This window comes from Drosophila elegans, unplaced genomic scaffold, assembly GCF_018152505.1.
Source record: "Drosophila elegans isolate 14027-0461.03 unplaced genomic scaffold, ASM1815250v1 contig_476, whole genome shotgun sequence".
NCBI lineage: Eukaryota > Metazoa > Arthropoda > Insecta > Diptera > Drosophilidae > Drosophila > Drosophila elegans.
The window spans coordinates 26,103,161-26,247,339 of NW_024545863.1; the positions used below are offsets into that span (position 1 = coordinate 26,103,161).

Sequence of the window (144,179 nt, forward strand, 5' to 3'; positions counted from 1 at the left end):
AAACACTTGATAAGTCTCGATATGTTTCACCATTTCCCAAGCAAACAAATTCAATTGAGGAGGCGCCGTCCAAGGATGCAATAGGATTGTATGAGACTTCTTCAGTTCTTAGAATAGAACTTTGCGTAGGGTGTAGTGTAAACAAATCTAGTTCGCTTTTCATACATTCAATATGGTTACTCATTTTACTTTAGAAAAAATATCACTAATATTCAATTTCCTTGATTTTTTTTCCTTTTTGATGGTGGTGGGTATGTTTACCTTGTCGTTTAGAAGTTAAATGATAACGATTTTTTCTCGACCCACGCTTTTTATTCCTTTTTCCGCTACCATTTTGAGAGCGTGTCATTTTATTTATTGCATATATCTAAAGGATAATATTCAATATTTTTAAATTGAATATTTCTTTCTTTTCCATTATATACTTTACACGAAGACATCGAGGTCTTTTACAACCTACAGACCTTGGTTTGATTATGTCAGTATAAATAAAAATCAATCAATTTTCAGGTACTTTAGATTCAGCAGGAACATTTGAATACCTAATGTTTCAGCATTTACTAAGCTAACAAATTCAGTTTCTTCAGCTATATTTCATTCTTTAGTAGTTGTTTTGTAAATGTAATTATTCAGATATATGTCCGTAATGCCTACCTCCCAGTATTCATTCATGTTTTGTGGTATATTTACAATATTTGTAAATGCACATTTTACATTATCAGGAAATACATTTATTGAATCATTACTAAGCAATGTGACAAACAACTCATTTGAATAACACATCTTTATATTGAAATTTCTATTATTGATAAGATATCCAATTAATTTTGTTTATCCCTATTTGCACCGGCTCAGTTCGAACCGATCTAGACAACTTTTCTCGTCCTGTTATATATTTTTAATCTTGAAATGGTAATGAAACCGCTTTAATTTTTTTTAGCTTAACTCTCAATTTTCGTTGTTGATCACTAAGCTATATTTTTGGTACTGCCAGTTTTTTGATATCCTCTTTTTCGTCTAAAAACGAAGTATCTCTTATTTTTCGTTTAACGTTCAATAAATTTCGAGTTTTAGTTGATTTAAAATCTTCTCCATCACTCTCGGTAGGTAAGTCCAGGAACTCTATCTTTTTTGGAAGTGATACATCAGACTTAAACTTTTGTTGAACGTTAACAAAATTAGGAATTTTGTTTGATTTAAAATCTTCATCATCACTTTCAGGGGACACATCAGGAAACTTAGACTGTTTTGAAAGTCTCGCATCAGACTTTGGTTTTAATTCAGGAGTCATAGGTTTTATATCAATCCAATCTGCAGCTTGCGATTCAGTTGTTTTGGTTGAAATAAATGGCGATTTTTATTCATTTTGAATATTCCATGATTTATTACGGTTTTTTATTTTGATAGAAACTAAGTTCTTGTCTAATTTTAAGCCATTTATCAAAATCACTTAAAATTTAAAATTGGAAAAAATTTTGTACTAATCAATTCATTTCCTCGAGAGTTGTTTATTAATTTTTGAAGGGTGGGGGGTTCATTCAAATTACTTTTTTTAAACTATATTTTTTTTAATAATTTTTTTAAATTTTTCCAAAAACTCCTGAGAGCAACAAACTTAATAGAATAGGTAAAAATCCAAATTGGATCTTAATCTTATGATTTTCTATTTCCACTATTGTTTTTAACAGTTCACTATCGCTTTGCTTATTACAGAATTTCGTAGTTTAATGCTAATCTATTTGAGCACATACAATAAATGTTTCTTCGCTTTCAAGCGATTTAGATTCTTTTTGTAAATCATTTTCTTCGGAATAGCACTCCTTATACTCAGAGTTAAAAATTTCTGATCTAAGCCGAGAGAGATCGTTAATTCGCTGAGTGAGATCAATAAGCAAATCTCCGTGGGCTTGCTATGTTACTTCTTTATATATATTCTAAATAACTCTTGGGTTCTCTGGCTAAATTTCTCTTGCCAAACATTGAAATTGAAGCTTATCTTGGGGGATTTTTAATAGTTATTATAAATTTGGTCTTTAGTGAAATCGGTGTGCGATGATTTATGAAATATATTTTGAAGAACCGCAACAACTGATAAATTCCGGTGAAGTGATCCTTTCGTTAATAGTTCACATAACTATGGTGCCTCTATATAGTTTTTACTCTTTGATAATGCTTGAATTTCGATCTGCAGTGTTCATTATTAAATGAGTTTTTTTTAATCAACTGAGAGTGAGTTTGCAAGGGCTTCCGCCTTTATATAGCCGCATATAGAACCAATTTTTAGTTTAAATAAAGTACTCTAACCCAACTAAACGAAATAAAACTTCCCGAAAAACGCAGGACCATGGCGTCATTTTCGGATTCGAATATTATGTCGTTCATTACTTAAAGTTGAAATGTGGCTTGTCAACTTCCCATGGTTTGGATACAGCAAAGTAAAAATATTTTCGTGGGATTTTATAAAGACGAATGGATGCAACTGATTACACGTAAGGAATATATATTTTTTTTTTGACTTTTTGATTATTCTATTATTGATGACCCACGCATATCTTTAGTAAACCTTACTGATTATTTACAAAAACCTACTGCTTAAAATTAAGTTCGATTCGGAATCAAGGAGAGCATTGTTACAATTGGGTATATTTTTTGCAACATTTTTATGTTGGAACTCCATATTACGAAAGCAAGTTATATATCTTTTAATAATCATCTAATTCATAAGTGTGCATCTTTGGAAAGAACAGATATTCAACTATCTGATTTAGATGGTCCTATGATCCCGATGCACAAATAGATTTAACTCGGTTATGTTTTGAAACTTTAAAAAAATTGTGACTTTATAAAAAAATACAAGCAAACTACCGCCTTAAGATGAGTAAACTACAAGTCGTTAATGAAATTACACGCCAAAAATTGGTTCAGAAAGGGATAAATAATACGGGGCAATTGATTTAGTCGAAATGATACCGTTTAGTAAAGATTATATATTTACTGACCATTATTGATACATTTTCAAAGTATGCGTTCGCCGAACCAGTTAAGACAAAGTCTGCACCGGATGTAGCAGACGCTATGAGAACTATTTTTATAAATAGTAAATGTACACCAAAAAACATTCATTCAGACCAAGGAAAATAATTTTATAATTCCACTTTTGGGGAGTTAATGAAAAAATGTCAAATAAATCACTATCATACATATAAACATCTCAAGGCGTATATATGAGCGGCTTAATGTGGAAAATGTTTAGTATGCAGGGTAAATAAAAAAAAAATAAAATCAAATTTCTTGTAGATCAATGCAATAATTCCTACCATCGAACTATTAAAATGAAACCTGTATATGTATGCCCTAAAATCAAATTGTAGATCAATACAATAATACTTACCATCGAACTATTAAAATGAAACCTATAGATGTATGCCCTAAAAATGTGGAGTTCATTTTAAAATCAGTTTATAAAATTCCCAAAATATTTCCAAAACATAAATTTTCTGTGGGGGATTTTGTGAGAACATGTAAATACAAAGGGATGAAGGGATATGTACCCAATTTGTACGCCGAAGTTTTTAAAGATATAAAAGTTAAGTCAACAGTAACTTACATTGTTACAATTGGGTATATTTTTTGCAACATTTTTATGTTGGAACTCCATATTACGAAAGCAAGTTATATATCTTTTAATAATCATCTAATTCATAAGTGTGCATCTTTGGAAAGAACAGATATTCAACTATCTGATTTAGATGGTCCTATGATCCCGATGCACAAATAGATTTAACTCGGTTATGTTTTGAAACTTTAAAAAAATTGTGACTTTATAAAAAAATACAAGCAAACTACCGCCTTAAGATGAGTAAACTACAAGTCGTTAATGAAATTACACGCCAAAAATTGGTTCAGAAAGGGATAAATAATACGGGGCAATTGATTTAGTCGAAATGATACCGTTTAGTAAAGATTATATATTTACTGACCATTATTGATACATTTTCAAAGTAAGCGTTCGCCGAACTAGTTAAGACAAAGTCTGCACCGGATGTAGCAGACGCTATGAGAACTATTTTTATAAATAGTAAATGTACACCAAAAAACATTCATTCAGACCAAGGAAAATAATTTTATAATTCCACTTTTGGGGGGTTAATGAAAAAATGTCAAATAAATCACTATCATACATATAAACATCTCAAGGCGTATATATGAGCGGCTTAATGTGGAAAATGTTTAGTATGCAGGGTAAATACAAAAAAAATAAAATCAAATTTCTTGTAGATCAATGCAATAATTCCTACCATCGAACTATTAAAATGAAACCTGTATATGTATGCCCTAAAATCAAATTGTAGATCAATACAATAATACTTACCATCGAACTATTAAAATGAAACCTATAGATGTATGCCCTAAAAATGTGGAGTTCATTTTAAAATCAGTTTATAAAATTCCCAAAATATTTCCAAAACATAAATTTTCTGTGGGGAATTTTGTGAGAACATGTAAAGGGATGAAGGGATATGAACCCAATTTGTACGCCGAAGTTTTTAAAGATATAAAAGTTAAGTCAACAGTAACTAACGATATAGAAGATTATATGGAATATTGTAGGGTCGTTTTATAAAGTGGAACTTCAAAAAGTAAACGACAAAATTGCTTACCTGGTGGAGAAAATACCTATAAGAAAAAAGAACAAAGTGCTCGTAAAGTGGAACGGTTTTGATTCCAGCCACAACTCATGGATTTCTGTAAATGATCTGCTTAAGTAATAAAACACAGAAAATTAATTTGATTTTAATTTGTTTACATTTTTATTTGCATATTATTTTTTTTTTTTTTCATTTTATTCTTGTATTATACAAGTATGCGAACACATTTTGGTATTATTAATCATTAGTTTGATCACTGCTTAATATATGAGATTTTTTATAATGACCGTGGGCTAGTGTATTTACATTATCATTTAAAATATATCACGTATCATCCTTATAGTTAATACCAATTTTATTTACAATTTCAGTATAAAGAATGTGAGACCTACTACGAAAAACTCGCTGTGCTAAATAAAATGTTTTTACTGTCTAACACATTCGATATAATCTTCATGATTTAGTTTTATAACGAAAAACTCACTGTGCTCCATAAAATGTTTTTAATGTCTAACACATTCGATATAATCTTCATGATTTAGTTTTATAACAATTGGGTTTTTTAATTTTTCATTTGCAAGCAAGGGAAAATGGATTGTGTTTAAGGGAAATCCGCCAATGTTAACGAATTCACTTCCGAGTGAAAATTGGAACAGGTCTGGAAAATTTGATTCCGTCTGAATCTCTCGGAAGTGAATTTTATTTAAATCAGGAGTGCTCAGAACTGACTTGTGGCAGTGCATTTACCAACATATTTAAAAACAAGAAAGGAAGCAAACTTCGGCAAGCCGAAGTTCATATACCCTTGCAGCTATTTCAAAAACTAAATACTCTTGAAAACGTTAAAATTATGATTACTTGCGTGTATGCAAAACATTAACGCTATGATGATTTTCAGCTTAATTATTTGATAGTTCCTATGGCATCTATACGATTGTTCCTATGGGAGCTATATGCTGTAGTCGTCCGATCCGGCTCGATCCGACTTATATACCTGTAACAGAAAGACAACTTTTGAGAAAGTTTCATGCAGATAGCTTTGAAACTAAGAGACTAGTTTGCATAGAAACGGACGGACGGACATATGCTGATCAAGAATATATATACATTATAGTCGTCCGATTTTGATGAAATTTAAACCGTAATTCTGAAATAATTAACCATTATTATATGTCGAAGAACTAAAAAAAAATCTTAAAAAACAGAAATGTTCTAATTTTTTTTATTTTTTTTTCGATTGTTCCTATGGGAGCTATATGCTATAGTCGTCCGATCTGGCTGGTTCCGACTTAAAACTGAGACACCATTCGTAGAAACGGACGGACGGACAGACGGACAGACCGACATGGCTAGATCGACTCGCCTAGGGATGCTGATCAAGAATATATATACTTTATAGGGTCGGAAATGTCTCCTTCACTGCGTTGCAAACTTCTGACTGAAATTCTAATACCCTCTGCTGAATATAACGAGAAAGGAAGCTAAAATTGCAAGGAATATCAAAGTGCAACAATTATTTCTTTGGAAGCTATAAGATATAGGTCTGATCGTCAAGCGCTTTTACCGGAAGGTATGCTAATTAAATAAGACTTGGAAAAATACGTGTCAATAGCTTATGCACTGCGCGAAATATCCTGAAAAACATAAAATTTTGACCGATTTCACCCTAACATTGCAATGATAGCTTTAGGATATAGATGTCCGATTTGCACGCGCTGTTACCCTGATCAAGGTATGCATAAAAAATACGATTTGGAAAGATTTATGTCAACATGTTGAAAACATCAAATTTAAACCGATTTTACCCTAGTGTTACTATACTATACAATTACTATAGGATCAAGGTATACATAAAAAAATACGATAGGGAAAGATGCGTGTCAACAGCTTTTACACTGCGCGAAATATTTTCAATACTTGTAAGTTATATACGATTTTTCGTATGGGAGCTATAGGATATAGACGTCCTATCGGCATACAAAAATACGATTAGGAAAGATTCATGCCAATAGCTTATATACTGCGCGAAATATGCTGAATAACCGATTTCAACTTATTGTTCCTATGGGAGCTATAGGATTAAGGTATGTATAAAAAATACGACTTGGAAAGATGCATGTGAAGAGCTTTTACACTGCGCGAAATATTTTAAATTTTTGTAAGTTATATACGATTGTTCCTATGGGAGCTTTAGGATATAGACGTGCGATCGGCAGAAAAAATGACCATTTGGAAGGTGGTGTACAAAAATTTTCAGTGAAAAGATTTTTTTGCTTTTGTGAATAACAGAAGAAAGGAAGTAAACATTGGCAAGTCGAAGTTTATATGCAAGTTAAAACGGTTACCCAGCAAAACGGAAGTTCCCAAGCTGATCATGCATAACCGAGTAAAATAATGCAAAATCCCAAGCTTCGGTCAGCGCAATCAGCGGGCAATGCACTCCGATGCAACGGTGGCATACCGCAGTTAGGAATTAATGTACTTAGCAGTTAGTGAAATTTTGAAAATAAACCGTGACGGTCAAACCTCGCAATTACAAAGTCTTCTCATTCGTAAATAAAAAAAATCCTTAAACAGGACATATAATTAATTTATATATACCTTATAGGGTCGAAAACGTCTTCTTCACTGCGTGGCAAAATTCTGACTATTAAAATACCCTCTGCTGGGTTTTAAAAATAAAATAAAACACCCTGTTAAATAATTCTGAAAAGACGTCATTGAAGACAATAAACTAAAATACATGATTAACTGGCCGTAAAATTAATTCTCTAAGTTTTTTTTTTAATATTTTTACCTAATTCTTTAATGTCTTAAGAATATTAAGATATGTTAAGCTAAAGCAGTTCCTATTTACAAGTTGAAATAAATACTCGCACGTCGCGTAATACCCCTTAAATCTCGACTTTCTTTTATATTCGCATTCCTACATGGGAATCAGTGTGGTCCTACTGATCCAACCTAAACAAGCCAGTAACACTTCAACATTTGGTCCAATCGAACCAGATTTTCGATTCCATTTGCGGAGATTGGCACTCTTTGTTGTTGTCTGAACTTTCGCAAAGTGGGTGATAAAATCATACATACATACACAAAGTACACTCAAATAATTTTTCCAAAATAAATTCCTGCCGGCAAAGCAATTGTTATTTAATTGTGCATTTCAATTACAAACGCCCAGCTATAAGAATTTTTTTTGTTATTCTCAGTATAGACGGTCTGCATACTGTGCTGTGTACTGTCCTCCTCCGGCGTTTCTGGTATTCGTGATCCCACTTACGTGGGTCAAAGGCTCACAATTCATTTTTTTTCAAATTTTTTCCTCAATTTTTACCTATTAACTCAAACATAATAGTATAGTTCGAAAACAGCCGTCTTTCATGTAATGTTCAATTCGTTCTACAATATTTATGTAAGAAATTATTCCGAAATATTTAATTACGCCCCCGTAAAAATTCATCCACACCTTTGAGTTTGGCCTTATGTCCTTACGAAATAAATTTGGTTCCTAAATTCTAAATTTATCCAAAAATTCAAGTGTATCCGTATGTCCATACGAATTCCAGTTGGTTCTTAAACTTCTAACATAAAAATATTCTGCGATTAAAACAATTATAAAAAAACAAAACCGCATTTTCTTAATTTTCGGGTCCAACAAATTTTAATAAATTTATATCCGCCATGGCAACCGCCGCTTTAAATAAGTTTAAGTTGCTGTTACTCCAAACTTATCACCTGCAAGGTAAGCCGCGAACACCTCAAATCAATATGGGCTAAGGCGGAGGAAGCATATTATAAATGCTCCAAATGTAATGTGGCTGCGGACAAGAATGCGGCATCCATCCATCTAAATTTGAAATACGAAAAAAAAACTATGTACGGAAAGCTTGAAGCTCTGCTCAGAGAACAAATCGAACACGGCTCCTTCCAATTATCTAACGCAGTACCTTTGTAAATTTCTATTTCGTCTGGCTGTCGGCTCCGTCCTATCGATACGGCCGACTTTCCGAGAAATTATTACGTCAATATACATATACAATCCGAGTCTTACGCCCGTTGAAAAGCTGTTTCATTTAAACGCCAAAACTAGAGGCGAAGCTCACGCCATAGTTTGAAATTCGAAAACGCCATAGTTTCAAATATGAACGACGGCTTCGAAAACAAACGGATAAAAGTCAATGGCATTTTAATTTTAGTTTCAAAACGGGTTTGAGATTAATGAAAGGGGTGTCATCGTACGAAAAAAAAGTACTCGCTTTTAAATTATTTCAGGCAACTCCTTATTTTAAATAATTTAAATAATTTAAATTGTAAAAGAGTCTGATTTCTTAATTAATTAATTAAATAATTTATTAAGTATGTACTTAATTCCAGCACCTGTTCTGTAAACTGTAAATATTTTTACACTTTTTTTGTTGCCTTTTATGCTAGTTTCTTTGACTTATGCATAAAATTAGTATACCATTAATGGCATTAGCTGAAGGACACCAGCGGTCACCATTTAATCAGCCCTAAGGCAGTAAATCAGACTAATACAACACCTTGTCAACAAAAGAGACCAAAAGAAAGGAAATTCGATTATGGTAAAAGGAAATTCGAAAATGTTATTAAATTCACTTCCGAGTAAAAACTGGAAAAGACCGTTATCAGCCCTGTTCCAGTTTTCACTTCCGAGAGATTTGCACGAAATCTAAGTTCCCTCTGCTAACTTCCGCAAAAAACTCCCGGAAAGTTTTCGCCAAACATTCAGATCAGCAAGAACAAAAATAAATTCTTTCAAAATACTTTGCAATAACTTAAAATGAAAATCAAATTTTTCCTTTTTTCTTTGATGTTTTAAGAACATTGTTGCATAATAGATTTAGTTAATAGTAACATATTCGACTTTTTAAAAATTATATTGTGATGCCACCTCAGAATCGCTTCGATTCTTACCTACTAAAGTTTTGCAAGTCCGCTGCCCCTGTTCTAATTTCCGAACGAATTTGTTAGAAACAAAGCAAGGGTTGTCACGGTATAAAATAATAATTTTCTTGGGACTTATTTTCGGTTTGTTTTTATATAATTAGAAGTGTTAATTATTTAAGTTTATTTTAAAAGTGTTTTTATGTTCTAATTACCCCTTAATTTAATATACTTATTGTGCAAAGCGTCTTGTCAATATGAAAAAGAAATTGATCTTTGTCAATCCGGTAACATTGCAAAAATCTGCAAAACTTTCAGTTATTTAAGTAATTTCGAAAGAATAGTTACTTACTAGCGATCTGGAATTGCAACTTAAATTTCGGTTATTGCGTTAATGTCCAACAGTTGCTGCCTCCTCAACTCGTTAACATTGTAAAAAACCAAACCAACAATCTTTGAATTATTTCGGGCAACACAACTTATTTCCACACGAATTGTTCAACACTTTTGTTTGTCAGTCTCCATCACTGCCTTTAAAATAAGTAGAATTGGGTTTTTTTGGCAACCAATTATTTGACTGATTTTAGACATTAAATGTGAGCACCAATCGGGCCAAATGCTGATCAGAGATTTGCTTATAGAACTTAGGCACATCATTTTTAGGTGCGGTAACGGCAGTCAGCTGTTTTATTTCCCCCAAAATAGTAATTCCCATAGGAAATTTGCCAGCAAGGAAGGGAACTTTGATTATGTTAAAGAGAAATCCGCCAACGTTAACGCATTACCTTGCGAGTGAAAACTGGAACAGGCCTGTATAACTACTTCGGTTCCGGCTTTAAACACAGATTAAAAACATTTTGTTTTTCGAAGAATGTCCAGTGAATCACCGGTCGCAAAGCGCAAGCAGCGAGCAGAAAACAATATCGAACGCCCCCACCCATTTGTCCGTTGCCAAATATTCTCCCTTTTGCAGATTTCACTTCAGTAAGATTAACACGGACTCGAATTTCCCAGATCTTTTCCAGTTTTCACTGCCGACAAATTCACAAGGAATCCCAATTCCCCCTGTTAATTCTTTTTTTTGTTAACTTCCAAAAAAAATTAAAATTTCCCTTGCTTGTTGTAAAATAACATAACGGAGAGGAACTTGGTGAGAAATAAAAAAGCTGACTGGCGCTACTGCTCTAAACGAATGCCCTCAGGCCTGTTTAAATTTTCAGTCGGCAGTGAATTTAATACAATTTTTGTATTTCCCTTCAGCTTGATGTCAATTGCCAATTTCTTGGCGGAAAGTTTACTAAACCATAAATAAACACACAACAATTCAGTATCTAAACGTCACAAGGAATCCCAATTCCCCCTGTTAATTCTTTGTTAATTGTTAACTTCCAAAAAAACTTAAAATTTACCTTGCTTGTTGTAAAATTTCATAACGGAGAGGAACTTGGTGAGAAATAAAAAAGCTGACTGGCGCTACTGCTATAACGAATGCCCTCAGACCTGTTCAAGTTTTCACTCGGTAGTGAAATTAATACAATTTCCCTTCAGCTTGTTGTCAATTGCCAATTCTAGGCGGACAGTTTTCTCCACTATAAATAAAAACACAATAATTTGGGCTCTAAACGTTCATACAAAAAACAGAAAGCCCAGAGATCTTTCAGACTTCAACATGATTATGCACAGAAAAAAAACAAACAAATTTCGTACGTCCAACATAGACAACAACCATCAACTGCATGGACTTTTAGCTGTGATGCAGCACGGACAACCACCCAATAGGTTTAGGACAGTTCATGGTCAAACGAAACAAACAAGCCGGATGCGACTTTTTGGAAATCAGTTCGTACCATTTAACTGTGTAAAGCACAAACAACCACCAACAACTGTGATGATATTATCAAAAGCACGGAAAACAATTTTGTTTTAGTAGTATACTTATACAGATAAATTCTTGCTTTCTTTAAGACTCAATAGCATGGGGTATATAGCATGTATCACGGAAAAATTCAATAGCTTCATAAAAAAACTGTCTAAAGCACGGACAACAAAAAATCGACTATAAATAGATAAAGCTTGTGCTGCAGCTTGGACAATAGCCCAACATTTAAATGACCTTTAATTAGATCATTCAAAATTCGAAATGCTACCTATTTCGCAATAAATATTTAACCGTTTACGCAAGTGTAGTAACTGTGTTGAAGCAACAGTGATATAAAAATTAAAATGTTAAATTAAGGGAACATTATCTAAAGAATGAAAAATTAATAGTCATATTTTCTTAAGTTATTTTTCTTAAAAATATTATTGTAATAAAAAGAAGTTTTAATCTCGAAGCCCAAAATAGTTCATAAAATATTGCTTATTAATAGGCATATTTATTTAGTAAAAATCAAGCGCCACCAAATCGAACCTTTTGAAATTTGCACGGCATTTTTTTCATGACATTGTGGTGCTCCTGAGTAAAAGTCCCATACAAACTTATGCGCCATGTGGAACATACCAATGCGCATCAAAAGAGAGTGCATAGGCGAATCCTATATTTTGCTGCAGAATTAAAATTAATCTTACCGAAGGGGATTACTAAATTAAAACAGTGTGCATACCTAGACTTCTCGAAGATGAGTCGGAAAAAAGGGCAGAAAAAGTGAAAAACAAAAGAAAATTGGAGCTGTTGGGGCCAATACTCAGATTTGTTCTTGTTTAAACGCTCCAATGCTCCGTCTCAAAAGTTTTCAAAAAAAAACTTTTTTGTGTAATTCAAAATTAAAGTTTTTAAGACTTTGTGGGTTTCAAAAAAATGCAAGTGCTTGTTTGAGGATCCTCAATTAATTTTTGATGTGTTCGTAGGATCAGTATTCTTTTATTAACTTACAAACACATAATTATTTTATTTTCTTTGCCAAATTGGTGATGCATATACTTTGGAGAAATATAATGCCAAGGCAGTGTAAGCTGCTCTCAACTGCCGTTTCTGTTGCAAAATAACTTTCGAAAACAAAGAATGTAAGAAAAAATGTTCAAAGAAAAATAATGTATAATAAGCAGGTGACCTTGAATCTTCGAAGGCGCCTTGAAAAATAGTTGGTTTGCGGTGAACATGATAACGCGTGACCGGATTAACAGAAAAAATACGAAGTTTATATACCCTTGCAGCTATCGCAAGAATTAAATATTTTTGAAAACATTAAAATTATGATTTACTTGCGTATATTTTTAAAAACATTGAAGCTATGACGATTTGCAGCTTAATTATTTGATTGTTCTTTTATATATTTTTATTATTTGTATGGGAGCTATATGATATAGTCGTCCGATTTTGATGAAATTTAAACCATAATTCTGAAATATTTAACCATTGCTATATGTCGAAGAACTAAAAAAAAATTAAAAAACAGCAAAGTTATAATTTTTTTCAATTATTTTTCCGATTGTTCCTATGGGAGCTATATGCTATAGTCGTCCGATTTTGATGAAATTTTAACCATAATTCTGAGATATTTAACCATTGCTATATGTCGAAGAACTAAACAAAAAATTAAAAAACAGCAAAGTTATAATTTTTTTTCAATTATTTTTCCGATTGTTCCTATGGGAGCTATATGCTATAGTCGTCCGATTTTGATGAAATTTTAACCATAATTCTGAAATATTTAACCATTGCTTTATGTCGAAGAACAAAACAAAAAATTAAAAAACAGCAAAGTTATAATTTTTGTTCAATTATTTTTCCGATTGTTCCTATGGGAGCTATATGCTATAGTCGTCCGATTTTGATGAAATTGAAACCATAATTCTGAATTATTTAACCATTGCTATATGTCGAAGAACTAATAGAAAAATTAAAAAACAGCATAGTTATAATATTTTTTTGTATTTTTTTTCGATTGTTCCTATGGGAGCTATATGCTATAGTCGTCCGATCCGGCTCGATCCGACTTATATACCTGCAATAGAAAGACAACTTTTGAGAAAGTTTCATGCAGATAGCTTTAAAACTGAGAGACTAGTTTGCGTAGAAACGGACGGACAGACGGACGGACAGACGGACGGACAGCGGACATGGCTAGATCGACTCTCCTAGTGATGCTGATCAAGAATATATATACTTTATAGGGTCGGAGATGTCTCCTTCACTGCGTTGCAAACTTCTGACTGAAATTATAATAGCCTCTGCAAGGGTATAAAAATCAGTAACACAAGTAAAGTGTAGATTCAGTGTAGAGCCAAGAAAAAGACAAAAACAAATTTCATTTGACTTAGCTATCCAATGAAATTGTTGTTGCCTTGCCTCGGTCTTAGCAGTAACGAATTGGACCGCAAGGAAGAAACGAGAAATTTTTCGTTGGTCAACAAATTGACATTGATTCGTTATTAACATAAAGCAAAAAAAATAAAGTGAAGCACTAGAAGAGTTTAAAACGTTGAGTTATAACTACTTTTTTTTTTAATTTGTGAGGCAAATCGCTTGGCGTGTAAGTTAAATGTAGGAAACTCTTATGTTTGACGACTCTTTTAGATATGTGCTCCACATAAGGGTCATTCTTTTACAAACCGAACGGGTTTTGCAACGCAGTGAAGGATGAAATGTCTATAAAGTATAAATATTCTTGATCAGCATCACTAGGAGAGTCGATCTAGCCATGTCCGCCTGTCCGTCAAACTACGCAAACTAGTCTCTCAGTGCATGAAACTTCCCTAAAAGTCGAGCCGTATGGGACGACTATAGGATATAGCTCCCAAAAAAACAATCGGAAAAATAAATGAAAAAATTGTATACCTGTTTTTTAATTTTTTTTTATTTTTTCGACATTTACTTTATTTCACTTTATTATTTCATCAAAATCTGAGGACTATAACAAAAAGCTGCCATAAAAACAATAATAATATTAAAAAAACAAATTTTAATTTAATTTTTTATTTTTTTTTAAATTCTTTTTCACTAATTAATAATTTGACAAATCAGAAGTACGCTTTTAATTTTATTAAAATCGGAAAACGATATCATATAGCTGCCATAGGAACTATCAAATAATTGATAGTCATAGCAAGTTAATCATAATACTAATGTCTTAAAGAATATTTAATTTTTGCAATAGCTGCAAGGGTATATGAACTTTGCTTCCCTTCTTGATTTTGATTAATTGTAATATATATTTTATATATATATATATATATTGAATATATATAATTAATGTATATACAAACTCCAGGAACACACCAGCCCGATTTGCCAAATAGTAAAACACTTTAATTGTCTTTTTAGTTAATTTTTATTTCACAACCGCACGCTCTCGTTGTCTTCAAGTAAGTGGCAAGGGTACGCATGTGCATACAAAAGGAAACAAAAACGTTCTTTGAAAGAGAGGGAGAGAACAAAGAGAGGAGAGGGCTTTGCCTCTCTCTGAGATCTTCATTGTTCATCCCCTTCCCACACACACACCATGTGTATATGAGTTAAAAGATTGGTTATGATTTTTATATAAAAAAAATCAAACTTTCCTTTATTGAGTTGGATTAAGAACTAACTTACTTAGATTAAACAATTGTTTTTATAGCTACGCGTCGCTCCATCGCTGCCGCCGTCTCTGCCGCTGTTGATGTTTCTGCTGACGTTCTTTCATATTATTGGTTGCTGCTCTTGGTCGCCGTCGCCGTTGGCCAAACTTAATTGTAATTGGCTAGTGCATTTTAATTATAGTTTTTGTTGTATGCACTAGGTTGAGTTCGATCAACTTTGGAAATTGTCTATTCTGCATTCCCACGATCGCTAATCAAAAGGTGCAAGCTAAGTTCGTTAGAACTTTATTGAGGGCATTGCTTTGCTGTTTGTTGTGCAATCAATGCTTACTCATTTCCTCTGTCTGAGAAATTGTATTATTTTGGGTGTTAACTCTTCCCTCCTTAAACGCGACTGTCCTCGGTCGCAACGTAGTAGAGTACAGGTCCGGAGTGCGTGGGCTTTTCTTGCGTTTCTGGCACGGAAACTGGTGTCCTTTCCGTTGACCTACGTCTTCGTAGGAGTTCCGTGATTGATCCTATTAAAGGTAGTAGTAGGATGATGACGGATCCGTAGCTAACGGAAGATTCTATGGTTGCCTTGCTTCTTAATTTTTCCAGCGCTTTTGTGTTGTTAATGTTGAGTTCCTTGACCATTTGTAGTGAGAGAACTTCCTCTAACTTAGTCTCTTCGCCCAATAGTTGGAATAACGGAGGTTCTGGTTCGACTACGTTGATTTCCTTTGACTTGAAGATGGTTTCACCAATTGTTACCGTCGAATTACGATATTGTATTATGAAAGAGCCTTGCAGTTGTAGAAGTTTTTCATCTAGTGAGACTGGTCCATTGAAGTTGTTTAGTAGGATGGTGCCTGGTAGTATTTCTTCGAAATCCGGTATATGTTGATTGTTGATCATCTTACATTCTGGTTCTCGAAGGTTTAATAGAGCGTTTACGCAAGTATCATTGCTTAAATCTAACAAATTTTCTGAATTACAAATTGTCTTATCATTATAGGATTCACAAGGTTTAATTATTGCCAATAATTGTCTCTTACATTCTAAAAAATTTTCATATTTTATATCATTGATTATTTGGGCTTTTTTTATTGCTTTAATTTTTAAAGTTCTACAATTATCTGATTCAATGGTTGGTAAGCTAATAATGTAAATAAGGTCGTTGCCATTTGTGGCTAACTTGATTCGAGCAAATTCCAATAATTCTTCTATGTTAAAAAATAAGTTATTTTCTTTTTTAAAAATTTCTTCCACTATTTTGGTTTCTGTGTTTGTAAGTACAAATGAATTTATTGTATTAGATTTGGCCCATGTAATTGCGTATATTATGTTAATTATTTCTTCTTTTATTAATTGAATTTTATACCTTAAAATATTTGCTTTCTGATTTATGATTTCTTCCGAGCTCTGGGTAATTTTCAACATTGCATTAGTAGCGTTAGTAAGTTGGTTTATTTTTTGATTAATTAATCTGTTAATTACTACTTGTCTATTGTTGTTTTCTAGCTGCTCATTTATCTTGTCTTCTAAGATCTGATAGTCGTGGTGATCTGGCGATCCCGCCAGCCATTTCCATGCAGTACCTATTGCTTCTATTGCCCTTTTTTGTCTTTTTTGAGTTTGGAGTATGCGTAAATCCGTTTGGATTTGTTTTAGTTCATAGGAAAGATATGGGTGTAATGGATGAGATGGGGTGAGTGAATGAAATGATTCTTCTAACTTCGCCAGAGTTTCTTCATAGCTTTGTAGGTTAAAGATGTGGATGATTTTAAATGTTCCGTCTTGTTTAGCCGCTAATCCGGTTTCGAGTGAGATGATTTGTGAATTGGAATAGTCGAGGACTGTAGTTATTCCCAAGCATGTTGGTAAAAATAATCTGAAAAATTATGTTCTTATATTATTTTTATGTATGATTTTTCCGGTTTGTGTTTTAATGGTGGTCGTTCTATTTTCCGCTACTTTCTCGGTTTTGTATCTAGGTGTAAGTTTAGTTCCTAATCTTTTATCTATTTTTACATGTACAGTTTCGCCTGGCTTAAAAAGTTTTGGTAATATTTTTCCTTGATTATGGTATTCGAGGTCGGCTGTTTGTTTATTTTTAATTTTCTTTTTATTTCTTCTCGTTTCTTTTCTATGTCTTCTGTTGAACTAGAGATTGTGCTTCTGAAAAATATGTCTATGGGTCTTTCTTTTGTTACAGAATGTATCGATTTATTATATTCTTGAACTGCTTTAAAGATTAAATCTTCAAATGATATGCTCCCGTTGTCTTTTTTGAGACACCGCATGATTTCAGATAGGGTTGAATGAAACCTTTCTATTTGTCCGTTACTTGTCGATGCGTACGGTGCGGTGGTGTGTAATGATATTTTGAGTTCATCTTCTAACATAAACTTTATTGCTGCTGAGCCAAATGATCGTTCGTTGTCCATTATTATCCATTTCGGCATACCGAAAGCAATTAACATTTCCCTCAACGGATTTTTAATATCTTCAGATGCTCTTGACTCTAAAATTTTTACTTGAACATATTTTGAAAACTTGTCAATTCCCGTTAAGACTCTATGTTTTTCGGTAATATAAATATCTATGTGAACTATTTCTCCTGGGTAATTAGGAATAGGGGTCGGTTGGATTTCTCCTTTTGGGGGGTGTCTATCGTATTTTGATTCTTTACAAGTTTGACAGGCTTGAACTATTGCTTGAATTTTCTTGGTAAGTTGTGGAAAGAAATAATTCTTCAAAATTTGTAATTTGTTCTCTTTTGCATCTCTATGGGCTCGTTTATGTTCGAGGGTAATTATTTCGTTTTGTTGGGACTCCGAAGTTACGTCGTCTATTTCGTTTTGAGTAAACCTTACCTTGTATGATTTAAAATAGGTAGGGTAAATGTTTTGAATTTTTCCCATTACCTCTTCGGATGTAATGATTCCGTTTATAAGCTTAGGATCAAGTTTACTAGTTAAAATTGCAATAAGTTTTTCTTCCGTGTAAGATTTTTGTTTAATTATGTGTCTGTGGTATGTTGGGAATGGCATTTCGAAGCTATATGAATCTGTATCGGCAGTCAGTAATAATAATTGGTTTTTAAATACGTTAATTGGAGCTTCTACTGAAAATATGAGGTTGTGTGACGAGCTTTCGTCGCTATTGGCTGATGCTGAGGAGCTGATTGAATTAATTTCTGCGGGGGCCCGGGACAACGCATCCGCTACCACATTAGCTACTCCGGGCTTGTACCTGATCTCGTGGTTATACTCGCCAATGAGGTCTCTCCAGCGTTTAAGCTTAGCGTTATGGTTATTTACGCTATTCGAAAAACTCAAGGGTTGGTGATCCGTGTATATTACCACTTTTGAATACCCGTAAAGATAATGTCTTAAACTTTGGAGCGCCCAAACGATCGCGAGCATCTCTCTTTCGTTAGTTGCGTAGTTCTCTTCAGTCTTTGACAGGGTGCGTGAAATGAACGTTATTGGCCTATGATTTTGTTCCAATACTGCGCCTATTGCGTAACTTGAAGCGTCAGTAGTCAATTGAAATTCTTTTCCGAAATCTGGATAGGCAAGGGTAACCTCCCTTGAGACGAGAGTATTTTTAAGTTTCTCGAATGCTGTAATCGCATCTTTGCTTAAGTTGATAGCAGTTCTGCTTGACTTGGTCTTAGATATCCGGCCTTCTTCGCCTCTTAGAAGAATGGTTAGGGGTTTTGCTATTTTAGCGTAATCTTTTATGAACCGCCTATAATAACCTGTCATGCCCAAAAAGGAACGGAGATCTTTTAATGTTTTTGGGACTGGAAATTTTGTAATCGCTTTTATTTTATCTATGTTGGTTTTTACTCCATTTTCTGATATTGTGTACCCCAAGAAGTCTACTTCGTTTTAAAAAAATGGCATTTCTCTATTTGAACCCTCATATTTGCGTTTTGTAGCGTTGAAAATACTCTTTCCAAGTTTTTGCCGTGCTCCACTTCGTTTTTGCTAAAGACTATAATATCATCAACGTATACATAGCAAATTTTCCCTATGTATTCTCTCAATATGTCGTCTAACGCTCTTTGAAAAATGGAAGGGGAATTTTTCAATCCGAATGGGAGTCTCGTAAATTCATATTTTCCGCCATTTACCGCGAATGCTGTTTTTTCTATGTCTGTATCTTTCAGTGGTATTTGATGAAAACCGCTCTTGAGATCTAATACCGAAAAATATTTGTTGTCCCCGAGCTGCGCAATAATTTCTCCAATTTCGGGTATGGGATACCGATCTGAGATAGTAACTTCATTAAGTTTCCTATAATCAATTACTAATCTGTACTTTTTTTCTTCGGACTGGCCGGACTTTTTCGGAACTACCCAGACTGGTGCATTATATGGTGATCTTGAAGGTCTTATAATACCATCTCTTAGCATCTCAGTTATTTGTTTTTCTACCTCTTGTTTGAGTGATATTGGATATGGGTAATGTTTTCCGTAAACTGGAGAATCTGATGAAGTTCTGATCTCACCTACTACTTTAGTTGTGTATGCTAACTTTGAATCGGGATCTGCGAAGAGGATTTTGTGGCTTTGTACGAGGAGTTTTATTATTGATTTTTGTGACTCGGTCATATGGCTGACTTGCGGTCCAATTGTATTTACTGCTTGTGTCGCTAGTTGATGGATTTTAATTTTGCGTTTATTTCCGAGAATTAATATATCATTTTTTACATCTATTATTGCTCCTAGTCTTTTCATTGTGTCATTGCCCAAGATACCATGAAAGGTTTTCAGGGTGTCTAGTAAAAAGAATTTCATGGGTGTATCCGAAATATTAGCGAGCTTAAGTATTGCGTGTTGTGTTATTTTATTGTTACCACCGACTGAACCAACTGAAAAAGTGTTCTCATTTGGCTTTGGATTTGGTACTAATTGATTTTGAATATAATTTTGATTAGAGCCCGTGTCGATTAAGAATTTTAGAATTTTTCCGTTCCCCGTGGTTACTTTAAAGTAAGGTAGTGAGGAACGATTTATTCTAAAAAATAAAGTTCTGACATATCTATGTATTCTTGTTGTTCGTTATCGCTTTGCCATACATATTCCTCCTGAAGTTCGTTAACGTTATTTTCTTCTGCCAACTGATAATACTCTTGTTCTGAACTTGATGAAGCTTCATCTGAATTTTGCTGTTCGTTACTTCCTGTCTCTGGTTGAATATGGAACTGTCTTGGCATCTTATTATTATTTGGGGCATTAGCGGTGCTGAGAGGTCTTTTCCCTGCATAATCATTATTTGCTGGTTTGTTCATATAATTTATATGACGTGATCGAACTGACTGATCTACGTCCATAGGTACCGGTTTCGGTTGTGGTCGTGGCGGAGGTTTTGGTATGCTATAGGTCGCTACTACACCGGATTGGTTTGTATAAGGTTGACTATAAGATTTGAATTGGTTAGTTTGAGTAATTAGGGGTTTTCCGGATTGGTTTGGGTTATGGTAGAGATGCGGATGGAAATTTTGTTTGACGGCTACCATCCGATATGGTTGTTGGGGTTTAGGTGGTAGCATGGGTGCCCTCCCTAAATACGGAGTTTTTGGTGTCTGGTTATTCCTAGCATTTTGATTCTCTAGCAGACTGCATAAATGTAGAGCGTGTCCTAAGTCATGTGGTTCTTTAATGGCCAGCAATTGTGCCAGGTTTCCATTAAGTCCTCTGACAAAAGTGTCTAAGGCTTTTTCCCTATACATGGCTGTCAGAGATTGTATAGTTTCTTGTGAGGCATCTAAGCTGCCAATTTGGTTCAGAATTAGTGATAATTGTTGATAAACTGCCTGATAATATTCATCTATAGTATTGTTACCTTGGTTAAGAGCATATAGTTGATATTCTAAGGTCTTTAAGTCGCGCTTATCGGCGAAATGCGCTGTTAGGCATTTTGAAATAGCTGTCCAATCTAAGGGGGTATTATATGATTCTAATACTGCGTCCGCTTGACCAGTAATTTTGTTACGGATTGCTAAAAGAATTCCATAATATTTTGGTGAACCTATTCTGTTTTCATAGATTTTTAACACCCTCTCGACACTTTTCCTCCATGATGAATATTCACTTTTGTTTCCTGAAAAGTCTCTAAGTGTCCGAACAATGTCTGGTAATTTATCTAACTCACTAAGATTGTGCGTTAATTCTCTTTTAATTGTTTGGTCTGTATATTTGGAAAAATCTTTATTTGGATTAAGTATTTCCTTTACTAGTCTACTGAGATTTGTCTCTAAGATTGTTTTTATTTTTTCCTCAATGTCCCTCTCGGTCATGATTCGTGTGTTTATTTGTGTGGAACTGGCTGATGAGGGTCCGGTAAGATTCGCGAGTCTGTCTGCCAAATCTTGTTCGGTCATTTTGGGTATGGATATATGAGCAGCGAAAAGTTTAATTTAATTTTTTAATTTTAGTTATTCAGAATTCGGAAGTTGTCTTCTAAGAATTAGAGTGTGCGATTTTTTATTACCTTTGTAATTATTATGTGGGAATTTTTATTTTCCCTATATTTTGGATTTTTTTCTTATTAACTTACTAAAATATGTCTTCTACACTTTATATTTGGGTAAAACTTTTTCTTCTTTGAATATTTTTCGATTAAATATTTTTTATGTTTTTGTTAATAAATTGCTTAAAACTATTCTTACAGTAGTAACATATCTCGGCGTGCTCTCGTGATGACAGGCTCGGCAGATTCCGTTTTATCCCACTCTGCAACGATCTCTCCTGAGTGTGAGTTTACTAAGGGGCCTTCTCTGTACCTTAATTCACGTTCCCTTCGAACGGATACTAAAGGGATCACGGCGATAAAATTTGGCCTGATTATTCCACCGGGTACAAGTCCTGTTTTTTTTTTCAGGAGTGACAATTTGCGGCGTTTTTTAAACGGCACTTTTGCACTTCCGAATCTCGGTATTTTTGGTTTTTTACTTCTCACTGATTAGGCGGAGGTTTGAAACGAAACGTCAGAATTTTTTACTTTCTGAACTTCGCGAGACGCGGAACTTGTTATCCTTTCGCGGTTTTAATCAGGTCCCTGTTCGGGCGCCAGTTAAAAGATTGGTTATGATTTTTATATAAAAAAATCAAACTTTCCTTTATTGAGTTGGATTAAGAACTAACTTACTTAGATTAAACAATTGTTTTTATAGCTACGCGTCGCTCCATCGCTGCCGCCGTCTCTGCCGCTGTTGATGTTTCTGCTGACGTTCTTTCATATTATTGGTTGCTGCTCTTGGTCGCCGTCGCCGTTGGCCAAACTTAATTGTAATTGGCTAGTGCATTTTAATTATAGTTTTTGTTGTATGCACTAGGTTGAGTTCGATCAACTTTGGAAATTGTCTATTCTGCATTCCCACGATCGCTAACCAAAAGGTGCAAGCTAAGTTCGTTAGAACTTTATTGAGGGCATTGCTTTGCTGTTTGTTGTGCAATCAATGCTTACTCATTTCCTCTGTCTGAGAAATTGTATTATTTTGGGTGTTAACTTATGTATAAGTGTGACTTTTGGTATTCTCAACACGCCACCTCAAAAGTTACACTGATACAATTTAAGGAATAACAAAAGATAATTTTCTGACGAGTTTGTGCATTTTCAAATGGTTGTAATATTTTTTTTTTTTCTCTGGGGACTCTTTTTTTTTTTTTCTGATCCAGCATTTGCTGCAAAGAATTGGGGAAACCCAGTAAAACCCAATCAGATCATTCAAAAACATAAATTAACAAGATTCGCTTATATAAACAGTAATGGTTAGACTAGAAATTATTTTGGTTTGATTATTGTTAAATATATATATATATTCCAAGAGATCCAGTTTGGCTTGGTTTAAAGGTGAATTATAAATTAGCAAAAACTCCATATAAAGGTTCAGGGTGAAGGTCCAGTTAGCCCCATTTGGTCTCGCAGTGCAGTGAACCTAGCTGTTGGTAGTGGCTTCGTTAAAATATCAGCCAATTGGAAATCTGTGGAAATATACTTGACACAGATTAGTTTGTTTTCAATTTGTTCCCTGGTAAAATGATATTTGATATCTATGTGCTTAGATCTCTTGTGGCAAGTAGGATTATTGGCTATACTAATACAACCTTGGTTGTCTTCAAAAATATCTATTGGGCCAGTTAATTTTAATTTAATTTCATTTATTAATGACTTTAGCCATAATGCTTCTCTAACACCTTCAAATAAGGCCATATATTCGGCTTCGGTAGATGAAGCAGCAACTGATTTTTGTTTCATAGTACTCCAGGATATTGAACAATTTCCAAACATTTTAAATATATATCCTGTAGTACTTCTCCTATCAGTCTCATTTCCAGCCCAATCAGAATCGACATACCCTATAAGAATATTATCCACTTTAAGATTCCTTTTGAACGATAACTTTAAGTCAACAGTTCCTTTTAGGTATCTTAAAACTCGTTTAAGACATTGCCATAATTCTTTGTTATTATTATTAGTATACCGGCTTAAGATACTAATTGATGTACTCAAATCCGGACGTGTACACAACATTATGTACATTAAACAGCCAATTAAATTCCTACATGGTGCTTCACATGATTCATCAGCTTGCAAGTCCTCATAATTTAGTTTGCTTGGAAGAGGGGTACTAACTGGATTGCAATCTTCCATATTGAATTTCTTTAAGACATTTTTAATATATGCAGATTGACTGAGACAAATTTGATCATCTTTTCGATCAATTTTTATACCAAGGAAATGTCGTATTTCACATAAGTCAGTCATTTGAAACGTACTTGAAAGATAAGTTTTAAATTTAGACATACTTTCGGAATTACTGGTGGCAATTACCACATCGTCAACGTATAATAATATATATATATTTTTACTTATATCTCCCTTATTTAAAATATATATACATCGGTCTACTTCTAGATTCTGAAATCCAAATTGTTTAAGTGCACTTTCAAAAACCTCAAACCAGCATCGCGCAGCTTGCTTAAGGCCATAAATAGCTTTATTTAGTTTACATACTTTATTTCCATCATACTGGTTTAAACCTTTTGGAACCTTCATATAAATTTCATCCTTTAAAGTTCCATTTAAAAATGCTGTTTTTACATCCATATGATGAATCAGTAAATTATATTGATTAGAAAATGCTAAAAGAAATCTGAAACTAGAAATTCGTGCAACAGGTGCGAAGGTCTCGTCATAATCTATCATATATTCTTGGGTAAAGCCCCTTGCTACCAGTCTTGCCTTATATTTTAGAAAATTACCATTTTCGTCTTGCTTTAAACTAAAAACCCACTTGCAATCTACTATGTTTTTATCCATAGGCCTTTGCACTAAGCACCATGTATTATTTACAAAATGAGAATTTAGTTCATCTTGAATGGCTTCCTCCCACAAGGTTCTGTCATCGCGAAATTTAATTTCCTCATATGTATTGGGAATATCACTTAAACACAATTGGGTATTCATAAGACATTTTTCTAAAAATCTATATGATAATTTTGGTTTATCTTTATTTCTCTCACTGCGTCTGACTTGTTGATTTTCATTTTCTTGTATATTATCACCAGTTCCAACTACTGGATCGGTATTCTCGAGACAAGTGGAATTTTCATTTGAGTTTTCACCAGACTTTGAATCCATTGATTCATTCATTTCCTGTGATGGAAAAACTAACTCTTCATTCTCTCCAATTTGAGAATCATGACTTCTGCTAACATCATTATGTTTTACCACAGAGTCATTTTCATTTAAAGTCATAGATTTTATGCTTTTTTCGTCCACCACTACATCTCTAGCTATCACAAATTTTCTCGATTCCTCATTCCACAATTTATAGCCATTTGGCTCAAACCCGACGAGTATAGTCTTGATCGATTTGTCATCAAATTTTCGCTTATGCACTTTATTTAGTGCGTATACAGTCGATCCAAATATTTTTAAATATTTTAATATTGGCTTCTTTTTATGCCACATCTCATATGGTGTTTTTCTTATATTTCCCAAAGCTCTACTTGGGGACCTATTAACTAAATAAGTTGCTGTTAAAACAGCTTCACCCCAAAAACTTTTATTAAGTTTAGTACAGTTAATCATAGAGCGAGCTTTTTCGGTGATTGTCCTAATCATCCGCTCTGCAACACCATTCAATTGTGGGGTATGAGGAACCGTTAAGTGATAGCTGATACCTTTTTCGACACAAAATTCACGCATTTCATTAGAGAGGTATTCCCTGCCATTATCAATATATAGATTTACCATTTTTAAGTTGAAATGAGCCTCACTTTTTGCCACAAAGTCTTTGAATACAAAAAACATGTCTGATTTTTAAGTTATTAGATATGTCACACAGTAATGTGTAAACTGATCAATAAATACTACATAGTAGTTTTTATTATCAATAGTTGAGGGCGTAATCGGACCACATACATCAGAATGAACTACGAACAATGGGCGGTCAATATTTTCTTTGTTTTTAGATTTTTCAAATTTTAGCCTAGATTGTTTTCCGTTAATACATGCCTCACATAATTCATTTCTATTTAGCTGTACGTTTTTTATAAGTTCAATATCTTCAAACAAGCTGTTTCGTTTAATTTCTAAGAATTTTCCTACACTAATATGACCTAACCTTTCATGCCACAAGCGATATTCTGCATCATTTAAAATTTTGGATGTATATACTTTACTATTTAAATAAAATTTCACAATCGGTACATTATATTTACATATCCCTTCAAATGCCAAGTTACCATTTTTGATTACTTTTATTCCATCCGGATTGAATTCGACGGACATTGCAGCATCTAGCATCTTCTTCACGGATATTAAATTGTGCGGGATTTCCTTGCAGTACAGCACGTTTTGTAATGTAATGTTTTTTCCAGAACTGTTAAGGCTAACTAGTCCTTTCGCAGTAGCATACACAAATTCTCCACGCTTTGCAATCTCAATCGCCACACTTGGATTTATATTCTCATACTCGGAAAACAGAGTTATGTCGTTTACTATGTGATCTGACGCCCCTGAATCTAATATAAAATCTACGCCATCTATCTTTTCACTGGAATTAGCTAATTTCATCATAAATGCAAACGAGCGTTCTGGCTGCGTTGCTGTTGCCATCTGAGCCTGTCTCTCTCTAGCATTACTCTGGACATGAACATTCTGGTTGCCACCTGCCTGCCTTTTTAAGGAGAAACAGTCTTTCTTTATATGGCCTAATTTGCCGCAATGAAAACACTTCAACTTAGGCTTAGACTTATTCTGAAATTGTTTCTTCACAAATTTTGTTATTTTGTTTTTGTATGTGTTATCCCTAGGCTGTCGATTGCCTATAGCCTGCAACACTTTTGCACTTGTGTCCTTGCCAGCACCTTTTAGTTTAATTTCGTGATCTAGAAGCCGAGTCTTTACAAAGGCTAATGTTAAATTGCTCTCAGATAGAGTTTCTATCGCTGTTATTACCCCATCATAGCTAGTTGGAAGTGTTAGAAGCAAATGGGACACTTTGTCCATTTCATCTATCTTGGCTCCCGCCGCAACTAACTCAGTTACCAAATCATCAAATAAACGAAAGTGGTTTACTAGCGGAGTATCACCCTTCAATTTTAAAGACAATAGTTGTTTGCGTAATGAAAGTTGAGATGCCAGACTTTTACGCTCGTAAATAGTATCCAAATTTTTAAAAATTTCCTTAGCCGAGTTCCCATTGTTGGCAAACACTAAAAAAAAGTCACTCAAGTATTCAATTATAAGACTCTTTGCATTTCTCTCTGCTCGCTTCACTTCCTCACTTTCCTTATCACTTGGTTCCTCATCAATTACTTTTATCAAATCGTTTTCCTCTAACAAAGCCCTGACTCTAAATTTCCATATGGAATACTTTTCCCCGTTAAAAGGTGTTATATTTCTCTTTCCCTTTTCCATCTTCCGAGAATAACTGTTCTTCTTTTCGGTTGCTATGCGCTTCTCAGAATTTTTTGTTGCTGGTCTGCTCTAACACTCGCACTGAAAAATGAAAAATGTGCGCCAATTTGGTGCGTCGTTATACATATATGTATATGTACGTTGTTCACTTATAAGCACAAATTTCAATAGTAATTATTTTGTTTAGAATTGATTTAAGTTTTAATTTGTTTCACTTTTTTTTTATTTCACTTTTATTATTCGGTAACAATTAAAGCATTTTTCTATAGCACTTAGCTGCAAATTGTGACTGGGCCCATAACCTATTGAATATATATAATTAATGTATATACAAACTCCAGGAACACACCAGCCCGATTTGCCAAATAGTAAAACACTTTAATTGTCTTTTTAGTTAATTTTTATTTCACAACCGCACGCTCTCGTTGTCTTCAAGTAAGTGGCAAGGGTACGCATGTGCATACAAAAGGAAACAAAAACGTTCTTTGAAAGAGAGGGAGAGAACAAAGAGAGGAGAGGGCTTTGCCTCTCTCTGAGATCTTCATTGTTCATCCCCTTCCCACACACACACCATGTGTATATGTATAAGTGTGACTTTTGGTATTCTCAACAATATATATATATATTTTTTTTATTCAGTATTAGCTGCTATACATAAATTTCATTTAAAATATAATAACTAATTTAGGAAAAGGAGTAACTAGCTACTGTGGCCATCGACTCGAAAATTGAAAAAACTTTTTATTTGTATTTGAGACTTAACATTTAACTCTGATGTATAATTTTACATATGCGTAAGAAAGATAATGTTAGATTGGAGTTAGAAGCTTTAAGGTCAGATAATAGTTTTGAGGGTGGGGTAAGACCGAATAGGTTTATTCTGATGTTTTGGTAGTGACCACAAGTATCTAGTAGATGTTTAACGGATAGTTCAGCTCCGCAGTTAGGACAGTTCAGCCGCCTTTCACTAAGTGAGAATAGCGCAATCCCTTCTGTTTATCGAAGTAGGAAACTTGATGTTCTTTTTGCCAGGGTTAAACTGCTTATACCAGTGGTTAAACTACGACCAGTCTTCCAATTCGATGTCCAGCAATATGTTTTTGATATTTTTCCAGATCTCCTGTTGTACTCCAGGGATGATTGTATGGCACGAAGCTCGTCCAGCTAGCTTTTCAGCTTTGTCAGCTAACACGTTCCCATCTATTCCTATATGAGCCGGGACCCATAATAGCTTAATTTTGCTGTTGTTTTTGATGCAGAGGAGACGAATTTCTAATAGCAGGTTGTTGTTATTGCAAAAGTTTTGGACTCCTTGCAGGGTGGACAGACTATCACTGCAGATAATATATCTTCCCTTTAGTTCGAGAGCAACTTTAAGTGCCTGAACAATAGCTACTGCTTCTGCAGTAAAAACGGAGAAGTGGTGAGGTAGCTGAACTCATAAAACAATTAAGCCGTGTTGGTTGTGGCGTTGGACTTTGAGCCATCGGTGTAAAGCCATTTCCTATCGGAGTATTTGTGGGTAATTTCTTCAAATAGCTGCTTAAACGTTGCGTAGTATCTGTGGCGGTGGCGCGTAATTTCCACGGAGGGGACGGAATGACTTTATTCCAACGATAAGGCGTTTCTTTGTTGTGTCTCTTGATAAAAGCTATAAAATATCCTTTGATGCTTCGAGGGTTTTTCAAAGTCCTTCAGCAGAATTGAGTTGGTTGAGCACATGAGTTTTGGTATTAATTTGAAGGTAGTTTGCGCGACTCTGGTTTTAATGTCCGGTAATCCTGCTTCGGCTAGGACGCATTTGGTTGGGGTCGTTGGAATTGCGCCAATGCTACGTCTGACGGCACCATGATAAGGAGGTAAGAACATTTTTAAGCTCGATGGCGCGCACCACCCATAAATGGCGAGGCCATAATCAATTTTGGACAACAACAAAGCTGTAGTCGCTTGTATAAGTGTTGTCCGATGGATGAAAGAACGCTTAGATGTTAGGAATTTAATAATGTTTAGTCTATTGATAAGATTGATCCTAAGTTCGTTACGGTGGTGTCTTGTCAGGCCAAGAATTTTAAGAAAAGGAGCTCGTTCTATATCTATGTTATTATACGATAATGGTGGGTATGTACAGCGTTGTTTTTACAAATATGAAAAAGCTTACATTTATTTACAGCAAGGGTCGCACCGGAGGTGTTTCCCCAGATTTGGATTTCTTCAAGGATTTCTTTGAACTTATTATTTAGTGTAGTGGTATTCTTACATTTGCTAAAAATTATGGCATCGTCTGCATAAATTGACAGTTTGATTTGCTTATGTCTTAATATTATGTTATTTAAGGATTGGAATGCGATCATGAACAATGCCACAGAGAGCGGCGAACCTTGTAGGATGCCATTGTGGAGAGTATAGAATTTGGATAGAGTGTTGTTAACTCTTACTCGAATAGTACGGTTGATCATGAAAGCCTTTGCTAAGTTGAAGGTCTTTTGACCTACCCCCCACCGGGAAAGTTCATCCAATACTGTATGCTCCCCCACGCGATCGAAGGCCCTTTCAAAATCAGTTGCCAAAATGGTAATGGTAAAATGGTAAATTTTTGGTAGAAGAGAATCAAGAGTGCTATGCTGTTGTTTAAAAGCTTTTTGGTGGGGACTGATAAGTTGCTGTTTCGTAATGAACCACATTAACCTTTTGGAAAACATTTTTTCCAGCGTTTTGCTTAAGCAAGGGAGTAAAGAAATGGGTCTAAAGGATGTTAATTCGTGTGTTGGTTTGTAAGGTTTTAAGATAGGGATAATGATGGCAGATTTCCACACATGAGGGTAGTTAGTTCAAGCTAGCATTGCGTTATACATTTCTAATAGACGGTATTTAGCTTCGGAGGGTAACTGTTTAAGCATTGGATATGAAATTCGGTCTATTCCGGGTGTTTTTCCTTTCGCATACTGAAGGGCATATTCGAGCTCACCAAGAGTGAAATTGGGGTCAAGGTCTGTAGAGGCGGTGGACAGTTTGGTGGGTGTGTATTCCTGAGAAAGAATTTCTTCTTTACGAGACTAGTATTGGTGTGAGAAGCTATCGTCCTTGGAGTAGTCCGACCGAAAGTTCGCAAAGGCATCGCTAATATCTGCAGTTCTGAGGTTTTTTGGGAAATTTCCAATTAAGCGATTTAGGTCAAACCAAGTTTTCTTGGTAGATGATTGAGGACTTATAATAGATGTAAATCTTTCAAAGGATTCCCGTTTCGCTTTTTTGGAATTGAATTTAAAAAGAGCATTAGATTTTCTGTAGGAAATCATGGGAGTGTTGCTCTGAGCTTGATTGTAGGCATGCCAGAGGGATTGCTTGTGTTGCCTTAGATCTTGCAGAGTTTTGCTCCACCAAGAAACATTTCGCGATGTTGAGAGGGATTGGTTTGAGGTATTGCTACATTAGCTGAGGCTTTGATTCCTTTTATTATTTTGCCGGCAAACAGGTTTAAGTGGTTTGTTGCAGGCAATTAAAAGCGAACTTTGTATTTTCTGCGATACAGATCCCAATTGGCTTTATCTATCTTATATTTTGGAGATGGTGATAAGTTTTAGTTTGAAACTGAGTATCTGTCTTTACAGGATAACGATCGCTACCGTATAGAGAGTCTTTTATAGACCACATACAAAAAGGGAACAGCGATGCGGAGGCTAACGTTAGATCAATAGCCGAGAAAGAATTGTGGGTGGAATGATGGGTAGCGGAGCCGTCATTGAGGATAGTTAAAGTTGATTTGTATATGACTTCTTCTATTTGGAGACCTCTAGAGTTTTGCGAGGATGACCCCAACAATGGACTCCAAGCATTAAAATCTGCCCACATATAGGATTGGTTTGGTAGTAAGATCTACTATATTAAGAATTTCGTTGGCTACTAATAATTGAGAAAATACAGATATTGGGATGGGCTAGGATTTCAATACCTAAAGAGCATATATTATATTATATATATTATATTATTAGATATCAGAGGTCAAATCAATACAAGGATGGATATCAATTTAGCGCGTGGTGAACGTGGTGTAGGAGGGTTCAGGTTGTAGGTAAATATTGATGGTGTATCAACCGTGACCTTAGGTTGGGGTCAACATTTGCTTAAGATGTTGCCATGCAACCGTGGGCATTTCCTCAAGCCTTAAGCTGAGAGTAGCTGGAATATACGTGAGCGGGGGTTGTTGACGGTTTTATAATCAGTTGAATTTTTTACAAATGCAATCTCATACGCCAATGCCCTTCGATCAGGAACAGGACACCCACTCTAGCCTAATCTAGGAGACCTTCAGCAGGACCCAGGACAGCCGCAAAGCACACTGGAATCAATGATAGTTACCATGCAATAAAGTATGATGAAAACGACCATGCAATCGACCATGCACGACTTGTGACTCCCAAAGGAAGGCAATTGTATAATGCAAACTGAGCAACAAATTGGACTATGTTTCCCCTGGCCGGCAGACCTCAGAAAAATCACTGACTTAATAGATTTTGCGGTGACAAAAAACATGCCCAACCAAGCGATTTTGGACCTTTCATCTGACCATTCGCCAGTGCTAATAACTCTTCTTCAAAGCCCAGAAACCACAGACCACCCGCACAGGCTGACATCGCACAGAACCAACTGGTTAAAATATAAAAAGTATGTAAGTTCCCACATTGAACTAACCCCGCAGCTCAACATCGAAGAGGACATCGACTGTTCTACCAATGCTCTTTAAGATATACTCTTGGCAGCATCCACTATTTCATTACCAAAAGCTGGAGTCCCGCAAGGAAGCGCGTACTATCATTGAATAGTACGCAGATTCGCCAAGTCAGAAGTAACGTATCTCGGCGTTTACCTAGACAGACGACTAACCTGGAGAAGACGCATCGAATACATTTAAAACTAAAAGCCAGCAGCTTCCACTGGATCTTAAGCGATCGATCGCCCTTGCTGGTTTACAGGGTCCTGCATATGGATCCCAGCTATTGGGGAGCGCGAACAGCAGCAATATAGACACACTGCGCGCACAATCACAATCGCACAAATCCTGAACAAAAAAAAATCAAAAACATCACAGGGACCTCGGCATTCTTGCAGTTAAATATGAAATAGACAAACAAAAAGCGACGTACAATAAAAAACTCTCTGCCCACCCAAATCATCTCGCAAGAGGCTTGACTCGGGCTTCCCGCAACGACCTCCCAACCCAGCAATAAAGCTCAGGGCGCCATAACTATGTCATACGACTGTTAGTTAGGTTACTACCATAAGCTACACCTATTTTTGGTATCCTAAAGGAAAAGATTCAATAAATAAAAGGCAAATCAAATAAAAAATAAAAATAAAATTATATATAATACCTTTCTTTCCACATTTAAACGAAAACATAAGGGCTTGCCCGAAATAATTCCCAAGAGAGTACTTTTTTTCGTACCATGACAGCCCATTCATTGTCCATTACAAACTCGTTTCGAAACTAGAACTGAGGCGACGGACTTGGCAAAAATTTGGAAGGCTGGTCGATCGATCCGATTCTGAGGAGAATTATGCAAAAATGTTTTTAGAACAAATTCTCATTTCCACAATAAATTTTACCTAAGTACGCAAAACAATAAATTTCTTTGCTTGCGGAATTGATTCCGCCAGCCAATTGCTTGGCGGAAAGTTTATTACATCATAAATAAGAACACAACAATTAGGACTCTAAAAGGAGAACTAGAGATTATTCCGATTTCAACTTGACTTTAGCATAGTAAAAAACGAACAAATTTATTTACATCCAACATAGACAACAACCAAAAACTGCAAAGAATTTAAGCTGTGCTGAAGCGCGGATAGTCACCCGATAGGCTTAGGATAGTACATGGTTAAACGAAACGGACAAGTAGCCTGCAACATTCTTGAACACATTTCGTACCATTTAACTGTCTAAGGAACGACAACCCACGCAAATACTGTGATTTGCGCGACAGTCGGTCCTTCAGTCAGATTTAAGAACTAGGGTTGATTGACGTTTGCGTACACGTGTGATCCCAACACCAGGAAGATCGTTGCAGGGCGATGAAACTGTTCATCACCGAGACGGATATCGGATATCGCAAACATCCTCATCTGCATCACGGATTGAGTGCGAGTAGAAAAGTTAGGGCTGACCTTGAGAACCACGTCGATTTTGAAGGTGTCCGTGACCGTATTGTCGGCGAACTGAAACCGAAGTGGGAAGACGAAATGCAGCGGCCAGCGATCTGTCAATGGTGCTTACCGGGTCGATCAAGGCACCCGTTTCCACTATTCCTTTCAAATGTCATTTTATTCATAAACTGATTCCAAAATTTCACTCAGATCAATTTCACGGACTGAACTGCTTTTGCACTCAACTTAAGTGCAAAGGCAAGCATTCCTTTATCATACAATATCCTATGGTGTCGGTTATCAAAGTGCAAAGCAATGAACTCGGTTGGTTTGGCTATAAAACTATAAAGTTTGGATGGATCTACATGTCGAGTGTAGATATTTTATTGTATGACTTCACTTTAAGGTGAACATAGGCTTGAACTCTTTGTTTTGATGTTTGTATGGCCTTGCGAAATTTTTTTACTAGACTTAAAATCATAATTTTATAGTAGGTGTACACAACCAGTTCGAAGCGGAGAAGTTGTTTTGCGACATGAACCCAAAAAAAACTTTTTACATAGTCCTCCGGCAGTATTTATTTAATATTACGGCACGTAGATGCTTCTCGGCTCTTGGAATCGGTGCAACGGCGGTAAGACCGAGTACATCGTGAAAGTCTGTCGTCTAGGGTTTGGGCCCTGCGAGGACGTGGAGCCATGCTTATAGTGCTTGAAGATAAAATGGATAACCGAATAATGTCAATCCGTTCACTTCGCTTGTGCATTGTGCTTAATTCGTGTTAAATATATTCAATCTCTTTGAACACCTTATTTGGTTATTGGTTCTATAATAGCACCACAGCTCGATGACTCAAGTTATCTGCAATACCTCCCCACTCCATAGCACTTCATTGCACCATCTGCCTAGGTTCAACCACTTTTCCATAATCGAATTTTAATCATTCCCTTGTCAACCAAGTTCATTGCTCTGCAATGTGATATCCGACACCATAGGTTATAGCGCAACAACGGAAATGCACCAGGTTGAGGGCAAAAGTAGTACAGGCCGTGAAACTGAGCTGGGTGCAACTATGGGAACAGTTTATAGAATAAAGGAATTCACCTTCACCATTTCTTACTAGGAAATTAAAACCAAAAGAAGGAGATCGGCAAAGTGCCATATAATCGTGGGAGTGCCAGACTAACAATATCGTTGCTTCAAAACAGAATTTTACACCCTTCAATCAAGTCAAAACATAACAAAACCAAGCGCAATAATCGGTTTGAACGTATACATTGGTGATGCGGGAATTATGCGTACTCAAGGCCGGGCGGATTCTATAAATCAAAACAGAGACCAGATCGTACTGCAAAAGAATAATCAAACCACACATCTTATAGTAAAAGACATTCACGATATAAATCACCATATGCTTCACGAGGCATTACCATTAATCGGATACGAAGGGATAAAGTATATATCCCTTAGTTGCGAAACGTATAGAAATCGGTTCGAAAATCGTGAATCCCGGAACCACCACAGATGTTTCGAGTGCTGTGGATTGGTTTTTTTTGGGCCTATACTGGTAACCGTAGACTTATATAAGAAGAAACACAGGGGCGTTATTTTTAGATGCCTCACTCTACGTGCCGTTCATATAAAATGAAAGGAAAGTGCAGAACACGTAATTAACTCCTTTGATCCTTGGTATCCTAAAAGGCAGATTACGATTTACTGTTGGGATCGGCAGATGGCTACAAACCAACAGTCACAACTGAGTTAAGCCCAAGACAACACTAATGCCAGGCACAAGAATTACCGCACCAGTACGGCAATTTGAAAATTTAATTTAATTATAATTTAATACTTATTAATTTTTTCCCATAAATTATCAATGGGCTGAACGATACATTTTGACATCAATCGATGTGCATCCACGAAAAAAGGCAACTATCGACAAGCAGTTGCAGCACGAGCCTTGAGAAGAGAATATATTTTGAATATATTTTGAATATTTAATAAACCATCGTATCAACTCAAATGCTGTTAGAAGCTTCGTTTTAACGGCCGGCTGTAACAGTTCCTGTAATTTATTACAAAGCATTAATTATTATTTCCGAATTCTTTTCCTTAATTTATATGTATGTATTTTCTGTTTTCTCTTCGTCCTACAAGTAACTCTCATGACTTGTTCAATTTCATGTGTTGTGAACCTAGGTGTTAACTTCTTTTCTTTCCTATAAACGATATCTCCTTCCTGTAAATCTATTGGTTCTTCTCTTTCTTTGTTTAAATTATCTGCTCTCCTTTGCTTTGCCTCATCTAGCTGTTCCCGAACTCTCTTGTAAATTCCCTCTCGATATTTGTTAAGCTTGAATAACTTAAATATTTAAATCATTCAGTGGCCTCTCTGCCACTTGAATACTTTCTGCGAAACCTACTCCCGTATGGTCAGCATCAGCATACGTAGCCTAATTAGTAACCAACTCGCTATTGTTAATCTGAAGCTCTATTTAATTGAGAGCGTCTGCTACCACATTTTGCGAACCCTTCTTGTAAGCCACTTCATAATCATATTCCAATAGTTGAAGCTTCCATCTCACTAACTTGGAATTGGGCTCCTAAAAGCCCTTTAACCAGGTTAGTTAAGGTGATCTGTGACTATTGTGAATTTGTGACCAAACAAGTACGGTCGAAAGTGTTTTATACAAAGTTATCCTTGTTATCCTTGTTATATTATTACTGCCAATGGTGCCTTTAGGGCCGTAGGGTCAGTTCCGTCCTATCGATGATATTACATAAGGCTTTTTGGTTTGCAATTGATTCAACTCCCTCAGTAAGTCTGGTTCCGTTCTTTTGTCCGCAAAATGAGTGATTAATAAGTGATCTGATCCCAGTTTAGACGCGAGTTAGATTTCACTAGAACGTCAACTGCCTTTCATTGAATCTTGTTTCTTATTTGCGTCAAAAATCAACATGCATCGACCTTATGACGTCCCAAAGCTTTATTCCTCCTAACATATCGATCGCCGACTGCTGGCCTTCTAAGTATTCTTGCTACTTTATTTTTATTTCCTGCCGTACCTGATGTTGTAGCCTTTGCCTGTATCTGCTCCGCAATTGTCGGCAAGCTCGTGGCCCTTTTTAGGACTCTACCTTTAGTCACTGGCCTCAGTGACTCCTTAACTTTGTTTATTTCTCTGTTTCCTTTATTACAAATTCTATATTGGCCCTATCTTACTTAAATATAATGGGTATCACTTAATAAACGTGTCACCTTCTTAAAATACTCTTATCTCTTATTTCTCCGTATATATGTGTGGTGTAATCTTGTAGAATAGTCTTCTTGGAGGCGAGGTGTGCATTAATGAACTCTGAAAAATTTTTTGTTGGTTTTTTTGTTTATAAAATATAACAATTTCTTTTTTTTTCATTTTCTTTGTTTATTTTTATTTTCTTGTTCTGGCCGCCCTTGCGCGATGTAGTGACGGCAAAATCTATACAAAACCATTCTCTTCTGTTTTCCTTTTCTTTTCTATTCTGATTTTTCCGCGATGCAATAGCATCAAAGTTCATAATTTATTTTCTTTCTCCTTTGCTTTTTCCGGTTTTTTTTTGCAATTATACCTTCTTTCATGCCTTTCAGCAATCACTGTGCTAACTTGCGCGATGCAGTTATTTCTGCTACGAGCGAGAAAGCTCTATATGCATCTTCTTAACCCATATCCGAGGTCCAAGAAAGAAAACATTGGTCTACTAATAGTCCTTGACCACAATACAAAGTTTCTTGAAATGTACTTTCGAGAGGATTTGGGGATATCTGGAAAGGCATATATTTTATACTTTCGGGGCACAAGAATACATACTGGCTGACAGTTTTAATCAGAATATTCGCCACAGGCTAACGCCAGTAAATAGGTCCATTTTAGCAGCAATCAGAGCCTATATATGCGCCCATACGAGTTGGGATACATACATCGACGCGATAAGCGCATCTTTGTGAATGAGCGTTCACAGGAGTACAGGATTTTCCCCGTGTTTTCTTTGTTTTGGACAGAATAAGATAGTCAACGGACGGGACTATGAGTTGCTTAGAAATTTAAATTCATTGACCGATGATGTGGGATTAAAACATGCCGACATGTCGCAAATAGCGCACCAACAGGGTACAAAGAAATTCTCGGAATCTTATACAGGGTGCTAGGGTATATAAGGAAGGTCCTTTGGTCCTTATATTTGTTTTCTACTTGTTTAAGAAAGGACCTTTGAGGTCCTTATTAAATAAATCACTACACTTTTCACGACGCGTTGTCACTCCGGTACTACTACGGCTTACACTTTTTCTACTTCCTATTTTTTGACCTCCAGTTCCCATATATAGGGTTCTGAGTGCCAAGAATGGTAAGAGGTGAATTGTTTTTTCCTATGAAATGACCCTTATGCCCCAAATTTGATCTTATCATTTCCCGATTTCCGAATTCTGCGTTATCAGCGATCTTGGATGGGTAACTCCAAGTTCTAGAAGTTGTGAAATTCGGGCATTGACATTTTTGAAAAATTGTAAAATAAGAGGGTCTGGTCTGACCACCTGTTGTCCGTACAATTGTTAAGTCAGCATTCTTGCTGTCACACTGGGACAAATGCAACAGTCTTCATAAACTTAAACTTCGTAGGCTTCGTTATATTGTTTGTTTTAATTGGCTCAAGCTAAAATGCAAAATTTGTTTTCCTTCAAAAACTACATAATCGTCTCGACCAAAATTGCTAAAAAGACCCGTTATCGTGCTCATCGTGAGCTTAAAATGGAATGATATATTGACTTTTAAAATTAATCAAAAAAAAAAGAATATAGTTATGAATACATTTAATAAGAATTATATTCAAATTTTCATTCTTAGTATGGTGTGTAGTGCTATCTTGTGTTAAGTTTTTAAGTAGCTTTATTTTTTAATTTTCACTGTAACACTTCGAAGATTTATTAAAAATTAATTTATTATTACAAAAACCCAAATCGTTAAAATAGTTTAATTATTATTTAAGTTTATGGCTATATATAGTTATAAATTATGTCATTCCAGATACTAACTTATTTGTGAATTCGCGCAATTGTAAGGGGTCCTCATTATTGAAATCATCCATCACAGATTGCATTTGTTCCTTTAGACCATCGGCTATGGATGTTGTTATGCGGTCTTTAAACAGACTTGTGATTGGGCTTAAAATAAAGCCAGTCAGCTGTTTAATTAGTCGAGCTTGGTCCAGTTGAACTTGAATGTCACTGTCAAAAAATATATATAATTTAAAATTAATAATTATTTAAAAAAAAACAAAAATTTGTTTGTTATACGCATGAAACCACTAGAAGGAAAGTTTGTTTTGGTCAGGCAAAATTAACGGTCATAGAGAAAAACGTTCATAGAAAAGAGCTGGAGATTCGGACATTGGCTTTTCATTTATTTTTATACCCGTTACTCGTAGAGTAAGTAACACTTTAAAATAAAGCCTATAAACTGTATGTATTTATGATCAGGTACAATAGCCGACTCGATCAAGTCATGTCCGTCTGTCTGTCAGTCTGCCCGTCCGTATGAACGTAGAGATCTCGGAAGCCATAAAAGCTAAAGATTTGTGATTTAAAAAGGAAGATTTTAACCGGAAGTTTAATTCAAAACGGAGCCACGCTCACTCTTGTGCCCACTAATCGCGAAAGTCTGTCACGTCACTCCACCACATGTTAGAAATTAGCTATTGAACTCTGTGTGCGTGTTTCGGTCAAAACCAACTGCGAGGTACTGCGAGCATTTTAAGATTTTTTGGTATAACTGTTTCGTGTAATGTGGTCTCTCTAGTTTAGTGTGTTACAATGGGTGAGAAATTGGTCATATAAGTCAAGTACGAAAACAAAATTACTCCAGCTCAGTCATGTAGCGGATTAAATTCAATGTTTTAATAATCAAAAAAATATTTTTTTAGAATTGTTTTCGAAGAACCGGCTTAGCAGATTTTTGCAGGTTTTTGTGAGATGAGTTGGTTTCGTGGTGTTGGCAGAGACTTGACCAAGTGCATTCAAATTCTTTTCCTAAAAACATACACCCAGAAAAAAGTAGAACGAATAATTTTAGCACGGACGTTTTTGAAAATCGGCCGAATAATTCTTAAAATTTTTAGGACGAACGAGTACAGAATAAGTACGGGTCATACTTGATAATAATATTTTAACATTTTTTTTTTTAATACACAGAGAAAATATATTTTATAGCCTTAATTCTGATTATAATGTCTATAATTAATAACAGAATTATAAAAAAAAAAACATTTAAATCTATAAATTAAGCATTGTTTCACTAGCAGTCGTACGATTATACGATAATTTTGTAAAATCGAACACATTTGTGTATATACATATACACATCAGTGTTATCGGTCGATATCTTCTTTCGGCTAATCGATCGCAAAGCTGCCTTACTTTAAAAACGTGAAGTGCAAGTAAGAGATCCGCGTCGCACCGTAAAAACAATGGAAAGAGAATCGCCCAAAAAGCTGGAGGACGCATTGGAAGAAATGGGAATGCAGGGTGTGCTGCCGTACCTGCAGGGTAAGTAATTGTGCATTAATGTGAAACAATAAACTATTAGCAAATGTGGTAACATAAAAGAGAAGCGATGTCGTCAATAAAATTAAAATTCGCTTGAATTAAGTTAACTTACGAATTAAAGTAAAAACAAACAAATACTATAATTTACAATAAAATGGATTCCGAAAAAGACAAAGTAAAATGGAAAGAAAAAAGCAACGGTAAAACGTTCGCACGCACACATAACAATGCAAAACATTCTTGTGCAAGTTATCGCGTCTTGTTCCAATAAAAACTAGTAAAAATTAGAATTGGTGTTTAATCAGAGTTTATAAATAAATAGGCTGACGGAAATTTTACAAGGGCACATACATACATACATACATATGTATATATGTGAACGAGCGCTTTACCGTTCCCTTTTGTTTTCTATTCCTCTTCTTCGGAACTCAGTGCGGTACAGGTGCTTTTTTTTCTTAGTAAAAAAAGAAGGAGTCAAAAAGAACTGTAAATTCACGTGCACACATGTACATGCATACTTTTGCTGTTTGTTACTGTTTTTTTAGTTCGTGTATTGGTATTTGCTTCTTAGAAAAATCATATTTATTGTTTTTATATTAATTGCATACAGAAGCTGGAGTGACTTTGTCACTATTAGAAAGTGTGACAGAGGAGGAGCTAAAGGAAGCAGTTCCCCAATTGGGACTGCGTATGCTGTTCAATCGGAAGCTTACAATTTGGAGAGAAAAAATGTAAGTTTTTAGAGTAGTTTTTAACACAATATTTTATTTAGAAAATTACCAAGGTCAGCGCACGCCAAAACGAAAACGAGACCAATTTTGTGCTCCACAAGGTAATTATTTTTTATAAATTATAATTTCTTTTTTTAATTTTGTATATGAATATAAAATGAACAATTTATTTTTGTTGCAGAGCATTCGTTCGATTATAGAGGCGAAGGAGCATGGAAAAACGTTAATTAATAAAGGGAATCTTGTTGAGGTGGATAGAATCTGGCTGATCAACGCAATAGTTGAGGAAGCCATCAAGAATAATTTAATAATTTTAATAATTTGTTAAAGGAAAAGTTTTCGGACTGCAACAAATTCCATTTATATGATATCTTAATTTTTAAAGGAATTACTACTTAGGTGTAATATTCAGTGACTTTAAGTTATTTAAAATTAAATTCTTTACTGTCTACAACAACTAAGCTTACGGTGTTTGCCAACAAATTGAAATTACAAACTTTGATAAACATTTTCGCGCATACGTAATTGGCTCTGCTAAAGAATATTGTATTAGAAAGTTAAGTGAATTCGACACTGCTCCTTTGCATTTATATCCTGTAAATAATGAAAAATATTAAATATGTATATATTAAATATGTATAAGTTTCTTAAGACAAATTGTGTTTATGTATGTCACAATATACAATATAAAAGTTGTACTTTTAAATATTAAGAAGTGAATCAGATACAATACTGAAATACCATTCATTATGAATTTATATTCTTAAGTTAAAAACGTTTTGTACTTAAGAAAAGAATTGTTTATTCTTCAAATAAATATTGATTTCTTGAATAAAACATGATTTGTTCTTAAATTAAAAATATTCATTCTTAATTAAAGAGGGTTTGGTTCTTAAAAAAAGAATGGTTTACTCTCCAAATAAGAATATTTGTTTCTTACATGAAAAATAATTCGTTCTTGAAAATAAGAGTGTTCATTCATTAACTACGAATTTTTCTGACTTAAATTAAAACTTTTCGTACTTAAATTAAGAACTGTTCATGCTTAAACGAACGTTTTTTATACTTAATTTGTTCACTTGCAAAATTTAAACTAAGACACTTTAATACTTGAATAAAGAATTTTTCGTACTCAAACCAATATCTTTCCCACTTTCTTCAAGCACTTTTGAGTACTTGGACTGATGACGTTCGTTCTTAAATGTAGAACTTCGGGATTGAATAATTCGTACTTGAATATAGTCTTTCGTTCTTTCGAATTTACCCTACTTTTGACATCGTTCGTTCTTGATTTGACATCGAAATTCTTGATTTTTTCTAAGAGTGTAGCTGATAAAAACACTGTCAATACTCCATTCAGTATATAGCTTAAAGCGATACTTTAATCCGATTAAATTTTTTGACGAGGTTTTGTTGCTCTGTTGTTTTTAGTTAAATTCGACTAAAAGCCCTTCTTTGACGTATTGTGCAACCTTCTCAGCAGGTCCCCTATTTTCTGAACGAAATACACTGCATCTACGACAATAAATTGATGACTTAATATTATTAGACACAAGCATTTCAAACACAAAAAACTGATTTTCTTAAATATAGAAAACTTTTTTTTCTTAAATTTAAGAAAAATTTATAAAATATATTATATATTTTCTGAATTTTATACAAGTATTCTTAGAAAAATTATATTTGTTTTTCATAAATAACATAATGTTTTTTTTACCTGTTCTATTCTTATTATACCCTTGCAGAGGGTATTATAATTTCAGTCAGAAGTTTGCAACGCAGTGAAGGAGACATCTCCGACCCTATAAAGTATATATATTCTTGATCAGCATCACTAGGCGAGTCGATCTAGCCATGTCCGTCTGTCCGTCCGTCTGTCCGTCTGTCCGTCTGTCCGTCCGTTTATATGCAAACTAGTCTCTCAGTTTTAAAGCTATCTGCATGAAACTTTCCCAAAAGCTGTCTTTCTATTGCAGTTAGTATATAAGTCGGAACGAGCCGGATCGGACGACTATAGCATATAGCTCCCATAGGAACAATCGGAAAAATAAATGAAAAAAAATTATAACTTTGCTGTTTTTTAATTTTTTGTTTAGTTCTTCGACATTTAGTAATGGTTAAATATTTCCGATTTACGGTTTAAATTTCATCAAAATCGGACGACTATAGCATATAGCTCCCATAGGAACAATCGGAAAAATAAATGAAAAAAAATTATAACTTTGCTGTTTTTTAATTTTTCGTTTAGTTCTTCGACATTTAGTAATGGTTAAATATTTCCGATTTACGGTTTAAATTTCATCAAAATCGGACGACTATAGCATATAGCTCCCATAGGAACAATCGGAAAAATAAATGAAAAAAAATTATTACTTTTCTGTTTTTTAATTTTTTGTTTAGTTCTTCGACATTTAGTAATGGTTAAATATTTTCGATTTACGGTTTAAATTTCATCAAAGTCGGGCGACTATATCATATAGGTCCCATAGGAACAATCGGAGAAATAAATGAAAAAAATTATAACTTTTCTGTTTTTTAATTTTTTGTTTAGTTCTTCGACATATGGCAATGTTTAATTATTTCAGAATTATGGTTTAAATTTTATCAAAATCGGACGTCTATATCATATAGCTCCCATAGAACTAATAAAAATATATAAAATAACTATCTAATAATTGAGCTGCAAATCATCATAGCTTCACTGTTTTTCAGTATATACTCAAGTAAATCATAATTTAAATGTTTTCAAAAGTATTTAATTCATGCAATAGCTGCAAGGGTATATGAACTTCGGCTTGCCGAAGTTTGCTTTCTTTCTTGTTTATTTTATGTTTACAGGTGCCTTTAAATTATGGAAAAAATCACTTTAAATCAGAAGCATTTTATGTAAACAAAGGTCAATGATATAACAGAGAAATCTTTTTTTGTTGAGTTAAATATATTAAAATTAATAAACAAGATATTAAAAGAAGAAAGAACGTAAACTTCGGCAAGCCGAAGCTCATATACCCTTGCAGCTATATCAAAAATGAAATATTCTTGAAAATATTAAAATTATGATTTACTTGCGTGTATGCTTCGATAGTTCCTATGACAGCTATACGATATCGTTTTCCGATTTTCAATAGAAATAATAGCGCAATTCTAAAATTTCAAATTATCAATAAGTCAAAAAAAAAAATTTTAAAAATAAACAAATTAGAAAAGTTACATTTTAAGAAAAATTTGTTTTTAATATTTTTTTGTTTCTTTGTTTTTAATAAAATTTAAAACGTAATTTTGAAAAATTTAGCCTTTAATGTAAAGGTAAATGTCTTGAAACATCAAACATTTCGTAATTATTTAGGTCCCGGTAATTTTTCTAACTGATGATTAGCTAAATAAAAGTCCTTCCCTTTGAAATCTTATACAGCCTTAGTACATTGTCAAATGCGTGACGCAACCAGCTATTGCGTCTATCCAAAGGTCCTCGGCTTGAATCAAGGTTTGTTCTTAGACCGAAAAAAAGTAACTTTGTTTTTCTCTTCCTTTTCATTACATAATAGAATATCGTATTTACTTTTCTTTCATCAAAATTACTCTTGTAAAAATGTATGTACTATACCCCGAAAGCTCTAAATAAAATAATAGAACCTCCCCATCAACCTTTAAGGAGTCTTAAATTTGAGCCTTCCATATATAACGTATACGAATACATATTGCTGAACTTTACATAGTATAAATACGTCAAAATTTTATTAATTAGAACACGTATATATTTTAAGGTACAAAATTGATTTATAGATTATTATAATGTTTACAAATAAACAAGAAAGGGTTCAAATAGGCTAAAATTTCATGTACAACTTCGCAAGTCTAGGGAAAGGAAATTCGGGATTGGTCTAAGAGCCACATTTAAAGTAAAGCGACTTACCAATTCTACAAAGTATGATTCTTTGATTTTATTTTTATTATCGCAATGTCGCTTCCCTACTGTGCTGAGTGCAAAACAGAAGTTACAGCTGCCCAACTTTGCTTTGACCGCTGTTCCTTGTTTTTCCATCGCGCTATTATATCGCTTGTGTTACCCTACAGGCAGAGGCGGTTAAACTTCTAGCGAACTCGCCGTTTATTTGCTGTCAATGCGACAGTTGTATATTAGCGAATGATTCGCATTCCAAAATTTACGAACTGGGTGCCAAAATTTCTGTAGGCATTCCCCCAACAAAGGGATGTTGGTTGCTCAGCCGAATCCAAATATTAACTCTAAACTTCGCCATCCAAGGACTGCCGTTTTAGCAGCCTTAACCTTCTATGTTACTTCAAACTCGTAAAAATAAGAAGAGGCACAATAACAAAAACAAAAGACAAGTTGTTGTAGCTGGGTCTTCTACAGGAAAATTCTCAGCAATTCCGGACCCAAATGCTAATTGAAAATGTGTAGTTGCTAAGCTAAATGCAGACTCTGAAAATTTTACTTGCTTTAAGCTTGTAAATAAGGATGTTAATGTTGAATCCTTAAAGTTCGTGAACTTCAAACTTAGGGTTCCTGAGCAGTTAAAAGTGTGTTCAAAAATTATATTTGAACGCTTTCAGTGAAGGTAAAAAGTTTTGTGCATAGAGAAAAGGCCAATGCAGGTCTAATTCTGGCGGATCTAGCTGGGCCTTCACTCACTTGAAGTCCAACCAATCTTCCAAACAACTCCTCTCCATCATCATCACTCTTTAAGCCTTGAGTCCTAGCACTTGCGAACGGCTCATCTTCAAATTACAGCACAGTCTACTTTGCCAGCAGCGCATGGTGCAACTATACAAGGTGGTCTGACCGCACGAGCTGCTTTATTTTATTTTATTTTGAGGACTTTTTTCCAGTCGTTTGTTAAACGTGCGAAAGTAAAACGATTGCTATCTCTTTCTAACGCTTGTCTCTGCTGCCTGGCGATGGTGGCGCCCACTTATGCTCCAGTTACATCGTTCTTGTTTCTGGTTTATTGTATGGATCATTAAAAATACGACGCTGCTGAAGGCGATTTCTGGGATCCGTGTTTTAAGATCGTTGCCTACAATGCATTCATCTGCGTGGATTATGGAAGTCTGCGCCCGATTCAGTTGGTGACAGACTCGTTAGAGTTGCTCCTGCTATTGTGAGTATATCTTCGCTCGATAATTGGGTTCAAAACATATCGTGCATGCAAACAAAGCAGAACAAGTTTATTTGGCCACATCTCAATGTGAGTTTGATGTCCTAGTTCTAGTTGAACTACTTCAGTTGAGCTTTTACTGGAATGAGTTTTTCAACTTCAACTTATATCAAGTGTTCCGGAAGGACAGGGATTGCACAAAAACACACTGCACTAGAGGAGACGGCGTAATTGTTGCTGTGCTTCGTAGCTTGCGCTGCTTATCAATTGACCTCTTGATTCAAAATACTCTTCTGGACCAAGTTGCACTTTATATAAGCAGATTATCGGATGCTGTTCTAACTGTGGCATCGTATATACCCCCGAATAGTAGATATTTGATCTACAAGGACCATATGCAGAATATACCAAATTTTAACAACAACCGACTACAACATGAGCATTTCTGTGCTTTCGGAGATTTCAACTTGCCCACCCTAGTGTGGTGACAGGATCCGGATGCATTTGGCTTGATGCTTAGCACTCTGCAACACCCACACAATGTTGCCAACCCTTTGGGTCAAAAAAAGCTAATCTAGCCATTGAAAAAAGCTAGAAAAAGTAAAACAAGAAAGAAAGCAAACATCGGCAAGCCGAAGTTCATATACCCTTGCAGCTATTGCAATACTTTTGAAAACATGAAAATTATGATTTAATTGCGTATATGTTGAAAAACATTGAAGCTTTGATGATTTGCAGCTTAATTATTAAATAGTTATTTTATATATTTTTATTATTTCTATGGGAACTATATTATATAGTCGTCCGATTTTGATGAAATTTAAACCGTAATTCTAAAATATTTAACCATTACTATATGTCGAAGAACTAAAAAAAAATTAAAAAGCAGCAAAGTTAAAATTTTTTTTTTTTTCCGATTGTTTCTATGTGAGCTATATGCTATAGTCGTCCGATTTTGATGAAATTTAAACCTTAAAATTCTGAAATTGTAACTATTTTTGGCTCAACTACTAAGCGCGTGGGAGAACTCCAAGCATTTTGCGACGATCAGTCCTAGCCTAAGCATTCGGTCAACTTCCGAGTACATTAGCTTTTCTTCAGCTGCTTACTATCACCAATGTCAATACAATGCTTAATTAATACCGTACGACCTAAACCTTGGTTTTCAAAATTCCTTAACAGCCTCAAGTTGCTGTCTTTCCTGAAAAGATAATGGGAATGGATCTTCCTCTGGGTTATTAAAGGGATAATGAATTTATGAATTTCTGAGCTATTAAAGGGATAATGTAAAGTTCGGCAAAGTCATCCGACTGACATCGTTGACTTCGTATTTTACCGTTCTTTTTCTTTCGAATTGCTTTTGTAAGTCAAAGGCTGGTTTTCTATTTTTGAGGGATATTGTTCTATGGAATTCAAAGGCAAATTCACCTTTAAAAACTAAACAATTTTTGTTGCTGTTGTCGTCCGAAAAAAAATCAATATTAAGTCTTTTTTCTATTTTTAAGAACGTTTTTTTCTTAAAAGCTTACAATCAGAAAGGATTTTCATTTTTATTTACAATTTTTTCTTGAATCAAGAAATTTTTGTCATTGATTCAAAGACTAGCCGATTTAAAGGCGAGATTTCTAAATTTTGGGAATTTTTTTCTATGAGTGTATACGCTTCTACTCTACGAGTAAAGGATATATCTACTAATATGTCTAACAATATCAACATACGCTTACACCATGTGAATTTTTGAGAATTTTTAGTGGTTGACGATGATGCGCAAAGATTTTTCTTTGTATAGAACCATTTAGAGAGGTTTCATTTGAGATAGGAACTGTGTTTGGGCTTGAAATAGCAGAGCGGTCTCAAAAGGTTATTCAATCGTATTATTTTAGTAACCAATTTGATTATATTACTATACTTATACGTCCATCTGATTAACCAATTTTACTGTTCTCCAAGGCGTTTGTCTGAGTTTGAGAGAGTGAAAGTTGCAGAAACCACTCAGGTGTTACTTAAAAGAATGTTATTCGTTCTAGTGTCTCACCTTACGCGCCTCCTTTGGCTTTTGTAAAGAACAGGTCTGGTGACATTAAGTTAATAATCGGTGTTATTAATTACGTGTGTGAAAAACCCCTGAGCAAGCTTCTCCACATCTTTGACGACAGCGTTCGGATCTGTCACAAAACGGCTACTGGTCTTGATCAAGAATATATATACTTTATAGGATCTGATACGCTTCCTTCTACCTATTGCGTTCTTTTCAACAAATAAAATATACCCTTTCACTCGAGTTACGAGTAACTAGTATATTTTTAAAAATACTAGTGCTGTTTTCGCGGTTAACAACAAACGTTTCCAAATAATTTCCGAGCAACTTAACTTACCTGAATCGCATTATACGAAAATCGTGAAGGTTGAGCTTGAAGTTGACAATATTTACAGCTAGCTCAGCGTAAACGATTGTATTATCCAATGACCCAATAATCTTTCCAAATCCTTCGATAGCCATTACTTTCAACAAAAAATCGTATTCAAACTGATAAATAAAAAAGTTATAAATTTGTGTAAGTAACATACTACATTTAAAAAGTAAGCTAGCTTCGGTCACCCGAAGTTTTCATGGTCTACATGACACACTATGTATCGAAGCATATATATAAATCGATGGAAAAACAGCGAAGTTATAATATTTCTCATATATTTTTCATATGATTTTTTTGTATGTATATGCTACCAGTTAAAGTTTGTTTTAAATTTATTTTTGTAATATTCCGATTGTTCTAAAAATAAAAAACAGCAAAGGCGTAATTTTTCTACAGTCGTCCGATCTGGCTCATTCTGATATATACGTTAAAACAATGATAATAATTAAAAAAAAAAAAAAATTTAACGTTACTTTATTGAGATGTATTAAGAACTGTTTTAACTTATGTTATGTTATGTACAATATGTTAACCAATTACTGCCACCGTTTCTGCCGCTGTTGTCGTTTCTGCTGACTTTCTTCGTTATCATTGGATGCTTAACTTAATTATAATTGGCCGGTTTAGTTTTTGTTAACTTTATTGAGGGCATTACACTGCTGTTCGTTCGCCATTTTTTAACAAAAAACGTTTGCCGACAGCATAAATATAGATTTTTCTTACAAAAGTCGTTTGCTTACACATTAAAAAAAGTTGTTTTCCAAAAAACAATAAATGCCCATAGAATATGTAAGAATTTAAACAAATTCGATTGAACACTTCTTAAAAATATGACTTAAAAAAAAAAAATTTTGCCGACGGCTTTACTATAACTTTTTCCGACAAAAGTTGTTTGCCCACCAATTAAAAATAGTATTTTCAAAAAAATTTCCACCCATTAAAAATAGTTTTTTTCGAAAAAATAAAGAATGCCCATGTTTGCCCGCCTCTTAAAATTTAAGAACTAAAAAAAAACGTTTGCCTACCTCTTAAAAATATGGTTTTTTAACAATAAACGTTTGCCCACTTTCGCCGAATTGGCCACCATTTGGTGTAAAAATATACTTGTTCACCATTTGGTGTAAAAAGTCCTTAATTCCGTTTAAGCTTAAGAGAACGTCGGCGTTCGACAGTTCACAGTCTACATCTCCCCTTATGCCACAAGTGACATAATTTCCATGTATGTCGACGATGTTGTGGCTGGCAACCAAACGCAGCAGTCCGCTGTTCTAGCCATCAAAGAGCTCCGTCTGGCCCTCGAGAGTGCAGACTTTGCACTGCGCCTATGGACCTCAAACGTGAAGAAACTGACTTCCTTGAGTTGGAGGACGCAAGCATGACAAATGCTCTAGGAATCCGCTGGTCGCTTGCCAGCTGATAGTTTCCTGTTTCTGCCGGTGGACATCTCTCTCCAAACAGATTACACCAAACGAGAGGTTTTATCCCAGATAGCCAAACTGGTTCATATGGCAGGATGGCTATTAACTTTCGTCGTTCAGGCAAAAATTTTGATGCAAGAAATTTGTCTGCGGGAGTTAAGCTGGGCCCAGCTGGGCATGACTGTCTTACAGGGTATTCATATAGTAATGGTTAAATATTTTAGAATTTCGGTTTAAATTTCATTAAAACCGGACGACTTTAACATAAAGCTCCCATGGGAACAAGAAAAAAAATTTTAAAAAAATTTTAATTTTCTATTTTGTAAATTTTTTTTGACTTGTTAATAATTTGTCAGTTCAGAATTACTCTTTTAATTTTATTAAAATCGGAAAACGATATCATATAGCTGCCATAGGAACTATCGAATAATTGAGCTGCAAATCATCATAGCTTCAAAGTTTTTAAACATGTACGCAAGGAAATGGTAATTTTAGAATTTTTCAAGAATATTAAATTTTTGCAATAGCTGCAAGGGTATATGAACTTCGGCTTGCCGAAGTTTGCTTCTTTTCTTGTTTGTTAATGACAACTTCAAGATCCTTTTAGATGACAATATATACATATTCTCAAAACATTATCTCATATTTCTAACCTACAATATTGACGTTCAGTATAATGACCTTTCCATTGTTTATAGGGACTTTAAAAACATAGATATGACTAATTTGTCAACTGAGTTTTATTCGTATGATTGTCCAGCTTTACTAATTCTAATCAAAATTAGTTCATATTTTTAATAGTTTAGTTCCCGTATATTAAAAGTCCTTCCTATCAAACCAGCAATCCTTGTTTGACGATAGAATTAATAATATTAAAAAGATGAGAAATGTGGCATACAAGACGTGGATGCGATATAAGACAAATGCTTTGTATGAAAAATTCAGGAAGTTACGTACGAAAGTTCATACTTCAATAACTCACGCTAAAAAAATATAGTTCAGGTCAAAATTCGATGAAGCTGTTAATACCAAGCAAACTTGGTCAGTCTTGAAAACCCTAGGAATAGGGAGGAAACCCAGTACCCATCAACCACACATTGATGTTAACAGCCTCAATAATATCTTCGTTAAAGCCCCAGTACCTGAATCAGTCTCTAACTAGTACCTGAACATGACTACTATGGCCAACTGTGATTTACTTAGCTTTATGTGTGTTACTCAATGTTATGTCCTTGACGCAATATTAAAAGTGAAATCTAACGCTACTTGGAAGATATCAATCTTAAATTTGTAAAAATTCTATTACCTCAGATATTACAACTAATAACACATATATTTAACTCTGCAACAACATTTTCAACCTTCCCTAAACTTATATCGTCCTACCTAAGTAATAGTCATCAATGTGTAGTGTCAGCGTCTATTTCGTCTTCCTTTTGTACCGCCTTCGACTACTTCCGACTACCGCAGGGATCTGTTCTGGGGCCAATGTTGTTTTCAATGTATAAAAATGATCTTCCGACTGTAGTGTCCCATTCTAAACATGTATGATGACGATGTGCAATTATACGTTAGTGGTTCCGTTTGTCGTACTAATGACTGTGTTGTTGCTTGAAACTCTGACCTTCAAATCATTAGTCAGTGGGCAAGAGCTAATGGTCTAGCATTAAACCCCAAAATAATAAAGCGCTGAACTCTGACAATGCTCCACAAAATTATCCACACTAGGGAACCGTTGTACCTGTTTTCTGAGTTAAGCTTTTGTGCACCTAAAGAACAAATAATCTAACTGTAAACCGGACCATGTTGTCCAGTTCAGCAAATCATTTTGTAAATTCGGCTCGTCTCTGGAATCAATTCCCGCACCCCATTAAATCAATAAAATCAATCAATCGGGGAAAATTGCAGCACACACAACAACACACTAATATAGTGCCAGACACATCCACTCGTCGTCGCTGGTGGCAAGAGTAACCTGGATTATCTGTAATTCCAGTGGTGCTTCCTTTCAGTATGTAACCATGCTTTTCTAGCCGCACGGGCTACGGTCGTGGCGTGCGAGTCCATCGACGCGCACCGGGTTGCAGGTTTCCCATAGAACTTGGCTGCGGTGAAGTGGTTGATCAGCTAGTAAATGGCGGCGGCAGTGGACAAATCCTCGGCTGTAGTAAAACAAGCTCGGCAAGGTATCGTTGGTTTCCTCACAAAATTTCGACGTGCAGGGATCCGCACATGGATTTGTGGCTGCTGATATTGGTGCAACACGTTGGCTCCCTGCGCAGGGATCCGGAAGTGAAACACGATGGTGGCAATTTGACCGTAATTTTATAACCAAAAAATCTCACGCAGTATCCATATATTTCTCTCTGTCTCTGAGCTTCAATGAATTCGGCAATATAATGTCATACCGGTATTACCTCGTTAAGTTGCCATTCCTATGTGTCAAGCTGATGCGACCATGCGTTAGATGAACTCCTCACCAAATTCTTGGAGGTGGAGAATCAATCGTCGAAGTTGCAAACCAAGCCGATTCCGTCTGCGAGAAGAACCAACCACCAAAAATGAAATTGGTAAATACGTTAACCCAGCCTTTCTGCGAATTAGGACACCCATGTCCTGTATGTTGCCTTAATTTTTAGTAATTTAAAAGGAGATATGTCATTAAAATTAAGATACAACTCAGTGGTTTAAGCATATCTTGATTTAAACCACATGAGAGAAGTCTTCCCTACGATTCCACGAGCAATTATGCAGTGCTCAGACCTGAGAGCACTACGACAAAGCTTCGCGTAGTTTTACGATTTTAAATGATTTCCTTCATGCTGGCCCAATCGTACAGTCCTTAAAATTTCAGCGGATATTATTCCGTAATCGCGAGGGCGAAATTTTTTGGTGTGAGACATACAACCCAGCCATTCAAAAGCGATTAATGTGATTTGTCAATTTATTTATGCGGATGATGTACTATTAGCTGGGGCTCATTCCAGAAAAGACGCCCAGCTCTCGGTCCAAGAGTTAAAAAGTGCCCTAAACTCCTCCGTGTTAGCGAACCACAAGGATATTATGGGTCATATTCCGAATGACCATCATTTGCGTACCGATTTTCTAGAGATCGACGCAGAGAGCACTGCGAAGACTTTGTTCCACCAGAGTTAGCGGAGGAATCCCTTACAAAGCGCCAGCTTGTTTCCCAAATTGCCAAATTGTTCGATACTGCAGAATGGCTCGTGCCTTTTGAAGTGCGCGCCAAGATCTTCATACTAGAGATTTGTCTTCAGAACCTAGGGTGGGACGAAGATCTGCTAAGTGAACTGTGTTTGAGATGGCAGAGTTTTATACAGAGCTAGTCCGCGTTGGGTTCTTTCAATTACACCAATGCTCACCTCTGAACTCTACTGCTGGACAGACTCCATCATGTTGTGGCCGTGGTTAAACAAGCCAGCATGCCGTTGGACAACTTTTGTCGTTAATAGGGTAACAAAGAGTACATAGTCTAAAAAGTGGTCGCTTGTTCAATCCTAATGTTATTCAGCGGACATGGGCAGTAGAGGCCCCTCCGTTCAGGAATTGGTCGACCACCCTCTTTGGTGGCATGGGCCCTCAGCCACGCAGTTAGTGGCTAAGCCAGAATAAGCCGCGCAAGCAGTACGTCTTAGGAGTTCCTAGGTTGTTTTCTAAGCACGATAAGGAGCTGCTTGTCCTTGCTTATGTCCATAGTTTGAATCAGCTTTGCAAAAAACAAGCAGCACCACTTCCGTCAAACTGGTTCCTTTTCGGAACACTCAAAAATCGCGTTGTGCCGTCAAAAAGTTATATTCTGAGTGTTTTGTTTATATAAATTTAATTAATAACCTTGACAGGACTGGACATCCGGCGTTCAGATCGACATCAGGAAGCGTAAATTGGTTGCGCTATATAAACATACATACGTCGAATCTGTTCATTGGAGCAGATATACCCACCAACTGGGACTCGGAAAGCAACGGAAAGGCCTTGAGGCTAAGTCATATGAACTCGAGCCAACCTGGGACAACAATTACATCTACTAAAAAATCGTATGTATCAGTAGGTGTATTAAATTATGCATAGTTACGTAATTAGAAGAAGAATAAAAGCAAAGGAGATGTGCACTTGCAGTAATCACACTGTTCTTTATGATAAACTCACTCAACCGTGTTTTTCTTTTGGTTCTTTTACAAGTTATTCTTGAGTTATTTTCTTTGCTAATATTCGTCCACCTAGGAACAATTGGTTTCGCTCAGGCAGCAGCGGAATACAATTATTAGGCACATAGACAACATAAAAACTAAAGTCGAGGAAGTTGAGTCGAATTTCGATTCTATGGTATTTGAGTGTCGATTGCAAATATTCCAATTTTAAGCAAGTTAGTCTATTTCAAACACAAATTGAAAACCTCAACCCAATTGAGCTGATTAAGCAATTTTTTTTAATAAAAGCAAAAATACTCAAGTGTAACAACGACATGAAAATTCAACGGCCGGATGAGTCAAGTTTGTTGAACGTTACTGCTTACCATAGTATGTCTCATCAAAAGAGGTTGACGTCAGTACGGCGATTATAAAAGGTTCACAATATAGTGCATGATGATCAATCGACTACTTTTTTGATAAATTTAATCATCTACTAAGCTGTTAGTGAAGGTTAGTGACAGAGGAAAATAATCCGAAGGCGCTGCGACAGCTAAAGGACGACAAACAAATCTTTATATTTCTGGATCATATTAACAACTTTTTTGTGTGCAATATATGATCAAATCGGACCCAACTTCGCTACGGGCAATCATAGACACAGTGCCTGCACTTCGTGAGTCGTTATTTTCGCTAGGCTCAACAGCTGAAATTTTGGATGCTTCAATTATACATTTGTTGTCTAAGGTCGATGATGACACCAAAATTGTATATAACTCTAAGCAAGATTTTGAAATTTGCCAAGCTAGGATCGGTATTGCTGCATCTTAAGTAGGCATTGTCAGCTTTCAGAAAGTAGCGGAAGACAAACAGTAGAAAACGAAAAGAATATAAAGTTGCGAAAAACCTCTGATGCCTTTATTAACTCTTGTGCATGTCATATATATCGATACTGGTCGGAGAGCGTTATAAGCTAGATAAGGAAAAAGCGCTTTGCTTGAACTGTCTACGAAAAGGTCAAGTAAGGGCAAGATGTTCGAGTAAATCTCGATGCAGAGTGTGCCAGGGCACACACCATACAACATAAATTCGCGCCCAGTGCAGAGCGTGCTATATTTCATCAGCAGCCACATGCGCTGCACCAACAGGAAGCTAGCCAAGGAAGTCTAGGATCACCAAATGCCATATCGTTGGTATGTCGGATTACTCGTAGAACACTCCTCCCAACAGAAGAGGTGCTTATAAAGGACAAGTACGGTCTTTATCAACCAGATCGCGCGAGTTACCCTCTCTACCCTATTCGTAGAGATGGAGAGTCTGCGACGAACTCGAAGAGGCACGATCCAACTGGACACAATCGGGAACTACCGTTATAAACAGACAAGAGAAGACAGAATCGCGAAGTGGCGATTCTGCTCGGCCGAGTCAGTCGAGTGTGAACATCGTTACTGAACAGACGATACAAAAATAAATGAAAACAAGAATAAATTATAAAAGTGTATTTATTGAATAACTAACCCTAGGAGATATCTACACCAATATTGTTATCAACGTATTGGTAACTGGCGCAGCCGTACTCTTACCTATTATTCCATATTAAGCCGGACACAACATTATAAAATGTATGTATGCATGTATGTATTTGATTTATTAATTCCGAGTGAAAACACACAGTATAATGGTGAAATTTAATAAAATAAATGGAAGGAAGAACATACATGTATGTATGTGTGTATATATCTGTGAAGCGGAGTAAATGATTTGCTTATTGTAATTCCGTTATTCTGTGTTTTTGTACGAATATGTTGGAACAATGCGTGAAGCACACACAGATAACGGGATCGTTCGATTCAGTACGGGCAGTCGTCGAAACATTTATTTTTTTTTGCCTGAGTACAGTTGTGTGTATACGTATGTATACAACAAAAATCAATGCATAGAGACGCGCAAAACAACAATATGTGCTCAAACCGATCGAACGTGTCGTCAAAGATGTTTGAGACAGTTGCAATTAGTTCTGTGTTTCAGTGCGACTCACAGACTAAGAGCAACAATATGTGCTCAAGCCAATCAAACGTGTCGTGAGGATGTTTGAGATAGTTGCAGTTAGTTCTGTGTTTCAGTGCGACTCACAGACTAGGGGCAAATATACGTTTTCAAACCTTTTAACGTGCAGTTGATACATGTTCGAATGATATTAGTATATATTTAGGTGCAACCTAAGTACCAAATGCAACAATATATTAATATACGTATTTGGTTTGTTACACGTAAAACTGAAAAATAAAATACATATTTTATATTAACAGATAGGAGCTACCATGAGAGGAGCAAAAAACCATACTCCAAATACCAGGAGTCAAACTGGAATCAACACCATCGTATCCGAGAGTACAGAGGCCATTGTAACAAGACAAAACGATCAATCATCCACTACTTCTTCATCAGAATACGTCCCTTCGAATCAAGGAGAGCAAAATGCTAATCCACTTGATATCCTATCAACACTGAAAATACCAGACGCAATTCGTTTTTTACCTGTATACGACGGTAATCCAAAAACTTTACATGAATTTATAACCAATGTGGAGGAAATTCTAGCACTGATTAGCGGCACTAGTAAAACGCCATATGGTCAGCTGCTTCTAAGATCGATTCGAAATAAAATCGAAGGAAAGGCCAGCGAAGGCATCATCGAAGCAGGAGCCAGTCTTGATTGGGAAGAAATTAAAGACGCCCTCATCTTGCATTGCGCGGACAAGAGAGATGAACCCACTCTTATGTTCGAGCTCCACAATACTGTGCAGGAGGGTCTTTCCTTACGTCAACTATATAACAAAGTCTGTGAGATTAAATTAGCATTATTTAGAATAGCGGAAACCACAAAATCGGAGCAGATTGTGGTTAAGACAAAAAAAACATTGTTTGCTGACATATGTCTCAACTCATTTTTAGCAGGCATTAGAGGCCCATTAGGAGCTACAATAAGATCCATGAAACCGACCAATCTCCGAGAGGCCTTCGAATGGGCGTTGAAAGAAAGAGAAACTTTTTTCGCTCAAAAGAATATAAAAAAACCGGATCAAAAACAGGAATATGGATCTCAACAATATTATAATAGAAGTATAGAATATAATAGAGGAAATGATGACAGACGTAGCCATAAACGTAGTAGAGACGGTTCCAACGATAGAAACGGTAATAGAGGAAATGACGACAGACGTAACTATAAGCGTTATCGAAACGATTATGACAATATTGATAATAATTACAAAAGAAATAATATGTTAGCAATTATGCCAAAAGATAATAACTATAACAATAACAATCAACAGAAACAATCCAATAGACAAACCACCAACTATCAGTCCAGAAATTCGAATAGTAATGCTAATCAACACGCACAAATGCACAATTTTAATGAGGCGGCAAATTTTCCACAAGAAGCCTCAGACAACAGACCGGATACCTGATAAATAAAGACAAATCAAAACTACCATATATTATGGTAAACAAGATTTTCTATAAAACTCTCAAGTTCCTTATAGATACTGGTGCTACCTTTTCTTTTATTAACCCTAATTATATTGAAAAAGAAAATCAAATTAAATTACATACACCAATAGTCATTAAGACAGTACTAAATCAATTCCAATTATATAACAAGACTATGATTCCATTGTTTAGTGAATTCTCCGATGTGTCAGAATACTCATTTCTTTTATTTGATTTTCATCCATATTTTGATGGACTTATCGGGATAGATATATTGCAAGAAATAAAAGCTATTGTAAACATTCCGTTAAAAATACTTGAAACAAAAACTTCAAAAATAAATATTGAGCTAGAAGAGAAATCAAATTCTGATATATATACAATAGAAGAAGAATCAAAAAAGATTATTCATCTACCAGTAAACGTAACAAATGGAATGTTCTTGTTTGAAACCACAACTATTTCCGAAGACATTGTCATATCAGGTGGACTTTATACTGCCGAAAATAATCTTAGTTATATGGAAGTTAATAATTTTTCAAGCCAGGACAAAAAATTCTGCTTAGATACATACTTAGAAGTACAAAACTGTAGAGAACAAGATTATTTTGAAGTGAACTTAATTCAAAAAGAAAATAACGAAACGACATTCGATAATCAAGATTTCAATACTTATATACGAACTCAGCATCTTAATAATGAGGAAATTACCCAACTTAAAAAACTCTGCTTAGAATTTCCGATGCTGTTTTTCAAAGACGGAAATACCTTACCTTTCACTAACTTAATAAAGCACAGAATTAGAACCACAGACGAAATTCCCATTCACACTAGACCCTTTCGTTATAGTCAAAAAGAAAGACAAGAAATGAGGAAACAAATCGATAACCTGCTGGAACAAAAAATAATTAGGCATAGTTATTCTCCATGGAGTGCTCCAACGTTTCTGGTATCAAAGAAAATGGACGCCTCAAATACAAAAAAATGGCGATTAGTAGTGGATTATCGCAAATTAAATGAAAAAACTATCAAAGACAAATATCCTATGCCCAACATCAATGATGTGTTAGATGGAATTGGCAGGGCTAAATACTTCACAGCATTAGATTTAGCTAGCGGGTATCACCAAATCGAGATGCATCCGAAAGATATAAACAAGACGGCATTTTCCACAGAAGCAGGACACTTTGAATTTGTAAGAATGCCATTTGGACTTACAAATGCCCCAGCCACCTTCCAAAGGGTTATGGATAACGTTTTAGCCGACCTAAATGGCAAATGTTGTCTTATATATCTAGACGATATAATAATATTCTCTGCATCTCTACAGGAACATATTAACGATTTAAAAGCAGTCTTTAAAAAATTAAATAATGCTAACCTTAAATTGCAACCTGCAAAGTCTGAATTTATGAGAAAGGAAATTGAGTATTTAGGTCACGTGGTTACGGACAGAGGAATTAAACCAAATCCAAAAAAGATTAGTGCTATAAAATCATTTCCACTTCCAAAGACCAGAAAACAAATAAAATCATTTTTAGGTCTGCTCGGTTACTATAGAAAATTCATTAAAGATTTTGCTACGATCACCAAACCCTTAACACAACAATTAAAAGGTAAAGATTCAGTCAAAATTGGCAAAGAGTTCTTAAACGCATTTGAAAATTGTAAAGACCTATTATGTAATGATCCATTGTTAAAATATCCGGACTTTTCAAAACCTTTTACTCTTACGACAGACGCAAGTAATGTGGCAATAGGAGCAGTCCTTTCTCAAGGCACATCGAACAATGAAAAACCAGTATCATTTGCTAGTCGCACACTTACAGACACAGAATTAAAGTATTCAACCATCGAAAAAGAAATGTTAGCCATTATATGGGCTACTAAATATTTCCGTCCTTATCTATATGGCCAAAAGTTTAAAATTAACACCGATCACAGACCACTAACGTGGCTAATGAATTTTAAAGAGCCTAATTCTAAATTGGTTCGGTGGAAACTGCAACTTCTAGAATATGATTATGAAATCTCATATAAAAAAGGTTCTGAAAATGTAGTAGCAGATTCACTTAGTCGCATTTCAGCGGAAGTACACACCAACAGTTCTATAAAAAATACCCTTAATAAAAAGACAAACACAATTTTAAACGTAAATAAACCAATTAACGAATACAACATGCAGATTATATTTAGAATTCATACAGACTCTCAAATAATAACCTCAACTCTTTTCAAAAAAAAAATAAGGAGAGTAGTCACGGATAGTTCATTTGATAATAAAAAAATAAGAGAAACATTTAAAACAATATTAAAACCAAATAAAGTATACGCTATTTTTGCTGCAGATGACATTTTCACCATCATTCAAGATGTATTAAAAGAATATTTCTTACCCACAAATCTTTATAAAATTGTAAGAACTACTACAATACTGAAAGATGTTGAAAGTATTGCAGAATTAATCACAGAAATACAAAATTATCATATAAACAACAATCATAGAGGCGTAGACGAAACGGTAGCTCATTTAAAGAGACAAATATATTCTCCACAACTTAAAAATCAAACGTCCCGATTAATTAATAGTTGTGATATTTGTCAAACTTTAAAATATGATAGACAACCACAAAAACTATCCTATCAAGAAACAGAAATTCCAGATTTTCCTATGCAAATATTACACATCGACTTGTACAGCATCAATTACAAAATAATTTTAACAATTATAGATAAATTTTCAAAATTTGCAGCTGGATATACTATTCCAGCAAGGGATAGTCTGAATATAGTTAAAGCCATTAGAAATTTCTTTGTACTCTTCGGTATTCCAAAAAAACTTGTCTGCGATCAAGGCGCTGAATTTGCAGGAAAAATATTTAAAGACTTCTGCCAACAATATAATATTCAAGTACATTTCACGTCTTTCCAACAATCATCTAGCAATTCACCAGTTGAGAGGTTACATTCCTCCTTAACAGAAATATATCGCATCATATTAAATAAAAAAAAGGAGAAAAAAATTGGAATGTGATCATGATGATATTCTTACTGAAACGTTTACTACATATAATAACGCTATCCATTCTACCACTAAATACACTCCATATGAGATTTTTTACGGTAGACCACATTTATTTAACAAAGAGACGACCTTCAGCAACGAACATGATTATATACAAAAACTTAATGATTTTCAGAGAGTAATATATCCCGAGATTAAAGATAAAGTTGAAAGAAAAATGAAAATTAGAATCAATAAGTTGAATAACGATAGGCAAGACCCGGAACGACTAGAAAATAATGATATAATATTTAGAAAAGAAAATAGACGAAATAAGCTTACCCCTAGATTCACTAAGCATCAAGTATTAGAAGATAAAGGTCCAACCCTTATCACATCCAAAAATCAGAAGATTCATAAATCAAAAATTAAAAAAAGAATAAAGAAACAGGAAACTCAGTCCATTTAAATTCTAATCCTTAAAAAAAAAAAAAAAAAAAAAAAAAATGAAGTTTGTTACAAAAGTAAGATATATAAATATATATAATATAAATAATGAAAGTTAACGAACAAAATAATGAAGCCTTAATATTTTTATAAGTTGATCATTTTTGAGAAAAACATATAAAATAGTTATATTATATAAGCTCAAAATTCAGAATAATAAGCATAATAATATAAGAGTTACAAACACTGTATGTATAGAATAGGCGATGAACGCAATAAAAAATGTACTTATGTCACAATATATCTAATAAGGCAAAGTAACAATATTTCAATAACCACATACTTATTCATGTTATATTAATCTAAGACTAGAGCAGGGTCTCGTTTTAAGGAAGACACCTTCGTTCGTGCCGTCAGATGTGTCTCCATTCCGGACCTCACTCAGCACTTGGGGGGGGAGTTACCCTCTCTACCCTATTCGTAGAGATGGAGAGTCTGCGACGAACTCGAAGAGGCACGATCCAACTGGACACAATCGGGAACTACCGTTATAAACAGACAAGAGAAGACAGAATCGCGAAGTGGCGATTCTGCTCGGCCGAGTCAGTCGAGTGTGAACATCGTTACTGAACAGACGATACAAAAATAAATGAAAACAAGAATAAATTATAAAAGTGTATTTATTGAATAACTAACCCTAGGAGATATCTACACCAATATTGTTATCAACGTATTGGTAACTCGCGCAATTAAATTTATGTTCAGAATTTAATTTTATCACAGTTATCGCAGTCACGACAACAATTAAATCTCGCGCTTTGACGATGCTTGAAACTCGTAGCTGGCTGTCACAAAGACAATATCTGTAAAGAAGCCCAAATATTTCGTAGAATCAGCTGATTGGGGCATTTCATCTGACTTCAAATTAGCAAACCCTTTATTCAACAAACCACAGCATATTGATTTGTTAATTAGCTTCTCTGATATCATAATTCTCCCTTGGATACGGCTTGTCATAATTAATAAATACCAAACTCGGCTGGGATGTAGGCGATGAAATTGAAGGGCCGTGTCACCCTAATATCCGATTTAGATGGAGCATTAAGAAAAGATAAACAGAGTGACGAGCATTTTATTCAGAATTCGTTGATGCTTGAGACAGGCAGAGTTCAGGTATGTCGCTTTTTACAGCTTGAATCAAGATTGAATCATAATATTAAAATTTGATAATTATTTCAAGCTGCTCTATATTGCATTTATGAATGAATAGAGGGAACTTAATCATATGAGTCCAGTTAGCCAGTTAGACATTTCCAAGGCTTATTTTGTAATGAGCCGTTGCGTCCTACGTCCCCAAAGTAGAACAACGAATGTTAATATGTTAATATCACATCTTCTGATTACAAAATGTCTCGCAGGCGCTCGAACGCTCTGCGTTGGGACTCATCGAATTCGATAGCCACCTTTTTTGACATTTGTTTATTAGCCGTGCCATTCTCTCCCTTAAGTATGGAGGTAAGTGGTCTGGCTATGGTAGCAAAGTCCTTGACAAAACTTCTGTAGTAGCTGGCCAACCCTAGAAAAGACCTGAGGTTGAAAAAATTTTTTGGTTCGATGTACTCCTGAATGGTTTTTACCTTTTCCGGGTCCGTTTTGGCTCAGTTTGGTTCTTTTACAAGTTATTCTTGAGTTATTTTCTTTGCTAATATGAGTCCACCTAGGAACAATTGGTTTCGCTCAGGCAGCAGCGGAATACAATTATTAGGCACATAGACAACATAAAAACTAAAGTCGAGGAAGTTGAGTCGAATTTCGATTCTATGGTATTTGAGTGTCGATTGCAAATATTCCAATTTTAAGCAAGTTAGTCTATTTCAAACACAAATTGAAAACCTCAACCCAATTGAGCTGAATAAGCAATTTTTTTTAATAAAAGCAAAAATACTTAAGTGTAACAACGACATGAAAATTCAACGGCCGGATGAGTCAAGTTTGTTGAACGTTACTGCTTACCATAGTATGTCTCATCAAAAGAGGTTGACGTCAGTACGGCGATTATAAAAGGTTCACAATATAGTGCATGATGATCAATCAACTACTTTTTTGATAAATTTAATCATCTACTAAGCTGTTTGTCAGGTGCGTCGCTGAAGGTTAGTGACAGAGGAAAATAATCCGAAGGCGCTGCGACAGCTAAAGGACGACAAACAAATCTTTATATTTCTGGATCATATTAACAACTTTTTTGTGTGCAATATATGATCAAATCGGACCCAACTTCGCTACGGGCAATCATAGACACAGTGCCTGCACTTCGTGAGTCGTTATTTTCGCTAGGCTCAACAGCTGAAATTTTGGATGCTTCAATTATACATTTGTTGTCTTAGGTCGATGATGACACCAAAATTGTATATAACTCTAAGCAAGATTTTGAAATTTGCCAAGCTAGGATCGGTATTGCTGCATCTTAAGTAGGCATTGTCAGCTTTCAGAAAGTAGCGGAAGACAAACAGTAGAAAACGAAAAGAATATAAAGTTGCGAAAAACCTCTGATGCCTTTATTAACTCTTGTGCATGTCATATATATCGATACTGGTCGGAGAGCGTTATAAGCTAGATAAGGAAAAAGCGCTTTGCTTGAACTGTCTACGAAAAGGTCAAGTAAGGGCAAGATGTTCGAGTAAATCTCGATGCAGAGTGTGCCAGGGCACACACCATACAACATAAATTCGCGCCCAGTGCAGAGCGTGCTATATTTCATCAGCAGCCACATGCGCTGCAACAACAGGAAGCTAGCCAAGGAAGTCTAGGATCACCAAATGCCATATCGTTGGTATGTCGGATTACTCGTAGAACACTCCTCCCAACAGAAGAGGTGCTTATAAAGGACAAGTACGGTCTTTATCAACCAGATCGCGCGAGTTACCCTCTCTACCCTATTCGTAGAGATGGAGAGTCTGCGACGAACTCGAAGAGGCACGATCCAACTGGACACAATCGGGAACTACCGTTATAAACAGACAAGAGAAGACAGAATCGCGAAGTGGCGATTCTGCTCGGCCGAGTCAGTCGAGTGTGAACATCGTTACTGAACAGACGATACAAAAATAAATGAAAACAAGAATAAATTATAAAAGTGTATTTATTGAATAACTAACCCTAGGAGATATCTACACCAATATTGTTATCAACGTATTGGTAACTGGCGCAGCCGTACTCTTACCTATTATTCCATATTAAGCCGGACACAACATTATAAAATGTATGTATGCATGTATGTATTTGATTTATTAATTCCGAGTGAAAACACACAGCATAATGGTGAAATTTAATAAAATAAATGGAAGGAAGAACATACATGTATGTATGTGTGTATATATCTGTGAAGCGGAGTAAATGATTTGCTTATTGTAATTCCGTTATTCTGTGTTTTTGTACGAATATGTTGGAACAATGCGTGAAGCACACACAGATAACGGGATCGTTCGATTCAGTACGGGCAGTCGTCGAAACATTTATTTTTTTTTGCCTGAGTACAGTTGTGTGTATACGTATGTATACAACAAAAATCAATGCATAGAGACGCGCAAAACAACAATATGTGCTCAAACCGATCGAACGTGTCGTCAAAGATGTTTGAGACAGTTGCAATTAGTTCTGTGTTTCAGTGCGACTCACAGACTAAGAGCAACAATATGTGCTCAAGCCAATCAAACGTGTCGTGAGGATGTTTGAGATAGTTGCAGTTAGTTCTGTGTTTCAGTGCGACTCACAGACTAGGGGCAAATATACGTTTTCAAACCTTTTAACGTGCAGTTGATACATGTTCGAATGATATTAGTATATATTTAGGTGCAACCTAAGTACCAAATGCAACAATATATTAATATACGTATTTGGTTTGTTACACGTAAAACTGAAAAATAAAATACATATTTTATATTAACAGATAGGAGCTACCATGAGAGGAGCAAAAAACCATACTCCAAATACCAGGAGTCAAACTGGATTATTTGATTCCTGTAGCAGTTCAGGGGTTTATCGGTGGTTTCGACCGTGTAGGTTAAGGAAAGTTCGTTTTGTATAGCGTTTATGTTTTGTCGTGACAAAGCGTCGGCCACAAAATTTTCTTTTCCGGGTTTGTAGAATACCTTGGCGTTATGTTCTTCGATGAATGCCTTCCATCGTTAAATTTTGGCATTTGTATTTCGCTCGGATACAGCAAAAGTAAGAGGTTGATGATCCGTAAAAATCCTGATCTCTTTTGTGCCGTATAGATAGTTTTGTAGTTTTCCTATAGCCCAAACAATTGCCAATAATTCTCTTTCATTGGTTGCGTAATTGAGTTCACAGTCTTTCAACGTACGAGATATCATTGTGATTGGCCTGCCTTTTTGGGTCAGTACCGCGCCGATACCGCTTGCTGAGGCATCGGTGGTCAAATCGAAAGGAAGTTTGAAATCTGGATATGTTAATATCACATCTTCTGACGACAAAATGTCTCGCAGGCGCTCGAACGCTCTGCGCTGGGACTCATCGAATTCGATAGCCACCTTTTTTGACATGTGTTTATTAACCGTGCCATTCTCTCCCTTAAGTATGGAGGTAAGTGGTCTGGCTATGGTAGCAAAGTCCTTGACAAAACTTCTGTAGTAGCTGGCCAACCCTAGAAAAGGCCTGAGGTTGAAAAAATTTTTTGGTTCGATGTACTCCTGAATGGTTTTTACCTTTTCCGGGTCCGTTTTGGCTCAGTTTGATGTAACAATGAAACCTAAAAATTTCACACTTTCTTTGAAGAATTTGGTTTTTTCCGGTGCCAGTCTCATGTTGGCTTCGCATAGGCATTTAAGGACTGTGTCAATGTGTATAACGTGGTCGGCAGCGTTTTCGGAGAAAATTATGACATCGTCTACATAGACGTAACAAATTTTCCCGATCTGTTCACGTAGTACGTCATCGATCGCCCTTTGAAAGATGCTTCCCGCATTTTTCAGTCCAAAGGGTAGACGGCAAAATTCCTACTTTCCTCCGTTTATGAAGAAAGCAGTTATTTCACGGTCTTTTTCAGTCAGATAAATCTGGTGGTTTCCCGATTTTAAGTCTAGGGTAGTAAAAAATTTTACCTTTCCTAGGTTCGCTAGAATCATAGGAATACTTGGCATAGGGTAACGGTCGGCGATGGTTCGTTCATTCAGTTTCCTGAAATCGATCACCAGCCGTTTTTTCTTGTTGCCATCTGCATCAAGTCCCTTTTTGTCTACAACCCATGTTGGGCTGTTAAATGGCGACCTAGAAAGCCGGACAATGCCATCCTTTAACAGCTGTTTGATTTCTGTGTTAACGAAATCTGCTGCTCCCATGGGGTAAGGATATAGTTTGGAATATACTGGTTCGCTAGTTTCTGTACGAACTGTGGCGATGATCGAGGTGTTAAAAGGTAGCGCCTCGTTAGAGTGCGAAAACACTTGTTTCCTTTTAAGGATCATTATTTTAAATGCAGCTTTCACTGAATTTGGGACTACTAAGTCATCGATATTTGTGAAGTTCACGTTATCGCATTCGTGGTATTTGAGTTTCTCAGATATGTTTCCATACCTGATTACACTGTTATGTAAATCTAATGCCGCTCCCGCCTGCGTTAGCAAGTCGAAACCTTTTATGGCATCAAAAGTGTTGATAGTATCGAGTAAAAAAAATTTAGCCTTTAGGCCGAATATGCGCATAAAGCATTTTTCTTTAATATTACTGGAGCCATGAATGGAACTCACAGTGAATGGGGAGTCGACAGGCATTATGTTCTTCAGCTCCTTTAAAGGCTTTACATAACTCTTTGCCGCTCCAGTGACTGTTAGGATTCTTATAGTTTTCCCCGCCAGCCCTCGTCAAATGAGTCACTGTCATCGTCAATTGCATTTAGTGCGGCTGTGGCCGCGCTTTCATAATCTTGAGTTTCTCCCGCGCTTGCAGTTTGCTCAACGTTGTTAACCCGCTGGCGCGAGTTTGGTCTTTTTAGGTTCTGCAAATTTTGGTATTGAGTGTTGTTTCCCTGTTTGAAACCCGTAGGATGTCGGACTTTAGAAGATGATGGATCAATGTCCATAGGTTCCAGGGATTGATTTTGCTTACCCTGATCTACCCAGTTGTCCCGTTTATGCCATGTATCGTTGTACTGATACTTGTTCGGCTTTTTAAAGAAATGTGGATTTTTTTCTGGTCCGCGGTCGGCACTAGGATTTTTCACTTGTTTCTCGGGCGCTCGGTGCTGGCCCTTGTGAAAATCAGTATTCTGATTTCTTTGCTCAGCTACTTTGGCATATGTGGCCGCGAACATACTTCGTTCGATACTGGCCTCTGCCTCTCTAGCTAATGCCAGTGCTGCTGGCAGGTCTTTTGGCTATGCTGGAAATACAACAGCCCTTAGTGATTTTTTTAGACCGGAAATGAATTCGTGTAGGGCGTCAGCCCTAACTTCTGTATTGAGTAATGAAGCCCTTTCGTCGTCATGTGTCATGACAATTTTGTTTGTAACGAGGGTCAATTTTTGTTCGACTTCATCGTAGTACTGCATAAGTGTTTGGTCACCCTGACGGACCTGCCGTAATAGGCGCAAAGATGTTTTATCTGCGTAGGAGCAGTCTAATCTAGCTAGTATGGCTTTAAAATTAAGCACTTTATTATAAGAAACTAGCAGTGCGCGCTGGTTCCTTAATTTTATTTCTAATAATAGTAACGGTTTGGTAATGCGCGGAACTGCCCTCATAAGACTCGAATAATTCGTAGGCATCAGTGGCGGATTGCCTCCATGCCACGTACTCATCTTGTATGCCAGTAAAATCTGGAATCGACTTCGACTTCACTATATGTAATAGTATATCGCACTGTGGTGCTCCCGGTACTACCTTTACCCTCTAGTGAGATTCTACCTCTGGCGCTTCTATACGCAAGCTCTGAAGTTGTTGGTTAACGGCGTTGATCTGACCCGCGAATTCGGCTCTGAGCCTCTGTTCTTGGCTAGTTAGTGCGGCCTGAATTAACGCCTCTATTTGTGTCGCGTTCATGGTTTCCGCGTTACTTTCTTGTTGTGCCCGTGCTGGTTGATATCTCCGGGTATCTCGGATTAATTCTTCTTCACTGTCACTGTCAAGTTCGTGTTTAGTTTCCCTATATGGGCCTGGAAAACTCATAAGGCGACTAATTTGTTGACACTAAACACACGTTATTAGGAGGCCGAATGTTTTAATTCGACAAATTAATTTTGTATATTATAATTTTATATTAATAACTGGGTGCTTGGCGTCCGAAGGAAAATTTTATTTAGGGACGGCCGATATTAATTCACTTTATTTGTAAGTCACATTTACAATTGCTTTATTCAAACTGTATATTTTTTAATTTTGGGTAAATAGTTTGTAGGGATTTTTATTTATTTTTCCCTGTATGTGTATTTGAAGTTTTACTGTATTAATTTTGATCAGCCCACTTACATATTATTGTGTCGCGGATTCGGTATTAAAGTTGGGTGCCAATTATGTTTTAGTTGTGCAGCCTCGCACTGTCCCTCGCCGCTGTCCGTGAGGGTGAAGAGGTGCGATCCAATTGCCACCGTGGCTGGTCCGGGGGAAGGGGTGAAGACGTAATTGCCACCGTGGCTGGCTGCTCATATGGAGCAATGGCACTCTTCTCTCTTCTTACGAAGACTACGTTGGGAGTAACTGACTCCGTTGCTAACGGCCCTTAAGGCTCGATAACCAATTTCAATTAATAGAGTAAGTGTTGACGGCCACTGCCGGAGTTTTACATTCAAGCCAATGCTCTTTATTAAATGTCCAAATTAAAACTGAAAACATATATGACTTTACGTAAGCTATGCGCGGCCGGCAAGCCGACCGCTCGTGCAGCAAAGTGCTGACACTAGCAAAATCAACATAACTCACCATACCGTGCACCGCCAAGAACCAGGCACGGCCCCTAAAGATGTTTATGCTGATTTTGCAACTAAACACTAGGGTGATCCAATAATCACCGAAGATCTGTATCGACTTATGATTACTCCTTAACAGTGTTAACAGATACAGCACCGAAAATACGGCATGGAAATTGCCCTATTAATCAAAATTTTGAGACTTGAATTACAAAAATTGACTCCGCTCTTACATACAGCAGATATTCAATCTGAAGGATGCATTCTCATACGTGTAGGAGGAAGATTATCAAACGCTTCAATCAGCTTTAATTCAAAGTTCCCAGTATTACTATCGAAGAATCATTGAATAACATGCCTCTTATGGAACACTTACTTGTTGGGCCAAAGGCGCTTGTTGGAATATTGGTTCGTCCCAACTTGCATTGCCAGATCAGTGTCTTAGCAATGCGAAAATGTCAACCTTAACGCAGAATCAACGCGTTACAGCAGCAACACAACAACATTTATGGTATTTGTAACGCGTGGACGACTTAAAAACAGCTGAATTCGTCGGCCGATACACAAAATAGCACCCTTACCAATCCACAACTAAATGTGTCAATATGTGTCAATGAGCTGAGAGTAATATAAGGGTATACATACGTAAGTTAGCTGCTGTCAGTAGCACAAGGGTCAGGAATTCCAAAAGCTGAGCACTGCGAATCGGCTTAGTGCATTTCTGGTGAACTAGTACTGTCCTAACTGCCTAGCCCACGAACATTCGAAAGGCAACTGTCGAAGTGGAGATAGCTGCAAGAAATGAGACCAGGACCACCTCTCCACCTGCATAAGCCATCCGCTTGTCAGCAAATCGTCCATCGCTTGGTTCCTCGACAACCGATCCAACACTTTTCTCGGCTTTCTTGGTGTCCGTAGACACCGGAAGCAAGATGAAAAGGTGTGCACAGCAACGGCGTTCTCAAAATCGAGCGCAATATTCGGATCCGCATACTGATTTAGCCACTCAGCGAAGCTGAACAAACCTTTCCACTCCCCATACCCCATTTCGTTGATCGTTGGAGCTGACGTGTGCTCCAAAGTGATCAAGCTGGGATTTCTTTCCATCGAAAAGCGATTACCGGTCGCCCAGAAAACTATCGAATTTTTTTTTTTTTTTTTTTTTTTTTTTTTGTCTTGCAACGCTAGCGTTTGCAAGGGGGTCGGAATGTTCAGTCCATGAGGAACCACGTCTATTCGCGCTCACCTTCCCTCTCTGATAAAAGAAGAGCTACACGCTCCGAAGTTAAGGTCTCCACAGTTATTTGAAGAGCATTAAAGTAAGCTAGGCTAAATAGTTCTACTACTGTGGGCAAAAATAAGATGAATTTGTTTGTAAAATGAAAATCTTTTAAATAAATTTCATCCCGGTATCGCCATCAGTGCCTTCTTCCATTCAGCTTCTATCTCCGCAATCAACTCAAAACTTGTTCTCCGGAGTGGTATATTGAGTCTAGGAAAAAACCACACGTCACACGGAGCCAAATCAGGCGAATCGGTGGTTGCGGAACGATATGCGTCAAATTTTCAGCGAAATGGTCACGAATAAATTGAGCATGGACTTTCAAAATTGTTTTCACAGATCCTTCTGATATTCCGAGCGTAACAATCAACTGATGGTTTTTGTGCACTAATTCCTTCACTTCATTGACGTTTTGGTCATCTGTTAAAGTCGATGGTCGTCCGGAGCGCTCCAAGTTATGAACACGTTCTCGACCACTTATAATCAGTTTTCTGCGACATGGTAGAAAGACAAAAGTCTTTCTGCAACATTCTCAACGTTTCCACAGCCGATATTTCATTCCGCAAACAAAATTTGATGGCACTTCTCTGCTCAATTAAATCAGACATTGTAAGAATCGAAAAACCCAATCCTGGTCGTTTAGTAAACACAAGCGTAAATATAGTACTGATAATAACAAGGAAATTAAATTAAACCAAGATGTTATTAACAGTCCTGCCAACTCAAGAAAAAAGAACTAGCCCAAATGTTAGGCCCGCGAAGCTTAAATTGAAAATGCACCTTACTTTTTGCCTTACTTTTGCATCAACCCCGAAAGTAAATATACGTGCTGTACGTGATCGTCCGCGTAACTGTTTTTAATATTGAAAATTGCAAGACGTTGTTTTTTTTCCCCTGGGCGTAATTCATTTCGACTTTTCCAGGAAACCGATAGTAAGCCAGGTTTCCTAGTTTCCTAGACAAGTAAAAAGTAATCCATTATTTGTACATGGACTTCAAAGCTTTTTCTTATGGTTAGACATAATCGATTTTTTTCGACTAGGCACAATTTTTCCTCCAACCGATTGTTATTTTGTTGGTAATTTCATGTGGCATACATCGAGCTTTTTTGTTTTTTTAGCAATGTTTAGCTCCTGGGCAATTGATTTACTGCTTGAATGACGGTCAGACTCAACGATTTTCATTTTACAGTTACAGTAATAAGGCTTACATATTCAGCTGCCTGGCTTGCGGTTTCGGCTAGTCGAAGAAAAATTGTAACAAAGTGTTGTGATATCGAACACAAGAAGTTTTTATAGTACTAAAGCTCAACTTTCTAGCGCCACCTACTAAAATTAAATCGGACTAATACATCGCGAGATACAGATCTCTAAAGTCATCTGTTGTTCTAATAATGGATTACATTTTACTTGACCTTATATATAAACCCTTGCAGAGGTTATTATAATTTCGGCTAAAAGTTTGCAATGCAGTGAGGTACACATTTTCGACCCTATAAAGTACATATATTCTTGACCCTTCTATCTGTTCGCCCGTCCGTCTGTCCGTCCGTTTCTACGCAAACTAGTCCCTCAGTTTAAAGCCGTCTGCATGAAACTTTTCCAAAGTTGAAGGAAGTATATAGCTCCCATAGGATAATTCGTGAAAAAAAAGAAAGAAAATGATAATTTTGCTGTTTTTAATTTTAGTTTTTACTTCTTCGATATATAGTAATCGTTTATTATTTCAGAATAAGGGTTTTAATTTATTTAAAGCTCCAATGGGAACAATCGGAACTGTCATTTTAATTTTAGTTTATTGAAAAGTTTTTTTAACGGTACAAGTACAAAACTTAGCTTTTTAGAAACGATAGGTTAAGATTACTTAATAAACATTTTAATTCTCATTTTAGTATAGTTAAAGCTAGGGTCGCAAAGTTTTATTTTATGTCAAATTTAATTCTTGTAATTAGCTTTGTCTTAAGCTGCGTCAAGTTTAAACTTTTTTCCTTTTTTTATATTCTGATTGTTTCCATGGATACTAAATGTAATTTAGGTTGTGATATGGTCTTCAGATTTTAATCAAATTTAAATCATAATTTGAAATAAAACAAACCTTTACTATATATCGAAGAAATAAAAAAAATTGAAAAACAACTAAGTAATAATATTTCATATCTTTTCCCATTTGTTCCTATGGGATATTATATATTCGTCCGATCCGGCTCTTTCTAACTTGCAATATGAAGACAACTTTTGGCAGTAACAGGCAAATAACCTTAACTTAGAGATTAGTCTGCGGACGGACAGATGACCAGACTGAACGCTGTTGAGTTTTTAGCAGCATCAAATGGTAGGTGCAAGAAGCGATTTTTTAGTTTCCCTAGTAAGTGCGAATTGGCATCAAATTATTTAGAAAAAAATATGAATGTGACGACCGAAAAAATGAGCTTATCCAAGTTTATTTAAAATAAAGTTATTTAAATATTTAAAAGCTATATTAACAATGATCTAAAAAAAACACCTTCATAAAATATAAACATCATACATATAAACAAATAAAAAAAATATTAATCACTATGTTTCCCCTAACTCAATATACGTCATCCTGTTTTATAAAACACATTATAACTGTAATTTACATCTATGGAATTTTAGGAATGAGCTTTTTACAGCCAACCTTCCATCACATTCTATTTACAGTAGAAATTCAAGTTTGAAGTAACAGGCCGCTACAATTATATTAAGCACAGACTTGGATGACTTATTGCTGGCTATTATATACTGTCCTCCGTCGTATTCATGGTCTGCTGAGGACTTTTGGCTAGGCTGCAAGTTAAACTTCTGGAGACTGTACACACTTTCTTTTGATGCCGGGGTAACCCAACTGCAATTGATTTTGATATATACAAGGATATTTTGTCAAATTTTTTGATTGACAAGAGCCTAGCTCTGATCACACTTTGCTAAGATCCTTACATGATACTTTTTTGTTGGCCAAGGTTTCTCCCGTTCTGTTCCTTTATAAGTTTTAGAATAACGACTCTGGTTAGGTAAAATCTTGTACTACCGCGATGCTAGATGCATTGGCGTCATCCCTTAAAAAGTGTAATTCTCTACTGAGAAAAGTTTGTCAAGATGCTAAGTCAGTCTTCTTCATTCCCAATATTTTTGAGCTTGATTCAGGGGCAGATCGTGGCTTTGCACTGTGAAAGTGTGTGTGCTCATTGAACGCTCAGAACCTTTTTACCGTAACTTCGGGATGCAGGGAGTACTCCAAAACTTGCAGTAAGGGACAGCTGGCTGCAAAGCTTTGGATCCAGTGGCTGTTCTTCAACTTCTGCAGCGCCAGTGGATGATGATTGCGGAATCATGATGATGATTGCGGAATCGCAACAGATTCCTTCTCTGAAACAGAATTAAAAGGAACTGGGGCACCCAGTTTTAGTACGTTAAGGTGACTAACTCAGCAGTTTTTTGCTACTAAATTGATGACTAAACGCGTTGTACCCTTCAGTGAGTTGTTTTAGTACACCTGCCCTATAAAGTCACTAATCTTCCCTGCAGGACTCACAGGACCGCTTGAGCCCAACCAACAGATCAATGTGAGCTCTAGCTCTGCCAACTAAGCTCGTGCATTGAGAATTCAAGATTATATCGCAGAGCCAGCAGAAAATAAAAATATATATTTTGATGCAGATGGATGCTGACAACAGCCCTTTTATGACCCTTTCCGTGTTCTTTGTGGTAAATATAACAGTCACAGGCTTGTCTTGTTGCTCGGAGTCTCTTCAGCTTATACGTATAATAAATTGTTTACTTTTTCGACATAATAATTTATTTTTTTCTTTTTAATAAGGACAATTTTTCTATAACGTGCAGTTATCCTGTGACGCCTGTATTGAGGTTGTGAACGATATGAAAACTTTCTTGCTATAAACTACAGGGCTCATCAGCTGTTTCGACGTTGCTTGAGAGAGTTTGCGGAGTCCCTAAACTCAAAAAGGCCGCTGGTAGTGGTAGGCAACCAAAGGCCTGCAGCCCATATCAGGCGCACAGCAGAACGCGGCAACCCCGCCAAGGCAGCTATGATTGACAGCTAAAAAGTCTTTCCAGGTAAGTACACAACTTATAGACGACCGTCCTTCTAGACGGGGCGGTGTAGTACTTAGTGCCGTGGACTCCAATCCAACGTCAGAAGAAATATATTTCGAAAAATATAATAATATTGAATTTATTTGCATAACGTTATCGCTCCCTTTATTTTCTATAAAATGCTCTAATATTCTGCCATCGTCTGAAATTTCGGATTATTTTTATCTGCTTTCTAGGAGCTGGTAGTTCTAGGAGATTTTAGCGTACCTGGAGTTACGTGATACACAGAAGAAAAATTGATTGTCCTAGTACCTATAGCACAACATGGCTTTATAAATGAGTTGCTTGACTTATCTTTATCCGAAGTTTAACATGTTTAAAATTCACATAATCGCCTACTAGATCTGTGCTTTGTAACAAATCCTGAAGGCGTATTTCTATCCAGTAGCACCACTTACGCAAGATCCATTTCATCTATTTCATCATCATTGTTTCCCAAGGCAGACTAAGGTTTATTGATTTTGTATCTGGCTTTAATTGGTCCGATCTCTACTCATGCAATTCAATTCCTAATTTCCTTAATATATTTTTATTCTGCAATAAATTTTTAAACCCTTGCAGAGGGTATTATAATTTCAGTCAGAAGTTTGCAACGCAGTGAAGGAGACATCTCCGACCCTATAAAGTATATATATTCTTGATCAGCATCACTAGGCGAGTCGATCTAGCCATGTTTCTACGCAAACTAGTCTCTCAGTTTTAAAGCTATCTGCATGAAACTTTCCCAAAAGTTGTCTTTCTATTGCAGGTAGTATATAAGTCGGAACGAGCCGAATCGGACGACTATAGCATATAGCTCCCATAGGAACAATCGGAAAAATAAATGAAAATAAATTATAGCTTTGCTGTTTTTTAATTTTTTGTTTGGTTCTTCGGCATTTAGTAATGGTAAAATATTTCCGATTTACGGTTTAAATTTCATCAAAATCGGACGACTATAGCATAAAGCTCCCATAGGAACAATCGGAAAAATAAATGAAAAAAAAGTATAACTTTGCTATTTTTTAATTTTTTGTTTAGTTCTTCGACATTTATTAATGGTTACAGACCTATTATAAATATTTACTTTAGGAATCGCAACAGATTCCTTCTCTGAAACAGAATTAAAAGGAACTGGGGCACCCAGTTTTAGTACGTTAAGGTGACTAACTCAGCAGTTTTTTGCTACTAAATTGATGACTAAACGCGTTGTACCCTTCAGTGAGTTGTTTTAGTACACCTGCCCTATAAAGTCACTAATCTTCCCTGCAGGACTCACAGCCCAACCAACAGATCAATGTGAGCTCTAGCTCTGCCAACTAAGCTCGTGCATTGAGAATTCAAGATTATATCGCAGAGCCAGCAGAAAATAAAAATATATATTTTGATGCAGATGGATGCTGACAACAGCCCTTTTATGACCCTTTCCGTGTTCTTTGTGGTAAATATAACAGTCACAGGCTTGTCTTGTTGCTCGGAGTCTCTTCAGCTTATACGTATAATAAATTGTTTACTTTTTTCGACATAATTATTTTTTTTTTCTTTTTAATAAGGACAATTTTGCTATCGATTAAGAGTGGCTTGTGAAACACATACACATACTATGTACTAAGTTAGATAAGGCGCAAGTAAAAGAGCAGGAGAGAGAAAATAAAATATTTCATAGAGTTATTCGTGCAATCTTTGAAGAACAACACCACAAGCATTGGCTAAGCATGCTCATTGCGAGTCTCTACGATCTAGTCCTAATATGTTTATAGATAAACAGATAAGTGGTACGTGAAATTTACCTGTAAATGTTTTATTTTTATATAAAACCGGCTTAAAAATGATTTGCCTTGATACGTCATATATGCATTCCCATGTCGAGCAATGCCAGAGAGATTATATACTATCCCATTGGAGAGGTATAGTCCAGCATCATACGTAATAAAAAATGGCTTCTAAAAAAATCATTAGTTGTTTAAATGTGCAAGAAACTTCAAACTTACTATCGAAATGCTCTCTTTCATATCAGGCAGTTGAAAATGTTCGATTCCAAGTTTTTGCAGGTGTACAATGACCAATGGTGTTACAACATCCACCTCCTCGTTAATGTTAGTCCATCCAACATCATCCTCTCCCAAGTCAGCTGCCTTAACACCATTGTTTGACCTAAACCATTCCCCAAACATAGTAATTATTTTTATCATCAATTAAGTATTACAGTGTTTCGGTTGCTTAGAAACGCAAATCAAATTAAGAAACCATTTGAATGAAAAAACGATATAGTCAAGATTTCCGACAACGAGATACCCGTAACTCCACTTACATAGCGCTACCCTCAACAGAATGGCGAAGTATAGTTACTAGTGTAACTTTTCAGTTTAATACAACAACTTTGGGGGCGGCACAAAGAAAGTTTGTTTGAAATTTGTATTTGCATAATTAATTATAATAATTAATTTATACCATAGCATTTATATTAAGAAAATATTTCCCTTTCGGACACGGTTATCTTGTTCTTAATATTTGTTAAATGTTGATGCACTACAAACAGTAGTGCAAGCACGAGCTTGTTATGAGCGGGACCTTTTAGCACAAATAACATAATATAGTGACATTTATAAAAATAACTAAAACTAAGTACGGTGCAAATGTGTGTTAAAATTGTAGTTTTTAAGACAGGGGTAGAGGTTGAAATGCAAATTTGAGTATATAGATTAAAATAATTATTACAAAGAACACGAAAGGGTTCATGCAGACCAAAATTTGAGGTACATCTTGGCAAGTTAAGAGGATGATAGTTGCATTTTCATTAAATAATTGTAAATTATTAATTGTTTTAAATTTAAAAGCAAAACTTATCTTATTTTAAGCTAACTTATTTCAAATCAGATACTTGATACTTGAGCAACATGTAAGCAAATATCTTAAAAACAACAAAGTTATTCAAATTTTAATGTTTTATAGGGCCAGATAAACTTTCTCGTTAATTTTTATATCCGTACAAATGGTATTTTAATTTGAGTCAGAAGGACACATTCCCTACCCTAACAACATCAATAGGAAAGTCTAGCCATGTCCGATTGTTAGTCCACTCGTTTCAACGTAAAGTAGCCCATCAGTCTTAAAACTATTAGTAGAAGTTAAAGCGAGCCGGATCGAACGACTATATCACACAGCTGCCATTTGAGCAATCGGGAAAACATGAAAAATAAAAATTTGGCTGTTTTAAATTGATATTAATATACTTGGACACAAAGTAATGGTTCATTGTTTCAGAATTACGGTTCTTATTTTATTTTTTATTTATTTAAAAAAAAAAAGAATAAAAATCAACATATTGTTGTTTTAAAAATGTTTAATTTTTGGAATAGTTGCCAGGGTATATAGGCTGGGACTCGCCGATGTTTGCTTCCTTTCTTTTTAGAAAAGCTTTAAAGTCTTGTCGAACGTAGTTTGTTAAAACAAAATTAGTACTGAAGTACAGGTAAAAGTTTTTTTTTGTAAAAACCATGGTCACAATATTGGGGTACTTGGACTATTTCAAACCAAAACTTCTGATATCAAACAAAAACACCTCTTAACGAGGTAAAAAAAAAGTCGTGACGATCGCACTTTCAACATATAAAATATCTGATGTCAAGTTTTGTGACGAAAAATGAAATAGAATTCGACTTAATAAAAAAACTTTTTAAATGCCCCCATTCGTGACGCTGAGATAAAAAATGACTGTGTAGGCGAAAACCTGGACGTTTCCGAATGGAAACATTTAAAAAGTGTAATTATTTAGTCGACAGTTTATTCATTTACGTCACTAAATCTTATATCAGTTAATTTATATGTTGAAAGTGCGATATAAAATAGCTGATTGTAAAACATAAAAGCATAAATATCAAAATATTGTTGTATTACAAAATTTTAATTTTTTGAATATTTGCAAGGATATATAGGCTGGGACTTGCCGAAGTTTGCTTACTTTCTTGTTAGTTAAGCTTTAAAGTCTTGTAGAACGAAGTTTGTTAAAACCAAATTATTACTAAAGTTAAGGTTTTATTGGGGTCACAATATTGGGGTACTTTGACTATATTGCAAACAAAAACTTCTGATATCAAAAAAAAAACCTCTTAACGAGTTCCAAAAATGTCGTGACATATAACATATAAAATGAATAAGCATTCGACTAAATAAATCCTTTTTAAATGTTAGAGTATTATAAAAACTTGATGTTGTTGTTTGCTAAAATAAAATACATCAATTTATAACAAGAAAGGAAGCAATTTTTGGCGTGCCGACGTTTATTTACCATTGCAGCTATTGCAAAAATTTTGCTCTGATTTTACAGGCCGAACAAGTTATGACCTTTCAATGGACCCAACGTGCAGTTATCCTGTGACGCCTGTATTGAGATTGTGAACGATATGAAAACTTTCTTGCTTTAAACTACAGGTCTCATCAGCTGTTTCGACGTTGCTTGAGAGAGTTTGCGGAGTCCCTAAACTCAAAAAGGCCGCTGGTAGTGGTAGGCAACCAAAGGCCTGCAGCCCATATCAGGCGCACAGCAGAACGCGGCAACCCCGCCAAGGCAGCTATGATTGACAGCTAAAAAGTCTTTCCAGGTAAGTACACAACTTATAGACGACCGTCCTTCTAGACGGGGCGGTGTAGTACTTAGTGCCGTGGACTCCAATCCAACGTCAGAAGAAATATATTTCGAAAAATATAATAATATTGAATTTATTTGCATAACGTTATCGCTCCCTTTATTTTCTATAAAATGCTCTTATATTCTGCCATCGTCTGAAATTTCGGATTATTTTTATCTGCTTTCTAGGAGCTGGTAGTTCTAGGAGATTTTAGCGTACCTGGAGTTACGTGATACACAGAAGAAAAATTGATTGTCCTAGTACCTATAGCACAACATGGCTTTATAAATGAGTTGCTTGACTTATCTTTATCCGAAGTTTAACATGTTTAAAATTCACATAATCGCCTACTAGATCTGTGCTTTGTAACAAATCCTGAAGGCGTATTTCTATCCAGTAGCACCACTTACGCAAGATCCATTTCATCCTACTTTCGAAGTGACAATCGACACGGGTACCATAATAGAAGAAAAATCTGAAAAGTCTACTAAGCGATTACATTGTTTCCCAAGGCATACTAAGGTTTATTAATTTTGTATCTGGCTTTAGTTGGTCCGATCTCTACTCATGCAATTTAATTCCTAATTCCCTTAATATATTTTTACTCTGAAATAAATTTTTATACTCTTGCAGAGGGTATTATAATTTCAGTCACAAGTTTGCAACGCAGTGAAGGAGACATCTCCGACCCTATAAAGTATATATATTCTTGATCAGCATCACTAGGCGAGTCGATCTAGCCATGTCCGTCTGTCCGTCCGTCTGTCCGTCCGTTTCTACGCAAACTAGTCTCTCAGTTTTAAAGCTATCTGCATGAAACTTTCCCAAAAGTTGTCCTTCTATTGCAGGTAGTATAAGTCGGAACGAGCCGAATCGGACGACTATAGCATATAGCTCCCATAGGAACAATCGGAAAAATAAATGAAAATAAATTATAACTTTGCTGTTTTTTGATTTTTTGTTTAGTTCTTCGGCATTTAGTAATGGTAAAATATTTCTGATTTACGGTTTAAATTTCATCAAAATCGGACGACTATAGCATATAGCTCCCATAGGAACAAACGGAAAAATAATTGAAAAAAAGTATAACTTTGTTGTTTTTTTAATTTTTTGTTTAGTTCTTCGACATATAGCCATGGTTTAATTTTTCAGAATTATGGTTTAAATTTTATCAAAATCGGACGACTATATCATATAGCTCCCATAGAAATAATAAAAATATATAAAATAACTATCAAATAATTAAGCTGCAAATCATTATAGCTTCAATGTTTTAAACATATACGCAAGTAAATCATAATTTTAATGTTTTCAAAAATGTTTAATTCTTGCAATAGCTGCAAGGGTATATGAACTTCGGCTGGCCGAAGTTTGCTTTCTTTCTTGTTTTTTTTTAATTCTTGTGTTTCGTGGTATTATCCGTCTGTCACCACCAAACCACCTTGGTTTAGTAAAAAGCTGACTTACCTAAGAAAAGTAAAGTCCAGACTTTATAATAAATATAAACAAACCGGATCTTAATCTATTTTTTCCAGCTTTACCGTGCTTAATTCTCAGTGACATACATATTTTCAAACCGTTGTAGGCAGTTTTATAATTTTGTTGACAGTAAGCGTAAATCTAATACTTTTCCTTCCTTGATATCCTTTGAAAACACGACAGCAACTACAGATCAGGCAATAAACGATTAGTTGCCTAGTTTTTTCAAAGGTCTTTTTCTACCTCAGCTCATTCTTACGCCGTTTCCAAGTCGAACCTTAATTTCTGAGCCATCTTAATCGAAAGTTCTCTGCTATTAGATCTTCAACGTGTAAAGCCTGTTTGTTCGCCGGGCGCGAAGGAAATCCTGCTGCGTGCTTAGGTATTGCGCTATGTGCAAACCCTTTCTTAAGTTTTTAAACATATCTCTTGAAAACTTTCTATTCGGGAAAAGTCATTTGTGCCTACTTCTTCTTCACAAGAAAGGCAGTAAACTGCATGCCAAGAATTATTGAACTGTAAGGTAAAGTAAAAAGTAATCCATTATGTACATGAAATTCAAATCTTTTTGATAGTTAGAACTAACCGATTTATTTCAAAAAGGCACCATTTTTTTTCTACAATCGATTGTTATTTTGATGATACGTTTCGTTTCATGTTTTTCATGATACACCGCTAATTTTACACTATCCAAATTGACAGGAAAAAGTGGTAGTCACTTGGGTGGGCTCATCTTTTTTCGACCACTAAACGGTAACGTCTCACGTTGTCTTGACGCACTTTTCATTACCAGCCCCCATCCGCTTAAAAAACAGGTCGGTTTTTGTATAGCTTATGCGGCACCCATACATCGAGCTTTTTTGTGTATTCAGCCTTTGTTAAATGGTTCCAAACTGTTTTTGAGCAAATTTTAGTTCCTGGGCAATTGATTTACTGCTTGAAGGACGGTCAGTCCCAACGATTTCCATTATTTTTTCCGGCATTTTTAACGAATGGGCTTCCGCAGCCTGCTTCACCATTAACATCAAAATTACCAGAACGAAACCAGAGTTGTGCATGGTTGTCAGTTACAGTACTAGGAGCCATATACTCCATTTACATTTTCAGTTGCCTGGCTTGCGTTTTCGTCTTCGTCAAAGAAATATTTTAAGATATAGAAAATTGATTCTTTGCCGGTCTCCATATTTATCGAGGTCTCAAAGCGTTTGTGTTTTCGATCACAAAACTTTTCTAAGAAGCGTTTATAGTACGAAAGCTCATCTTTCTAACACCACCTACTAAAATGAAATCGGACTTACACAACGCGAGATACAGATAACTTAAGTCATCTATTGTTCAAATAATGGATTACTTTTGAGCTTATATATCTAAGTTGTCGGCTATTCCAAAGCTTTTTGAAAATATTGTTACACCACATTTGCAGCACCTTTGCAAATCAGTTATTTCTCCGTATCAACACGGATGCGTGCAGAGCCAAAAATTTTTTAGAAAAAAATTTTTAGATATGGGTAATAGCAGTAGATTAAATCAAAACGACAATAATAATGCGTTACTGCGCAGAGATCTAATTTTAGACATTTCCACATAAGTGTTTAAAGCCCCTCAAGAAAAATTGATGATGAAGTTGCATGTATATCAGAAACCTGGTTCGTCCCAAATGTATGTGATGTCATTGTTAAATGTGATTGTCATAACTGTCGGATTATTTATAAAAACGTACTGACTCTTCTATCTGAAATATCGATAGCAAATACAGATAAAATTGTCGCAGGCGACATTAATAAATTTTATTTTTTTTAATTTTGTTTTAAATTATCTAATCCCGGTGCATTGTTATTGTAATTTCATTCTACTGTGCATGTTTTGCCAGTGCTTGTGTTTCTTTTTATAACATCCCAGTCGGAAATTACACGCTTCCAGGATGGCTTCTTTCACGCTTCCTTTGCATGCGAAAAACGCATTCCAGATTCCTATAAGCTCTCTTTCCTTTTTGTTCGAGACGGGACAAGAAGCAAGCCTTCTTTTAGAACCGATCTACGAACGTATCTAAATACGTTCCATTGGAAGGTAGTTTCAACTTCGGAAACGCACGGCTTTCCCATCCATTTGTACTTTACGAAGGAAGCATTCTACAGCGCACTGTTAGAATGAACTCAGAAACGTGCCTCGGGAACCTTTCTGGACTGCTTCCAAAGCAAGCATTGCGTAACACATCTTAAGAATGAATACTGATCCCTTCTACAAGGACACATTTAGAATGATTCCAAAACATTCGTTCCAATAGTTTTACCCAAGAATGCAAATATTATCGTTCCCAACAAAGCTATTGGGAACCGTTCTTTTTTGAATTTCAATTTTTATTCATTTAATTTTTTTTATAAACCTTTGCTTTTAAATTTATTGTTTTACTCCGGGTCGTTTACTTCCTCTCTCATCTTTTTGGCCAAACTTTGAGCCTTATAAGTTTTATTCTTAGCCCTAGTGAAGGCCAGTCGAAGCTGTTTGATGTGGTTAGTGAACCGGTAGCCGTCCGACCTTTGTGACTCTGAATATAATAATTACAAAATTATAATGCTTATAATTTAACACACTATGTATAAATAAATGACATTTTAGTTTTTACTTAAAAAGTGTAAAGCACTAAAACCTTAACAAATTGATTGAGCAAAAGTTAAACGATATCACAAAGAAGGAAATATGTAATTTTATTAAAATATGTTTCTAAGTTTGTAAAACCCTTACCGAATAATGTTAAACTTATATGATTTGTCCCTAGTACCACCGTAGCTTAGCTCCATTATTAAACTGGGACTTAATACCTTACTAATATTTCTTCGCAAGTTGTCCTCCAGAAGAGTTTTGAATATCGAATATCGAAAATAAAGATGTAGATGTAAGTCCACCCTAGGCAGAAGGAAAAGGAAAAGAGAAAAAAAGAGCACTCAAATAAACGCAACGAGTTCACAAAACACAAAATTTAAATATATGAAATATATATAAATTACCATCTGTTTTGAAATAGTTTTTCTGGAATTAAACGAAAATAATATTTAAGACGCATTAATTATATTAACACAATTTATGAATATGTATTTATTATAAAATAAAACTCAAATCTTATTGCAGTGTACGATCAAAAAAAAAATTCTAATTCTCAGCCACACACTATTTAAGGAACAATTTGTTTACATTTGTTTTGACCGTAAATTGTTTTTAAGACTGTTAATAAGGGTTTATAAAATGGAATTTTTGGCAAAAGTAGACTTAACATGTTTTTAAATTAGTCCAGTTTTTGTTCATGTTTATTCGTTCACATTATAAGTATTTGTTATACCGGTACACTGCATATAAGATTGGTAATAAGTGTTTTTAAATTGAATAATTTTTTGGAACAGGTACACATCACATATTGTTTTAATTAATCCAGTGTTTGGTTCATTTTATTTTTTTAACAGTGTTGGAACTCCTTTTTCTTTTTAGTTTGTTTATATTAACACTATACTTACTTGAAAATTTCAACGGCAGCGATTTATCTAAAACACAGCACACGAGATTGTCTCCAAGAAAATCAAAACGAAAGCGGCGAGAAAAGCAAAAGAACCGAAAAAGACCGGGCGCTTTCTTTCATTTTACCTTTTGTTCTTGTCGTTTGCTTTTAAGAGTACAAATTTAATTTACACGTCTGCGTCCGGTGACGTGGAGTTGTTAACTGACAACTTAACTACAACTTAACAACTTAACAACTCCACGTCACCGGACGCAGACGTGTAAATTAAATTTGTCCTGAAGACGGTTGCCGAAGAGCAACCGAAATATATTGACAAATAACCAAAAATTAAAATAATTTTGTGTTTTTTTTCAACATCCTGACCTCGAGCCGGCTAACAATGAATATAAAATTATAATGTATAAAAACCGCTTCAAATGAATAATTTTGTAATATAATATAAAATATAAATTAAATATTTGAATTTTTTTTTATTATTATACAATTTCATCCTAACGCTACAAGTTTGGAACTTATAAGTTAATGCGCTAGTCACTAAGAATTGCAAATATTTAATTGTTACATTATACTTAAAACTAATTTTTATAAAAACTGACCAAAGTCGCCTTCTATTTTTACTTTAATTTACGTAATAGTATTTTTAAGGTGTGTGAATAATTGCGTGGCACTGCTAATATTTGTAAGACGGTTGGGTAGCTGATTACATGATCGAATAGCATTATCTAAAAATTGTCTTTCGGATGTCAGTGATCTAGGTCTTAAGCAAGTTAGATTGTTTGCAGAAAAATTAAGATCGCATCAATATCCATTAATTTAAAGAAAAATGACTTGAACACCACGTAAGCTTGAGGTGTCCTGTACCTTCTCCACTCATTGTACGCTCCGTCACGCTGTAATATTGCTATTTTAATGTTTCTTAGAACCATGGTTTTTCAGAAAAACGAATAACTCTGCTACGGACAAGCACGAGGCAGTTATATAAATAACAAATATTGTTTTATAAAAGGTTAACTTGTTTGTCTACTTCGGAAAGGGAATATATGTTATTCCAATTGCACGTGTTAAAGGTGGAGTCCAAAAGGTCATAGTTGATATCTTTAAAGTTCCTTAAAACTATTGGATGGTATGCATGTTTTGAAAAGGATGGGACAATAAGTTAGTCATATGGAGCTACTCTGTCTGTATCAGACACAAAAAATAAATCTAAAAGCGAGTTGCGGGTGTTGGTAAAATGAGTAGGGGACTCGAAGTTAACCAACTTCATCTCTAGCGATTTCATGTCCTCTGCAAGGTGGGATTCCCTTAAAATATCGATATTAAAATCGCCTGTTATAATGACGTCTGAATAATTTAATGACACGTCAGGAAGGATATTTAAAAATTGTTCATAGTCAACCCGGCAGTAAAGTCGGTATATACACCCAATTGGTAGCCTATCAGCATATCTTTGGCATCTAATTTCTACAAATAAGTATTCAATTGCACTACTGGTTGATTGTTTACATACAAACGTGGAACTTGACTTTTTACTTAAATATAATGCAACCCCATCCCCCAAGACTATCACGATCAGAGCGATGCAAATTATAGCAATCACATTCAACTAAAACATCACATAAATTAGGAGCAAACCAAGTTTTAGAAACACATATAACATCTATGCTCGAATTAATAAAGAGGTATCTGAATTCTTAAATTTTTCGTGTGAGGCTTTGGGCATTTATATGACACACATTAAGACTAGCTCTCTTCTTTCCGAGAACTCTTAACATCGCATGTCTATTTCATCGATTGGATTTATGTATATTTTATTGCTGTCAACCAGTTTAAATTATTTAATTGTAATATTAGCTGCGATCGCAGATGTAGCGCTTGCTCTAAAATGAGAGGAAAAGATAAGTTTTTTAGGCTCCATCTAGGGATCGAATTTGAGGTACTATTAGCGCCATCTAGAGCTCGGCAGTAGAAGTTTCTGACCGGGGTTAAAAGTCGATCTGAGAGCAACAGTGGCATGTGTCAACTTTCCCTATAATTCACTTTAGACCGCTCTATAGGTTACCGCTAACTTTCCGGCGTGGGTAGCAGTTTTTTCAATTTTGGCAGCCGAAGAGTTTAGTAATCTAAGTTGCAACTTGTTTGAAGTGAAAAGTAACCGAGAGTGCAGGGCTTCAATTTGAATTCCCAATTTTTGTGCAGAGGTTTGGGGGTGAGTCTTACACCCAGAAAAAAGTAGAACGAATAATTTTAGCACGAACGTTCTTGAAAATCGGACGAATAATTCTTAAAATTTTTAGGACGAACGTGTACAGAATAAGTACGGGTCATACTTGATAATAGTAATTACAATTTTTTTTTTTTAACACACAGAGAAAATATATTTTATAGCTTTAATTCTGATTATAATGTCTATAAATAATAACAGAATTATAAAAAAAGCATTTAAATCTATAAATTAAGCATTTTTCCACTAGCAGTCATACGATTATACGTTAATTTTGTACATTCGAGCACATTTGTGTATATCGATACACATCAGTGTTATCGGTCGATATCTTCTTTTCGGCTAGTCGATCGCAAAGCTGCCTTACTTTAAAACGAGAAGTGCGCAAGTAAGAGATCCGAGTCGCAGCGTAAAAAAATGGAAAGAGAATCGCCCAAAAAGCTGGAGGACGCATTGGAAGAAATGGGAATGCAGGGTGTGCTGCCGTACCTGCAGGGTAAGTAATTGTGCATTAATGTGAAACAATAAACTATTAGCAAATGTGGTAACATAAAAGAGAAGCGATGTCGTCAATAAAATTAAAATTCGCTTGAATTAAGTTAACTTACGAATTAAAGTAAAAACAAACAAATACTATAATTTACAATAAAACGGATTCCGAAAAAGACAAAGTAAAATGGAAAGAAAAAAGCAACGGTAAAACGTTCGCACGCACACATAACAATGCAAAACATTCTTGTGCAAGTTATCGCGTCTTGTTCCAATAAAAACTAGTAAAAATTAGAATTGGTGTTTAATCAGAGTTTATAAATAAATAGGCTGACGGAAATTTTACAAGGGCACATACATACATATGTATATATGTGAACGAGCGCTTTACCGTTCCTTTTTGTTTTCTATTCCTCTTTTTCGGAACTCAGTGCGGTACAGTTGCTTTTTTTTTCTTAGTAAAAAAAGAAGGAGTAAATTCGCGTGCACACATGTACATGCATACGTTTGCTGTTTGTTGCTGTTTTTTTTTAGTTCGTGTATTGGTATTTGCTTCTTAGAAAAATCATTTTAATTGTTTTTATATTAATTTCATACAGAAGCTGGAGTGACTTTGTCACTATTAGAAAGTGTGACAGAGGAGGAGCTAAAGGAAGCAGTTCTCCAATTGGGACTGCGTATACTATTCAAGCGGAAGCTTACAATTTGGAGAGAAAAAAATGTATGTTTAATAATAGACATTTTTTAGAGTAGTTTTTAACGCAATATTTTATTTAGAAAATTACCAAGGTCAGCGCACGCCAAAACGAAAACGAGACCAATTTTGTGCTCCACAAGGTAATTATTTTTTATAAATTATAATTTTTTTTTAATTTTGTATATATAAAATGAACAATTTATTTTTGTTGCAGAGCATTCGTTCGATTATAGAGGCGAAGGAGCATGGAAAAACGTTAATTAATAAAGGGAATCTTGTTGAGGTGGATAGAATCTGGCTGATCAACGCAATAGTTGAGGTAGCCATCAACAATAATTTAATAATTTTAATAATTTGTTAAAGTAAAAGTTTTCGGACTGCAACAAATTCCATTTGTATGATATCTTAATTTTTAAAGGAACTCAAAACCAATTACTACTTAGGTGTAATATTAAGTGACTTTGAGTTATTTAAAATTAATTTCTTTACTGTCTACAACAACGAAGCTTACGTTATATGACAACAAATTGAAATTACAAACTTTGATAAACATTTTCGTGCATACGTAATTGGCTCTGCTAAAGAATATTGTATTAGAAAGTTAAGTGAATTCGACACTGCTCCTTTGCATTTATATCCTGTAAATAATGATCAAACTCTTGTTCGTATTAAATATGTATAAGTTTCTTAAGAAAAATTGTTCTTATGTTTGTCAAAATATACAATACAAAAGTTGTACTTTTAAATATTAAGAAGTGAATCAGATATAATACTGAAATACCTTTCATTATGAAATTATATTTTTAAGTTAAAAACGTTTTGTACTTAAGAAAAGAATTGTTTATTCTTCAAATAATTATTGATTTCTTGAATAAAACATGATTTGTTCTTAAATTAAAAATATTCATTCTTAATTAAAGAGGGTTTGGTTCTTAAAAGAAGAATGGTTTACTCTCCAAATAAGAATATTTGTTTCTTACATAAAAAATAATTCGTTCTTGAAAATAACAGTATTCATTCTTTAACTACGAATTTTTCTGACTTAAATTAAAACTAGTCGTACTTAAATTAAGAACTGTTCATGCTTAAACGAACGTTTTTTATACTTAATTTGTTCACTTGCACAGTTTAAACTAAGACACTTTAATACTTGAATAAAGAATTTTTCGTTCTCAAACCAATATCTTTCGCACTTTCTTCAAGCACTTTTGAGTACTTGGACTGATGACGTTCGTTCTTAAATGTAGAACTTCGGGATTGAATAATTCGTACTTGAATATAGTCTTTCGTTCTTGAATCAAAAAAATTCGAATTTACCCTACTTTTGACATCGTTCGTTCTTGAATTGACATCGAAATTCTTGATTTTTTCTAAAAGATAAAAAATGGGAAAAATCCCAGCAGTCCCTTAGTGGTTTTTTTATTTATTAGGCGAACGAATTAGCAAGAATCTTAAGGCCAAAGTGGCGGATTCAAGGCAAAAGAAATCGTCAGTCGGCGCAAGCGCAACCAGTGCATCCAGCTCACATCGAACCTGCTCGCAACCGTCGAACTCAGCGCAACCAATTTAAATCGGAGATTAGCAGCGTTGTGCCTAGTAAAATTTGTCTTAAGCGGACACACGCAAATAGTTCATAATGCATAAAACAAATTAAGTTAAAACCACCAACGACTTAAGTTCGACACTAAGGGGAAATGTTCGATCGAGCAGCAGCTTCAGTTTCGTTTCCCCTCTAATTTGCTAATGACGTCGGCGCGCGAACTGCTCTGAACAGAGCTCGATGACCCGGATTTTGGCATTACTTTTTGGCCAAAGTGATGACCTAACAAGGCGAAGTGAAATATAGAAAATATACGTTGATTAAGTTTTTTTGTTAATTGTTTCAAATGGGAAAGGCGTGGCGTAAATTGGTCTAGAAAACCCCAAAATAATAACAAAAAGTGTAGTGTGGTGTGACGATGTGTAGCAGCAAAGTTAAAATTTTTTCCTTTTTTATCTTGTGCATAATTCTTAACCCCACTCTAAATATTAAAATTAAATATTAATATTTTTTACAGAATTAATTTTAGGAAAATTTTAAAAAGGATTTACTACCAACAAAACAGAGCGTTCAAAAAATTTAAAGATAAAAAGTGAATATATTTACGCCGCTGCTGTCCATAAAACACTTGTGTTGCGAGGCACTGTCCGAAAACCTCTTTTCCATAGCACAGTGTAGGAAGGAGGTATGACTTCGCTATCATAAGTCTTACCGTCGTTGGTAAGAACTTTTGCAACATAAAAAGTTGCTTAATTTGGCCATGACAAGTTGGAGCTCTTTGTGATGCCAAGATTAACCACTTGATCTACATACTCGGTTGAAGAATTTTCAATTCGTAAATTTGGGAGATTACAGATGCTGGATGATTTTTTACTTATAAATATACATTTACACTTATACGGATTAGGCGAAGGACTATTGTTTGTTGCCGACTTACTAACATTTGACAGTTCATCGTTACATATATCTACAAAGTCTCATCTTCCACCTATAGGACAAGTAACATACATTTGAACATCGTCAGCATACAAATGAACACTACAATTAGACAATATTGTCGGCAAATCATTCACATACGATGAGAACAAAAGTGAACAGAGTTTTGGAGCACATCAAGTTTAAGTGTCAGTGGTTCTGAACATCCAATGTCAGTAAAGTAAAAACAGCCTGCATTCTTACACTCAAGTATGAAGATATGAGTTTAACCTAAAGAAAAGTAATGTTAAAGATTTTTTGACGTGGTTAAATAAATGTAAACTTTAATTCAGTTTTCATTCTATCGCACAAGTTTTTGGTCTGATGGTGAACTAATAATTAAAGAAATTGTTCCTAACAGACAATGAGAATAATCGGCCTCTGATTATGGAGTCTTTTCCAAAAAACTGAACACTTCTATATTTTTAGCCTAACAAAATATAAGGGGGCTTAATATGAAGTTCCCTTAGCTGAACGCTGACTCCTCTGACTTACATAAACTTGGCTGAAACCGGAGATTTCCAACTGCGAGGTTTTTTTCAAAGAATTTTAGCTTTAAAAAACGGTAAACTTTTTATTAAAAGTTTGAAAAGCTGTAATTCCGGTAGTTTTACTCGGATTGAAGTTTGTACTGATTCAGAAAAAAAATTTTTTTATAAAAACCTACTCCCTATAAATAGATCAGCTCAGGTTTCCGAATAATCTGTTAACTTGGATTTCAAGTTATTTGAACGGTAGGCGGTTATTTTTAAATCGCTGCTTCCAACAAGTTTAAGGTAACATCTATAGTGCCTCAGGGTAATCATTTGGGCTCTTTGCTATTTACCAAAAATTAAAATTCGACTATCACACAAAGTCTACTGTTAACAAGGCTTTGAGTGTTCTTAACGATCCTTATAGAAATTAAGTATTATTTACTCCTATTTTCCCTCCTAATATAGAATATTACGCACCCGTTTGCAGTCCACAATATCAAGTGCAAATCGAGACTATTGAGTCGGTACAAAAAATGTCTGCTTTTCGCCCTTCGCTGTTTGAACTAGGATCAAAACGTAAGGTTGCCTTCTTACTCTAGTAGATTACTATTGCTTACTTTACCAATTCTTCTAAATCGTGGAATCATGCTTGGAACTATTTTTATGCACCTTCTTGTCAGAAGTGATATTGACTCCATAGAATTGGTGAGCCGATTAAGTTTTAATGTGCCATTTAAGCCAAGCCGCAAATACCATCCTCTTAACATTCCAAGATGTACATCAAATTTGGCCTGCATGAACCTTTTCGGGTTCTTTTTAATAATCACAATAATCTATATAATTAAATTTGTATTTCAACATCTATACCGGTTTTGAAAACTAAAATTTTAACATATTTGGGGCCGCGCGTAACAAGCTCGTGCCTGGGTTTCTTAGGCCACTTGTTTATACTGTTTTTAATTCAACAATATACGCCCTTTTCCTTCAATAAAAACCAGACTATGAGCATTTAAACGTTGCGGGCACCACTTCTGAATGGGATTTAATAAATGCACTTTCAGAAGTTGAGCCCAAGCTAAACAGCTTCAACAAAATATTTGTATCTTGTATATTTACTTGCAGCAAAAACATGGTTTTATCATAATATTTATTTGGCAATTATACAGCGGGATAAGGCATATAACAAATGGAAAAGATATAGGATCTACGATCCTTTTAAGTCATTAAGACGTTCAGTGACCAGACTCATCGAAACAACTAATAGCCTGATTCCATTGCCGCACTAGTGGACTTTTTAAATGCGCCTGATTCCATTGGCGCATTAGCATTTAGCTATTGCTACTCCGTTATATGAGTGGCACGAACAGCTTTTTGGCAAATCCAAAAGCAATTAATTAAAAACAAGAAAGGAAGCAAACTTCGGCAAGCCGAAGTTCATATACCCTTGCAGCTATTGCAAGAATTAAATATTTTTTAAGACATTAAAATTATGATTTACTTGCGTTTATGTCTAAAAACATTGAAGCTATGATGATTTGCAGCTCAATTATTAGATAGTTGTTTTATATATTTTTATTATTTCTATGAGAGCTATATGTTATAGTCGTCCGATTTTGATGAAATTTAAACCGTAACTCTGAAATATTTAACCATTACTTTATGTCGAAGAACTAAAAAAAAAATTAAAAAACAGCTAAGTTATCATTTTTCTTATTTATTTTTCTAATTGTTCCTATTGGATCTATATGATATAGTCGTCCGATTTCGATGAAAATTAAAACGTAATTCTGAAATATTTAATTATTACTATATGTCGAAGAATTAAAAAAAAAAATTGAAAAACAGCAAAGTTATAATTTTTGTTGTATTTTTTTCCGATTGTTTCTATGGGAGCTATATGATATAGTCGTCTGTTCTTGATGAAATTTAAACCGTAATTCTGAAGTATTTAACCATTACTACTTGTCGAAGAACTAATAGAAAAAATTTAAAAAACAGCAAAGTTATAATTTTTTTTTTTATTTTTTTGCGATTGTTCCTATGGGAGCTATATGATATAGTCTTCCGATTCTGATGAAATTTAAACCGTAATTCTGAAATATTTGACCATTACTATATGTCGAAGAACTCAAACAAAAATTAAAAAACAGCAAAGTTCTAATTTTTTTTATTTATTTTTTCGATTGTTCCTATGGGAGCTATATGCTATAGTCTTCTGATCCGGCTCGTTCCGACTTATATACTACCTGCATTAGAAAGACAACTTTTGGGAAAGTTTCATGGAGATAGCTTTAAAACTGAGAGACTAGTTTGCGTAGAAACAGACGGACAGACAGACAGACGGACAGATCGACACGCCTAGTGATGCTGATCAAGAATATATATACTTTTTAGGGTCGGAGATGTCTCCTTCACGGCGTTGCAAACTTCTGACTGAAATTATAATACCTTCTGCAAGTGTATATGAGTGGGTTTACTCAACTCTTTAATGCTCAGCAAGACATCTGTAATGCGACCGAGGCATTTGCCAACTTGGACGACAAGGGAGCGAATCTGATGGTGTTGTTTGACGGGTTTGCAATGGAGACCACCACAGTTTCTAATAAGGGCTAGGATCCCCGTAGATGTGGGTATTTCCTGTCAGAGATCCAGCAGTAATGCATTGTGGTACTGCGAGCTGAATTTGCAGAGTGCGCTCTTGTTTTCAGTCATTTTTATACAAAAAAGATTTTATATTCGAAAGAAATCAAAAATTGCGTCATTCTTGAATATAGAAAACAGCTGTTGTAGTGTTAAACACCAATATTTTTTCTAAAAAAGTTCGGGGCGAATGATTTTTTATCGCATTTATTTTAAATGCGGCATTTAGCCTTATGGGATTCCCTGTGTAAATAAATGCGCATTAGGCTAAATGCGTTTTAATGCGCCAATGGAATATAAATAAATGCACGTTAGGCTAAATGATAGCAAAGATTCTGCTGTACATTACATACATATTTAATACTGCTTTGTTGTTTGTGGGCTTGGCATGTAGAGGATCGATGTGAATGCCTCTTTCGTATGCGAATGCGAATGGTTCCATCTCTGGTACTTTCGTCCATCGGTATCTGCCAGTAGCCACTTTAAAGATCTAATGTGCTTATATATTTTGGCTGAGTTTGTTTGAGTTTGTGATCCATTCGAGGTACCATCTCGTTCTGAGCTCTCGTTCAGCTGCTTGAGACCTATCCATTGCCTCCATTCTACTGTCGAGATGTAAGCGGAATGCGAGGGTTCTATGAGGTCTTGTGCCAGGAGTTTGTCCACTTGTTTATTTATGATTAATAACATTGCCGGGTTTCGAGGGTAGAACCTCTGTTTGATTGGGCGGTCGTGATTCATGAAGATTTTGTAGCTTTCAATGTGACAGATTCCCTCGATTTGGCTCATTATCTCCAATTCACTTTTGAAAGTTTCTTGGATCTCTGCCTTTGTCAAATCGCCTGTTGCTAGGGATCCGATGCCTTGTCTATTGTGCTTTTTATTTCTGCGTTGGTTTCTATTGTTCTTCCAATTAGCATTATTCTGTTCCAAGAAATCTACTCCTAGTAGCAGGAGGACTAGCAATGAAGTTGAGCTTGTCTGGTTCCCGAGCTATGTCGTTACTTCCATTGCCTCTGCCGTTTTCCGAGGTCTCGTTTTGGCGGCACCAGTGAATCGTGCAAGTTCTATTTTGTCGACATACCCAGCAGAACAGTCTTGGCTGATGGATGCATTCCCTTGCCATGTGTCCCACTGCTTTGCACCTTGAGCATGAATTATTCATGTCGAACGATCTTGTAATGCCTCTGTTTATTGCTGGTGGTGGCTCTTGGGTCTCCACTGGTTTCTTAGTGGTCTCCAGTAACTTTCGGGTGGTTGTAGAGGTTCAGAGTGAGTTCCCGGTGGTTGTTGTGGTCCCCGTGTTGCTTTGTGTTCTCGTTGTTTGGAGGGCTTCGAATTCCTTGGCTAATCGCTGGTATTCCGCTAGTGTTCGGCATTTTCCACGTTTAGCGTACCGTGTATATTCTACTCGACTGGTTCGGTAAACCCACTCTGATTTTTTTCATTTCTATGACCATAGTAAATCTCATAATTTTCCGGAGTTCTCGTGTGTTCTCCTTTTTCCGGCTCATTCTTACCCTGGTGGCTATGTGTGATGCTTTCAATTGCTTCTTCCTCGTGGTCAGCTGGTTTGCAGTACTCTAGGAATTCTTTTTTGAAGGCTTACCTGGATAGCATCGGAGTTAAGTCTCTGAGTAGTATAACCATAGGTTCTGCTACGTGATCGAGTTCTATCCCGTAAGCATCTGCTAATTCCTCCGTTCTGCTTATGAACTCTGCCGGATCGCCAGTGGCTTCGTATTCTTCTCCCCAGCAACGTGTTTCTCCCATTGTGGCCACCTTACTCACATCGTTCTTTGTGGGTTCGGGTGCTGGCGTTTCCTCGTTCCTAGTTGTTGTGTTTAGTAACGCAGGCATTTTGGGTTCTCCTTCTCGATCTGTGGCCCTGTGTCAATTGTCCCGCTAGTGCCTTTCCTATTTCGTCGGGTATTTGTGATATGTTTCTTGTGTGTTTTTATGCCAGTTCTGATGGTTCCTTGCTGTGGTTATATTTCTGGGGTTATGAACTTCGACATCTGCCTCCGCATGTCCTCGTACAGTGTTTCTGGCTTGATGTCGAATCCTATCACATAAGCTTCCAGTTGGGCTTTATTGGTGTTGCTGTCCGCCATTATGTTATCTTATGGTTTGTTTCAGAAGGGAGTAAACGATCTTTTGTGTTTCTATTCAATAATTACACAGAAGGAGAACGCTACGTAGTATGCTTATATTTTAAGGATTCGTAATAGATAAGTTACAATAAGTAATTTCAGGGTGTGGGCGTCTCGGCGAAGTTGTTCATAAGGCTTGATGACTCGACTGCTTGAACATTGTGTTGGCGTTGTTGAGGCGATGCACTGCTTACTTAATAAGGAGCTTCTCGTCGGTCGAGAACTTCGGGTATGTTCTGGTTCGTCAAAACGATATGCTTGGTTTTCTAGTGGGAATTGGGGATGTAGACCTGTAGACCTGTAGGGCTACATTAGTTTTCGACCTTCCATTAAGCCGGTAACGTGACTTTTTGGGGGAACTCATTGAGCTGGGCCTGTATTCCATAAACGGCCGGGCTCAATGATCATGACCGGGCCAGGGTTGATTCGTAATCCACACCCGGCGTCGGCGATCTTAACCGAACACTTACGAATCCACCACTACCAATACTAGCCATCAGAACACTTACTCGGATATTCCTCCTTTGCTAATGTTTCCTTGATGGTCGTCAAATATTAAAATTTATCACTATGGACGGCAATTCATGGAGCGCACCAAGAGCGTGAGCATAGCAGACTACTATATATAGCTGCAGAATTTAAAATCTGTTTTGATGGTCCGATCGTAACGAGTAGACTTTAGGAAAATTAATTGGTTCAGAAGAAAGCGCCTTGAAAGTGGCATACAAAATTTTTTTATGTGGAGCTCTTGGGCCCGTGTTAATAAAATAATCCATCTTTTTAGCACAGTTTAAATTTTGTTAAGAATACGCGTCGAATGAACCCAATTTGTTTAGATCCGATGCTGCGAACAAATGTTATTAAAAAAATTCTTTTTTTGTGTATCTCAAAACTAAAATTAAACTTTTAAGGATTTGTTTTAGAATCCTGGAAAAAGTTTCTTACAAAAATCAGGGTCTCCAACGACTTTTTAAAATCGGGAAATCGGCAGGAAATTGTTATTTAAATAAATAGTTAAACTTTTCGCGCCAATAACTTCTAATCTAGTGCTAAACACGTTTTTAATTTAATTGGTCTTAATAGAATAGTTTTAAAATTATTTAATTACCTACTAAAAGAATGCATCACCAATTTGATGGAGATAAAGTTATGAAAAAAAACTAATAAATTTTTAAAAAGTAAATTTAAAACTATTCTTAATAAGATACTTTGCAAAATTAAAAACAAGATGTAAACCAATATCCTAAAAACAACGAAACTTGTTAATTTTTATATCCTTGCTAATGGTTTTAAAATTTCAACAATAAGAGACAATCCCTGACCCCATACTCTTGATCAGTCTGTTTGTACACTCGTTTCTTCGCAAACTAGCCAGTTTTACAACTTTCCCAAAAGTTGTCTTTTTACGTCCCAAATTGAATACCAGATAATTTGTAGGTTAAAGGTGTTTTTGTTTATTTTAGTATATATACTTAAACTAAGCGCATGCAAAGCTTCGTACATATGGGTACACAATAATTAGTTTTTTTCTATTGTGTCAATGGAAAAAACAGGCACCGCATCAACAATTACCTGAATAATTTTATCTGCTCTGTCCCATTACTTGACGTAGCAACAGTAAACAAAGCGGGCACAGTCCAGATGCACATTAATATTCTCATCACATACATTTTCTAAAGCCAGTAATTTAATTTGCGTTTTCCACTTTTTTTTCTACGCCAAGTTTAGATGTTCTATAAAAAAAATAATAAATGTGAAAACATTATTATATATATGTTAATTAATTAATTATAATTACAGTTGTCTAAAAATATATATAAAAACATTAAAAAGCTAACCGTTGTCTAAAAATATATATAAAAACATTAAAAAGCTAAAATATATACCCTGTCAGCTTAACGAAAAATATTTCATTATTGAACAACACGATAGCTTAAACATATGGTTAAAAATACATAAAGTAAGAACTTCGATTTTCCATTGCATTTTCATATACCACCCGCTGTTAAATGACATAAATGATTAATATACCGAAAATTGTTTTTTTTTTTCAACCACTTTGCATGAAACCGTAGGGTATATATATACCCAAATTCATATATTCTTGATCAAGATCAATAGCCCAGTCAATCTAGCCATGTCCATTTGCCTATCCTTCTGTATAAACGTCGAGATATATAAAAGCTAGGGATTCGGGATATTGTACGCAGATTCTAGAAATCTCAATTAAATCAAATAATTTTTAAACCGAATACTTTTTTTAAATAAAATAACACCTAAAAAATACAGTAAAATAAAATAAAATATTCGTTTATTGAGTAACGGAAACACGCCTATAGCTTTATTTCTTGTGCATTTTTATACCCTTGCAGAGGGTATTATATTTTAAGTCAGAAGTTTGCAACGCAGTGAAGGAGACATCTCCGACCCTATAAAGTATAAATATTCTTGATCAGCATCACTAGACGAGTCGAGTTAAAGCTGTCTGCATGAAACTTTCCCAAAAGTTGTCTTTCTATTACAGGTACTATATAAGTCGGAACGAGCCGGATCAGAAGACTATAGCATACAGCTCCCATACGAACAATCGAAAAAATAAATAAAAAAAAAATTATAACTGCTGTTTCTTAATTTTTTTTTAGTTCTTCGACATATAATAATGGTTAATTATTTCAGAATTACGGTTTAAATTTAATTAAAATCGGACGACTATATCATATAGCTCCCTTAGGAACAATCGGAAAAAAATGAAAAAAAAAATTATAACATAGCTGTTTTTTAATATTTTTCTTAGTTCTTCGACATATAGTATTGATTAATTATTTCATAATTACGGTTTAAATTTCATCAAAATCGGGCGACTATATCATATAGCTCCCATAGAAACAATCGGAAAAAAATGAAAAAAAAATTATAACTAAGCTGTTTTTTAATATTTTTCTTAGTTCTTCGACATATAGTATTGATTTATTATTTCAGAATTACGGTTTAAATTTCATCAAAATCGGACGACTATAGCATTTAGCTCCCATAGGAACAATCGGAAAAAAAATGAAAAAAAATTATAACTTTGCTGTTTTTTAATTTTTTTCTTAGTTCTTCAACATATAGTATTGATTTATTATTTCAGAATTACGGTTTAAATTTCATCAAAATCGGACGACTATAGCATTTAGCTCCCATAGGAACAATCGGAAAAAAAATGAAAAAAAAATTATAACTTTGCTGTTTTTTAATTTTTTTCTTAGTTCTTCAACATATAGTATTGATTTATTATTTCAGAATTACGGTTTAAATTTCATCAAAATCGGACGACTATATCATATAGCTCCCATAGGAACAATCGGAAAAAAATGGAAAAAAATATAACTTAGCTGTTTTTTAATTTTTTTCTTAGTTCTTCGACATATAGTATTGGTTAATTATTTCATAATTACGGTTTAAATTTCATCAAAATCGGACGACTATATCATAAAGCTCCCATTGAAATAATCAAAATATATAAAATAACTATTAAATAATTGAGCTGCAAATCATCATAGCTTCAATGTTTTTAAGCATATACGCAAGTAAATCATAATTTTAATGTTTTCAAAAATTTGTAATTCTTGCAACAGCTGCAAGGGCATATCAACTTCGGCTTGCCGAAGTTTGCTTTCTTTCTTGTTATTTATAAAAGTCTAAGATACGATTTTTTTACTGCAAAAGATTTAAAAAAAGACTTAGTAGGATTTTATTTTTAAAAAAATAAGTAAGTTATTTTTGATTTTGAATTTTTCGAAAGTTTTAGTTATAAAATCACAAAACAAGTCCGTGCATGGCGGAGCCATTAACTGAAGGAAAAGATATTGTTTGAAATTGTTTGTGACCACCACCAAAGGGTCATCTTACATTTATGTACAAATTGATTTAATTGTCCTGCACTCAAAAGAAAATTAACCCTTAATTCGTTTCTTAAGCTAACGTTTTCCTAAAATGTAACTTGTTTGTGCTATACCGTTGAAGACAAACATATGTTAAATTTATTTGTTTTTTAGATTTATTTTATTTTCGCCAGCGGGAATCGTCATACTTGCACATGAGTAGTGGAGATTGGGACTATTCCGCCAGGGTTTTATCAAAATCATTTTTTGTCCATTAAATAAATATTTTGATTAACATTCTTTTTATCATTGGATGCAATTAGAACCAAACTTTAAAATTGCCTTGTTCGTTTTTTGAAAAATGAATGTTGCGATTTATACAAATTGAAAAAATAAAAGACAAAAATGCACTGTGGTCCATAGGCCATAAATACAAAAATCAAAGTCAAAATTTTGACTTTAAATGTACCAATTCTTGTTTATAATTGGTCCAGCTATTTGAATTTTTCATCATTTTGTTTTGCTCTTTCTGTCTTCTTCAAGAATAGCATCGAAGGAGAAAGCGTAAGCAACGTGCAGGGGAAGCTCTTCTTAAACATTTTTTTAAGCTTACTAAAAATAAAAATACTTTTTACAACAAAAAGTATATGTAGTATGTGTTGTGTTTTGTGTAAATTAATATTGTATTTAATACATAATTGTGATCTTCTTGGTTTGTCATTTCAGTGTTTGGTTAGAATTGTGATGGCATTCTTGGGGACAACAAAATATTTTGGTATAATATTCTTAAGCATTTTAGGAATATAGAGAATATTTAATTATAGTTAGCTGCCGTGCGGCTTGCAATTATACGAAAAGGTAACCAAACCTCAATTTAAAAAAGACGTGTTTTAACTGTGTGCTGTAGTTTGTTGCAATCTATAGTATCCAGATTTTTACTGAAATCTCCCAGGTTATATACAAAAATTTTCTTTGGGTTACTTCAACTGCAGAAACCTGCAGATGTACTTGTGCCATCGCAAAACCACTAACCATACAACATTTGTATGTCTACATGTTGTATGGTTAGTGGCAAAACGCAACCTTACCTCATTTTTCTTTCAGCAACTCTTGCAGAAGCAAAGCACTTTTTAGTTCTGTGTCGTATCAATGAAAGCTATATGATATAGTTGTCCGATTTCAATAATATTAAAACCGAAACTCGGGAATATTAAACTATTACTAAATCTTTAAGAACTAAAGAAAAAAGGTAAAAAACCAATACTTATTATTTTTTCAATTTTATTCCCGATTGTTCCTATGAAATCTATAGGATATAGTGGTTCAATCTGGTCAATTCTTGTCCTATACATTTGTAAAATTTTTCTAGATTTTTGGAACAAGTTTCAAAGCGATAGCCCCACTAAAATATTTATGCCCGCGGATCCTATACAAGCCCGACCACTATGCCCTGGGGCAAATTTACTTCTTATAAAATGCGACGACATGTTATCAGTAATTAATTTCAAATAAATTACAATCCGCCTAAACTAGGGCATCAGCTATTGTATTGCATTAGTAGAGATCGGACCAATCAAAGAAAGATATAAATGATTTACCCTCAGAAAGTCTGCCTTGCGAAAACAATGTAATAAACTAGAACGCTCTTCTGATTTTTCTTCTATTACGGTAACCGTCTCGATTGTTACATCGAAATTAGGATAAAATGGATCTTCAGGTTGCGTAAGTAGTGCTTCTCTGGAGACAAACACGCCTTCAGGATTTGTTACAAAACAAGATAAAAAAAATAAATTGAAATCACCTAGAACTACCAGCTGATCAATATCGGAAAGCTTATTAGAAAATTATTAATAGCGGTAAAGTGATCACAAAAATCCGAAAGTTCAGACGATGGCGGAATAAAAGAGTATGTTGTATAAATAAAGCAACCAGGGAACGATAGCTTTATGCAAATAAATTCAATACTTTTAAATTCCTCAAAACTTATACTCCACCGTCCCGTCTAAGAGGACGGTCAAGCCTATAAGTTGTGTACTTACCTGGGAAACTTCGGAGCTTAGAATCTCCGACTTTAACAATATTTCTGTAAACTCGATAATAATCAAAGGAAGCAAAGTAAAAGCTATCAGATTATAATTTAGTAAGCTTGCTATGCAAGCCTCTTGTATTCCGATAGGAAAGGAGTTTACAGGTTAGTTTTTAGCAGGATCTGAAGAGGAAGATGGCACACTGGTCAGGCCTCGACTGGAAAGTCTGACTTCCATGACCCGCTTCGTTTTTATCTTTGCTTGGAACTCTTTTACCACCATATTTTCCGGCCACCAGAGCATAAATGCTAAAAGCTCATTTGGGAAAAAATCTTAAAATATGAAATGTATCTAGCGTAAGAGAAATTGAATTTTTCCACCTTCACATTGACGTGGTCGGCTTTAGTTTTGTCTTGTCTTGAATATAAGGCAGTACATCAGACGAGGTTTGAGTAAGGGAAAGCCGAGAAACAAATATTTGTTTCTTCGGTGGAACCACAGAGAGGGGTTAGGCAGTGCAGATTGACTTTCTGCTGAAACCAACATGGGCCTGTAGTCCGAACACAATATTCTCTTGGGGCGGTGTAGGTATTATACTAGTGTTTAGTTGGTTCACTGATTGTAAACCCATCCGAACCTTTGGAAGCTTCTGGATGCGCACGCTCCGCTACGGATTTTTTGGGTTGTGAATATTTTTTAGCTGCCGATCTTAGCTGCCTTGGATGAGCTGCTGCGATCGGCTGCTAATCAAATTATGAAAAGGATGCAGTTTCACGATAGTCACATGCACAAATCATGACAAAGTGGCGGCTACTCTATTTTGTTTATAGATACTATCTGAGGTCATCGCTAGTTTAATGCTATCATCACTATTTTAAAAGTTCGAAAAAAATGCCTAAGCCGAAGTGCCGCAATGTGTGGCTAAAAATCCCCGAAATAAAAGATACGGCTTGCGAAGGCTTGAAAAATGCTGCTTCGAACACGAAGTGCCCAACAATTACCTGCGCAAGATCGGCACAAATTTCGCTTACGATAACAAAGAAAATGCAGAAGAATTGGAGCAAATCAAGAAGATTTTGTTTTATATATAAAAAAAATCGTATAAAAAATGGATTTTTAAAATATTTTTTGGTTTTTTTTTCTTTTGTTCAGTCAAAAACATTTTTTCTGATTAAAAGTTGCAACACCGTGCAGTAAGTGCATGCCAGCCCGACACCAAAAACAACAATACAGCACAAAAGAAACACCGCAAAACCCAAGAAAAGCAAAGAAACACAAATGCTTAAAAGATTTTTTAGTTTATAATTAAACAGATAGTTTTCACTTGCGAAGCGATCGGAATATTATAGTTGGAATGTTGAAATACCGATTAACATAAATTTTTTAAATCCTACCGTGGGTCTATTACAAAAACAAATAAAAATTTGGAGCGTACAAAAAACACGGCTTTGAAAGTCAAAGTTACAGGATTCTCTTTTTTCTTCGTACATAGAAACAATTTTCATTTTTCCACAAACATAAATTTTTTTTGTTTTTACATATTTGGTGGTTTTATGCAAAGGGGTTTGATGGTTGCGTGAATACAATTTCAAATCAATATCTATATAACTAAAGCCTCTGCAGCGAAAAGCCTTTTGTTTTGATTTTTATGATATCAAGCAAAAACGTCAACGTCAAAATTCCTTCTATTAAACGCGGCTTATATATCCAAGTTCATTAAAAACCGTGTAAATTTACAATCCCAAATTATTGTAAATGCAAATGCAAATATAATCAAGTATTTAGAAAAGGTAAAAGGTTCAAGAAAGCTAAAGCAAACTTTTTAACATACAATTTTTTTAAGAGCATTACCATTTTGCCGACAATGTGTTCTTCACGTTGAATTATGATATTGTGTATACGCTCTGGTAATAAGGTCTGGTTGTAGAAACATGTAAAACGAAATATCTTATACTTTGCTATGCCACCGCATAACTTAACCACCGATTTAAATTATCTTAAAGTTGCATTGAAATTGTGTTTTATTTATTAGCATATTTGCTAAAAGATAACAAAATTAAGTGTAGTGGTATCAACCTAATTTGAAAACAAAAATAAATACAAATTTGTTGAGTACCTATTTAATATAGCAAAGATAATTAAAATCTTTACCCAAATAAGGTAAAAGGTAGCCTCACATTTTATACCTTGTTAAGGCATAACTTACCAAATTGTACCTAGGTTCGTACCTAGGTACAAGAATCTATGAACAACCAAACACTGCTTGTAAGACAAGAGTTTTCATAACAACTTCAATATAAAAACAAGAAAGAACGCTTTAGTCGAATTTCCCGACTATTAAACTAAAATTCCCCCAGATATAAATCAGATTTCAGGTGGCGCCATCTGTCGAACTGCATAGCCAACACTAGAAGCTAAGAGCATGCAGCACCCCCACCTCCCGTTCTGTCACTCTTTACCAGCAACCATTGGCAGAGCAGCGGCTGATCAGCGACAGAGCAGCGGCAGAGGACTGTGTAATAGAATTAAAAAAATATGATATAGACGTCCGATCGGCACGCGCTTTGACCCAGATCAAGGTATGCATAAAATATATACGACCATTATATGTAAGGCAGATATATACCTCATCTAAAGACACTTATCCAAAACTATACTATGCCGAAAACGCTATATTTTCCTGTCATATACTTAATCAATATAAGAATCTGAATTTCAGATTCGATTTAGCTTTGATTTTCCCCTGGCAAATACGTGCGTTTAAAAACAGTCATTATAATAGATATTTATAATAAATAGCTACTCCTTTTTTTAAAGTTTACAATAACAAGAAAGCAAGTAAACTTCGGCAAGCCGAAATTCATATACTCTTGCAGCTATTTCAAACACTAAATACTCTCGAAAACGTTAAAATTATAATTTACTTGCGTGTATGTTTAAAAACATTGAAGCTATGATGATTTGCAGCTTAATTATTCGAAGTTCCTATGGCAGCTATACAATTGTTCCTATGGGAGCTATATGCTATAGCCGTCCGATTTTAATGAAAATTTAACCGTAATTCTGAAATATTTAACCATTACTATCTCGAAGAACTAAAAAAAAATTATAAAACACGAAAGTTATAATATCTATACCCTTCAGTCAGAAGTTTGCAACGCAGTGAAGGAGACATCTCCGACCCTATAAAGTATATATATTCTTGATCAGCATCAGTAGGAGAGTCGATCTAGCCATGTCCGTCTGTCCGTCTGTCCGTCCGTCTGTCCGTCCGTTTCTACGCAAACTAGTCTCTCAGTTTTAAAGCTATCTGCATGAAACTTTCCCAAAAGTTGTCTTTCTATTGCAGGTAGTATCTATTGCAGGTAGTATATAAGAGCCGGATCGGACGACTATAGCATATAGCTCCCATAGAAACAATCGGAAAAATAAATTAAAAGAATTATAACTTTGGTGTTTTTTAATTTTTTGTTTAGTTCTTCGACATATAGTAATGGTTAAGTATTTCCGATTTACGGTTTAAATTTATTCAAAATCGGACGACTATAGCATATAGCTCCCATAGGAACAATCGGAAAAATAAATAAAAAAAAATTATAACTTTTCTGTTTTTTAATTTTTTGTTAAGTTCTACATATAGCAATGGTTAAATATTTCAGAATTACGGTTTAAATGTCATCAAAATCTGACGACTATATCATATAGCTCCCATAGAAATAATTAAAATTTATAAAATAACTATCTAATAATTGAGCTGCAAATCATCATTGCTTCAATGTTTTTAGAAATATACACAAGTAAATCATAATTTTAATGTTTTCAAAAATTTTTAAATCTTGCAATAGCTGCAAGGGTATATCAACTTCGGCTTGCCGAAGTTTGCTTTCTTTCTTGTTTTTATTTATATGTATACCAACTAATGGTCTTCAATCGGCAAGGGTATAGTTAATTCGTTTTGCCGAATGTAGTTAAATTCTTAATTTATGAAATATACTAATCGATATGGACAGTTGCGTTCTAATTGTTATTGTACAAACATTAACACTTATTACCTTTATTTAACTTGAAGCTTTTATTCACACATTTATAATTGTTGACTGTAAAGCTTTTATGGCTTTATATTATGGCATATACTTGGTGACATTTTACGAACACAAAATGAGCACACAGTAAAATTAGTAATAAATCACTAATAACACTTCATCATAACTGTATACTTTGAGTAGTTTAAATTTGTATATACTTTTTTTGTATACCTTAATGTTTGTACGAACTACGCATTCTGCCACCTTTGGTTTGTACTGTCAACTTATTTGTGTAGTCCATATTAGGAAAATGGGATTTTTATCATAGCCATTTACTTTTTGCATTGTTGTTGACTAATAAACTATGTATACTTTAATGTTTGTGCGAACTACGCACTCTGGAATTTATATCAAAGCAAATAAGATTATTTATTGTTGCCCATATAAACTTACTCAAATAAGCTTGACCATTAAAACTAAGCTCATCCGCTCACAGATACTAGTACCTAACATGTAAGCGGCTCAATCGAGACTACATTGGAATCAAAGTGAAAAACAGCAGAGAACGCTATAGTCGAGACTCCCGACTTTTAGATACTCGTTACTCAGCCAACAAATTTCAAACTAAGTTCTTTGGTTTTGCCTCTCTACTGCGATTTGCGACAAGCAGCGGCCGAACAGCGGCTGAGAGCGGCAGACTCGCGGCAGATCGGCGGCAGTGGACTTCAAAACCCCATAACTTCTAAAATATTAGCTCGATTTTCAACATTTTTGTGATTACCGATAGATATGACCGAAACACATACATACAAGCGTCCTCCGTTCTCACATGTCTCAGAGTGACAGTTTCTACTTCCATGATTTGTGGGCGTTAGAGTGGACGTGGCCCCGTTTTGAAAATACATAAATAAATAAATTGCACTTCGTAGGAACTACTATAAAATACATGCCAAGTCCCAAGTCTGGTGCTTTTATAGTTTCCGAGTTCTCGACGTTCATACAGAAGGACATATAGACGGACATGGCTATATCGACTTAGCTATTGATCCTGACTTACTTTACTTACTTAACCTTGACCTTGTTAATTTCGAGAGGATACATTTTAATCGTTGAAAATCGGGGTCTGCCGCCCGTCTGCTCCTGCTCTGCCGCTGTTCGGTCGCTGCTTGCCGGTAATCGCTGCAGTAGAGAGACAAAACGAAAGAACTGTAAGCGGGGGTGGGGGTGCTGCACACACTTAGCTTCTAGTGTTCTCGATGCAGTTCGATAGATGGCGCCAACGAAACTTCCATTGTTTTGTAGGGGGAATACTTAGCTTGAAGTTTGTTGGCTGAGTAACGGGTATCTAAAAGTCGGGAAACTCGACTGCACCGTTCTCTCTCGTTTTATATCAGAGTGAGGCAGTTAAAGATACAATATGTATAAAACTGGCATTGCCAGAACAAGCAAGCAAAATTCGGCAAGACGAAGGTTACGCTGGCTTACACAATTTAAATCGACAACATCCTCCACAGATTAAACCTTGATTTTTCGGTGCATTTGAACGATCTTATTCTGAAAATGACGCTCCAAATATTTTCTTGTGTCCAACTGCACCGGAAAATTTAAGTTTGATTTTTCCCGGATTATGGCATTTTTTTATGGCATTTTAGGCAACAACAAAAAAATAGCAACTAGTTAAAAAAAAATAAATTTTTTCAATAAAACCCTTTAGTTTTTATAAATTTAATTAATTTTTGAAATCGTTAGAAAAATTTTATCTAGAGATATATGCGTAAATGTTCAAAAATCACAAAGATAAGTATGTCGACAGTAATACAATATTTTTTTAAATTTAAAATCATATATCGGAGTAGCCTCATAGTTTTTTTATAAATATAAACGTTTTAGTTTATATATATATATATAAAAGTGACTTATTACAAAATATTCTAAACATTTCCCACATTGGTTAACAAATTGAAATCGATGAAATCCTTCAGAGATCAAACCTTAATTTTAAGGTTCAGATGGACTCCCTGATTCAAAAAATGACACTCAAAACTTTTGAATCGTTATTTGTTGTTATGTTATTTTTATTTCCAGTTCTGCTTGACCAATTTCGATCATCGATATAATATAATTAGAAGTAGATTATTTTTCAACTTTTCCATACATGTTATAAGGATTAGTTTCCTAATATAGATGATAGAGCTGGACAAAGTTTGAACAAATTGCTAAAATTAATTCTTAAAAAAAACACATGAAAACCGAAAATAATTGTAATATCTTGAAGATGGAACATTTATTTTTAATCATTTATTTATTGTCGAGTCCTAGCATCTATAATACGGATACCTCCTTATAAAATGTATGGGAAAGTTGAAGAAAGATCCATTTCTAGTGAAATAAGCTTTCGATGACCGAAATTGGTTTAACAGAACTGGAGATAAAAATAACATTGGCATGAAAACCAGTGAAAAACATTATTTACACTTAAAAAATAAATGGTACTATACAACAAATTTTGAGTGTTATTTTTTTTATCAAGGAGTCGATCTGCACCGGAAAAAATTGGTAAACCAGTGTTAACAACAGTCCCCTTATTATAAACATTTCACACGCATTTATCGACGACAGCAGACATTTAAAGGGTCCAGCATGAGAACCCAGTCATCAGCATAAAAGCTTTGACCAATAAAAATGTTATATACATAAGGTGCCGCCTGAGAATCCATTTATCAGGACACCAATTTAACCAATCGAAAACTAGTGTCGCTGCAAACGATAAAAGCCATAGTTATAAGAGTAATGCAATTGTAAAATCAGTTAAAATTTGTGAATCTAATTATAAAGACTTTACCAATAAAACTCCTTGTACATTAAAATAAAAAATTTTTTTTTAATATTTCTCAAAGAAAAAAATATAATTTGCGCAACCGGTATGATACAAGTAATATCCTCGCGATTGACTACCTAAAAAGAACTTAAACAAGAAAGAAAGCAAACTTCGGTAAGCCGAAGTTCATACACCCTTGCAGCTTTTGCAAGAATTAAACATTTTAGAAAACATTAAAATTATAATTTACTGGCGTATATGTTGAAAAACATTGGAGCTATGATGATTTGCATCTCAATTATTAGAGCTATATGGTATAGTCGTCCAATTTTGATGAAATTTATAAAAAAAATTAAAAAATAGTAAAGTTATGATTTTGTTCTATTTATTTTTCGATTATTCCTATGGGAGCTATATGATATAGTCGTCCGATGATGATGAAATTTAAGCCGTAATTCTGAAATAGTTAACCATTACTCTCGAAGAACTAAAAAAAATTAAAAAACAGCAAAGTAATAATTTTTTTAATTTTATTTTTCCGATTGTTCCTATGGGAGCTATATGCCATAGTCCTCCGATCCGGCCGAAAGATAAATTTTGGGAAAGTCTCATGCAGAAAGCTTTAAAACTGAGAGACTAGTTTGCGTAGAAACGGACGGACAGACGGACATGGCTAGATCGACTCCTAGTGATGCTGATCCAGAATATATATACTTTATAGGGTCGGAAACGTATCCTTCACTGCGTTGCAAACTTCTGCAAGGATATATTTTGTGAAAAAACCTTAGTCAAATCTCAAATGAGGATTTCTAATGTTTTATTCAGCAAAAATTATCTAATAACTGATATATTTCGTTTAAACATATATTTAAATTTTTTTAATATAAATTAAAGTGTAAAAATGGAACTGCCATCAACATCAGCCGCAGCCGCAAAAGCAACACAAACTCTTACAGAGCCCAACATCAAATTATACAAGCAGCCATACGAAACCTTCTAATAGGACGAGCACGAACATTGTTGATGAGAAATGTACCACAGGTACATTGATGGAAGGAATTAAGGAGATTACTAATCAGCGAATAAAACAGCGCAACACCTCCACATCGAATGATTATGAAATTACGTGACACTAAATATAAAAATAATTTACGTAGATTTGTTAAGGAACTAGAAGAACAAACAAGTAGAATGTTGTAAACTCAGCTTAGATAGCAATCCATCAAACACGGTTTACAAAAGAATAATCACAAATTTAATATCGTTCCAATTAATATTTTCGAAGTTACACTCAAATTTTTTAAGACGTTTCAGAGGGCTTGCAAGTACAAGTAAAATCTTTAGAAGCGTTTTTAAAGTCGATAACCAAGACTACTCGAAAACGGCTGAACCGATTAGTCTCAATTTTTAACACGATATTTGTATATTTATTTTTTAGTAATTAATCACAGATTTTTTGCGATAAATATTTTTTATAAGCAATTCAAGACCGAAATTTTGCTCAAAAATCTATTTTTTTGTTAGAAAAACAGTGAAAAAAAATTTTCAAAATTTTATTTTGCTTGTTTCTTCACATAATTACTAGATTTCACTATACTTTAATCTCTTTGATTTTTAAATTTTGGAGAATCCACTCGAAAGATTTATAGTCACTGCAAAACGCTTTTTTTGAGAAGTGCTCACGGAAATTAGCTGTAGCTCCTTTCCAAAAATATATTTGTACCAATACTTTGTCTTAAAACATAATATGTAATTTAATTTATTAGTTTTCTTAGAAAAAATTTTCAAAAATTATTTTTCCTTCGGCATTTTATATACAGTTAAACAGTAATTATTTAAGGGACGATCACTTAAATTATGAAGAAGCAGTAAAGAAAGCAAATTTCGGCAAGCCGAAGCTATTATACCCTTGCAGCTATTGCATAAATTACATATTTTTTTAAACATCTAAATCTAAAACATTTTAAGCATATGAGTATATGCTTAAAACATTAAAGCTAAGATGATTTTCACCTCAATTATTCGATCGTAAATAATACTGAATAATATTAAATGCGTAAATCTACACTATTAAGCCTATGTCCAAAAGAATTAAAAAAAAATTTAAAATTAGAGAAGATACTATTTGTTGCATTTATTTTTTAACATTCCGACTGTTTTTATATGATATGGTCGTCCGATTATTTTAAAACTGAGAGATTAGCTTGCGTAGAAACGGACGGACGGACGGACGGACAGACGGACATGGATAGATCGACTCTCATAGTGATGCTGAGAATATTAAGGTCAGTTTGTAATAGCCTGTTTCCATTGCCGCATTAGTGGACTTTTTTAATGTGCGCATTAGCATTTAGCTAATGCTACTCCGACATGTGAGTTGCGCGAACAGCTTATCTGGGTTTGTTTACTTTTGAATTTTCGCAAACCAAAAAGAAATTAATTAAAACTCATGAACATTAGCGTGTTTACGAATATCTTTAATGCCCAACAGGACATCCATAATGCGACCGAGGCATTGCCACTTGGACGACAAGAAAAGGGAGCTGATGGTGTTGTTTGACGGGTATGCAAAGGAGAGCACTACAGTTTCTAAAAAAGAGCAAGGATCCTCGTATATGTAAGAGTAATGTATTGTTATTTCCTGCAAGAGATCCAGCAGTAATGTATTGTGGTGCTTCGAACAGGATTTGTTGCGTGTGCTTTTATTTTCAGTCGTTTTTATGCAAAGTAGTTTTTAAATTCGAAAGAAATCGAAATTGCGCCATCCTTGCATATAGAAACCGGCTGTTGTAGGGTTGGCACTAATAAAATATCGTGAAATATTAGTATTTTCCGGTATTTTTTTGTAGAAACGTTCGGAGCGAATGATTTTATGATTAATTTAACGCATTTATTTTAAATGCCGCATTATCCCTTATGGGATCCCCTGTGTAAATAAATGCGCATTAGGCTAAATGCGTTTTAATGCGCCAATGGAATCCGGCTATAAGTTAACTACAGTTAATAGGACAGCAAGTCTACTTATTCATTGATTTAGGTTATCGTTCCTTCTAACATAATCTTCTACAGAAGGAAGACAACCATGCAGCAACCTGCCAGGCTTTCTCCTTGCCGCGAAAGAATTCGTAGGCGAGCTCAAACATTGCCCCTGCTGCTGACGTCACGGACGTCGGCGTGAGACTACGTGCATTTGATAATTGGCGCTCAACGATCCGTAATTAAATAAATATTAATAAATAAACAAAGTGAAGTTAAAAGAGGTTCACGGATTGTTTTAGAATTTGATTTTATTTTCATAAATATTATTTTCATAAATACTATTTCTTATAGATGTGGGATTTTTATTTATTAAGTAGGTTATTAATTAGGTTATTATTTAAAATGTTAATTAACATAGTAAGAAATCTGAATCTTTGTGTTTGATTTAACCGTCGTCTCGTCGTCACACGTCGTTGGCTTGAGCACGTCTTTACTCAACTCGATGCTCACGGACGGCGTCGTGGGACTACGAGGATTTGTTAATTTATATACTTTAACGGGTCGGAAATGTCTCAATCACTGCATTGCAATCTTCTGACTGAAATTATAATACCTAATGCAAGCGTGTGCACAAGAGACTACTATAAATAGCCACAGAGTTGAAAATCCGCTGTTATGGCCCGATCGTAACGAGTAAAACACCAAGCGAAAGGTATCACTAAATGAATAAGAATTGCACACCAAGAATTTAGGAAAATTGATTGGTTGAGGAGAAAGAGCGGTGAAAGTGGCATACTACAAAATTTAATTATTGGAGTTCCTGAGCTTGGATTGGTAAAATATTAAACTTTTAACACAATTCAACTTTTATTCAAAATACGCGTCGAATGACACCAAATTGGATCCGATACTCCGTTCAAAAGTTACTCAAAAAATGCTTTATTTTGGTATATTTAAAAAGTAAAAAAGTTTTGTACATCGTTTCTCAATTTCAACAAATTTTAAGGACTTGTTTTGGAATTCTGGAATCATTTTTATTTGTTGGTCGTTACAAGAAGTTTGTTCTATAATTTGAAAAACTAGCTTAATTAGCGGGAAATCGCTAAAAACAGCTAAACTTTGCACGCCTATAATTTCTAAACTAGTTCAGCTATAGAAAAGTTATAAATTCAAGTGATATAATCATTACACATAATTGGTCTAAATAAAATAGGTTAAAAATTATTTAATTTTTATTATTTTTTTTATTTGTTTGCAAGTTATTAAAAATTGTTAGAGCCCATTTTTGTTTTCCTTTTATAGCTCTTGAGATTCCTCAACTCTTGGTGTATTACATGCATGAATGTTTTGGAAAGTTATTAAGCAACGAAAACGGCTACTTTTTTCAGTTTGGAGAAGCTAAAACTTCTTAGGCAAGAATTTCCTCCTATTTTTGTTAAATAATTGTAAATATTAATAATTGTTTTAAATTTAAATTTCAAACTAATTTTATTTAAGCAAACTTTTTATACCCTTGCAGACGGTATGAAAATTTCTCCGACCCTATAAAGTATATATATTCTTGGTCAGTATCACTTGGAGAGTCGATCTAGCCATGTCCGTCTGTCCGCCCGTCCGTTTCTACGCAAACTAGCCTATCTTTCCAAAAAGTTGTCTTTCATAATTCCGACGACAGAATTCCGCTCAGTACGTTTGGTCCGCGAACTTATGTCGTTATTTTCTGGCGAAATTATGTCGCTGCTAAAAGTCGTTATAAAAAGTGTCTTAAGACCGCTGCTAAGCGACATAAGTTAGCGCGAAATAATCTCGTTTTAAAATGAGTGTACTACACATATACTTATACATATATATTTACATATATATATATATATATATATATATACATATATATACACAAATACCCTACAGTACAGTTCAATTTTCATTGTTTAAAAATTGGGTCGACCGAAAAAGCTACTGTAAAGCCAGCCGAGGCACTCCTATGAACGAAGTGGTGTTCATACATAAGCCGCAATCTTGATGCTATCCAATAAAAAAAAAATTTTGATATACTCGTTTTTTTATAGCGATTTTAAAACTCAAATCTTTCGTGGGCCACCTATATACAAATATCTGCTTTATATATACATATATAGTTGAATGTTTGTTTTTTTAATGAGTCGTCCCGTCAGTTGACTAAGGACAACGCCAAGGGGAATAAGTAAACGAAGAATTAGTTTTACGTCTTTGTTCGATTCATCTCAGCTTGTAACGTACACACTTAGGCGTACGATACAATTTTTGAATAATAATATGTTAAGTTATAGGCATAAGCGTCGGACCGTGAATATTAAATATTAAGTTAGTAGTATGTAAGTTATAGGTGTAAGTGACACATAATGAATAATAGATATTAAGTTGAAACTGAATATTAAGCCGTAGTTAAGCTAAGTTCCGAACCCGAGTGGCAACGCCAGCAGGTATTTAGTGAGTACAGAAAATACTAGAAATTAAGAAATATACTAGAAATCCCGAAAGCGGGAAAAAGGGAGCGTGGGGAAGGTGGTCACACACCGATCGAGCAGGAGGTCTCTTGTGTCGGAATGGTAAGACGGGGCGGACGTGTCTCCCGCAGTAATTTTCCGTGTAATTCGAGTAACGCCTCGACCGCGCGACGACAAACGAATAAAGGGCTCTCGTGCCGGAAAAGTAGAACGGAGCGGACGCGCCTCCCTTAATTCGCTTGCCGGATAATTCGAGTTACGCCTCGACCGCGCGAAGGCACGCGGTTCGTGAAGAAGTGGACGAGTGATTGTTTTGAGGTTAGTGTATGCAAAATTCCTATCCGTCAAACAAAGACGGTGTAGCGGACTCGTAGGAAGACAGTAGATAAATAAAAAGATAATAATAATAATAATAAAATAGAATAATAAAACAAAGTAAATTCCATGATCGTGATTCTTTTTATTTATAGTAGCCTAGCTCCCTTCCTCGTAGTGCATGTGACCTGTACGTGGACATCCGTCCCGTCCGGTCTGGTATCCTAACCTCACTCCCCGTAGTATTTGGGACCTGTACGTGGACACCCGGCCCGTCTGGTCCAGTATCTTGGTTCCCCACATCGTAGCATTTGAGACCCGACGTGGACACCCATCCCGTTCGGTCTAGTATCTTAGATTCCCCCCTCCCTCGTAGTGCATGGGGCCTGTACGTGGACATCCGTCCCGTCCGGTCTAGTATCTTAACCTCACTCCCTGTAGTATTTGGGACCTGTACGTGGACACCCGGCCCGTCTGGTCCAGTATCTTAGTTCCCCATATCGTAGCATTTGAGACCCGACGTGGACACCCATCCCGTTCGGTCTAGTACCTTAGATTCCCCTCCTCGTAGCGCATGTGACCTGTACGTGGACACCCGGCCCGTCTGGTCTAGTACCCTAGTTTTCCTCCTCGTAGCGCATGCGACCGGCACGTGGACACCCGGCCCGTCTGGTCTAGTACAATAGCTTTCCTCTTCGTAGTGCATGTGACCTGCGCGCGGACATCATTCCCGACTGGTCAATCGTACCGCCATCCTTTCTCCTCCAATCCCCCCATCGTGTCCGACAAATCCTATCCGGCTTGGCCTCGCCCGAAGGTCCAGCCCGGTGGATTTTTGGCATCCGATACATCGAGAACGACTTGCGCGTGACGCAACCCCCCGGCCCTACTCTCGCGAAATAGTATCCTAGCTTGGTCTCGTCTGAAGGTCCAGCTCGGTGAATTTTTGGCCTGCGACACGCGGAAAGCGACTTACGTGTCCCAATCGCGGAAGTGATCAGCGGGACTACCCGGCATCCCCATACTCGCAAAACCGTTCGTCTGGCTTGGCCTCGCCCCAAGGTCCAGCCCGGTGAATTTTTGGCCTGCGACACGCGGAAAGCGGCTTACGTGTCCCAATCGCGGAAGTGATCAGCGGGACTATCCGGCGTCCCCATACTCGCGAAAACTGTGTGCCTGGCTTGGCCTCGCCCTAAGGTCCAGCCCGTGGAATTTTTAACCCAGGAGCAAGGTACGGCGTGACCAACTCCGACACCAACTCTCTCTCTCCCGGCGTCTATGAGAACCTTCGGTGTGACTCCCCAAACGACTCATTCACTCGTTGAATGATACTCTCTAGTCCGGTGTTTCGGTGATTTACAAATTTCTTGTAAAGGACTCCTGGATCTGACTGAGATCTGTACCCCGGCCAGAGAGCATCCTTACAAGTGGCGCCCGAGCAGGGACACCGAGACTAGCTAGAGAATCACCCAAGTGGCTTAAAGACCCACTGAAGAAAAGGAAGGGTAGAGTCACCCGAACCGATCTCCGGAAGGATCTAGAGGACTTGAGAAGGAAGTTCACGCCAAACTAAATCGAAGAGGATAACCAATGATGAGTAACCCTAAGGAATCTGACGGTGAGTACGAAGAAGCCGATTTTGTTAAGAATCCAGGTATAGGAGTCCGCTGGATATACGCTCGCCGAAAAGACGAACTCAGCGCTCTCGCCCTGGAGTTTGGTTTTAAACCCGACGGAACCGTCGAGGAGACCAGGAAGGCATTCGCCAACCTCGTCAACACAGGGTCGTTCCCACAAAGTGTGTGGGACCGACTGGCTCAGTTGCAGGTGCAATATAGTAGCCGGGCCCCAAGTCCGAACCCTCCAGGCAGGAACGGTGAGACGGGACAGTTCGCAGAATCCCTCACCATTCCCATGACGGCCGGAGCCACATCGATCGGGACACCAGCCCGCCATCGAGGGATCCACCCAGGATCGACGCACGGTAGCTGGATGCCACTGGTAGACGCCCGCTTTCCCGCCGACCTACAAGCACAAGACACACGGAGCAGCACGGCTCCAACTCAACATCTGCTCCCCGAGAAGATGCACAAATGGAATCTACGGTTCGATGGGAGTTCGGATCCGTTGACTCTCATCGCCGCGCTCGAGGAAAAGATGACGACTTACAGGATAAATCCAGAGGAGGTACCCCGCGTTATGTCCGAGATCTTGGAGGGCCCAGCGGCACGATGGTTTCGCACGAGCCACCTACAGTCGGCCTCATGGGGAACTTTCAGGAGGGAATTCCTCGACTTCTTCCTACCACCTCGATATTTCGAGCGGTTGGAAGATGAGATACGGACCCACGTGCAGCGGAGAGGAGAGCCTTTCAAGACCTACTTGATCGAGCTCAGAACCAAGATGCAGCAAGCCGGTTATCGAGAAGAGGAAGAATTGTACCGGGCGTATGAAAACATGGCTCCAGAATACCGACTGTATATTAAACGCAGTGAATTCGCGACTTTGACACAATTGACTCATATGGCCACAGAATATGAGAGTGTCAAACAACTCGAGACGACTCGACGAGAGCCAAAAACAACCATGGACAGGAAGCAAGAAGAACCTCAACTTCGCCGATCGCCGAACCCATTCCGGAATCCGGTGAATTCAACGCAGACAGGACACGTGACCCATCAGATGATCGGTCAAGGAACCTCTCGAGTAGACATAAGGCGGGCTTGTAATCGCTGTGGAGAGAACGGACATCTCCAAAGGAACTGCCCCAATCCACGTCGGGATTTCTGTTGGGACTGTGGGCGACCAGGAGTTTTAACGATAGAATATTGCCGTCGGAATGCGTCGGGAAACGGAGAACGCCTCCGCCGGAACCCGGGTGCGGCGGAGACGAATGGAGCAGCAACCCGACCCCAGTAAAACCCCCGTTGAGATTACACGGCGGGCTCATCACAGCAGCGATAGAAGTCGGAGGACAACGTGTGGACGCCACCATTGATACAGGGGCATCGAGGAGTTTCGTCAGTGAAAGTTTTACTCGACTGGCCGCGCGTGCAGACGAGTTACAGGATGTTGTCACTAGAATAGCGTTGGCCGATCGGTCATGTCTGGATGTGACAAAGCTCTGGCGAACCTCGGTTACGTTAGCCGGTACTACGGTGCTCTTACCCATGTTAGTAATGCCCACCATGTTAGATCGTGTAATACTTGGAATGGACTTCCTCAAAGTAGCGGGAACTCAGGTACGATGTGGTCGAGCTACACTCGACTTGCAGAATGAAGCCCAAGCGGCGGGAGACCATTTTTTACAGCCAGTACTTATAAAGGCGCGGGGCAACCAGGAGAAAACGGTACACCCTGTTGTGGTTGGTGCCCATTTGGGAACTGCCAGGCCAGAAGAAGCAGAGATACCCAGTCCTATTCCTACACGAACTATAACCCCGAACATCAATGCCGGTGCGCCCATTAGGATGGGGACGGTAGAAGACGAAGAACAGCGACAGAGCACATTGTTGAGTCCGGCGCAACAAAGCTTCATCGATCGGGAACTGGCCTTATTCGAGAAACTGCACGGGGTGTCTCACGTCGCCGAGCACACCATCGTCATGCGCGACGACAAGCCCGTAAAACAAAGATATTATCCCCGGAACCCCGCGATGCAACATGTCATCGATGCCCAAGTAGACGAACTGCTCCGTGACGGGGCCATCGAACCCTCCAGAAGCCCACACAGCGCTCCCATCGTATTGGTCAAGAAGAAAACTGGCGATTGGCGCATGTGTATAGATTACCGTCAGTTAAACGCACACTCAGTGCCCGACGCCTACCCAGTCCCGAGAATCAATCACATTTTGGAAAAATTACGCCACGCCCGATATATCTCCACGTTGGACTTGAAGCACGGCTATTGGCAAATTCCCATGGCTAGGGATAGTCGCCAATATACAGCGTTCACGGTCCCTGGGAGAGGATTGTATCAATGGAAGGTCATGCCCTTCGGGTTGCATTCTGCCAGCGCCACGTTTCAACGCGCTCTGGATAGTGTAATCGGCGTGGAAATGGAACCGGTCGCCTTCGCTTACCTAGATGATATTATTATCATAAGCGCGACAGAAGACCAGCACTTTACTCATCTCTCGGAAGTTTTCCGCAGATTGCGGGCCGCGAATTTAAGGATAAATCCAAAGAAGTGTTGCTTCTTCAAGCAGAAACTCATCTACCTCGGCCACGTCATCAGCAGTGACGGAATTCAGACTGATCCCGAGAAGGTGTCTGCGATCAACGGGTTGAAGGCCCCCTCTAACTTAAAGGAACTCCGCCAATGGATCGGGATGGCCTCGTGGTATCGGCGATTTGTCCCTAGCTTCGCGACTATCGTGCAACCGATGACCGCGCTACTAAAGAAAGGACGAAAATGGACTTGGGGACCAGAACAGCAAGCCGCCTTGGAAGAAATTAAAAGATGCCTGACTACGGCTCCCGTATTAGGCTGTCCGGATTTCGACCAGAAGTTCATTTTGCAAACAGACGCGAGTGACGTCGGATTGGGCGTAGTTTTATCACAGGGCTCCGAAAGTCAAGAGAAGGTCATCGCATACGCTAGCCGCCGATTAACCCCCGCGGAACAAAATTACACTACCACGGAGAAAGAGTGTCTGGCCATAATCTGGGCAATCAGGAAGATGCGGTGCTACCTGGAAGGGTACCGATTCGAGGTCGTTACTGACCATCTAGCTCTCAAGTGGCTAAATTCTATTGAGAGCCCTTCTGGCCGAATAGCGCGTTGGGCGCTAGAATTGCAGCAATTCCAATTCGACGTACGCTATCGACGAGGTAAATTGAACGTCGTGGCCGACGCACTTTCTCGACAGCCTTGTGAGATACTGCAGGGTGCTGTCGAACTCGAGGACCACTGCGACTGGATCAAAAAGATGAAGGAGCAAATACAGGAGGAACCCGAGAAATTCGCTGACTACATGATCGAAAACGACCAGCTCTACAGGAACATGGGTTACCGAGCTGACGATGAGGACTACTTCCCGTGGAAGCTTTGCGTGCCAACCTCCCGTAGAAACCGCGTCTTACGTGAATGTCACGATTCCCCGACCGCAGGACACTTGGGAGTCCGAAAAACAATTACGCGTCTGACCCAGAGGTATTTCTGGCCCGGTATGTATCGCGACGCGAAACGCCATGTTCGCCATTGTGAATCTTGTCAAAAGTTTAAGACGGAACAAACTAAAGCGGCAGGTAAGATGCTAACCCGGGTCGTCAGCGAACCTTTCGACATTCTCTGCGCGGATTTTGTAGGCCCGCTACCCCGGTCAAAACAAGGAAATACCATGCTTCTGGTGTTCCACGATGTATTTTCGAAATGGGTAGAACTGATACCACTCCGGAAAGCCACCGCAGCTCAAGTGCAGAAAGCGTTTCGGGAACGTATACTTGCACGAGTGGGCATTCCCCGGAAGTTCGTGTGCGACAATGGAACCCAGTTCACAAGCCGGGTCCTGAAAGACTACCTCACCAAGCTCGGCGTAGAAGTCCAGTACACGGCTCCATATTGTCCACAAGAGAATCCCACAGAAAGGACCAACCGCACTGTGAAGACGCTGATATCCCAGCTGTCGGAAGGCGACCAGAGTTCGTGGGATAATATGCTGCCAGAGATATCCCTCGCGATCAATAGCAGTGTATCGGATTCGACGGGGTATAGTCCCGCGTTCCTAACTCAAGGACGGGAACCACGCTTGCCTGCGATGCTGTATGATGAACTGACCCCCGGATCGGCGGTCGTGCATACAGGTCCTGAAGACAAGGCGTCTCACCTCAAAGGCATCTTCGACATCGTACGAGCGAATCTTCAGCGAGCGTCTCAAGACCAGGCGAGACACTATAACCTACGAAGGCGAGAATGGAGACCCACACTCGGCGGTCAAGTTTGGCTGCGTCAGCATCCCTTATCGAAAGCAGCCGAGGGATTCGCCGCCAAACTTGCTCCCAAGTATGACGGCCCTTATACCGTTACAAAATTCACATCTCCGAACTTGGTACGCCTGCAACGTCCCGGAGATCGACGGCGACGCATCGCCAACATATCCCAGCTTAAACCGTACTACGCAGAAGCCCCTCCGGATAGGATCGACGATAGTATTGTCGGATCGAACGACCCTATGCAGTAAGCGGCATACAGCCGCAGAATAGTATAACAACTAGTCTAGTAAACATTGTATAACCACTGTATAACCACTGTATAACCACCGAATAACCATTGTGTAACCAGTCGAGTAACTATTGTATAACCATTATAACAGATTAAGGCCGAGTCCTTTGTTAGCTACACCGTCAGGTGAGAGTTCGAAGAGGTGGGGCAATATCAATAAGTTAAGTTTACCATTTCAGATGGATGAAGTAATTGTGTTGTCGGACGACTCCAACGACACGGAGGTCTTCCACATGGAGACGAGTCATCATGACGGAGCCGACGAAGCGATGGAAAGGGAGTTCCTCACGTCGGACGGCGAAACAGACGGTAGCTCGGTGGAGACAGACGACTGTTCCCAGGCTCCGGAAGGATCCCGGTTCGCAGGACTCCGCGGAGGCTTGTGGAGCCCCCCGACCCGACGGGTCGCGACAATATCATCATCCGACGTCGCCCCAGTCCGCTCCCTACCGCCTGGAAGACGACGCCAGTGACCAGGATTCGGAGATGTTCAGCAGGCCCCCACGTTCCAGGGAAAGCTCACCGGGTGGGTCCAGCGGTTACCCCAACGGACGACGACCAGGGGAGCCGTACTATACGGAGTCCCGACGGCCCACCTCGGAGGAGGAGTACCCGTGGACCCGACGCGATCCTCGGTCAGGCCATCCGGGTTACCCAAGGCCCAGTCCTCCGCGATTCCCGGACGTGGAACATTCGTACCATCATACGTCCGAAGACCAGGTCTGCCGGTATGCGGGACACGTCTCGTTCATGCGCATCGACGTCCGCTCGGTGGTAGTCAAAGTCCCGGGGTTACCAGCAGAGGGACCATACGTCGACGAACCGCCATCCCCGCCTCTGCCCCCGGCGTTGGAAAACAGCAGAGCGATGGATCCCGACGTTGACGTCGAGAAGGCAGTCGGCGAGAGGATAGGACAACCGAGGACCTCGCCCCGACGTACTGTAGTGCCCCCCGTGTCGGTTTCTCTAGGGGTTCAGACATCCCCAGTCGTGGAGCGGGTCAAGGAGACGAAAATGTCTAGCCAGAGTACCCAGACCTCTCCAGCTAACCAAGTTCGGGTACAGGAGGTAGAACCCGTACAGGAAGCGGGACTCCCCGAACCTAGGGTCATAACATCAGACTCCCCGGATCCCGTATACCTGGCGGGATTCGAACTGATCTCTGACAGCGAGGACGACGAAGGGGAAAGGCCATTATTCCGCCGGTGTTTCCAGACGTCGCCGCAGCAGGATCTGCGGGGCGTGGACACCTCGGCCAGATCTCGGCCAGATTATCCCTATCGAGGCGACGCTGGACAGCGGTGGAACGGGGCCGTAGATCCCCAGCACTTCCCCAGCTGTGCTCATCCAATCGACCAGCTGACCGAGTGGGAAGATCGCTTGTTGGACCAGGTCCTAATGGATATTTCGGAGATCGATTCGACCGAATCCGCCGCTAGGGATACCCCACCGAATGCCACGACGACGGACGGCGTAGAAGCCGTGTCGAATTCCGCACTGGAGTTGACGGAACCCGCAGGAAGGGAGGTCGACCTCTGCCCATTGCCGGAGGGCTGGATTGGTGGTAGCGGTTTACGTTACCTACCCAGACGTATCGTCCAGGAGATCCAGAGGAAGGTAGCGACTCGGGCCGGCCGCGGACGCCGAGTCCGCATAGCCATAGGAGGCGACGGACTCCGCTTCATCGTCACCATCAAGAGCGACGGGCGCCTCTTTATCGCGCCGCGGGAAGAAAGGGGGGGGTGTAACGTACACACTTAGGCGTACGATACAATTTTTGAATAATAATATGTTAAGTTATAGGCATAAGCGTCGGACCGTGAATATTAAATATTAAGTTAGTAGTATGTAAGTTATAGGTGTAAGTGACACATAATGAATAATAGATATTAAGTTGAAACTGAATATTAAGCCGTAGTTAAGCTAAGTTCCGAACCCGAGTGGCAACGCCAGCAGGTATTTAGTGAGTACAGAAAATACTAGAAATTAAGAAATATACTAGAAATCCCGAAAGCGGGAAAAAGGGAGCGTGGGGAAGGTGGTCACACACCGATCGAGCAGGAGGTCTCTTGTGTCGGAATGGTAAGACGGGGCGGACGTGTCTCCCGCAGTAATTTTCCGTGTAATTCGAGTAACGCCTCGACCGCGCGACGACAAACGAATAAAGGGCTCTCGTGCCGGAAAAGTAGAACGGAGCGGACGCGCCTCCCTTAATTCGCTTGCCGGATAATTCGAGTTACGCCTCGACCGCGCGAAGGCACGCGGTTCGTGAAGAAGTGGACGAGTGATTGTTTTGAGGTTAGTGTATGCAAAATTCCTATCCGTCAAACAAAGACGGTGTAGCGGACTCGTAGGAAGACAGTAGATAAATAAAAAGATAATAATAATAATAATAAAATAGAATAATAAAACAAAGTAAATTCCATGATCGTGATTCTTTTTATTTATAGTAGCCTAGCTCCCTTCCTCGTAGTGCATGTGACCTGTACGTGGACATCCGTCCCGTCCGGTCTGGTATCCTAACCTCACTCCCCGTAGTATTTGGGACCTGTACGTGGACACCCGGCCCGTCTGGTCCAGTATCTTGGTTCCCCACATCGTAGCATTTGAGACCCGACTTGGACACCCATCCCGTTCGGTCTAGTATCTTAGATTCCCCCCTCCCTCGTAGTGCATGGGGCCTGTACGTGGACATCCGTCCCGTCCGGTCTAGTATCTTAACCTCACTCCCCGTAGTATTTGGGACCTGTACGTGGACACCCGGCCCGTCTGGTCCAGTATCTTAGTTCCCCATATCGTAGCATTTGAGACCCGACGTGGACACCCATCCCGTTCGGTCTAGTACCTTAGATTCCCCTCCTCGTAGCGCATGTGACCTGTACGTGGACACCCGGCCCGTCTGGTCTAGTACCCTAGTTTTCCTCCTCGTAGCGCATGCGACCGGCACGTGGACACCCGGCCCGTCTGGTCTAGTACAATAGCTTTCCTCTTCGTAGTGCATGTGACCTGCGCGCGGACATCATTCCCGACTGGTCAATCGTACCGCCATCCTTTCTCCTCCAATCCCCCCATCGTGTCCGACAAATCCTATCCGGCTTGGCCTCGCCCGAAGGTCCAGCCCGGTGGATTTTTGGCATCCGATACATCGAGAACGACTTGCGCGTGACGCAACCCCCCCGGCCCTACTCTCGCGAAATAGTATCCTAGCTTGGTCTCGTCTGAAGGTCCAGCTCGGTGAATTTTTGGCCTGCGACACGCGGAAAGCGACTTACGTGTCCCAATCGCGGAAGTGATCAGCGGGACTACCCGGCATCCCCATACTCGCAAAACCGTTCGTCTGGCTTGGCCTCGCCCCAAGGTCCAGCCCGGTGAATTTTTGGCCTGCGACACGCGGAAAGCGGCTTACGTGTCCCAATCGCGGAAGTGATCAGCGGGACTATCCGGCGTCCCCATACTCGCGAAAACTGTGTGCCTGGCTTGGCCTCGCCCTAAGGTCCAGCCCGTGGAATTTTTAACCCAGGAGCAAGGTACGGCGTGACCAACTCCGACACCAACTCTCTCTCTCCCGGCGTCTATGAGAACCTTCGGTGTGACTCCCCAAACGACTCATTCACTCGTTGAATGATACTCTCTAGTCCGGTGTTTCGGTGATTTACAAATTTCTTGTAAAGGACTCCTGGATCTGACTGAGATCTGTACCCCGGCCAGAGAGCATCCTTACAAGCTTAAGACTAAATTCTTGTGACAAAAACTATACTTGTGCTGCCCTTTGTTTATTTAAGTTTGGGAGTGAGATCGACCTCTTGGGATATTGATTGTACATAATAATTTGAGAAGAGCAGCATCGCCTGCTCCGGATGTGGATTGGTTCAGCTTGAAATCGCCTACACTGCACATTCTTATTTCTTGGTACACAACTGAATATGTGAATATATCACTTACCTCCCCTTAAAAAGGGTTGCCTACGCTTGGGCTGGCATTTTAGGGTACAATGCAGGCAACTGGTTCTGTGCCGGTTCTATTTCTTGTTGTGGTTCTTGATTTTTTTTGCTTGTTTTCTAAATTTTATATATTAAATGGTTAGTGTAAAAAATTGAGATATGACAAGAAGAATAATAAGAACGATAACTAATAATATTATAATTACGTAAGGTGTGGTATTATTTTCTGAAATTAGTTTTAAAATGTCATTATGTTCTACTATCCTTATCTTAGTTACATTAATCGGTGAATACAATGCTGTTATATTGAATTCAGGATTTAACGAATTTTCGCTTAAAATAATATTTTTAATTTTAACTTTTCATTGTTTTATTCTAACAATTTTGCTTCCATTTATTTTTATATCGTCATTTTATTCTTGACTATTTTGTTCGATTATAGTTTCAGTTAGATTCAATGTCAGTATAATATTTGGTTCAACGTATTGAATAATTTCTTTTGAAAGAATTGGTATGAAATTACAAATTGGATTTTTGCACCTTGTTATATTTTTAATGCATTCATTATTAACTTCTTTATTGTCTTGATTATAAATTTTATTCTCATGAATTGGAATACTTGAGAAAAGTAAATATACAAGTTCGGAATCTGTGTTGATTATGGAATCTATGTTGATCCGTGGTGAATACATTTTTAATTGTCTTATATGGATTTTCTAATTTTCCATTTTGAAGTGAAGCTTTTCTGTATCTAGTGTCAATGATAAATTCCTGTCGATCTTCATTTATTTTATCTATTTTCCTTTCTTAATATTTTGAGTGCCCAGAGTATATGAATATTTCAGCAGGTGTTTGTTCAGTGGTATCTTATTTTATTTTATGGTTTTATGTGTAAAGAATTGTCTCTGTCTTGCCTAATTTTACTTCTTCATCATTGTTTGGGTAAATTATTCGGATTTTTTCATATATTGTCTTATGTAGTCTTTCGACGTCTTCTACACCGGTTTTTGCCGTTTTGAGTTGTAATTCAATTCCATCTGCTTCATGCCATCGCTTAAGAGTCAGACTGGTGAAAGCTCCGTCTCTGTTTGCTTTAGTAATTTGGGTTTACCTAACTGATTAAAAATGCGCATTAACGCGTTCCTGCATTCTATCCAATCCTTTGTTTTAATATGTTCAAGTGTTGCGAATTAAGAATAAATGTCAATGCAACTGATGTAATGTTTTCCCTCAGATGAATAAATATTTACCACAAATTTGTCTCAACAATGTTCAGGATTGGGTGTGATTTTAAAAGGCATTTTCGTATTTCTGTGTTCTGTTTTAGCCAAATTGCATATGTTGCATTCATTTATTATTTTCTAAATTAATAGTTGGCTATTTGGAAAGAAGTGATTTTCTTTGAATAATTTAGTCATTTTCCGTATACCTGGATGTAAAAATTTTTTCCTGTGATCGAAGTATAATTTCTTTGAATTCTGCGTATGAACAAACATTTGGAAAGAAGTGATTTTCTTTGAATATTTTAGTCATTTTCTGTATACCTGGATGTAAAAGTTTTTCCTGTGATCGAAGTATAATTTCTTTGAATTCGGCGTATGAACAAACATTCTTTAATAGGTGGAGGCTGCGAATTACGTAAGTATAAGTGGTATTACAAATTTCTCGGTATGCTCTTTAAATGATTTCAAAATCTACATCGAATGGTAATGTTTCTATGAATAAAATGATCAAGTAAAATTTGTTTGGCCTTTTGGAGTGTCATTACATTATATTGGATTGTGGTAATGGAGTTACCGAATATTGTTGAATACTTTTCTTTATTTTTATCGGATTTAATGAAAATTATTTGTTTTTTGAAATAGTTTATTGGTTTTTCTGTTAAATGAATTAGGTTACTATTATCTTCTTCTGCACTATGTTAAGTAACTTCACTGTGATGATTTTCTTCAATTTTAATTCTTGATAATGCATCGGCAACTGAATTTTTTTTCCCCTTTAATATATTCGATTTTAAATTGGTATTCGTTTAACTAGGCTCTTCATCTTTGTGACTTGATTAGGCATTTCGTTTACTTGGTTATCGACTTTAATTCCGTGCGCTTGAGCAAGTGGGTACTGTTTTTAATAAATTGGAGAGTTATGTGTTGTATTTAGTACGTGTTTAATGGTATTTAAACTATCTCCTTCTCCTCCTGTTAAATTATCTCCTTCTTCATATTAAAGATTTTTAAATTTATTTAATAAACCTTTCAACCTTAAAGTTTCCTCCTGATTCAGGTGATCTAATCGAAACAATCCAAAATCTATTTTTTGTATTGATTCCTAAGGTGATTTTTTAATTGGTTCCAGTACCTTTTGGAAATAAAAATGTTGTTTTTTTTCTGATTTTGAAGTTTTTAATTTGTATGTTTATCAAAAACGGTAACTGTGTTATTTTAAATTGATTGTGTATTTTTGTACAATTTTCTGCCAATTAGTATATGAAATTATTATAAAAAATGTGTACATAAAAAGGTTCATTTGTTTTAAAAATAATACTATAACATAATTTATTTGTTCAATGTAATAGGACCATTTGATGTCAAAACTTCGCATTTAGTATTTTGAATAGGAAGACAAAATAAATTTTTATTCATCATATTTATTGTGGATCCTGTGTCTATAAGGCAATTGTATGTGGAACCTTTGTATGCCATTTCTATATATTGGTGTTGTCCGGGGCTGTTAACCGAAAATTTTCATTTGGTTCTGAGATATTTTGGTTTTGTTCATCTTTATTTTGGGTGGATCGTAACTGTTGTTGTCCTTCATTATTCAACCCATGGTATTGATTGTGGTCATAATACTGTTGTTCATAATAATTAGGTTGTATTTCTTCGTACTGTCCGATAGTCTTAGTCGTTCGGTAACCGGGAAGTAAGTATTTTTAGATGTGGAGTGTTATTGTTGTTGAGAGTAATACATTTACCTTAAAAATATGCTGTTTGAGGATTTTGAATTTTATTGGAATATTGTGGGAAAGGATTTTTGTGAGTAAATAGTTGTGTATTCATGTATTGCTTGGGTACGAAATGATTTGGTGCGTGCCACATAGCTTGGTTGTTAGACATCTGAAGTGTATAGGTGGGTCTAAAAGATTCCGTGTATTGATTAAAATTAGGTTGGAATGGTTGAGAATATTATGGGTAACTTGTTCGATATCGGGTTTGGGTATTTGTATTAAATTTGTGTGATTTTGAATTTTGATTAGGGTATTCGCTCTTTTTGTTCAATAGTTATTAACGATCTTAAGTCTGTAATATCATGATGAACCAAAATAGTTAATAATTGTATTGGTAATTTTCTGATCAATATTTTAATGGAATCTTTAATCGCCTGAATATAAATAAGAAAATCTGGCTGGTTACCTTCCAGATGCAATTTAGAACTACTGATTACTTGACGTCGTCTTTCTGCTCTCAGATTTCTATTGTCTCCCTGAAGTTCTCCAGTAGTTTGTAGTTCGGTGTTTGGGGTTTAAATTCTGCAACTAGTCTCGATCTAAGGGTAGGCCAATCTTCAATGTTCGGAAGGCCCAATGACCGTGTTACGTGTCCGTTCAAGTTTCTTTCGAAGGCTCCCAGAAAAATCCTCTGTTGTTGCACATCATTAGTTTGGTAGAGTGAAATTACATAGTCCACACTGCTGACGAAGGTGTTGAGAGTTTCTGGATCAGCCTTAAATGGCATGATGGCATAATGTCATAGTAAAATACAAATTTTATTTAAGTTTATTTTTAATGTCACTCATTAAAGTTTATGTGTTTGTTTTAATTAATTATACCCTTGCAGAGGGTATTATAATTTCAGTCAGAAGTTTGCAACGCAGTGAAGGAGACATCTCCGACCCTATAAAGTATATATATTCTTGATCAGCATCACTAGGCGAGTCGATCTAGCCATGTCCGTCTGTCCGTCCGTCTTTCCGTCCGTTTCTACGCAAACTAGTCTCTCAGTTTTAAAGCTATCTGTATGAAACTTTCCCAACAGTTGTCTTTCTATTGCAGGTAGTATATAAGTCGGAACGAGCCGGTTTGGACGACTATAGCATATGGCTCCCATAGGAACAATCGAAAAAATAAATAAAAAAAAAATTATAACTTTGCCGTTTTTTAATTTTTGTTTGAGTTCTTCGACATATAGTAATGGTTAAATATTTCCGAATTACGATTTAAATTTCATGAAAATCGGACGACTATATCATATAGCTCCCATAGGAACAATCGGAAAAAAATAAAAAAAATATTATAACTATGCCGTTGTTTAATTTTTCTATTAGTTTTTTGACATATAGTAATGGTTAAGTATTTCAGAATTACGGTTTAAATTCCATCAAAATCGGACGACTATATCATATAGCTCCCATAGAAATATTATAAATATATAAAATAACTATCTAATAATAGAGCTGCAATCCATCATATCTTCAATATTTTTAAACATATACGCAAGTAAATAATAATTTTAATTTTTTCAAAAAAATTTAATTCTTGCAATAGCTGGAAGGGTATATGAACTTCGGCTTGCCGAAGTTTGCTTCCTTTCTTGTTTTATGTATAATAATTAATTAAATAAAATTAAGCTTACATAATATTGAATTGTATATATATGTCTAATCTAGAGATGATTTAAATTCTTTATCTAGGAAAATTAAAAGCTAATTCTGAATAATTTCTTTCCGAGAATAACTCTTCCGGCAACCGGCGTCCAAAATAGGATCCGAAATCACATCCTTTTTGTAGCGATTCAGTTGTAGTCCGATGTCCTTTGCTCCAATGATGACTGAGAAAGTAGCATCGGGCGGTGAAAGTGGTAATACCTAAAGGAAAGGAAAATTTAAAAGAATTGGTAATGTCTTGGGATTTTTTTCTTTGACTATTAATTGTCAATTAAGTTGATAATTTATCTGGTCGACGAAACCAATCGACGTTAAAAGAATTTGGGATCTCTACTTTCAGACATTTGAAAATAATATAATGCAACCTCTGTACCCCTGTAATCCCTTTCTCCCATTTGGTTGAATAATTAATAGGAAATCCGTCAATAAATAAATATAGTACATTTGGTTTAGGTAGGAGCAGTTAATAGTTTTAAATACATATTCAAAATTCAATGAGAAGTACCTACCTGTGCAGAATGAGTGACAACAAAAATTCAGAGCAAGATCAAGGGCAAGGAAGGCCAGGGGATAGAAACTGTCTTAGCGCGCAAAAAAGGGAGTAATTCCTAGGGGGTTAAATCTCGATAACACCTCTACTTCTTTTGGAACCTACTCGCATATTCAATTAGACCCAATACAAGAACTGCTCTTGCAGCGCGGAAGCTGCGGAGGCATACAACTCAGGCTCAGACAACAGAAGGGAAATCGTGCGGATAATTATGACGTCCCAGGAGCAATTAAGTGTAGATTTGCAACAGTTGGTAGATATGCGAATAGAATAATGTGTGCAGACCGGATTCGCTGAGCTGATAAAAAACCTTTAGCTGAAAGGAAATTCGCCAAAATCATCATCAACAGTCGGAAGGGCGAACAGTCGAATTGGGCCAGTCGGCCTGGTCAGCAAAACGTCCAGGATGACAGAAACCAGAGGAAAGCTCCGACCGAAGTACCAGGAGAAGAACAACAAAGGCAAAGGCAAGGCCGCTTAGCGGCAACGTTCACCCAGCTAATAGAATTTATTATTTTTGAATCTTGGGCAGAATGCAATATCGAATGTGTCTCAATCGCTGCTACATTTACCAGTCCATATTCGTAACCGACTCGCATCCAACATGCCTGATGCAAACTGCAGCAGCGATGTATTGCCAAGGACCAAGAAGGAGCACACCGGTGGGGATGCCAGGTCAGCGAGGACCGAACCGGTCGAGATGCTATATTCCTTTCGGCATGTGGGGATTCCAATTTGCAGGCAACACAGAAACCAAGGATTTTATCTTTCGAGTAGAACACCTACAACAACACTACGGCATGCCGTGGAAGGAGCTGTTAAGAGATTTCCATCGCCTTCTGATTAAAGATGCCTTTGAGTGGTACTGGCTAATGATGCGCACAAAGCCGCCGAGGGACTGGTCCGAGCTCAAAACTGCTTTGGAGTGGCGTTATTGCGATAACAGGAGCGACTACGACCGGATTAGGGACATCGCTGATCAAAAGCAAGGGCAAGGCGAATCATTAGACAAGTATTTCACGGCAATTCGGCGACTGCTGGCTTCAGTGCGTTTCAGTGTGGACAATGACTGGGTCATCAAGACTGCAAAGCGAAACCTGGCAGAACCGGTCAAGCAGTGGGTGTATCCCGTTAGAGCATCTTCACGAAGAATGCAGACAGGCTGATCGGTCCAGATTACTGAAGGCTGCGTTCACAAATCCCAGTAGTCTACAGAAGTCAACATGAGGGACGTGTAGGCAAAGTGGACGAGATTGGGAAGTTGGGACTTGGAGAAAGGGAGGCTGTATAAGGTTCAGAGGAAACCGTTGAAGCAATTGGTGTCGAGTCCATGAGGAAGTCAATGCTCACTGGTCGGTTCCATGGGCCATAAATACAAAAAATTCAAATTTTTGACTTTAAATGTAACAATTCTTATTTATAATTGGTCTAGCTATTTGATTTTATTCATCTTTTTGTTTTGCTCTATCTGCTCTATCTTCAAGAATAGCAACGAAAAAGTGCATGATATTCATTGGGTGGTCCGATTTCAATAATATTAATATTCTCGGGAATATTAAACTATTACTAAATCTTAAAGAACTAAAAAAAAAATTTAAAAACCAAAATGTTATATTTTTTAAAAATTTTTTTTACGATTGTTCCTATGAAAGCTATAGGATGTATTGGTAAGTTCTGGCCAATTGTTGTCCTATATATTTATAATATTTTTCTAGATTTATGGTATAAGTGTCAAAGCGATAGCCCCTCTAGAAGTATTTATGGCCGTGGATCCCATACAAGCCCGACCACTGTGCAATGGTGTGCTGTAACTGTCGCCAGAAGGGTCATGGTTTTAAGGATTGCAAAGCGGAGCAACGGAATCTGTTCTGCTACAAATGGGGATTGGCAAAATGGCCAAAATGGCCAGCAATAAAACAGACAAACAGCAAGCAAGGTACTGTCAGGAACATTCAATCCTGACAGGGTATTTTTGTCACTGCAAGAACGCCTGCGACGGTATATAGAGCCTCGAGATAGCATATTTAATAACAATAATAACAAGAAGAGTTAAGAAAGCTAGAGAAAAGTTCATGAAACGTCGGCCAGAACGGCAGGAGGTGCAACGATCAGTTACGGCCATAGTCAGAAAAGAAGAACTATTACGCGAGTCGATCGGCAGGAAAGCTGCACTCATTGGAGGACTGCCAAATCCTAAATCTAGAACACGGAGATATGTTGGAACTATTACGCGAGTCGTTCGGCAGGAATTTATTTAGAGCGCACGAGTCCAGAGCGCAGTACTGCAGTTGGACCACACGGCAGATCACATCCAAGGCAGGACAAGAAATCATCCGAAGGAATTTTGTTCAAAGTGACTTTGGGAAGAACTTCAATGCGAAATGCGTATGAAGTGGAAGACATGCGCGGAAAGCTCAACGGAGTGTAGTGAAGGACTTAAAGCAGTAAGGGATTTCTGGAGAAGGCGACCTACACCAATGGGATAAGATCGGCCAACGAAGAGTGTCTGGAAGAAAGAAGAAATATAAATCTGGAATATGTTTCAGATATTTCACATATAACCCGAGTCAAATCGTACAGTTGATGTTCCGGAGTAATAGGCACCGTAGTGCAGAGTGGGTCGTTGGGCATATTTTTCTTCGCTCCGTGGGCGTTTTTCCCCGTTGGGTTCGTGGTTCGGACTCCAGATTACGGATAAAGGCCATGTCTTCACTGCCAATTCTCTTGTTCTTATTTTCGTATTCGCATTTTTGTTCATTGTCGGTGTGGTTTTTGTGTCCTGGTTATCGATAGCCATATCGGTTATCGGTGATAGCCATATCGGCGCAGGGGTGATTTTATACTGAAAGATACTGCGTTTTTTGAATGGCCACCCCAAATTTTAGACGGCCGTTGACCCAGCAAATTTAAAACACGAGAGCCGGAGCTCAGGAGGGCGATTGGAGAAGAGGAGAGCCCAGAACCAAAGTCACGGTGAAGGTATAACGCCTGCTGCGCTCCCCTCGCCGAAGTAAAGTTTTTTTTGTTGCGCACGCGACAGAAGTTATGTTATACCCTTGCAGAGAGTATTATAATTTCAGTCAGAAGTTTGCAACGCAGTAAAGGAGACATCTCCGACCCTATAAAGTATATATTCTTGATCAGCATCACTAGGAGAGTTGATCTAGCCATGTCCGTGTGTCCGTCTGTCCGTCCGTCTGTCCGTCCGTCTGTCCGTCCGTTTCTACGCAAACTAGTCTCTCAGTTTTAAAGCTATCTGCATGAAACTTTCCCAAAAGTTGTCTTTCTATTGTAGGTAGTATATAAGTCGGATCGGACGACTATAGCAATAGCTCCCATAGGAGCAATCGGAAAAATATATAAAAAAAATTTTAACTTTGTTGTTTTTTATTTTTTTTAGTTCTTCGATATATAGTAATGGTTAAATATTTCAGAATTACGGTTAAAATTTCATCAAAATCGAAAATGATAATAATAATAATAATAATAATAATAATAATAATAATAATAATAATAATAATAATAATAATAATAATAATAATAATAATAATAATAATAATAATAATAATAATAATAATAATAATAATAATAATAATAATAATAATAATAATAATAATAATAATAAATAATAATAATAATAATAATAATAATAATAATAATAATAATAATAATAATAATAATAATAATAATAATAATAATAATAATAATAATAATAATAATAATAATAATAATAATAATAATAATAATAATAATAATAATAATAATAATAAATAATAATAATAATAATAATAATAATAATAATAATCCGAATTGTACAAGCTACGTCGGTGAACTCGTAAACTTACTTAAGATAGAAACAAACGTAAAACAATCTGTTCATACAATCAACCTTAATTTCAATCAATCAATTTCAAAAATATACATTATTAGTTTATACTGGTGAAGATATTTCATCGATAAAAAAAATTCAGATTCATTTAACGACGTAGATCACACAAATATTATTTAAATATCAGGAGTTGGTGAAGGAACACCAACTTCAATAGAACTCCTTTCATGTCTAATTCCATGTGATGGAATAATTGGCATCGATTTCATGAAAACAATAATTGTCAAATAGACTTTAACCAGAAAACGATTATACTAAGGCCCAACAATCTCGATCACCCAATAAACATTCCAATAAATCATACACTTGAAAACACTTGGACAATTCTACCAGCAAGGTCCGAAGTTTTCCGAAAAAGTTTTATAAAGGCAGCAACCAATTATTTATTTATACCAAACCAAGAAATCCAAAACGAAGTGTTAATTAGAAACTCCATTGCAGATTTAATAAATACATATGTCCGAATTTCCAATACTGCAAATAAAAACGAAATTATCCATTTAAAGGAACTAAAAATTGAACCATTAGATGACTACGAAAAAATAAATACAAACGAAAATGACAACAATACAGATACTTTAAATACATTGAATAAAAATGTCCCTTCCCAATTTAAAACAATACTTAATAAATTATGCACAAAAAACAAACAAAAAATTTGATTGAAAGATGATGAACCAGTTTATATTAAAAATACAGAAATCGTCACAGTCAAAAGAAGAAGTAGATAAATAAGTCGATACCTTCCTCCAGGAATTCAATATACATTTTCTTCAGCAAAGGATCCTTTGACAATTTCCGTTTAAGCGACAAAAATCTACGTTTCGCAACTTCGTATGATGAACCAAGAGTATTTGGGTCAGATTTGAACGGCAAACGAACCGAAAATCTACCGGACGACAATCTTTGAGTATTTTTCTCAAAGTGTTGTTGACAGAGTTGTTGCTCAGGAGTATGGACTTTAGCCTTGGGCGGCAAGTCCTCCACAGACCAAAATTTCTGCAGGGTTGTGTCAATTGACTCCAACGCTTCCTCCTGGCAGCTGAGATGTACCATTTTTATACCCTTGCAGAGAGTATTATAATTTCAGTCAGAAGTTTGCAACGCAGTGAAGGAGACATCTCCGACCCTATAAAGTATATATATTCTTGATCAGCATCACTAGGAGAGTCGATCTAGCCATGTCCGTCTGTCCGTCCGTCTTTCCGTCCGTTTCTACGCAAACTAGTCTCTCAGTTTTAAAGCTATCTGCATGAAACTTTCCCAAAACTTTTCGGACGACTAAAGCTCCCATAGGAAAAATCGTATAGCTGCCATAGGAACTATCTAATAATTAAGCTTCAAATCATCAAAGTTTCAATGTTTTTAAACATACACGCAAACGTTAATCATAATTTTAACGCTTTCAAGAGTATTTAGTTTTTGAAATAGCTGCAAGGGTATATGAACCTTTCTTGTTTCACATTATTTTTAGAGGCACATCTCCCTGACACTATCCAGCCGAGAACTGTCTTTTGTAAGATGGGGAGTTCAGGACCCAGCTTTATCTGGCCAATAGATAAAAGTTCAAAGAACGTATCAAAGAACGTACCGATATGCATATCTATTTTTTGGGGCTTGAAGAAGAATGGATCTGCCAACTGAATATTTTTAGGCACCCTCCACCCGTTGGTGTTCACCGCTTGATCCGGATGATAGCCAGAAATATTTTTCATGATCCAAAAATCGGACGATAACTGGCTGTTCCCTACTCGCTGCCTTGCAAGTTCATGCACACGTTCTCTCTTGTAATTTTGAGCCTCTGAGCGAGCTCATGGGTCACAAAATTTATTTGTGAACCAGAGTCGAGCAACGCTCGAGCTAATACAAACTCGCCACGTTTGAGTAGAACGCTCTCAACAGCAATTGCAAGAATAACACGATTTGATGCATTCGCATGAAAAACATGCGAAGTGGATGAAGACTTCTGCATGAGCGTGGGTTGAGAAGGGGTTGGCAACGCGAGATTTGTGTTTGGGAATATATGTGTAGCAAAGTGGGATGTTAAGAATTGCACACTCTACATCTGTTCGATTTGCAATTTTTGACAGTGTGACCCTTTCTTAAGCAGTTAATGCATAAAGGTGTTGTTTTAGAGAAATCGAATCTTTGCTGAACTGTTAGGGCTGCGAAGGAAGCACAGTTTCAAAGAATCCTCTTTCGAAATGATCAATAGTATATCGCTGATTACGAACTTCAGACGGTCACTTTTGGAGTAAATTGTGCTCCTTTTTGGCCTTACGCACTCTACAGCAGCTATCCCATGACGTCGAAGCACAGTGTCCCCGTGCTTCTGACATTATTTCTAATTATATGTATGTCGATGATGTGCTTGCAGGAGCACACTCAAAGTTCAAAGCCATTTTAGCTATTTCGGAATTACGATCAGCGCTCAGTTAGCTGGTTTTCCCCTTCGTAAATGGACATCCAATGAAAGAAACCTTCTCAAATCTCTCCCCAAAGAGCATATGCTCTCGGTCGACTTTCTCGAGATTGAGGAAGTCAGCACTACAAAAACGCTGGGAGTGCGATGGAATGCAACAGCAGATGAGTTTTATTTCGTTGCGACTCAAGTAGAGTTAAAATCGAAGTTTTCAAAACAAGAAATCCTGTCCCAGAATGCTAGACTTTTCGATCCAGCCGGCTGGCTATCACCATTTATAATCCAAGCAAAAATATTGATGCAGGACATTTGGCTAGCGAAAATTGGTTGGGACGATTTTCTTCCCGCAGACTTACTTCAAAGGTGGCACGATATCCTTCGCAGCCAAAACTTCCTGCAAAGAGTGCGCGTTCCGCGCGGATACAATTTCAACCCGGCGCAAAGGTCCAAGTTCATGTGTTTTGAGATGCTTCCGAAAAGGCATGCGGGGCGGCGATATATGTTCGAGTTCAACGCGGCGGTATCATTTCCTCTGAGCAGTGAAAACAGTGTCACTGCCTAGGCTCGAGCTTTGTGGAGCTGTTCTTCTGGCCGAACTTTGGGCCGCAGTCCTTTCTCAATTCCCACTTGACGTTACGGACACTTACTTTTGGACTGATTCCACTATTGTTTTTGCCTGGCTGAATAAACCATCGTGCCAATGGACAACATTTGTGGCTAATCGAGTGACCAAGTTCACATTAGCTACGCAAGAAAGCAAATGGTCTCATGTGCGTTCAGAACACAATCCAGCAGATCTAGCTAGTCGAGGAGTATCATTTAAAGAACTGGCTGACAGTGACCTATGGTGGCATGGACCCTCATGGTTAGTTCGCCCACAGCAAGAATGGCCTAAGCCTTGTGACGCAGTTGCTGAAACTGATCTTGAGAAAAAGGCAGTGCGTTGCCACTTCGCATGTCCAATTTGGGATATTCTTGATAGATTCTCCGATTTCAAGCGCATGTTAAGAGTTATGCCATTCGTGCATCGTTTCATAAGTCTATGTCGACGTTTTCGCAGCACCTATCCACCAAATTTGGGCGCACATGAAATATCCAATCTCCAACGAATTCTAATCATTCAGACCCAACGAAATGAGTATCAAGAGGAATACAAACTTCTTAAATCCAAGAAAAAACTTCCTACTTCAAGTTGCATCCTCAACCTGAATCCGTTTTTTAATTCCGATGGCGTCTTCCGATCATGTGGTCGTTTGACGGCATCTGACTCGCTATCATACGACGAGAGTCATCCGATTCTTTTGCCATATTACTGCCGAATGGCTGAGCATTTGGTCCGTTTCGCACACCGTATTTCTCTTCACGGTGGTAACCAACTCATTTTGCGTCTCATTCGAAGGAAGTTCTGGATTTTAAAACTTAGGAACCTTATTAAGAAGGTGACGACTGCATGCAAAGTTTGCCTTATTCATCGAAATAAGGTGCAGTCACAATTGATGGGAAGGCTGCCAAAATCCAGAAGCACATTCTCATGGCCCTTTACGCACACTGGCCTTGATTTCGCTGGGTCATTCGAAGTGAAGAGTTACACTGGCCGAGCCTCAAGGGATATGTCTGTGTCTCTCTCTCTACGAAAGCAATAAATGGTACTTCAGATTTGACAACTAAGAAATTTTTTGGTGCGTTCTCCACATTCGCGTCAAGGCGGGGCTGCCTTCTTCACCTTTACTCCGATAATGAAAAGAACTTTGTCGGAGCTAAAAAGGTATTGAACAAAGAGTTCCTTAAAGCACTGAAGGCACAGGCCACTTCGACCTTTAACCATCAAAGCCTGTCCTGGCATTTCAATCCCCCCGGTGCGCCCCATTTCTATAAGACGACGGGAAATTTTAAATACACGTTCGAAGAGTTATCCACCCTGTTGTGTCGCATCGAAGCATGTGTCAATTCGAGACGTATATCAGCAATGTCTGATAATCCGACTGATCTCCTTGCGCTCACTCCTGGGCATTTCCTAACAGGTGGACTATTACTAGCGGTCGCCGAACCACCTATGACCGGCGAAGCCATTTCTATTCTGAACAGATGGCAGCGAATTAAGGCTCTGAGCCAACTGTTTTCGAGGAGAAGGAAAACAGAATATCTCCAAAGAAGCAAATGGCAGATTCCAACAAAAAACTTGACAAAAGGTGACTTGGTCGTTGTTAAGGAGGACAACACGCCATTATGTGACTGGAGACTTGGTCGCATTCAGAAGGTATATCCTCGCTCTGATAACAATGTTCGCGTAGTGGATATTCGCACTACTCGCGGACTCCTTAAAAGATCTATTAGTAAAGTGGTGTTCCTCCCCGTAGACAACAACGTGCAAAGTCTATGTGTTCAATGTCAATAACTTTATTTTCGCATCCAGTCTGTACAGGGATACATTCTCTACGGACTTGCCCTCGGTTCCTACGGTTGACTGGGAGCGTCGTATGCGGGCAGTCTTGATCAATAAATACTGTCCCAATTGCCTGGCACATCAACATTCAGCAGTGGCAGTGATCACCACACTCTGCTCCATTTTTATCGCAGGAAGAACCGACGTCAATGTTCCCCAACTCCGCCTCAAACTGCTGAAATGCCTCGGCTTTCAACCGTTCTCGCGCACACCTCGACAGCTATCCTACCCACGACTAATTTACGGTTCGACGTAGGCTCAAAGAAATTTGATGTCAGAGTCATGGTGGACGCCTGTTCAGGCGTCAGCCGAATTGACAATTCGTTGGCCGAAGCCATGAATCTCCCAATCCTGGGAGTTGGGAGCGAGCGCGTCTGCAAAGCTTCTCTTATCCCTATTAATGCTGAGACGCCTGGGATGAAGGTGGTTTTCAGCGTGGAAGACCAGATGCGTACTCCTGCGAGGGAATTGTCGGACACGGTTCGGGCACAACTTACCAACATCGTCCTGGCCGATCCAAATTGCTATAGGCCAACAGGAATCTCCGTGGTTCTGGGTGCAGACGTCTACCCTAATCTGATGCAGCCTGGGTTATTACCGAGTCCGAGTGGGCGTCTGTGCTAGGATGGATACTATCCGGTACCTGTGCACAATAATGCATACGGTGCTTCTAGTCATTGAAGACTTCCTTTTGGAATTCGAAGTATATTGCAAGGCGGGCGGAATGTTCACGCCTGATCTAGTTTTTAGTTCTTCTCTTTCTCCCAAGTATCGATAAATTTAAGCTTTTTTGGTAAGATCGGATCTGGTCTCATCATGGACCATAATCGTCACTTTTTATATATTTATACGTTTTGCAGTGGTGTTCGGGAAACGATCAACGATCCCAGACTCCGAAAGGCGGATCGTATAGTGCTGCCTCTCGAATACAATACCCAATGCCGATGATCAACTTTGTCGTGGACTTAAAGGACGGGTACTGGCAGATACCGTTGGAGGCAACCAGCAGGCAGTACAGTGCCAAGGAAAGTTATACCTTTTCGTTTGCATTCGGCATCAGTAACATTCCAGCGGGCGTTGGACCAGGTTGCTAAAACCACCGGCAACTGTATTTGGGAGTGGCGTCGTGGTACAGGCGTTTTATGCCAGATTTTGCCACGCATCCGCTGAACGCCGTTCTCCGAAAGAGTGTCAAACGGAAATGGACCGATGACCAGCAGCAGGCGTTTGAAGCTGTCAAGGAGAGATTGGTCGCCGACCCAATTTTGGCATGCCCGGGTTTCACAAAACCGTTTGTGTCGCAAACCGGATGATCTCCAATTCCAGCCGGACCTTGAACGGGTCGGAAAACAATTTCTCGGCCTCTGAAAAGGAATGCTTAGAAATTGTGTGGGCCATAAGGAAATTAAAGCCGCACCTGGAGGTATATCACTTCAAAGTGATAACAGATCACATGGTCCTGAAATGGTTGAATAGCATCGAGAGCCTAACCGGAAGAATCGCACGATGGGCACTGGAGCACTATCACGGAAGCCCTTGCCTGAAACCTGCCAAAGGATGAAGACCAAGCCACCAGGGCAACTTACGAAACAAGCTGAATGTAGGTGGATAAGGAATATGAGGGGCAAGATAGCCCAGAACCCCCAAAAATATCCGGACTACTTCCTCACAGAGCGAGGATGTGATCGCATAGAAGCTATGCGTACCAACCGGATCAAGGCAGCAAGTCATTGCTGAGAATCACGATACGCCGACGGACGGACACACGGGCAGCCCGAAGATAATCGCGAGGGTGACAGCGAGGTACCATTGGCCGGGCATGCACCGCGACATCAGGAAGTATGTGCGAAACTGTGAGAGCTGCCTAAGGTACAAGCCCAGTCAAATTCAGGCGACCGGAAAAATGCTCACCCCGACCCAGAAGAGCCCTGGGCCACAGTATGCGCCGATTTCGTTGGGCCGCTTCCGCGGTCGAAGCACGGGAACTCGATGCTACTAGTGCCGACCTGGTTCTCGAAGTGGACGGAAACAGTGCCGATGCGTAGGGCTACCACCGAGACGCTGGAAATGGCAATCCGGGAAAGTATCATCTCAAGGTACGGTGCCGAAGGTTTTGATCACCGATAACGGGATCCAATTCACAAGTAGGGCGTTCAAGCTGTTCTCGGCAGAGTTGGGAGTTCGTCACCAGAGGGCCAATCGAACGTTGAAAACAATGGTCGCCCAGTTCGCCGGACAAGACCAGCGTACGTGGGATAAGAAATGGCCAGAATTTCAGCTGGCCGTGAACACTAGTGTGGCTGAGTCCCCAGGGTATTCCCCGGCCTTCGTCACGCATAAAGAAACCACCGGCACAGGAAGGGAAATTCAATCCCCATCGGAAAACACGGAAAAGCTAAATGAGCTGGTCAGACGGAACATGGAGAAGACGGCAGGATCAGGCGCGCCACTGGGCCAAGGAGCACCATCTATCCAAGGCAGCAGAAGGATTCGCAGCGAAACTGGCCCCCAGATAGGAAGGTTCGTTTAGGATAGTTATTTTCCACTCCCCGGTAATTTGCAACCTGCGGCAAGAAAACAAGGGCAAGGAGAGAAAAAAACACATAAGCCAGTTAAAACTGCAAAGCAAGGAGGGGCAGTCACAACAAGTGCGTCGTATCGGAAGAACACTGTACACTAACCGAAGAAAGGGAGATGACGATACGCATTTTTGAAATTACGGTTATCACTCACATACACGCACATTCAGAAGCGCGAGAACGGGACAGGAAGGGTTTGAAAAGACGTAGACACCGTTACCGGCTAAGATTGCGTAGAATGAGTTTACACGGAGGGCGAGTACCGTAACCGGTTCACGCGCCGCGAATGACCGAATCAAGGATGCGCGGAAACCGAGGATTCGTCAGCGACTGCGCTGCACGGAGCAGGTCAAAAGAGATTTCCAACATGACCGCATACGACTGCAGCAACGAGCAGGTGGAGCGCGAGGTGAGGAAGGAGCACGCCAGGGAACAGACAGAGTCGAAATGAAGGCGGGACTCCGATTCCGTACTCCAGCTACTGGCGTCCCCCTGGTGTCGCCGGTCAGCGAGGCTGTCGAGGAGTCGACGGTCGAGGTTTCGGACGTGGAGTTGCCGTCCGAGGAGGAAAACGTTGGGCCACACGCGGCGGACCTAGGAGAGGTCGTCGCCATCTCGTCCGACAAGAGCGAGCCGGAGGATTCGTTCGAGAATGCGGCCGAGGAGGTGGACGGGACGGAGACCGTCAGCCCCGAGGTGTCCTCGGACGTGGACGACGTGACACGGCGAAGGCCCGCTAGCCATCTCCACCACCACCGCCTCCGCCGAGGCAGCAGGAGTGGCAACTGCCACAGGCGCAGGTCGCGCAGGCACTGCGCACCATCGAGGTGGAAGGGCGGTGGTTTCACCAGCAGACGGTCACGTGGACGGTGCCCGCGCCCGACGAGACGGAGGAGGAAGCCAGAATGTGGGAGGCGGTCGAGGCCACCGACTGGCGGCGCCCTCCGCCGATGCACCTACGCGATCCGCAAGGCGAGTCCGCGGGAGAGGCAATGGAACTGAACGCGGAGGCGGCCGGTCGTGATGCGAACGAGAAGGCCCAACCGGGATGTTGGCCGGCGGAACGCGATACCGGATTAAGGTAGCAGGGGCCGGGTGTTTAAGGCCTAATAAAGAGGGCCCAACGAAGGCGTTTGATTACGTTTACGTGAAACCACGAGACCATTGAGAAAATTAGGGATGGGGCGCCTGATCTATAGTTGCGATTGATGGATACAAGAAAATACTGAATTTCTAAACGGACGGCCACACCGATACTGCCCTGCCAACTCAGGACAACGAAAACGATGACGATAACGACAAAAACGATGGCAATCCTAGTCCCCACTATCGATAAATGCGATCAAGACGTGTTCAGTAGACTGGCCAGACGGCGGGAATGGGAATGGTGATTTCAAAAACGGAACTGTCTGGGCGGGAAATTTATGTTCCACGCGGGGTACTGTCTGGGGATGCAGTTTTGGGAAATATTTCGGGCTAACGCAGTACAGGCATGGGAAGTCTTACGAGAACAGTTTCCGAAAAGTTGAAGTCTTTCGGGGGACTGTCTGGGGATCACGAGGAGTATGAATTTAGCGGGGAATTTAGATGAACGAGCATCAGGGGCGGGGAAATCACCACTTTCATTACGTTTCTGAAGAAAGGGGGAAAGGAGTCTTAAAACTCCTTACAAATCCCGACGCAGAAGAGCTACATAGCAACAGCGAAGGAGCCGAGATTACAAGAGAACTCAAGGGCATCAAGGTCTAACTGTGAACAACGGATCTTTGACTCGGGCAAAGCGGAGACACCGTGAACTAATGGTACCGCGCTGGACGTGGGACCCTCAAGGCAAGGGCAACAAGGTCGAACGGTGCAATGGTGGACTTCCGACCTGCAAAAAGAGGAAGCACCGTGAACTAACGGTGTGGCAGTGGTCTTGGACCCGAACACGCGAGCTGGAGGACAGGAATAACGGGACCATTCCAGGCTATAGAAGGGCGGCGCAAGCGCAGCTCACTCGAAACTTATAGTGCGAGAATAATAGGGAGATTAGTAGAAAGTTAATCAAGCGCCGAGTGCCAGGATCAAGATCACAAAGTCGAGACGCCGAACGACTATAAGTTTAGACTAAAACTCTCAGATCAAACGGTATCTAGGTCATGATTAGATCGAGCTCAGGGAGTCCTTGCGTGGAGTCTGCTATTAAGGTGGCTGGACGAAAAGGCAGTACCTAGTTCTACCTGCTAGGCGAAACATCTTGTGAGGTTCGCATAACATCTAGAGTCTCGGTGGAGCCGTCACGAGTCAGACAGTCAGACTAACAATGTTAAAGGCTAACAACTCGGTGACGGTTTTAGTAACAATATTTCTCTTTAAGTGCTGTATCGGTTAACTGTATACTCATTAAACATTTAGGCGACCCGCGCGCCTTAGGTATCTTATCCAAGTAATGAAGCTTTATGATTATTACTTTCCATCTCAGAAAGCCATTCAGTAAGTGACACATCAAGCCCAAGCCCAAATGTGCATTCGGGCTTACAGAGCCAGCACTTAGTTTAAAGGGTTGCGTTTCACTTAACAGCAATATATTATTCATATTAATTAGCAATGATGCACAGAATGATTCGTTAAGAAAAGCAATACGATTATTTACTGAAATTATATTTCTTTTCAAAACAAGTTTAATATTGAGTATTTCGAGAGCGTTTCTACCAAGTAGAAGCGCTGTAGGTAAGAAAAGATCGGGAATTACGTAAACTTCTAATTCATAATACTTTTCTTCAAACAAAATAAATCACGGTGTTTTACCATACGTTGATATAAATGTACCAACGATTCCGCAAAAAGGACTTCTTCTTAACTGATAATCATTTCTTATGTTTGGGAAGAAGGAATTCCCCAGAGGCTCCAGTACGGGGGTCAGTGTAACGACCTTACGATTACACTTGTAACGACCCTGTTTTGGGAGGCGGTATAGCTCGCCGTGGCCAGGGTTCGAGACAGAAATTTATTTTCTCTTTTAATCGTTTTACCTCCCTTTCCCCAAAGAAGACCACAAATCTAACGCTAGACTACGTTTTCTAACTATAATTATATCGAGCGTGATTCTGCTTGATAAGTGGCGTCAGCGCTGCTGAAGGGCCGAATGTGGTACTGCTCGTTGATATCGACGCAGCTCGTTGAGTATCGCACTGCTTTGTGTGCGGGATCGTATGTTGCACTGCTTGATGCTGGTACTGCGCAATGGTTCGAGGAACTGCTTGGCGTTACCGATGTGTGATGGCTGAGTGTACTGCTTGTTGTCGGCGCTGCGCGGTAGCTGGGTGCCCTGCTTGGTATGGGCGCTTCGGAAGGGCCTGCTTGGTATCGTCGTGTCTCGTCTTTCGAGTACGTCGGGTTCGTTGTGTTCTGGGTCGTTATAGAGGAACGAACTACTTGGATTTTTCTAGTGGGATGTGGGAATGTAGGGCTTCGTTAGTTTCGAGCTGCCGGGCGTCGTTAGTTTCGACCTGCCGTTTTATTCCGTATGGTTTCCGGGTCGGAAACCGGAAACGAGACTTCTGGTAGGAACTCACTGAGATTGGCCGGAATTACGGAAACCGTGCCGGGCTCAGCGATCGCGACTTGGCCTGGGTGCGTATTCCAAAACCACACCGGGAGTCCGTGATCCTCACAAGGTCGTAGAGCCGAATTCAAACCGAACTCATACGGATCCACTACCAAGACTAACTACCAGAACACTTACCCGGGTATTCCTCCTAGTTGTTGTTTTCTCGAGAATCGTCGGAACGCAAGTGACTGGTCTCCGCTTATTTAGGCGCTGCTTAGTGTGACCAGATCGGACGACGATGAAAATCCCGCTTTGAGTAATCGGGTTTATTGGGCGATGATTATTGGCAATCGATAACTTCGTCGAATAAGTGTGACCGGGTGCTGTTGGCTTTGGGCGCGCGTTTGAATAATAAAAGGCCAGTATTTGGAATGTTTTTTAAGCTTTAATGTGAAAGTTGAATTTTATATATTTGTGACGGTGGGTCGTCACACACTCCTGTACAATAGAAGACCGGAGCAGCGCATCCGCTGTGGAGGATCACAGCCACAGTCCATCGTCGATGTACTTGACGACATCTACATCGTCAAAGTTGCCTTGTTGATCGCAATATTGCGCATTGTGATGAAACACTGCATCAAGGTCTCGGTTTTCCTAGTTGTACGTTTCTGCAATCTCCTGATTAGACATTCGGCTTCCACAAACCTCTGTAAGCATCGCGCTCATCTCTGGCGAGAAAACACCTTTTCGTACAGCATGTATTGATTCGCTGATCCTCGGAGAAGACGTGTGCGAATGGATAGGCATTGCATTATGT

At 37.3% G+C, this 144,179-nt stretch overlaps 4 protein-coding genes across 8 annotated transcripts; 2 read left to right on the forward strand and 2 right to left on the reverse strand.

Moving 5' to 3' along the window:
• Positions 1-38,065: 38,065 nt before the first annotated feature.
• On the reverse strand, positions 38,066-105,118 carry LOC121467590. Of its 4 annotated transcripts, XM_041709384.1 has the most exons (7): positions 105,036-105,118; positions 104,557-104,927; positions 96,187-96,347; positions 75,800-75,962; positions 75,599-75,751; positions 47,943-48,094; positions 38,073-38,399 (listed from the first exon to the last, which is right to left on the reverse strand). In XM_041709384.1, exons 3-7 carry the CDS (start codon positions 96,282-96,284, stop codon positions 38,186-38,188), a joined length of 780 nt encoding a protein of 259 aa, XP_041565318.1. In that variant the 5' UTR covers positions 96,285-96,347; positions 104,557-104,927; positions 105,036-105,118; the 3' UTR covers positions 38,073-38,185. The 4 variants fall into 4 exon arrangements, with proteins under 4 accessions (XP_041565319.1, XP_041565320.1, XP_041565318.1 ...); XM_041709385.1 differs by lacking the exon at positions 104,557-104,927 and having other exon boundaries at positions 38,066-38,399; positions 75,599-75,748; positions 104,983-105,112; XM_041709383.1 differs by lacking the exon at positions 104,557-104,927 and having other exon boundaries at positions 104,983-105,111.
• On the forward strand, positions 39,620-41,038 carry LOC121467591. Of its 2 annotated transcripts, none has more exons than XM_041709388.1 (4): positions 39,620-39,716; positions 40,327-40,447; positions 40,506-40,548; positions 40,629-41,038. In XM_041709388.1, the coding sequence occupies exons 1-4, from the start codon at positions 39,638-39,640 to the stop codon at positions 40,773-40,775; spliced, it is 390 nt and encodes a 129-aa protein (XP_041565322.1). In that variant the 5' UTR covers positions 39,620-39,637; the 3' UTR covers positions 40,776-41,038. The 2 variants fall into 2 exon arrangements, with proteins under 2 accessions (XP_041565322.1, XP_041565323.1); XM_041709389.1 differs by having other exon boundaries at positions 40,501-40,548; positions 40,629-40,659.
• On the forward strand, positions 72,471-87,464 carry LOC108137291. The gene is made up of 7 exons (XM_041709387.1): positions 72,471-73,421; positions 73,534-73,790; positions 78,136-78,409; positions 85,991-86,140; positions 86,733-86,854; positions 86,911-86,970; positions 87,045-87,464. Exons 4-7 carry the CDS (start codon positions 86,062-86,064, stop codon positions 87,189-87,191), a joined length of 408 nt encoding a protein of 135 aa, XP_041565321.1. The 5' UTR covers positions 72,471-73,421; positions 73,534-73,790; positions 78,136-78,409; positions 85,991-86,061; the 3' UTR covers positions 87,192-87,464.
• Positions 105,119-127,966: 22,848 nt separating the features above from the next.
• On the reverse strand, positions 127,967-131,207 carry LOC121467560. The gene is made up of 2 exons (XM_041709177.1): positions 131,076-131,207; positions 127,967-128,148 (listed from the first exon to the last, which is right to left on the reverse strand). The coding sequence occupies exons 1-2, from the start codon at positions 131,200-131,202 to the stop codon at positions 127,967-127,969; spliced, it is 309 nt and encodes a 102-aa protein (XP_041565111.1). The 5' UTR covers positions 131,203-131,207.
• Between the last annotated feature and the right edge of the window lie 12,972 nt (positions 131,208-144,179).

Coding starts and splice junctions, on each gene's coding strand:
- LOC121467591 (XM_041709388.1), top strand. CDS start 39,638: ATGGAAAGAGAATCGCCCAAAAAGCTGGAGGACGCATTGGAAGAAATG. Junction 39,717..40,326: donor TGTGCTGCCGTACCTGCAGG/GTAAGTAATTGT, acceptor AATTGCATACAG/AAGCTGGAGTGACTTTGTCA. Junction 40,549..40,628: donor CCAATTTTGTGCTCCACAAG/GTAATTATTTTT, acceptor TTTTTGTTGCAG/AGCATTCGTTCGATTATAGA.
- LOC108137291 (XM_041709387.1), top strand. CDS start 86,062: ATGGAAAGAGAATCGCCCAAAAAGCTGGAGGACGCATTGGAAGAAATG. Junction 86,855..86,910: donor CAATTTGGAGAGAAAAAAAT/GTATGTTTAATA, acceptor TATTTTATTTAG/AAAATTACCAAGGTCAGCGC. Junction 86,971..87,044: donor CCAATTTTGTGCTCCACAAG/GTAATTATTTTT, acceptor TTTTTGTTGCAG/AGCATTCGTTCGATTATAGA.
- LOC121467590 (XM_041709384.1), bottom strand. CDS start 96,284: ATGTATGTGATGAGAATATTAATGTGCATCTGGACTGTGCCCGCTTTG. Junction 48,095..75,598: donor TAAAAATAAAACATTTACAG/GTAAATTTCACG, acceptor TTTATTTATCAG/TTTGAATACGATTTTTTGTT. Junction 38,400..47,942: donor TTTCGTATAATGCGATTCAG/GTAAGTTAAGTT, acceptor ATTTTTTGACAG/TGACATTCAAGTTCAACTGG.
- LOC121467560 (XM_041709177.1), bottom strand. CDS start 131,202: ATGGCCTTTATCCGTAATCTGGAGTCCGAACCACGAACCCAACGGGGA. Junction 128,149..131,075: donor ATTACTCCGGAACATCAACT/GTACGATTTGAC, acceptor CCTTTCCTTTAG/GTATTACCACTTTCACCGCC.